Raw genomic sequence first — 126,671 nt, forward strand, 5'->3', positions numbered from 1 at the left:
TTGATGAAACCAGTTCTACATTTTATGCACCTGAACTTCTGGTAGAGTCATCTATGCCTAGGAGCCCCCAAATTTCAAGTAAGCATATTTACACGATGATAAATTTTAACAATTTTACTTGGTTTTAAGAAAAGGTAAACGTCGTGTAGATGTTTGACGACAATAAGGAGGCGTTGGACAGGCTGAAATTGCAGAACCAGGAGTTCCTTGAGGCTCAACGGGAAATCGATGACACCTTTTTGCAGAGCATGCGCGAGGTTCAGGCGGAGGATCAGGCCGGGACCCTTAGATTCACGCACGATTTCTTTAATTCCAATGCTGAAGCCCGCTGAATCGTGCAGGTCCTATAGAGCGACAAGCTAAATTTAAAAAAAATTTTCAATTATTTCAAGCATAACTAAGGATGCTCGGCTGGTGTGCGGTGTGAAACAAGTTAAAATCAGGGTCAAGCCATCCACACTTTTTTTTTTTTTTTTTTTTTTTTGTGGTCTTTCAGAATTTGGAAATGGCTTGTGGAAATGACATTGAAGGGCGCTAGGGATAGAGCGTCTCGTGTCTCGAGTGTGTTTGGTCATTGAGATTTGTAATGACCTTAATCCGCACTAAAACACAAAGATATAAGAGAGTTTTAAGAATGTTTATTCTGCATGCAGATGAAGCTTGATCATAAACATAGGTAGACTAGCTTATGGTGCATGCACGGACTTAATGAAATGTACAGAGAGTGCGGCACGACTAGACTAGATTTAATTTGCGATTATTAAGTGGGAAAAAAACTTTATAAAAGATGTTGACAATGAGAGTTAGGTTGTTTTGGAAAATCTTGGAATCACTATTAGAGAAGTTGCTGAAGATGTCGGTATATCGCTTGGATCGTGCCGTGAAATTTTTTCAAACGTTCTGGGCATAAGTCGTGTGTCAGCAATGTTTGTTCCGAATTTGCTGAATTTTGACCAACAGAACCGTCGCATGAGCATCGCTCAAGAGCTGTTGAATGCCTTCAACGACGACCCAGAATTACTCAAAAGGATCATAACTGGTGACAAATCATGAGTATATGGTTATGATATCGAAAAGTGAGCCAAGACCCAAAAAAGGACGTTAAGTTGACTGATTTCTTCGATTACCAAGGCGTGGTGCATCAGGAGTTCTTACCATATGGTCAATAAACAGTATTATTTGAAAGTTATGCGCCGTTTGCGAGAAGCAATAGGAAAGAAACCTCCAGAATTGTGGAATAAGAATTCAAGGCTTTTGCATGATGATAATGCCCCTGCTCACTCGTTTTTGCTTGTGAGAGATTTTTTGGCCAAAAACAACACCACATTGATGCCTCAGCCACCATATTCATCGGGTTCGGCCCCATTGTGACTTTTTCTTGTTCCCTAAACTAAATAGACCTATGAAAGGACGGAGATTTGCAACGATTGAAGAGATAAAGACTACATCGCTGGAAGAGCTCAAGGGTATACCGAAAAGGATTCAGGTTTTCAGGATTGGAAAAACCGTTGGCATAAGTTTATTGTATCTGAGGGGATTACTTGGAAGAGAAAAACATAAATATTGATAAATAAATTAATAGTTTTTCTGAAAAATACAAAGTCACCTTATTTTTTGAACACACCTCGTATATACATAGGCCAAGAGCAATTACAATAACAATTTTTCGTGTTTTCCATATTTTTCTAAATCGTACTAATCTGAATGAACGAAATCAATTCTTGTTTTTGTTTCTTCCAAAATGGTCGACTTGAAGCGGTGAATTTTTTCTTCACAGAACATTTTTTAAGTAAGAAGCTATAAATTATTTGTCATAGCAAAATGTTTTTTTTTTTAGAATGATATTTATTTTAAACCTCTTATTAATTAACTATAATTTTTTACCGACAGTATATCCGATATGAATTGCCAAAAAATATTTTGCATCAATGTATTGGTAAATTCTTGCATCGGTATGAAAATTTGCTCTGCCGTATGCAGAGATTTGGCACAACTATTTCGGGGCAGAGATTCCCCCTATTTGCACCTATTTCGCGATCCTAGCGAATTTTTTTTTCAGGGAACAATTTTAACTTAATTCCGATGTCATAGTAAAGGAAGTCAATCATGGAGTTAAGGATTATAAAATGTACTAGTAGTAGTAGTTATAAATAAATAGTATTTCGGACGATATATCCGATCTCTTTTTTCTTGGGTCGAAGTTAATGTTTCATTGTTCCAACGTTCCTAAGATGTTAGGTCTTAAAAATAAAATTCGCCTTTCTCATCGGTATTTTGCCGTGGAACCCTATCTTGTACGCATAAGTCTAAATGAGATTATACAATTTTGAAAAAAACTTAAAAATAATAACTTAAAAAATTAAAAAAAAAAAAAAATATAATATCAATTCCCTCTCTTCCCTCTCTTTCTTTCAAGCGAACGGTCGTGTTTTTTTTGTGCGTACTGCGTTTTTGACAAATATTGGTAAACCGGTGTTTACATACTTTGTGAATTAAATCTTGTGAATCTTAACAATCTTAAAGCCTAAACCGTATCGCTTCGCGAGTGCTGTGGTATATTTGGAGTCGAATTAATATTTGTCTAAATTCTATTCCAAGCATAGCTCAGCTCTGCTTCTTCCCCGGCTTATCTATGTTTCTGCATTTCTCTTTTGCACTCTTTCAAAGCTCCCGCTTCGGCTTCTTGTTTGGCACAGTGGTTCAAGGTATTGTGTTTTTTAACTTTTTAAATATTAATTTTTGTCTTATTAAATAAAAAAAAAAAATAATAATAAATAAAATGGAATTTAAACTGGTCTGTGCCATTAAGTCTTGCAACAAGACAATTTCCATATTGGGGACTCCAGACACATGAACCGTACTCTAGTATAGGACGGACCAAGGAAATAAATAATGTTTTGGTTATATAGGGGTCATTAAATTCTTTTGACCACCTTTTGATAAAACCAAGGACTCCTTTAGCCTTATTAACCATTAAGGAAATATGGTCGGCAAATTTAAGTTTGATGTCTAATAGGATGCCGAGATCATTAACCTGGGTTAATTTTTCTAAGGCAATCCCATTAATAGAATAAGTAGCTTGCAGAGGGCAAGAACGATAAAAAGACATATGTTTGCATTTTGATTCATTAAGTATTAGATCATTAGCTAAACACCATTTTTGAAAGTTATTAAGGTCAGACTGAAGACTGCATTGGGCAGAGATGGATTTGTACTGAAGACAAAGCTTTACATCATCTGCATACATAAGAACTAGAGAGTTCGTTAAAGCAGGGGGCAAGTCGTTTATAAAAAGCGTAAATAATAACGGGCCAAGATGACTTCCTTGAGGGACGCCAGATGTAGCACGGACCAGACGGGACTGTATGTTTTTAAATAAGACTCTTTGTGTCCTTCCATCTAGGTAGCTGGTAGCACTCAATTGAGTGTCAAGCGCATAGAGCTGGTCATTGATTTTACGAAAACCAGTGATCAGCTCTTTAAATCCATGTTTGGTCTGTCTCATGAACGACCTCATTTCGCCTTGCACAGCACGACAATTTTCGCAACAATAATGTATCCCAGACCTACGGGAAATGGCATCCGAAACTGATGCAGTGAAACCGGCACACTTGGCGTGCACGACGTTTTCACATAACCAGCAATGGATACTAGGCTGGGATGTGGAAATTGTCTTGTTGCAAGACTTAATGGCACAGACCAGTTTAAATTCCATTTTATTAATTATTATTATTTTTTTTTTTTATTTAATAAGACAAAAATTAATATTTAAAAAGATAAAAAACACAATACCTTGAACCACTGTGCCAAACAAGAAGCCGAAGCGGGAGCTTTGAAAGAGTGCAAAAGAGAAATGCAGAAACATAGATAAGCCGGGGAAGAAGCAGAGCTGAGCTATGCTTGGAATAGAATTTAGACAAATATTAATTCGACTCCAAATATACCACAGCACTCGCGAAGCGATACGGTTTAGGCTTTAAGATTGTTAAGATTCACAAGATTTAATTCACAAAGTATGTAAACACCGGTTTACCAATATTTGTCAAAAACGCAGTACGCACAAAAAAAACACGACCGTTCGCTTGAAAGAAAGAGAGGGAAGAGAGGGAATTGATATTATATTTTTTTTTTTTTTTTAATTTTTTAAGTTATTATTTTTAAGTTTTTTTCAAAATTGTATAATCTCATTTAGACTTATGCGTACAAGATAGGGTTCCACGGCAAAATACCGATGAGAAAGGCGAATTTTATTTTTAAGACCTAACATCTTAGGAACGTTGGAACAATGAAACATTAACTTCGACCCAAGAAAAAAGAGATCGGATATATCGTCCGAAATACTATTTATTTATAACTACTACTACTAGTACATTTTATAATCCTTAACTCCATGATTTTTTTTTTTTTTTGTTTGTAATAGCAGGGTAATGTTTATTTAAAACTGTCCATTAGGGACAACCATTAAATTTTATCACGTAAACTTCACGTATAGATATTTTTAAATATTAATATGGTAGAAAAAAAAATTAGAGTAGTAAGGGGAGGTCCAGCGGGTGTGTCCTTTTAAGTCTTCTCGGTTGCTCGCTGCTGTCCAGCAGGGAGCTGGCCAACCGGTTCGGGTGATTATGAAGCCTCTGCATGTAACGTGCGCTGCTTCTTTGTATCTCGTCCTTGACCCAAGGGAAATTGAGAACCTCGTGGATGGTGCGATTGTCATGATAGACGTGGGCCCCAGTGGCGATTCGAAGGGCTCTATTTTCGAAAGCTTGCATAGTTCGGACATTCGTCTTGCTCGCAGTTCCCCAGAGCTCTATGCCGTACGTCCAGATAGGGCGTATTATTGCCTTGTAGATGAGGAGTTTAGTGGAAGTTCTCAGCTTCGATCTCCTACCCATAAGCCAGTAGAAGGATCGAAGTCTTTGATTAGCCTGTTTCCTCTTCTTAATCAGATGGGGCTTCCAGGTGAGCCTCCTGTCTAGGGTGAATCCCAGGTACCTGGGATTATCTACCTGTGGGATTGGAGAGCCGTTAAGGTTAACTGGAGGGCAGTTGCCTTTGCAGAGAGAAAATGTGGAGGCAGTGGACTTCTCATTATTGACGGCAATGTTCCATCGCTTTTGCCAGTCGCTGAGCAAGTCAAGCTGCAATTGCATCGTATCGGCTGCCCCCAATGCGCTATCGGCGGTGGTAAGGAAGGCGGTGTCGTCTGCATAGGTTGCTGCGAGCAGGTCAGGCCTCTGAAGAACAGGGAGGTCGGCCGTGTAAGCATTGTACATCAACGGGCCAAGAACGCTGCCTTGGGGTACACCAGCGTGAGCTTCTCTAATACCGGAGATGGCCTCGCCACATCTAACAGCAAATTTACGGTCTTCCAAGAACGACTTTAGGAACTGGAAGTATGGTCGGGGTAGGCCAGTCTTTAATTTATATAGAAGACCGGGATGCCAGACTCGGTCAAACGCCTGCTTCACGTCCAGCATGACGGCCATGCAGTACTTCTTGGTTTCAAACGCGTCCAGGATGCACTGCACTACCCGATGGCACTGCTCTGGCGTACCGTGTCGCCGCCTGAAGCCAAACTGGTGGTCAGGGATCAGTCCAGCCTCGTCAAATACTGGCAGTGCTCTGCTTAAAAACACTCGTTCAAGTATTTTGGAGAGCGTTGGTAACAAACTTATTGGTCGGTAGGACGAAAGGTTTGCTTCGGGTTTCCCGGGCTTAGGTATCATAGTTACCTGGGCACGTTTCCATGTGGACGGGAAGTACCCTATCTCCAAGCATCTATTATAGATCCTCGTAATTAGCTGAATGCTTGGAGGTGGTAACATTTTTAATGCAATTGCATTGATACCATCATCGCCCGGGGCCTTGTTGTTGCTCATGATGGTTATAAGCTCAGCTGTTTCCTCCTCAGTCACTGGTGGTATTGGATCGGCGTCCCTGGAAGGCTCGGATAGCCGACAGGCAGTTTCAGCAGCATCCTCCGGTGAGCAGCGATCGAAAGGCGTAAAGACACCTTCGAGGTGTTCGGCGAAAGCGTTGGCCCTGTCCATCTCCGATCTGCACCAGCTTCCGTCGGTTCTTTGGACAGGAAGGATCCTTTTCAGCGGCTGTCTGATAGATTTGGTGACTCGCCATAAGTTATGTTGAGGGTCGCCTGGCTCAAGTTGTTCGACGAACCCGTCAAAGGCCTGCTTTCTTAGTCTTGCCAGCGTTTCTGTCAGCCATTTGGTCGCTCTATTGAAGGCGGTTTTGTCCAAAGGATTCCTCGAGAGTATCCACACTCTTCGGAGTCGTCGCTTTTCAAGTTTGAGTTCTTCGACTTCTGGGCTCCAAAAATGGATGTCCCTGTCAGTGGCTCTTGGTCGGTTGGAGGGCCTTGGTGCTGCTTCAGAAGCTGCCGCCTTAATATGGGCTGTTAACTCTTCTACAACGGTGTCGATGTCAACCGGGGAGTCAAGTGTCGGTCTGGGGTCGGTAACGTTGTTCAGGTAAGATTGGTACTTGTCAACGTCTGTTGTCTTGTAGATCAGCTTTTTTCGGGCTGACCTGAGCAAGGCTGGGGTGAAAAGTAACACGGCAAAGGCGCTGTGGTCCGAGAAGAGGTCTTCTACTTCTCTCGCTTGAATTCCGGCAGAATCCAGTCCTCCGGAGATGGCGAAGTCTAGCACATCAGGGATTTTGTGGGGATCCGTAGGCCAGTATGTGGGTGCACCGGTTGCGTGACAGCTCAAGATTCGGTACTGAATCTGCCTGTATAGGGCCGAGCCCTTTGGGTTCGTAATCCTGGAGCCCCACCAGGGGTGTTTAGCATTAAAGTCCCCTCCGATTATGAACTTGGGGCCGAGGCAATCCAGTAGCAAGCCGAATTCCTGTTCGTGGATGTTGTGCCTGGGGGGGCAATATGCTGCGGTGATTGTTATGTCACCGTTGGTAGTGGAGATTTTAATTTGGGCACATTGTACCCAGTCTTCGCACATGGCAGGAACTGCCTCATACTTGATGCAGCTGCGAATAAGGATGGCCGCGCCCCCGCGACCTCTACCGTTCGGGTGGTTAGCGGCAATGAGGTCGTATCCTCTAATAGTCAAGTATGATCTGTTGGTAAAACGCGTTTCTGATATGAGGAGAACGTCTGCTTGGAGGGTCTTGCAATATAGCTCGACCTCTGGCCTTCTTTTTACCAGGCCGTTAGCATTCCATATGGTTATATTTAATTGCGTATGCATAAGGATTTGCAAACGGTGGCCATCATTTGGGCTATTTGGCTCAAGACCTTCTCCATCATGCGCTCAAACATAGATTCCATCCTAGCCGTTAGGGCGTCCATTGGATTACTTGAAAGACTGGGATCGGGATTGGGGTTGGAGTCAAACTGTGGTGCTCCGTTTTTGACTGCGCTAGCATAGCTGATGTTAGGGTTAATTTTGCTGAATTGAGGTTGCTGGCGTCTTGGGGCAGTCTGCTTGGGGGCGAACGTGCTCTTTGCCTTTTTGTAGGCTGGACAGCCCTTGTAAGAGGCCGCATGTGATCCGTCGCAGTGGAGGCAGACTGCTGGTTCACTGGCAATTTTGGTGCATTCGGACGATGGGTGCCTATCTCCACACTTTACGCATCTGTACTCCAGATGGCAGTACCGTTTCGTGTGACCGAAGCCCTGGCAGCGATGGCATTGGGGCACATCGTCGAATTTTTTTGGTGGCTCAACCGTAACCACCGTACTGCATAGCCGCTTGACTTGAAAGGCCTCCTTGTTGTTTTTGGCTGGCTCGAGGTTAATAAAGAAAATGTTTAGTGGCTTCTTTGTACCTTTTTGCATAGGATTGTGTATATCCCTGACTTTGTGTCCATGGCTGCTGAAACCCACCTTAATATCCTCCGGGTCGGTGGAGAAGTGGAGGCCTTTAACGACGATCCGATAAGCGCGCTCGTCTCGGGGCTGGAATGTGTGGTATCGATGGTTATTTTCGCTCAGGAACTTTTTCAGAGTTGAGTAAGTATCCTTATCTGGAGTCATGACGCGAATTGTGTTGTTAGTGCTTGCTTTGTAGGTCACTTCAACATCCCCGCCTAAGAGGTGGGAAATGTCTTTGGAAAGGCCCTTGATGCTGGATACGTCCGGGATAAAAATTGGGGGCGGTTTGATGATTTTCGCCGTTTTTACCGCAGATTGCTTGGTTTTCTTATCATCTTTTTTCTTCATAACGTCAACCTCCATGTCGCTGACACGATCTTCATCGTCTAAATCAGATAGAATTGCATAATAATTTTTTTCAATATTAGCTTTAAGTGCAGCTCTGGCTGCTTCGCTGGTGGTAGGTTCGTCTTCCATAATGGGTTTTTTAGCAAACTTCCGCTTCATTTCTCCATGCTCGGAGTCGCTGGAATCGACATCTTGAAAATTAGAATAGGCTTTCTTTTTCGAAGGCGGCTTGATTTTGATGGAACTGGGAGGGTTTTGCCAGCCCATTAAGTTGGTTTTGCCCGAGAATGGCCGCAAGATTAAGTAAATAAGAGTGGTTTTATATTTTTTTGGTGGTTGGAAAAAAAATTTAAATTTTTCTTTTTATTTTTTTAACAAACAATCCTTAACTCCATGATTGACTTCCTTTACTATGACATCGGACTTAAGTTAAAATTGTTCCCTGAAAAAAAAATTCGCTAGGATCGCGAAATAGGTGCAAATAGGGGGAATCTCTGCCCCGAAATAGTTGTGCCAAATCTCTGCATACGGCAGAGCAAATTTTCATACCGATGCAAGAATTTACCAATACATTGATGCAAAATATTTTTTGGCAATTCATATCGGATATACTGTCGGTAAAAAATTATAGTTAATTAATAAGAGGTTTAAAATAAATATCATTCTAAAAAAAAAAAACATTTTGCTATGACAAATAATTTATAGCTTCTTACTTAAAAAATGTTCTGTGAAGAAAAAATTCACCGCTTCAAGTCGACCATTTTGGAAGAAACAAAAACAAGAATTGATTTCGTTCATTCAGATTAGTACGATTTAGAAAAATATGGAAAACACGAAAAATTGTTATTGTAATTGCTCTTGGCCTATGTATATACGAGGTGTGTTCAAAAAATAAGGTGACTTTGTATTTTTCAGAAAAACTATTAATTTATTTATCAATATTTATGTTTTTCTCTTCCAAGTAATCCCCTCAGATACAATAAACTTATGCCAACGGTTTTTCCAATCCTGAAAACCTGAATCCTTTTCGGTATACCCTTGAGCTCTTCCAGCGATGTAGTCTTTATCTCTTCAATCGTTGCAAATCTCCGTCCTTTCATAGGTCTATTTAGTTTAGGGAACAAGAAAAAGTCACAATGGGGCCGAACCCGATGAATATGGTGGCTGAGGCATCAATGTGGTGTTGTTTTTGGCCAAAAAATCTCTCACAAGCAAAAACGAGTGAGCAGGGGCATTATCATCATGCAAAAGCCTTGAATTCTTATTCCACAATTCTGGAGGTTTCTTTCCTATTGCTTCTCGCAAACGGCGCATAACTTTCAAATAATACTGTTTATTGACCATATGGTAAGAACTCCTGATGCACCACGCCTTGGTAATCGAAGAAATCAGTCAACTTAACGTCCTTTTTTGGGTCTTGGCTCACTTTTCGATATCATAACCATATACTCATGATTTGTCACCAGTTATGATCCTTTTGAGTAATTCTGGGTCGTCGTTGAAGGCATTCAACAGCTCTTGAGCGATGCTCATGCGACGGTTCTGTTGGTCAAAATTCAGCAAATTCGGAACAAACATTGCTGACACACGACTTATGCCCAGAACGTTTGAAAAAATTTCACGGCACGATCCAAGCGATATACCGACATCTTCAGCAACTTCTCTAATAGTGATTCCAAGATTTTCCAAAACAATTTTCTTCACTGCTTGAACGTTTTAATCAGTTGTTGACGTGCTTGGGCGTCCAGAGCGAGCCATCTTGGAACAGTTTGTACCACTTGTAAACATTTTTTTTACACAGAAAAGTTTTACCGTATGCCACTATCAACATTTCAAGTGTTTCGGAGCACTTAATTTTATTTTTTACACAAAACTTTACACAAATCCTTTGATCCGTATTTTTCGATAGCAAAAAATTGCCGAGAACGCAAAACAACTTGTAACCTTTACGCCTTTCACAACCAAACAAAAATGGGATATAACCTTGGTACAGATGTTAGGGAAGAGTGTACTAACATAACAAGACAAAAATCGATAATCGAAAATATGTTGCCCGCGAAATTTGAAAATTCGCCTTACTTCTTGAACACACTTCGTACATATGTAAGTTAACTGAAGTTAACCGAGCAGCGGCAATGTCCGATTATTTAAGAGCTCGCTCTGGTCAAACTACTGTTTACTGCTGACACAGCGTCTGGCCGGAAGCCCATGCATAGTGGCAAGCACTGCACATTTGCGTGCCCGCTATGAAATACTTTTTGTTAGCTTTAAGTTTCAAAAGTTAACCGCGACCCCCCCACAAGCCCAACTGTCTCTATAGACATGCAATTCGAGCATGAATTAATTCTTTTGGGCGATATTATAGGTACAGCTCCACATGAGCAGCCCTTTCACCACTAAAGGAGTATAAGACAATTCTCCAGCGACTCTGAGTCCGAGGCCGCAAATATGGCATTCAGCATGGAACAAATGACGGCCACTATACAGGCAGCCGTTACCCATGCCTTTCGGGAAGCCAATATCGAACACCAGCGTAGGGAAAACGAAATACGCCAGGCTCTTCAAGAAAGCCAGCGTAGACGAAATGAGCTACGTCTAGCTATACAAAAACTGACCGAACGGGTCGACGCAACACAAATCACTCCCGCCCAAGCGGAAACTCCCCAAATTAAAGCCTATAAACCTATAGAAATTAGGGACGACGTCAAATGTGACGAGCCCCTAGATGCTGTCAAGTGCCTGCCCGAATTTACGGGAGCACAGGACGCATACGTCTCCTGGAGACAAGCGGCAGTAGCCGCATACTATATTTTCAGGAATTATGTAAATAGCTCGCGCCATTATCAGGCAGTTATTATTATTAGGAATAAAATAAGGGGACCTGCCGATGCCGCACAGTCTTCGTTTCGCACTGTACTAAATTTCGACGCGATTATAAATCGACTCGACTTTACGTACAGTGATAAGCGTCAGATTCACGTTATCGGGCAAGAAATGGGTACTCTCAGGCAGGGAAATCTAACCCTCCTGCAATACTACGACGAGGTCGAGAAAAAACTCACCTTTCTCACCAACAAAGCTACCATGTCGTACGAAGCCTCGGCGGCAAAAGTTTTGTGTGACAAATTCCGGGATGACGCACTCCGAGTATTTATCTCGGGGCTTAAGCGCAGCCTCACGGATGTCCTTTTCTCGGCAAAGCCGAGCCCCACAAGCCCAAATGTCTCTATAGACATGCAATTCGAGCATGAATTAATTCTTTTGGGCGATATTATAGGTACAGCTCCACATGAGCAGCCCTTTCACCACTAAAGGAGTATAAGACAATTCTCCAGCGACTCTGAGTCCGAGGCCGCAAATATGGCATTCAGCATGGAAGAAATGACGGCCACTATACAGGCGGCCGTTACCCATGCCTTTCGGGAAGCCAATATCGAACACCAGCGTAGGGAAAACGAAATGCGCCTGGCTCTTCAAGAAAGCCAGCGTAGACGAAATGAGCTACGTCTAGCTATACAAAAACTGACCGAACGGGTCGACGCAACACAAATCACTCCCGCCCAAGCGGAAGCTCCCCAAATTAAAGCCTATAAACCTATAGAAATTAGGGACGACGTCAAATGTGACGAGCCCCTAGATGCTGTCAAGTGCCTGCCCGAATTTACGGGAGCACAGGACGCATACGTCTCCTGGAGACAAGCGGCAGTAGCCGCATACTATATTTTCAGGAATTATGTAAATAGCTCGCGCCATTATCAGGCAGTTATTATTATTAGGAATAAAATAAGGGGACCTGCCGATGCCGCACAGTCTTCGTTTCGCACTGTACTAAATTTCGACGCGATTATAAATCGACTCGACTTTACGTACAGTGATAAGCGTCAGATTCACGTTATCGAGCAAGAAATGGGTACTCTCAGGCAGGGAAATCTAACCCTCCTGCAATACTACGACGAGGTCGAGAAAAAACTCACCTTTCTCACCAACAAAGCTACCATGTCGTACGAAGCCTCGGCGGCAAAAGTTTTGTGTGACAAATTCCGGGATGACGCACTCCGAGTATTTATCTCGGGGCTTAAGCGCAGCCTCACGGATGTCCTTTTCTCGGCAAAGCCGAGCCCCACAAGCCCAAATGTCTCTATAGACATGCAATTCGAGCATGAATTAATTCTTTTGGGCGATATTATAGGTACAGCTCCACATGAGCAGCCCTTTCACCACTAAAGGAGTATAAGACAATTCTCCAGCGACTCTGAGTCCGAGGCCGCAAATATGGCATTCAGCATGGAACAAATGACGGCCACTATACAGGCGGCCGTTAACCATGCCTTTCGGGAAGCCAATATCGAACACCAGCGTAGGGAAAACGAAATGCGCCTGGCTCTTCAAGAAAGCCAGCGTAGACGAAATGAGCTACGTCTAGCTATACAAAAACTGACCGAACGGGTCGACGCAACACAAATCGCTCCCGCCCAAGCGGAAGCTCCCCAAATTAAAGCCTATAAACCTATAGAAATTAGGGACGACGTCAAATGTGACGAGCCCCTAGATGCCGTCAAGTGCCTGCCCGAATTTACGGGAGCACAGGACGCATACGTCTCCTGGAGACAAGCGGCAGTAGCCGCATACTATATTTTCAGGAATTATGTAAATAGCTCGCGCCATTATCAGGCAGTTATTATTATTAGGAATAAAATAAGGGGACCTGCCGATGCCGCACAGTCTTCGTTTCGCACTGTACTAAATTTCGACGCGATTATAAATCGACTCGACTTTACGTACAGTGATAAGCGTCAGATTCACGTTATCGAGCAAGAAATGGGTACTCTCAGGCAGGGAAATCTAACCCTCCTGCAATACTACGACGAGGTCAAGAAAAAACTCACCTTGCTCACCAACAAAGCTACCATGTCGTACGAAGCCTCGGCGGCAAAAGTTTTGTGTGACAAACTCCGGGATGACGCACTCCGAGTATTTATCTCGGGGCTTAAGCGCAGCCTCACGGATGTCCTTTTCTCGGCAAAGCCGAAAGATATGCCTTCAGCTCTTGCTTTGGCACAAGAAGTGGAATCTAACCACGAGAGGTACTCCTTCGCGGCTTCATTTGCTAAAAGCCAGGAGGACAAAGACAAAAATCCGTACTACGCCAAACAACGCAAGGCGCAGGTACACTCTGCTCCACGCAGTGCAAATACCCATGAACCCATGGACATCGACCCATCGCGGTCCAAGATTCTTAATCCATCTCATGCCCCGTCATACCAAAACTGGGATCCAACCGTGTCCGATCGATCGGGCCTACACAACAAGCAGAAGGTTAACCACGTCGCGCAGAGCACAGGTGGAACCGGGAATAAATATGCAGCCGCAGCTTCAAGCACGGCTCAGGAAATTGACGACGACGTCATTTAAGATTATGATTCGGACGTCATTAATTTTTTAAGGGAATATCCCTGCTACACGTCGGCCAACGACAAGAGGCAAGCCGACGGGGTTTAAACGGAATCGAATGACCCGCAATACGCGATACAGGATACGGTTAAACACGCACAGAATAAGTTTCGCGACAAGAGAAATGCTTCCCGGCAAAACAGGGTTTTCGAAGATGGCGAAAAGATCCTAGTGTAGTCTAGCAGGCGACTGAGCAACAAACTATCACCTTTGTTCGAGAAAAAGCCCGTGGAAGCGGACATGGGGACCACAGTCCTCATTAAGGGGAGGGTGGTCCACAAAGACAACCTTAGATAGGCCAAGCGTGACTCAACTATCGCCCGGCTAATAATTTTAAATCTTTTTTTTATTGTCTTTTTCCTAGCCACTTGGCATAAGCTTTTGCTTCCATTATTATTTTAATCATGCTTTACTGGTGGGCTACCCAGTTTCAATTGAATTCACAGCACATCCAATTTACAGGTTTTCAACCAAAACCCTGATTTTCCTTTTGGCCGCAACATTGGCACGCGTCTTGGACTATTCCAAAGCCAAATACATTCCCATCATTGATGGTCGAATCCTGATATGGGAGGAATTCGCTTTTATAAAGCAGTCAGCGAATCTCTCGGAATATAGACCGTCATCGAAGAAACTAATGGGATGACCGTCATGTTCCCGCAATCTCACATGCAAAAACTCCTAGTTGTTGATGTCGCCCACCTACGCGACCTGCTCGACTCTTTGAGCATCCATCATAGGAAAGCAAGAAGTTTAGTCTTCTTAGGGACTGCGCTAAAAGTAGTGGCAGGAACGCCGGACGCAGAAGATTTTGAAAGAATTACATTTAAAGAATTCCAATTAAAAAATGCAAACAATAGGCAGGTTAATATTAACAACAAAGTACAAATTCAAATCAAAAAAATTTCCGCTACCGTCAATCAACTTCTGAGGTCAGCAAAAAAGTCCCAAATTGATACTGGGCACCTATTCGAGATGCTTTTAACTCGAAATAGGATGATAGCAATGGAGCCGCAGGGGTTGATGCTAGCAGTGGCACTTGCCAAAGTTAATATTGTTAGCCCCAGCATCCTAGATCATGCAGACCTGGAAGGTGTGTGGATGGAAGAGCCCACCGAGAGATTAAAGATGTTTTGTCCGTATTGTCCGTTAAGATATTACAGTCCCATAAAATATTACACTTTATTCTTAAGTTTCCGAAGATAAAGTCGGCCTGCAGCAAGATCACCGTTTTCCCAGTGTCACATCACGACACCATGCTCAGGCTGGAAGCCAACGTCATTGCCGAATGCGACAGCGAGATCCACACCGTGGAAAAGTGCTCCCCGACATCAGGAGCTACATTTTGCCGACTGGCTCGCAGAAGATCATGCGCCCAAGAGCTTCACGCTGGAGGCACGGCGCATTGCGAGATCCAACAAAGCGATTTACACCCCATCACTTACGTTGATGAAGGGATAGTAATTGTAAATGATCGCTCGGCTCACGTGTGTGTGGATAATGGCACCTGTGTCCATATAAAGGGCACATATCTCATCACTTTTGAAAAGAGCGCCATTGTCAACGAAACCCGATTGGTCAATCATGACACAGCCCAGAAGAGGGCTCCAGGAGTGGCCAGCTCACCTTCCTTGAACGTCACCATGGAACGTAACGTTCTTAGCCTTCCTTACCTTCACCGACTGAGTGAACGTAATCTGGATCACATCAAAGAGTTCGGGAAGGAGATTAACCACCATCAGTTACATCAGTTGGTGTTCATAGCGGGAGCAATATGCTGCGCTATAATTGGCATCGGCTTGACCTATCGGCGAGTCACTCAGGCCCGAAAAACCGCGGCCTAGCTGAAGGAGATGATTGCCCAAATAGGGTCGGCCGAGGGCGGCAAGCACTGCACATTTGCGTGGCCGCTATGAAATACTTTTTGTAAGCTTTAAGTTTTAGTTTGTGTCAGAGTCTCATACAATAAAGAGCACCATAGAACCAATCTCCGGCACTGCCGTTAACTTGTAAATTCATTTGTTGAATTGGTCACCGCGCCTCAAGGGCCGTGACAACGGGGCAAGTGCTCCCATCATAACTCCCGTCACAGAACGGATCTCCCCTCGGCAACCGCCAGGGATCCCAACCACTACCTACAAGAAGTAGCAACCCCCCACCCCAAAAAAAAAAAAAAAAAAAAAATAAGAAAGACAAGAATAGTGAAACATTGTGCCTTACGTTAACAAAAAACTGCAGCCCCATAAAATTTTTAAAAATTTAAATAAAATTTGAATGGACCCAAGAAAGAAGAAGCCAGGTGGAACAGGGCGGGATCTAACCGCTGTGATTGCAAGGAAAGAAGGGATCAAAAAGACAAAAAATTAAGGAAAGAGAACGGAGGAGGAGGAGGACACGTGAGAAAAATCTTATTCAAAATTCTCAATAATTTTCTACGGAGCTCTAACGTAAGTACGAAGGAAAAATGTAATCGGAAGCATAAAATTATAACTATTCATTGATCTTGAGTACATTTCGAAGAAACAAGACTCGGAGCTCATCATCCAACTGGAGCCACCCGAAGGCGAAAATTTGTGAAAACGTGAAATACAAAATGTGAGAGTGCAGATCGGTGTAAAGAGGAGTTTAGGGAAGGCCGGTGATTATCCCAAGGATCCCAGATTTGGACCAAGGAAGGGAAGCCTTCATTCGTCCCAATACCGTAGTTTTCTCTTGGTGAATTGATAAATTGTGTGACGTTGTTTTTACTTTTGTTTGTTTGGAATCTATTAATTTTTTTTCTTTTTTATAAATTTAATTAACAACTGCAAATGTTGTTAACGCGTGCTAGCCGGCGAAGTGGAAAAATTCCGGATAGAAAAATAGGCAGACCCTTACAAATTTAATGCTCTAACAAACCAAAAAAGTTTAAAAAAATGTCTTGGGAGGGTATCACTGACCCTGTAAAACGGGATAAAAGAATACAATTTTTAATCTTTTTGCTAGGGATCTGTTGGGACCTCTTCGATGCGTTCAATATTATATGCATGAGCATCCATGTAAATTTCTGGTATTTTTTTTTTGCAATCTAAGTGCGGCTCCTCATTCCCATAGCTGGAAAACAGTTTTTGTTGATCTGAGCAAGATCAAACTTTTTTGTTGCCCAATGATATGTTGTCCGATCTTATTATTAGGCTTTAGGATAAACTAAGGTTTTTTAGTAGATGTCTAGCCGTTAACATTTGGGGGTAATGCGACGCGGCATCTGGCAACTCTGATTGCACATGTGCGGATAACGTACATACATTTGTACACAAGGTCTTGAAACTCGTTGTCGTCGTGGTTTAAATAGTGAGAATCAAATTTAAAAAAACAGAACGGTAAATAAGAATTTTAGTTTCGCAATTAGGTTCCTTAAATTAAAAGAAAAAGTTTTTTTTAGTAATGATTCTTGTATAATTGGCACAACTTTGTATGTATACATGAAAAGAAATAACTAATATACTTATGTACATATGTAGATATATGTATTCGGTATATTTGTGTGTATGTTCGTTTTTTTTTTTTTGTAAAATTAGAATTATTTTAAAATCATTTTCTTAGCTTCAAATAAATCGGTCTATTGGCTTTTTATGTAAATGTACATATGTATATAAATATGTACATGGAATTTTATATCCGAATTGCATATTTCGTTACTGTCGTCCACGTATGACAATACACACATTTACGATTGGAGAACCAATAAAAAATACATATGTATATGTACATACAAACATGACCATTTGAGTTTTAGATACATGCATATGCATGTGTGTGTGTACATATGTACAGTGGTATCCGTTCAGAGATAAACAAAAATTGTTGTCCATTTAAAAGGTATTGCACATTCTATGTCATCGTTTATATTTCTAACACAATCGATTGGGTAATGGACCAATATGTCTAGTAAAAAATTTGAATGGTTTTATGTGTTTAATTTTTAGGGTTTTTTGAAGCAGTTAAGGAATTAACTTTAAGAACATAATGGTTTTGTATTGCTAAATTGTTAAGAAAATAAATGTGAAGTGTAAAAAATGAGTGCCGAGCTCCACTTAAGATATGTATGTCAAAAGGGACAGTGAACCGTCTAGTGGGGCAGGCAAATATCTAACAGTGCCGCTCAACTTTAACTGTTTGGTTAAGGTTTGAAACGTTGTATCTCTGTAGCAAGAGCTCCGATTTTCTCTAAGTTTCGGTATATAAAGAAATCTGTCTTTTATAAAAAAGCAAAGTTTCTGTTCTGTAAGTTTGTTTTTATATTATTTGAAATTATTTTTCAAAATCAACAAAAAATGCTTATTATTTTTGGGTCAACTAAATACATAGGTTTGATCACTAAAACTATTAAATTTATTAAAATTAAGGAACATTTCAAGGTACTGCCTAACTTAAAAAATAAAATACATTATTTTTGAATTATTTAGTATTTTGTATGCCCACCCACGTTCTTAATTAATTAAAAAAGGTACGTCCAAGGAATGCGACCATTAATCTCAGAAATCTGAGGAAAAGCCTTTGTAGTACATTCTTGTAGTCATTTGCATTCATCTTTGAGGTGACAAATTGCAGCTCCACCTTCACACGTGTGATGACGACTTAAAAAGTACTCTTTCTTTCTCAAATCATGGAAATAATAGTTATACCCATCGGGTTCATCGAGATTGAACTTCTTTTCGTCGGAGAAGATCACCGTCTTCCACTCCTTGTTCTACGTCATGTGCGCTTTTGCAAATCGAAGTCGCGCACTCTTACGAGCATCGTTAAGAGGTGGTTTTTTTTTTATTTTTAGTCTCTTCAAATGTTTTGCACTTCTAATAATTCGCTTAACCGTTGCCACACTTGAATTTACGCCACATTGTTCTCTTATTTTATGTGCAGATAGGTGAGAGTTTAAGGCAGTACGCAGAATAAGTCGCCTCTCTGATGCTGTCGTTGCGTATTTTTTCCCGCCTTTCATTTTTTTTCCATCGTCTGCTTCATTACGAATAAAATTACTGAAAATGTTTTGACTTCGGCCGATTTTCTTAGCTAGTTCATTATTTTTTAATCCGATATCAATATAGCCTGTTATTTGACCTTTTTAAAAATCGGTTAACCGTTTTACAAAATATTGATGAACAATGATAACAATTTTGTAATGCAATTGAATTCAAGTCGTTTCAATCCCGCAGTTAAATACAAAGTGAATTCAAAGCTGCCAAGCCTAATCAGATGAGCCAAAAAAAAAGCGCTCATTTACAGAATTTCAAGATAACAGCAAAATTTCTTGCAAATAATGAGTAAATGAATGAGAATTAAATTAAAAATTAAATAGAAAAAAAAAAACCAATTGGAACAAAGATATAGTGAAAAGTGTAAGAACGATTTTTCAAACCTATTCAGTTGAACGGCACTGTATGTCTCCTATCACTTTAAAATCATCTGTAAAATTGATTCAAGTTTGGGAACAATAGGAAGAATACTTTAAGAAAAATTTTTAATAGATAAAAGTTCTGGAAAAGTGCTCAAACAAAAAAAACAGTTAAGTTAAAGTTAAGCGCCTAACTTTCGTAAGTCTCTATTCGACGAACGCCTCTTAAGCGCCTCTATTTCGACGGGCATTCGAAATAGCCCTTGAAAATATGTAGAAACATTATGTGGTAGTATGAGTCCAAAATTGTTTTTTTTTTTTTTTTTGGCTGTTGGTCCTAGCTAGCAGTATATTACAAGAGCCACCTAGTATAATATTCGCCAAAACATACATTCAAAAACTTTTCCATCCAAATTGAGTTGACAGAATTTTTCATACTATTAGGTTCGACCATTTATTGGGTTAAAATCATCACTAATGGTCACCATTACTCAGAAAAATTTTAAGCCATGTTATACTTTCGTATTTTTTAAAGGTCATGACACTTTTTTGGAAGTTTTAAAAGAATAAAGCTCTACTGCTGAGTGAGGTTCGATGGTAAGATACCAAGAGTCTTGAGTAAGACAGAGATGGCTGTATACGCTCGACTTGAGTGAGTTTATGACGTGAGCGCGTATGCAATAGTTAGTTGAGCTTGGGTATTCGAACCGATCGGAACTCGCTGTGCAGCTGCGTCAATCATCAAAAGCATCAAAATGGATAACATACCCTTGCCGCCGACATATATATATTCAAATTACCATAAAAACGTGTTAAAATTTTGAACGCGGGGATATCGAAGTCTACACGAGATGGAACTACTCGATTTGGAACTTGAACTCGTATAGTATTGGCGAAGACGAAGTTTTTGTCATATTTTTGGCACGCTCACTTCGGCCCCTCAAAACGGAAATCTCGTTGTAGCGTCAGTTCAAAAAATGTATTGGAAAAAGTTTCTGAATAGCTTCTGTTTTTTTTTCACAAGCGCACAAGCGTATGCAACAAAAATTATTTTATGAAAATCTATACCAGTGGTCGGCACTAAATACATTAATATGATTAATATTAGTAACGAGTATCAGTAACGAATAGAAAAAAGTAGTCTTGAGCACGACGTTTTATACATTTCTCGGGCAGAATAATTTTCTATGCTCCTGGAATAGGGCCCTTTATTTTTTTTAAACGTTTTGAATGTGGAAATTTTAATTTTAAGATAAGCGCACTGCTACCCAATTGGCAGCTTAATCTAATCGGTTTTTACAATTTTTAACAATAGTCTAAGCATTACTTAGGGCAAGAAATTATTTCATGGTGTTTTATTTTATTTTTATTTTTATTTTTTTTATGTTTATGTTGATGAGGAAATGCCTAGGTCAAGATCCGGTCTGGTAGGTCTTGAGGGTGGTGTCTTTCCAGTCTTCTCTTGATTCAATTCCTTGGATCAGCGCTCCTGATAGAAGCGGTACCCAAGTTTTTTGGCTAGTGATACTTTTTTGGTTATACCAGGGAACTTTATAGGTTTGATTAAAGTGTGGGAGGAAGAGATGAGTTCCGGGTATAATAAAGTCGGGAAACTATCGACCGTTTTTTTCAGTTATTTTGTAAAGTTTAGTTATTTGATGGATTATGATATTTCTCATGTTGGTTATTTGGACCACTAAGTATTTTATCATCTGTTTAACTTCACGTAGGACTCCTTGTTGCTGTGTTGCTTGTAGATAGTTTTTTCTGGCTATGGTTTAGTGGTGAAACCATATTTCGGTAAGTACTATAATACGATATTTTTGGTGACCGAAGGGTTTGCTACAATAATTTCGCTGTTCCGCTTGCATCGTTGTCTTTCTTAAATTTTTTTTCGTTGTTGTCGTTTTTGTTTCCCCTTTTATTTCGTTGCTAAGGAAACCTGAGGGAAAACAAGTATGCCCTCTCCCACGTTGCACTGAGAGGGCGATCGATGTGCTGTTGTTGTTTTTAGCATTTTATTTAATTGTACAATAAACATTGTTTATGCTTAGCCTATTATGTGCGCCTTGAGCACACTCTGAGAAAAAATTTTACTCTTATTAATTTTTTCTATCTACGTATATTGGATGTCTACTAATTTCACAATGTGTGTTTGTCATTCCGCTGAATAGAGTTTATTATTATTTCGAGGCAATTTATACAGGTAATTATTAATAATATGTATAAATGCAGGATGTGATTAAAAATCGTAAATACGCTATGGAGTAACCCCTCGAGACTATTAAAAATAAGGTGTAAATTTAAAAAAAAAACATCGAAAATAATAAGCACCAGTCAGCTTTTTTTTGATAAGGAGATCTCAAGAATTCTTGACTATATTTTACCCGGTACACTTTTCCACCCGTATTTTAACTAAAATTTGACTAAAATTTTGGGACTTATTTTTCGGCTAAAATTAATAACTCATAAACGAAGCAAGATATTTTAATTTGGTTGAACTAGTCTTCTTTTAAAAAAAAAAAAGGTATTCTTTTGAAAAAAATGTTTTCTACCAAAGCAAGCCCAGCGCATTGGAAATATATTGAAATTAACAAAGACTCGGTGAATCCAGATTAGATCATACAAACTACAGATATAACTCGAATGGGTTCGATTTATAAGCAACAAGTCCCTGCGATACAGGTCCCTCGAGCCGGATCGTCGCAAAAACTTTGGATTCGGGATATTTTAAAAATTTCGCCCTTGTGGAGGGGATTTATAGATTCTTTAATTGTATCGAATAATCACCCCAACACAAAGCTTACCCGAGCATTTAAGTCGGTATCCCGGTTTGGGGAAGATATGCAATCAATTGATACGCTAGAGACACGTCTAGCTCAACTTCAGGACAATTTTCTACGCTTTGTCCAACTTTCGGATGAACTCTACAGGTACCAAGATGAACCAGATTGGGAGAGCCCTGACGATCGACCTCTATGAGAAGAATCGTTTTAGCATTCACGCTATATTAAGCAGCGCTATTACGGAGCTAAAATTGTTGGCTGTTTGTTGATGTTATTTGATGTGATTAATGTTTCTCCCACCCATCATACACAACTTTAGGAGCAAAAGAAAGCAGATATTCAGTTGGAGCGCATCAAGCTTCCAACGTTTTCTGGAAATGATGATGATTGCAAGCATTTTTCGGATATGTTCATCGGATCCATCGGCAGTCGGCTCACGACTGTCAATGAAATCATATTTGAATGACCAAAGCCCTCGGTTTGGTCAAACATATTTCCGTAACCACCGAGATTTACAGCGAAATCCTGGGGCCGGTTGAAAGGTCGGTACAACAAGCAATCACTGCGATCGTTTATCAACAACTTCATGACACTTCCCTGGCTAATTTTCATATTATCATCCAAATTGGACATCGATACCCGCCAAGCTTGGAACGAATGCAAGGATTTTGGCGAGACCAGTGCTATCATCGCGCAATTCTTGGAATTTCTCGCTACTCGGTGTGATACTTTGGAAGCTTTTCAACACTCCAGAGCCCCGCATGTTAGACGATCAGCTGCTACGTTGCACGCAAGTACAGATTCGTCAAGAGGACCTAGTTCGTGCATCGCGTGCCATCAATCCCATCAACGGTACTCATGCGCGCAATTTGTGGGATGAAACCTAGAAACCCGTTGTACTTTCGTCATGAATAACAAATTGTGCTTCAAGTGCTGCAGCCCTGCACACATGGTTTAGAATTGCTCATCAAGACACGTCTGCCGCGAGTGCCGGCGTAAACATCACTCGATACTTCATGGAGCATCTCATCAAATTGGAAATGGAAATAATCAAAAGTACACAGTACCCATACACAATGGCTCCGAATCATTACAACAATCTCACTGCGACCAGGCGCAGCCACCCCAGGAGACACAATCGTCACCCATCATACTCTGGACCATATTCCATCACCAGGGTTCAAGGCCCTTCTGCCCACCATTTTAGCAAATGTCGACTCAGAGGGCAGGACAGGTTACTGGACACGGGATCTCCCATTACTTTGGCATCGGTAGAATTCATTCGACGAATCGGCGTGCGCCGCACACATGCTCTGTCCTGGGTCTTGCCGCTAACGCTGTTACTAGTGGACGCGCTTAGTTTTAACTTCAATGCCTGCTGTGTTTGATAGATCTAGAAAGGACAGATTTGGAACTTCACTCAGTAGGTGGTCTGCACATTGGACATATATTCAGGCTGCACATATTCAGTGCGATCTTATTGGAGTTTGTTTGCAATTTAGGCAGCATCGATATGTTTTTTGCGCGTGTATTGGAAAGATGTTCCGTGGAATAGAAGTCGCAAAGAAGCACACGAATTTTAACGCATCATTTAGTGAACTGACGCAGCCGATTCGTCACTTCAGACTGCTAACAGCCTCTTATGGCCTGTCACTCTCGCAATTCCTCGCCTTGTGCGTTTAAAAAAAAATTGGCCGATGGTTTTACCAAGGAGCAGTAGTAGTAGTAGCGCGAGCTCTCAGCAACGATGACTATTGAGGAGTTGTTGGCATTAAAGGAGGTTTTGATTCAACTATTATACAAGTTTTACTTTAAACTACGGAAGTGAAGTTTAAACTTTAAGTCCTTTCTAGAAGCCATCCCAGAAGACGACCGATGTTATGATCCTTGCCAACTCAACAACAACTCCAACAACAGTAAAAATACTTAAGATTCATTGGAACACCTACATGGATAAACTGTTTGTAAAGTTCCTTCCGACCGCCAAACGGCTTCTGTAACCAAACGAGAACTGCTGCTTGATAGCTCTAGCAACTGTCATGCTGAAGGTACTATTTCAGGAGAGCTGGATAATCGCACTTCATTGGGATGAGCCAATTTCCGAGGCGTCGACTGGAAAATGGCGAACTATAATGGATCAGTGGCTAATGCTATCAAACAGCCATGTTCCCTGAAACATTGCCTCGACTGGTCAACCGATTGTGCTACATGGGTTCTCAGACGCCACATTTAATGCACCCGGAGCTGTTATATGTAGCAGAGTTCTTAACGGTGACAGTTTTGGTATAACCTTGGTAGCTGCCAAAACACGAATGGCTTCACTGAGAACAGTATCTTTACCACGGTAAACGCTTAATGCAGCATTCTCCCCACTCAGTTATTATCTGTCGATTTATTATATTATTATTATCGAATTATTAATTTTTTCCGGGGCCGAAAACAATCCACACACTTTCTTACATTAACGGAGCTAGAGAACACACACAACACAACAGTATCAACTGATCGAAAAAGGTGGCCGTTTCCTTCAAGTCTAAACTATGTCGCCTCACACCCTTTATCGACCTACAAGAAGTTATGCGAGTTGGTGCCGAATGGAACGAGCCGCCGTCAGCTACAACATTAACCATCCTATCTTGATCCCGAAACAATCAACTTTAGTGGATCTACTTTAGCTCGACATTTTCAGGTTAAATATTTAGATACTAGCGTGGACGGAATATTCAATATTCTTTGACGACAGTATTGGGTCCTTGGAGCTCGAAATATTATTCGAAAAACTGTATTTCAATGCAAACCTTTTTTTCTACTGTCTAAATACAAAAATTTGGCGCGCGCTGCGCTGCCAGTTCAGTCGGCAGCGGAGCGGCTACATTATATATTTATTATATACATATACTTAGGTGGTATGTTGAGAGGGCGAGCATGTCACATGAGCATGCAAATTAACTTTCTCCTAAGCGAGTTGGTTATAACCCATTCCTTTTTGCAAAACATTTGAATTGGGAAGATGAAAAACTTATCTCGTTATCTAACATTAGAGTTTTGGCTAACTGTAAATTGCTGCAAAATTTCCGAAACTTTATTTTCTATATTTAATTTATTTTGGATTTCTTTAACTATCAAATATTTTGAATACGAATCTATACAGTTCATGAATATTAAATTTAGAGCATAATATATATCAATATATATGTAAATTTTCACCCTCTCTTTGTGGAATGGGTGCCTCTCCGATAGGAATTTGCACTGGGTGTCTATTGTATTTATTCTGATTACAGATTTGACAATTTTCAATATATTCTTTAAGTTTTTTGTATAAATTCGGCCAATAATATAATTTACTTATTTGCTTATAATTTTCATCAAGCCCTCTATGTGCTCTACAATGAGTTTCCGTGATAATAAGAGCCTGGTCTTTCATATTTTCGACATCTTGGACAAATATTTTCGTATATAAAAATGTATTAATAAAATTATCTTTAAGTAGTTTTTTTATTCTATAAAAATCTTCTAAAATACAATGAATTTCTATAGTTATGTTTGGTGGAATATATTCCCTTAGAATTGATACCAAATTCTCTGGAGTATCATATTCTATTATATGCCTTGTATTTCCAAATGTTTTTATCGACTCATGTATTGTATACCTCCCCGTTGCTATTAGCAATTGTTGCTTAAACTGGTTTAAGGGTTTTCGGGTTTCTTGTATTACATTCTCAAAACTACTTTCTGCTGAGTGCTGAGTGTTTTGATCGGAGACCGATTCATTACTTTCTGTCAAGTTATTTATTTGGATTCTTGATAAAGCATCCGCGACGACATTTGTTACTCCTGGCTTATAAATAATTTTTGGTGAATAACTTTCGATAAAAGAATACCATCTCTTCATTTCAATATTTGGATTTTTTTTGAGAAATGGAAAATGATAAAGGTTGATGATTGGTATAGATCTCAATGTTATTAACTCCATATAAATAATTAATTCCGTAAATTTTTTAATGCCCAAACTATGGCTAAAAGTTCTTTTTTATTAGTAGCATATAATTGTTCAGTTTTGGATAAAGTTTTAGAAATAAAAGTAATAGGTTTTCTTCTTGAGACAGAACAGCTCCAACAGCTAAATCAGATGCGTCAGTGGTTAAAGTAAATTTTTTATTATAATCGGGTTGTACTAATTCTATTTGTGCGATTAAATTGTCTTTGAGCTCGTTAAAAACTCTTACATCTGAATCATCAAACTGTATGGAAGTTCTACATGAAGCCTTTTTTGATACTTTGCAGGTTTCGCCTTCCAAATATTTGGTTAATGGCTTTGCAATTTTGGCGAAATTTTGCACGAAGTTTCTGTAATATCCTGTTAGGCCTAGGAAGCTTCTAAGCTCTCGAATATTTTTTGGAATTGGATATTTTAAGATTGTATAAATTTTGTCGGGATCGGGTTTGATCACTTTTTGAGAAACAACGTAACCAAGAAAATTTTTTTCCAATTTAAAGAATTTTGATTTTTTAATAGAAATTTTCATGTTTGCGTTCATCAAAATTTTAATTATGACAATTAAATCCTTGTAATGTTGTTCAATAGTATTTTAAAAAATAATGTCACCCATATAGACATGACATATTTTACCAACTTAATCTCTTAATATATCATCTATTGCTCTTTGGAAAATTCTGGGAGCGTTAGTTAACCCGAATGGCAATCGAAAGAATTCGTATTTACCATTATTTATTGAAAAAGAAGTTTTTTTAATGTCGGTTTCTTTCATTAGAATCTGATGAAATCCAGATTCTAAATCAATTGTTGAAAAGTATTTTGCCTTTCCAAGGTTTGACAAAATTACTGAAGGATCCTGCATTGCGTATCTGGCAGGTATTGTATTTTCATTTAATTTTTTAAAGTCAATTACGAGACGGAGTTTTGGAGTTCCATCTTCGTTGAAGCCCTTTTTTGGTGCTACCAATACAGGGGAATTATAAGGACTCCTGCTTGGCCTTAAAATTTCTTCGTTTAACACATGATACAATTATAATTGTATCATGGTTTAACATTCGGTTTATTTCCGAATTTACAAAATCTGATGCTGTCAGGGCATACGGATATTGTTTTCTATATATGGGTCTATCATTTTCTGTATTTATTTCATTAGTTTTGAATCTCATTCTCCAAATCATTTAATTGGTTTGAAGAAGATATTTTTATATTGGTAATTAAATCATTGTCGGATAATTCTACGACGGCGTGTTTTGGATTTTTATTTCCCAAACTTTTAATTTTGTCTGATATTTCTTCGACGGTGTGTTCAGGATTTTTGTATCCCAAACTATTTTTACATTGATTGCCCACTTCAGAATCGGATCTGACTTGAGTCTCTTTATCAAAATATTTTTTTTATGAGAAATTCTCTTAACGGAAGAATGGTATTTTCTTCAGATAAAGAATGTTGATATAAAAAGTTTCCATTATCGTAATTCAATTTTTCTTATTTTCCATTATATTTTAGTTTTCCCTTAGCTGTATCAATTACAGCTCGAATTTTCTTTCGTAAAACGTGTATCGAATTTTAAATATTGTTATCATATGATAATATTTAATTATTGAATATCCATTCACTGTGGATACTCTTTTATATATTGGAAGTTCATTCTTATTTTTATATATTCCTGTCTATATAACAAGTTGCCCCAGTGTCGATTAATATTTTTAATTTTTTATTTATTGTTTTATCTTTACGAATTAAGTAGGGTAAGCCTACTCCTGAGCTTCGCCTAAAAAATGATCTTCCTCGATATTGTTAAGCCTCATTGTCTTGTTAACCGGTTGATTAACAGTTCCTGTGGGCACTCTTTTATTTTGTACCTGTTCCTGCTGATTGTATGGTTTCTTAAATTGATTCCATTTATTATAGTTATTATTCTGATAATTATTTCCCTGATTAAAGTTGTTATTATTTATTATTATCTAAATCTGCATAGATTCGTCTATTTCCATATGCTCTGGCTTAATCTGAGGTTGTCTGTATGAATTCCATTGATTTTGTTGATTATAAAATGGTCTTCCCTGATGGAAATTATTATTTCGGTTTTGGTTAAAATTGTTTTGATTTTGCCAATTATTTTATATACTCAATTTCCTATTGACTGCTCCATAATTGTCCATTATGGATAATTTACCCTGGCTGAGAATACTTAATTCCTGTTCAATAATATGGATAGGGCGTTTTTCACTATAGACAAAGTCTAGTCGGGCCATTATGGCATCGAAGCTTAAAACTGTACCGTTATGGGTTAGGGCATCATTTGCCATCCCTGTTATTTTGTTTCTTAATATTGATTATGCTGAATAAAATCTTTCGCTTCCTTTGGCATATTGCCCCATAGCTATTTCAGCTGATTCCCTCCAGCAAACATATTTGCTTTCTTCACCCCTATATTCTCTAACAGATTTGATGATCTCATAACATGTTTCGCATTTAATATTTGGATCAACTATTTCAACTTGATAATCTTCAACTTTCTTTATTTTATTAGCAAGCTGTGATTTTAAACTTACTATCTCTTCTTTTAATGGATTCAATTCTATATTAACAATTTGTTTAATTAAGTCTCCTACATTTATCATTGTGTTATTTGCAATTGTAGGTTCTTGTGGGGTATTTACGTTGTGAGGCCTTTTATTACATGGGCCGGCTTGATCTGGATGCATTTTTAATTTATTTTCGAAATCTTTAATTAACTCTTCCACTTTTTAGTTTTACTTAATTAATATATAAACAAATAGTAAAATAAGAATGCATTTATTATTTTCCTGCCTTTTTTATAACACAACTTGTTATACCCTTGCAGTATTATAATTTTGTCCAAAAGTGTGCAACGCAGTAAAGGAGACATCTCCGACCCTATAAAGTATATATATTCTTAATCAGGATCACCTCCTGAGTTGATATGAGCATGTCCGTCTGTCCGTCTGTCTGTCTGTTTCTACGCGAACTAGTCTCTCAGTTTTAAAGCTATCGACTTGAAACTTTGCATACACCCTTCTTTCCTTTGCACGCAGTATATAAGTTGGAACGAGTCGGTCGACTATATCCTATAGCTGCCATATAACTGATTGATCGGAAAAGGTATAACTTTGGTGTTTTTGGAGTTAGAGAGTTCAAATTTGACATGAAAGCTATTTTTGGCAAAACATTACGACATGCCAAATTTCATACGGATCGGCCGACTATATCCTATAGCTGCCATATAACTGATTGATCGGAAATGACCCAACTTTCGTGTTTTTGAAGATAGAAAGCTGGAACTTGGTACAGATTCTATTCTATATTCCGGTTTTAACTGCAAGGGTATATCAACTTCGGCTCCGCCCGAAGTTAGCTTTACTTTCTTGTTTTTAATTTCAGCGGGTTGTATCTGGGGGTTCTTTTTGGCCGCACTAAATTCCTTTTTCACATAAAAACTTTTTTTTTGAACTTTTTTTTTTAATTTTTATGCCTTGCTTTAGAATTTTTTTTAATTATGCGGCCCCACGATGGGCGCCAATTAACTTTCTCCTAAGCGAGTTGGTTAAAAAAAAATTATTTTTTATTTAATTAACTTCACTTATCACTAACATTTCATAGGCTTTATTCTTATTACTTCACTGCTCCGATCTTTTAGTAATTTCACTTTAGTTGTACTTATTCATTCGGATCTTAAAAACGGACTGCTGCAATTGGGCAATTGCAATTGTAATTGCTGCAATAATCAAACCTCGGCTTAAAAGATTTTATCCTCAAAAATTGATTAAGAGAGTGACTCAAGAGAGTCGGCAAAATAGGATGATGAAATTTGGCAATTAAGTCTGCAATCGAGATTCTGCCGGAAATCGGTGTTTACATTATCGAGCTTCGAGGGTCGCTTAGGGGCTCCGATGTTTAGAATATCGGCTGAGAATGTTTACAAAATCCGTTCAATGCGGAGTGTGAAATGATATGGGTGGGAACCACTCGAAGGCGTAGTTGAATAAAATAGATGACTGCGGGTTTTATCTTAGATTCAGTTCTGAATAATTTGAAAATTGGGCTGGGCTCCAAGTTGTTTATAAATCGGATAAGAAGCCCTAAGTAATGCGTTATATAACTGGCACGCTTAGTTTATGTAAATGTATAGAGAGAGACTCTTATGCACACATGTCTTTGGCTTATGCGGTCAGCGTGGGAATGCTGACTTAGCCTAACTCATAAGTGGGCGGTCATATTTCGCGCACTTGAATTGGTTTATTTGTTTGTTATATGCATGCAGGGTACAGTGTTACCTCGCTACATGTTTCTACATATGTGCATATTATATCTCCCTCCTTTTGAAAAATAACGTAACCTAGTGAAGTTATTTTTAAAATTTTATTTTTTATTTGTAAAATTTAATTTAAATTTTTTTTTATGCTAAAAATTTACGGTTTTATTATTATTGTATATGAAAAAAAATTTTTTTTTTAGTGTTTTCTTTTTTATATATATATCTATATAGTATTTTTTAAATGTATGACCGTTGATTCTTATGAAATAACAATTTTTATCCTATCCTTATGTACTGTTTGTTTTCTGTTTTTGTTTCCTGAAATAACTATATTATCTCTGTCATTAATTTGTTCTACTCTTTAGGGCCCTGTGTATTGGATGTCTAATTTATGTCCTACTTCATTTTTAAGTAAAACTTTATCTCCTATTGATAGACTTACTTATAAACTTTTTTATCATAATATTCCTTATTTTTCTGCTTATTCGAGTCAAGCATATTTCTTGCTCTTTTGTATGCTACTTCTAATCTATATTTACTTTCCTTAGCGTAATCATCTATGCTATATATTGGTTCTATATTATTTACGCTAATAAAATGCTTAGGTAAGTTACTTGTTTTTCCAAAGACAAGTTCATATGGACAATAGTCATGTGCCATAGATGGGGTCGTGTTGAAACAGAAGACAAAATATTGAAGCCATACGTCCCAATCAGTTTTATCAACCGATATATATGAACGTATGTATTCATTAAAAGTTCTATGACTTCTTTCGACTGTTCCAACTGTCTGATGGTGGTGTGCAGTAGATGTTATATTAGTTATTTTTAAATACTTGCACAGGTCATTTATTATCGAATTTTTGTATTCTGTTCCCATGTCCGTCTTCATCAGAATAAAATTTTCGAATATAGCCTTCGCTATTGTATTCGCGTTTTTATTTGGAATTGGAATTGCTACTAAATATTTAGTCAGGTCACAAATTAATGTGACTGCATATTCGTTTGCGTTTTCTGACTTGGGTAGTGAACCTATAGTGTCTACTATAGCCCTGTCAAAGGCTTTTAAAGGGGTTTCAGAAATAGTTAAGGGGGTTTTTAACATGTTTATTTATTTTTGCTTTTTGGTATTTTTCACATTTCCGGATATGCTGTGTTATATCACGAGTCATACCTTTCCAGTAATAATTTCTTTTTACCTTGGACATTGTTTTTGTAATGCTTGTATGACCTCCTTGTATAGGATCATCATGGAATGTAGACAATATTGCTTCTTTCTCTTTAACATTTGTTAAAGTGGCCACCGGGTTGAGTAGCGCTACTCTTAAAGTATTAAATAATTCATTGCCCATATTTTTGAGATCATCTATTGAAATTTTTTCAAAGATGTGTTCCCGCGGTGCCATTTTCAATTGGCTTATTTTTAATGTACCGGCTTCTTTTTCAAGCCTAGGAAATAGTTGTCCTAAGTCAATATTTCCATTTGCACATAAATCACCAATATCTATTCTTGCTATAATTCTCTTACCATGTTTAAATAAACATAGCACATCTTTTATATGCAAGGTCACTACTTTACCTACTTCGACCTTATTTATGACTTGGTATACGTTGGGATGAGAAGCTTTTTCTGTAGATTGCCTTGGCAATTATACTTTTTCATTATCTGCGCAGACGTTTCGTCTACTTTGGTACCTGGTAGTGACTCAAGATTTTATTTTGTATGTCTTTTAATTCGGATATTGTTATCCTAGATAGGGCGTCTGCCACGAAATTATCTTTAACCTTGAGGTACTCGACAGTAAAGTCGTATTTTTCTAATTCTAGCCGCATGCGTATTAATTTAGAACTAGGATTTACCATAGAAAATAAATATGTTAAAAGTCTATGATCTTTTTTAATTGTAAAATGTTTTCCATAAATATATAGAGTCGAAAATGTAATATTGCCCAGTGGATTGCTGCTAATTCTTGTTCTGTAGTGCTCTTATTGCTTTTGTGAATGCTCTCGATGCGTAAGCAATGGGAAGTTGGAGTCCGTTATAGTTTTGGGTTAAAACTGATCCACATGCTTGCTTACTTGCATCAGTGATTATGCAAAATTCTTTGCTTAAATCGGGATATTGCAACAGGGTTGGTTTCATAAGTTTCTTTTTTAAATACAGGAATGCTTTTTGGAATTCGTCTGTCCATAAGAATGGGACATTCTTTTACTTAATCGTGTTAAGTGCCGTGAATAGTCGGCGAACTTTTTTATAAAACGTCGATAATAGTTGCAGAATGCAACGAATCGTCTAGCACTGTCCCCATCGTGTGGTACGGGATAATTTATGATGACATCATACTTTTTGTCATCTGGAAGTATTCCTTTATCTGTGCACTTGTGACCAAGAAATGTCACTTCGTGCATAAAGAATGGACATTTTTGTGGATGTAATTTGAGGTTATTTTTTCTACAGAGTTCAAATACATTGGTTAGGTTTTTGATCATATGTTTTTCTGAACATCCAATGACGATTAAGGGGTCACGCCACCCTGAAATTTTCAAAAAATCGTTTTTTTTTTTACTTAATTTAAAAGACTATATTCTTACGCGTATTTTAAGACGTCCCCGAAGACAATATCTTGATAATTATAGAAGTTATGTTTATTTGAAGGCGGCACTGCAGGAGGGCACCTAAGACACTTCTTTTTCTTCTTTTGCGTTTTTCTCGAAACCACTTTTTTCAAGACGGTGGGCATGATAACTGTTCAACCGATTGAGTTTTGATAACAAAAACTGTTCAACCGATTGACTTGAAAATTGAAACACATCTTCTTACATAGATTTTCCACAGAGTGACGTAGGATTTTTTTGATCCAATGGATAGAAATTTTTTTATGCAATTTTTAGTACGAAATTTTTTGCCCAAAACATTGAGTCAAGTTTTGAAGTGCTCTCATTTGCGTAATTTTTCTTCTTTTCTAAAACGGCTACGTCACTCTGTTCGAAATTTATCACTTTTTAAAAAAAAATGTTGTTTACTTTTTTCTGATGAAAATTGACACGTGAATCATGCCCACCATCAAGGAGCACTCCGGAAAAACCCATGATCGCCGATGTTCATATCTCCGCCATTTTAAATTGAAAACAAATTTTTTTTTAGAATTTATAAAGCTCATTAGTTGTATTAAATAGAAATAAAAGTGGAAAAATCCTATCTCAACTAGTTTAGTCACAAGAAATTCCTAAAAAACCGTCCCGTTTCCACGCGGTCAGGGTGGCGTAACCCCTTAAATCGTCCATATAAAGGAATGCTTGGAATGGTTCTAGACCCGAGAATGCTATCGTCATCATTCTCTGAAATGAATTTGGTGCTATTTTTAAACCAAAAGCAATCGCGTGAAATGATATGAGCCGTTGTTGGTTGAGAATGACGTTATATTTCTTGATTTTTCTTCAAGCTCTATTTGATGAAAAACTGACATAAGGTCAAGGCGTGAAAAGTATTTAGCTCTACCTAATTGATCAAGTATGTCGTCGATCCTAGGTAGGAGAAATTTATCGGACAGAAGTTTTTTATTAATTTGGCGATAGTCTATTACTAAGCTCCATTTTTTATCATTAGAAACTGGGAGTGATTTCTTAGGTACTAACAGAAGTGGGCTATTGTATTCAGATACAGACTTTTCGTCTTTAATAAGTTTATCTACTTGGTTCTTTATTTCGTCTTGATGACTGTGCGGTATTCTGTAGTTTTTTATGTACACTGGTTCTTTATCTTTAAGTCTTAAATACCGGATACTACTTCTTGATTTGGAATTAAGATATTATCTTCTGGTAAGTTTATATCTAATTTACGGACAACTTCAGATCTTGCTGGTAATAGTATTAAATTATTACCAGAACTAAACTTTATTGGAACGTTTATTGGGTATTTTAAGTTGTTTGGTCTTATTATGCACCAATCATTTGCTGGTACACAATCTAATTTGCAATTAAAAGTTTTTTTAAAGTCAACTCCTATAATTCCGTCGCATGGTATTGCGAAATTTTTTGAAACTAAATGGAAATTGTGCGGAATTGTATACTTATCAGTCTGAAATTCAATTCGAATTAAACCATTGGACTTAATTACTCCTTGTCCAATGCCTTGTATATCTATTGTTCTATCATGCTTGATGTTTTCAAAAGCATCTGAATTATCTTTTAGTAATGAAATGTCTGCTCCTGTATCTAGGAGAAATGTGAGATTATTATTTGTGGCGGAGTTTTTGAATACTACAAACATATTAACGCTTAAGTTTACTGTGTTTACTTTTTTATTTAATTTTGTGTACCTAAAGGTGCCTGGTAGCTTTCCGAACTACCTTGAGTGACAAGTACATTAGAGGAGTTATTAATTTGGCCGCGGCTTTGATTACCGTCACCTCTATAATTTCCTCTGTACTGGCCTCTGCCTCTATTGTTATTATTATAACGACGATGACTGTTGTTTTGGGTATTTATTCTACCTCGGTAGTTTCCTCGACTACCTCTATTATAGAGTCGTTGACCACTGAAGTATAGAACAGTATTAGATTGTCCTGTTGCATCTGTGCAACTATTGACAAACTTAGTCGTTGCTTGGTCTAGAGTGCTGAATGTTCCAGCCTCCATTATGTATTTAACTTTTTCTATAGAGCAATTTTTAATAATTGCACTGACAGCATGCTCTGTGCTGTATTTAGTGGCTGTTTCGGAGGATAGTCCATCGTCGATGTAGGCTCCTTCTAGGGCCTTTGCCAACTTCTCTACCTCTTGTACATATTGATTGGCCGTTTTTTGCTTTTGCTGAAGGTTCATTAGTTTTGCAGTTATCCCTGATACTGAATCACCTTTTATTTTACTTTTCAATTTACCAATTATGTCAACAATAGTTGATTCTGTAGTAATGAGCTTTCTTGTATGGCCTTTCAATTCTGCCTTTCCATCAAACTCTGGCAGCATGAGGCAATCTTTAGGTATTCTACCTGTGACATAGCCATGTTTACGACTTTTTCAGATACTGATTCTGACCCAGATTCGGATACCTCGTGAAAATGTATTACCGCTGGTATCGTGAGATCCTGTAGATCTTCTTCTTTAATCTGATATTTTGAGTCGCTTGCGATTTCTGAATCGCTTACAGCTTCTGTATCTGTATTTGTTTCTTCTTCGATTACTGCTGGTGTGTTCAGTATCGAAGGAATTGTAATTTCTAGGAAGTATTTTGTCTTTATATTCTGAAGGTTATTTTTCAACCTCTGTTAGAATCTAGATCAGTGGTCGGCACCCCAATACATTGATATGATTTTAACACATTAGTGTTAGTTCCGAATAGCAGAAAGTAGGCTGTGAGCATGACGTTTCACACATTTACACTGTGTGTGTGTGGCAGAGCTCAGGCAGAGAAATTTCCTATGCCCCCAGGATAGGGCCGTGCCGACCTCTGATCTAGATACATACGACCAATGGTGAGAGTTTAACTTTTTTCTATTGTCGTGTATCAATGAACGTGCTTGGTTGAAACAAGCAACTAGCGTTGTTGCGTGTTTATTCACTTTTACGCTAGATACGCTTCTATTTTGCGTTAAACATTTGTTCGACTCATCGAACTGTGTTTTAATATCAACTAATTTGGCGTTCAAATTATTCCATTCCATTGCAATTCATAATGGAAAATAATGAAATAGTTCTTCACCGTGTCTGGAGTTATATATATATGTCGGGAAACAGTTAGTTCAGGAAAGTACAGAATGCGAAGGGCATAGCAGCAGAGACGGTGATAGTCTCTGCTGATGAGTGAGGTCCGTTGACGAGTTACCGAAAGTCGTGAGATGAAAAGAGATAACGATATAGGCTCGACTCGAGAGAGAGAGAATGCTGCGAAAGCAGGGTTGAGCGTAATGATCGAGGAGAGTAGAATCATTCTAGCTTGGGTAACGTAGGTGAGCGGAACTCGCTGTGCTCGCGCATAAGTAACAAATGTTTAAAGGACAATGGAGGATATTCCCGGTCATCCGTCATCAGAAGTGGGATCGCCTTCGCCACAAGAGCACAGCTCCGCTCAATATATGGCAGCGCTGGAGGAGCAAAACAAAAATCTCATGGAAATTATAAAAACCATGCAGGCGCCAAGAGCGTCGGCGTCGGATGGGAAAACCACGCACGTGACACTACCCAAATTTAATCCCGATGGCGATGGAACAGATGCATCAGCATGGTGCACTACGGTCGATTTGATCTTCGCAGATAATACACTCGAAGGCAGCGCCTTAGTAATAGCACTAAGCAAAGCGTTGGAAGGCAGTGCTTCGCAATGGCTGTCCCAGGTTTGCTTTGCTGGCATCACCTGGACCCAATTCAGGGAACTGTTCATCCAGCGATTCGTGGGCATTGAGACAACGGCTGCCGTACTGATTAATGTGTTAAACGGGCATCCCAGATCTGGAGAAAGCTTTGCAGAATATGGCAGTCGCATAGTTACGCTGTTGCTATCCAAGTGGAAGTCGACGGAACTGGAGGAGATTGCGGTGTCAATAGCGTTAGCCCACATGACGCAAATTGACACTAATTTACTGCGTTGGGTCGTTACGACGAATGTAACGACGCGCAATGAACTACAGCGGCAGCTGCAAGCTTACGCCTTCAAGAAGCGCAAACACGAAAATGATGAAAATTCGTCAAGCTCGGACAAGAAGAAACCACGAATGCAGATGCAGGTGAAATGCCATTATTGTGGAAAGATTGGCCACAAATATGCCCAGTGCCATACTCGCATGGAGAGCTCATCGTTCACCAAAGGAAAAAATCAGAGTGGAAGCAGTGGGTCCGGAATAAAGGAGCGTTCAAACATAAGATGCTACAAGTGCGGTGAGGTTGGACATATTGCTTCTGTATGCTCCGAAGGCAGTACTAGTGGACACGGCGAGTACAAGGAGAAGCGCGTCGACATATTTCAAGTTCTTCAGCCCAAAGGTTTATTCCATCAAAGGGGTGAGATCTTTCCATTTTTTTTTTTTTGACTCTGGCGCCGAGTGTTCCTTGATTAAGGAAAAATTAAGTAACAAAATTGCTGGAAAAAGATTTAATAATTTAATTGTACTAAGAGGAATTGGCGACAATATTGTTAAGAGCCATTTGCAGATTTCGTCTACGATTCAAATATCCGAATTTAATTTAGAAATCTTGTTCCATGTCGTATTAGACAATTATTTAAAGCATGACGTAATGATTGGTCAAGATATATTCCATCTTGGTTTTGGTGTTATGATCGAAACAGACAAACTAAATATTTACAAAACTAAGATTATTAATGCTATACATGAAGATACATCTAATTTTGAAAATTTACTTGATACTAACATAGAATTAAGTGAAATTGATAAATGTAAACTAAAGAAAGTATTGCAAAAATACTCTGGCAATTTTATAAATGGAATCCCAACTAAGCGCGTAAGCCCTGACTGCTCTGTCGCCACCATCCACTGTAACGCAGTTAAGGCAATTTATAGGCCTGGCATCGTACTTCAGACAATTTGTCCCGCGGTTCTCAGAGCAGATGAAGCCGCTTTATGAGTTGACCTCCAAACTTAAAACGTTTATTTGGAAAGAGGAGCATGAGCAGATCCGACAAAAGATTATCAAAGTACTGACGACTGACCCTGTACTGACAATTTTTGACCCTGAGCTCCAAATCGAATTGCATACAGATGCCAGTGCTGATGGGTATGGCGCAATGTTAATACACAAAATAGACGGTAAACAAAGAGTAGTTGAATATTTTAGCAAACGCACGACAGTATCCGAAGCTAAATATCACTCATATGAGCTAGAAACCTAAGCTGTTTACAATGCAATGAAACACTTCAGACATTATCTATATGGTAAAAAATTCACAGTGAACACCGATTGTAATTCACTAACAGCGTCTCAAAAGAAAGCTGAATTGACCCCAAAAGTACACCGTTGGTTGGTATTCACAGGCTTTTGAATTTGTCATTGAGTACAGAAAGGGTAGCCAAACGCCAAAAGCCATGTGGACTTTTTATCGCGCAATCCAATTCCTGTAGGTTCAACTGTCATCCGTAGAGCAGAGGTTCGTGTAGATCTAGCTGCAATAACAAATAATTGGCTGATAGCCGAACAGCAACGAGATGATAGCATAATAAAAATCATGGACCAGTTAAAAAGCGAAGATATAGAGACAGATGTAAAGAAAACTTATGAAATTAGAACTGGGCTATTATATCGCAAGATACAACGTAATGGCAAGACTCGTTGTTTACCAGTGATTCCTAAGGCGTTTAGGTGGTCCGTTATAAACCATGTACATGAGGCTATGATGCATTTAGAGTGGCAGAAGACTCTAGACAAGGTCTATGAACAATTCTGGTTCGAACAAATGTCTAAATATGTCAAGAAGTTCATTGAGAATTGTATAACCTGCAAATTATCTAAGCCCCCTTCTGGAAAGGCACAAATGGAACTGCACCCCATACCTAAGATTAGTATACCCTGGCATACTATCCACGTAGACATAAGTGGCAAGCTCAGCGGGAAAAACGACCTGAAGGAATATATCATTGTACAGGTAGATGCATTTACAAAGTTTGTTCACTTGTATCACACTCTTAATCTAGACTCAGAAAATTGCATTAAAGCTGTGAAGTCAGGTATATCTTTCTTTGGAGTTCCCAGTCGAATCATCGCAGATCAAGGCAGGAGCTTTTCTAGTGGTAAATTCCGTGAATTTTTCTCAACGAATAAAATTGACTTGCACTTAATAGCCACGGGCGCAAGCCGTGCTAATGGACAGGTGGAACGTGTGATGAGCACGCTAAAAGCTATGCTAACTGCTGTAGAAACTAGTGAGCGTTCTTGGCAGGATGCATTTCAAGACATTCAGTTAGCCATGAATTGCTCCACAAATAGAGTTACAAAATCTAGTGCTCTAGAGTTGCTAATAGGGAAAGAGGCTAGGCTTTTTGGTATGCTGAAAATAAATGAAGAAGATAATATAGTGAATAGAGAAAATGCTAGAATAGAAGCTAAAGGAAACATGGACAAAAATGCACAGTACGATAAAGAAAGATTTGATAAGAACAAGGCGAAGGTTATTGCGCATAAGGTAGGGGATCATGTTTTGCTGAAAGCTGAAGAGCGCCATCAGACAAAACTTGATCCCAAGTTTAAGGGTCCGTTTCAAGTGGTCAGAGTGTTAGATGGAGATAGATACGAACTGAAATCATTAGTCAATAAGCGGACATATAAATATTCCCATGAGTCTCTGAGAGCGCTACCGAATAGACAATTAACCAGCGAATTAACAGGAGAAATACGAGGTAGTGATGAGCCCCAAAATGGGGGAGAGCCTGCGGTTGGCACAAGAGAATGTGCGTCTGTGTCCCAAGAGGGGAAAGAGAATGAAGACGGCCCGAGTGAGTGTGCGTCTGTGTCCCAAGAGGGGAAAGAGAATGAAGACGGCACAAGTGAATGTGCGTCTGTGTCCCAAAAGGGGAGATGTTGACCGAATGTTCTTAGTGGCGAATGGTCTTAGTGACCTAGTGCATATGTTTGCACGACGATGATAAATGAAATTGACAAAATTTAAGTTAAGTAAATGATGAATTGTTTAGAAATAAGAATGGCTCAGTAAAAAAAAAAAAAAAAAAAAAAGGAAAAATGAATGAAAATAAGAAGTTTATGTTAATGGCTGGAATTGTCTATGGAAAGCGACTCACATAGTTTGTAACTGCGTAGAAGAATAATGATAAAACGAATCAATGAATAAATTAAATGTAAGGCTTTGAATATGAAAACCAATATAACCGATGTTTTCCTAGTTAGTTTGGCGATTTTGAAGTGCAACACACAGGGACGTGTGATAGGTCAGGAAGGCCGTGTCGGGAAACAGTTAGTTCAGGAAAGTACAGAATGCGAAGGGCATAGCAGCAGAGACGGTGATAGTCTCTGCTGATGAGTGAGGTCCGTTGACGAGTTACCGAAAGTCGTGAGATGACGATATAGGATAGAGATAACGATATAGGCTCGACTCGAGAGAGAGAGAATGCTGCGAAAGCAGGGTTGAGCGTAATGATCGAGGAGAGTAGAATTATTCTGGCTTGGGTAACGTAGGTGAGCGGAACTCGCTGTGCTCGCGCATAAGTAACAAAAGTTTAAAGGACAATGGAGGATATTCCTGGTCATCCGTCATATATTTTGTTTTTAAATGTCTCTCTTTCATCTATCTATGCAGTTTTACCATTAAAATTGTACATTCGCCCAGTATTGGATTAGTTTCTTGTACTTTTTTTATATATACATACGGAAATGTATTCAAAATTATTGCTTAAATTGTATTATCGAAGTACAGAAGAGGTCTGAACATACGGTTATATGTTTCCATATATTCACATTCAAATTCATATAAGAACATATAATCCTTGTTTTTGTGCAGAATGCTAAATGCACGAATTCGGAAATCTGGGTCGTTTAAATATGAACCTATTTGTATTTCGGGCATTGCTTTAAATTTAAAATTCAATTATTCAATGAAGTTGTATTTCAATGATACGACATAGATACATTAAACAAATTAGCGAGTAGAATTAGATTATTCATAAAATTGTCATTTTATTAGCTTACTTATGTAGATTACAATGTTCTTTTTTTTTCGCTTTTTGTTTTAATTGTTTTTCTTATCCAAATTTTATCCAAGTCATTTGCTTGGCTCTGGTATCTTTTCTTGATACATTTATTGTGGTATTTATATACTTTATACAATAGATTTGCCACATTTATTATGAATATTATAAGAATTAATATGGTTATAAATTTAAAATCAGTGTTATCTACTTCTACTTTGTTAATAACATTGGCTGTAGAGTCTACAGTTTTAACGTCTACAATGCCCATGTTGGCAAAATTTTCTGATAAGTCTAATTCTATATATTTGCTTATCTTATTTGTCTCTATAGACATTTAGTTTTTATACATATTTTCCTGCCAATTGTTTCGAATGGCTTTTCGGGCCAAACGGCTTACCGGTCGACTCAATTGTCGTCGGGTATTACAATGACTTAAATATATATATATATTATTATTAGTTTAGCTATCTAGGCGTTGGGCGCATTTAGTTGCGCTGTCGGGTTGTCCTGCACTCTATGTAGTGCCGCCGGCATCTGCACCCTTTGTGGTGCTGTCGACTTCTTTAGGCGCAGCTTGATTTGCCGGCGGTGCCGGTGCTGGGTTCACTGGCTTTTGTTGCTGTTCCTGGTATCAGGTATGCATGTCTCCATGCAGTACGGGCTGTATAATGGGCCTTCACAGTCAGCTGGACATCTGGCTTTGTAAGGCTGTATCCTTTCCCGATCTGGACGAGTTTTTGGATTTATTATTTTATTCTGAATTGTTTATGAGTTACAGGTTGAGTCAGTGGCTTTTTTCTTTAACAACGTCTCGATGTGTTCGAGTTCGTTGAAAAGTTTTTGAGCAATATCCCACTTCGGGGGATTTTTGCTTTTGTAGATGGCCATTACGATCGCAGACTTGCGTTTTCTGAGTCGTTGTTTGATCCCGATACGCCTTTTGCTCATTGCCTTTACTTACTCAGAATTATTTTCGTTTTGTTCATGTGCAGTTGTTGTTGCTGCTGTTGCTTCTGATGTTGAAAGTGCAGTCCTAAGTCCTCCAGGAATTGTGTCACGGTCGCCATGTAATCACCCAGATCGCCCAGAAATGAGCCAATTATATTTGCACGTCTGTGCTCTTTGATTTCGATTTAATTTTTTGACTTTAATTCAAAAGATAAAGAATTCTCCAAGTCTAAATACATAAGTTTGGCGCGCGCTGCGCTGCCAGTTCAGTCGGCAGCGGAGGGGCTACATTATATATTTCTTATATACATATGTACAGTGGCGAGCAAAATTGAGCGTATGTTCACGACTCAGACTTTCGTCACCCATAAATTCATATTCACACAACCAAATCCAAAAATTTTTTTTGTTTTCTATTAATTATTTAATTCCTAATAAATTCTAAGCAAAAACAATGATGATAAAGATGAAATCGAGGAGAGATAAATAAAAAACGAAAAAAACCCACATAAACTAAATTTTGCACGTTTCAAAGAGTTTTAATTTCCAAAATAATATTAATATTTTGTCCAAAGAAATTTATTTGATACGACTTCCTGTACGCGGCCAGGCATGTTATCTACCAAAATTTCTCATATATCTTTAGGAAAGCGTATCCATTCAGCTACAACACGCTCCCAAAGGTTGCCCCTGTTCGATGGACCTGTTTCGTACTGCATGAGCCGTCTTTTCATGATTGACCAAAGATTTTCAATCGGATTGAGGTCGGGACTTTGTTCCGGGGTTTCATTTAATTTCTAAGGTTCCCTTCCAAGCCATTCCTTAACAATTTTCGAAGAGTGCTTCGGATCCCTATCTTATTGAAAAACCATTTCTTTTTCGGAATAAGCACATTTTTCAATTTTTAGGGTGTCAACATCTGATATATTGAATCCTGATATAGTGGGTTTGCATCTACAGTTATATTTCCTACATATGTGTATGTGCTTGCATTTCTCTACTGAGAGGCTAGCACCTGAGTAGTAACACCAGTTTCGAATGTCAGTAAGTATGTTGCTAAAGTTGATATCGAGGTTTTTAGATTTACCAAGAGGGCGAATAATGTTGAAATCGTCAGCGTAGGAGCAGAACGATAATTCTTTGTGACTTTGGATTATTTCGCATAGTTTATTGTAAGCGATTGGAAAAATAACGACGGATAGTGGTGATCCCTGAGGGATTCCATTATGGAGGTCTAACGTTCTGGAGAAAGCATTCCCTATTTTCACTTTTATTTTCCGGTTTGTCATGAAGTTTTTGATGTAACCTATAATTTTGGGGCCGACTTGCCAGGAAACGAGTTGATTTAAAATTGTATGAATTCCAATTTTGTCAAAAGCTTTGTGGAAGTCGAGAGATAGTATTGAGATATGGTTTTTTCTCTGTTAGGATTTAATGATCAGATGATCTACTGTAGAAGATTCCAGGTTCGTCTCCTGGCAGGATCGCCATGTAGAAGGATCAATAATATATGCACGTCTGTGCTCTTTGAATACTATTTTATTTCTCATTTTAATTCAAAATATAAAGAATCCTCTAAGTCTAAATACATAAGATTGGCGCGCGCTGCGCTGCCAGTTCAGCCGGCAGCGGAGCGGCTGCATTATATATTTCTTATATACATATACTTAGGTGGTATGTTGTTGGGCGAGCATGTCACATGAGCATGCACGCTTAGTTTATGTAAATGTATAGAGAGTGAGTCTTATGCACATGCGGTCAGCGTTTGAACGCTGACTTAGCCTAACTCATAAGTGGGGGGTCATATTTCGCGCACGTGAATTGGTTTATTTGTTTGTTATATGCATGCAGGGTACAGTGTTACCTAGCTACATGTTTCTACATATGTGCATATTACATCTTATGTATTGTAAAATGCTTATGTAGGAAGTATTTCCATTCAGCTTTCGGTTGTAACTGTATTTACAATCACGCCCATTTATCTTACTTACGACAGTCACATTTTTGCAACCAACGCAAACCGAGCGCATCGGAAATATATTGAAATTATTAAAGATTCGGTGAATCCAGATTAGATCATACAAACTACAGATCTAACTCATTCGGTGTTTCGATTTATAACCACGAGTGTTGTAATCAAGAATATATATTATTCATGGGGCTAGAGATGATGCCTCCTCTTTGTAATCAGACTTTGGAACTCGAATCGAATATACCCTTGTAGTCTCTAAGAAAGTGAAGCTACGGAGTCAAAGTTTGCAGTTAAGATCGACCAGTTATGGAAGATATCGGATATAGTTGGCCGACCCTCATGAAGTTTGGTGAGTCGAATTAATTAGCCAAAATATAATAAATAAAAAGTCTCAAAGTTATGGTATTTCCGTTAAACCACTTATATGGCACTAATAGAATATAGTGTGCCGATTCCGAGCGTACCGACTTATATACTGTGTCCAAACGAAAGAATTTGCAAAGTTTGAAGTCGATAGATTCAAAACTGAGATTTAAGTTTGCGTAGAAACAGACAGAAGTTATGGTTAAAGATGTCTTCTTCACGGCGTTGCACACTTTTGAACAAAATTATAATACCCTATGCAATGGTTTAAAAAAGTGAGAGTGGTGAGAGAATTGAAGTGATGCACTGAGTGCGCTGCATATGAAATTACTTAGCTTTTAAAACTGTGGTCGGCACGGCCCTATCCCGCGGGCATAGGAAATGTCTTTGCCCGAGGTCTGCCACACACACACAGTATAAATATCTGCAACATCATGCTCACAGCCTTCTTTCTGCTATTCGTTACTAATACGAATGCGTTAAAATCATATCAGTGTATTGGGTGCCGACCACTGTTTTTAAATAATTATTAATCAAAATTGTGTCTACGTTCGTGGAAATGTGTCTATATAACGTTAGAAAAGGTAATGTTACTTTACAATTAAAAAGTTTTCTACCACATTTTCTCTATACTGACCTGCTTACGGCGACGCCGACTGACAAAAATGTATTCTCGCGTGTATGAAATTTACTAGAACTTCGTGTCTTGTTTGAGTAAAAGATCTTTCGTCCGGAGCCCGCCAGAAAAGGCTCCATAAACCTGGTGTTAACAAGCTAAGTTTTTGTTTTTCCACTTTCAAGACTGCTTTAAAAAAAAAAAAAAAAGAAATGCACAGATCGACCAAATCTTTTTGTTAAAATTCTTGCAATCGATTTAATTGCTGCCAAGTTATCATTTTGAATATTTGGACATTATTGTTAATGAAGACTAATGTTTTAAGTTGTTTAAGGGCATTCTTGGCCATTATTTCAGCCTTACGTAATTTGTACTAGTGCGGACTAGGGGATCATACTGTAAAACCTATTTTTCTTTTAAAGCGCTTTAATAGTTTAAAAACTACAACAAAGTAAATAACACAGTGCGACAAAAAAAAATTGGAGGAACTTTTGAAGAGACCTAGTAGGAATTGTTTATTAGGCCGAATATAGTACAAAACCGTGTTTAAATATTTCTAGCACCCTCAAAATCTTGATTTATTTAGAAAAAAACGGGTTTTCGGGACTTTTTTGCTCTTAAAAACTCCTTAACGAGTAATTTTAAGCGGATTTTAAATTTTAATAGTTAAATGTTGTAGCTTTTAAGAAAAAATAGATCTTAAATTAATGAAAAAAAGGAAAAACCTTTTACACAAGATACTGCCATTTTTGAATTATTGTCGTGTTTTTCGGACTTTGACGCCATTTTTATACCCTTGCAGAGGGTATTATAATTTTTTCCAAAAGAATGCAACGCAGTAAAGGAGACATCTTCGACCCTATAAAGTATATATATTCTTGATCAAGATCACCTCCTGAGTTGATATGAGCATGTCCGTCTGTCCGTGTATCTGTTTCTTGAAACTTTGCACACACCCTTCTTTCCTTTGCACGCAGTATATAAGTCGGAACGGTCGGGATCGGCCGACTATATCCCATAGCTGCCATATAACTGATTAACCGGAAATGGTATAACTTTGGTGTTTTTAGAGTTAGAGAATTCAAATTTGACACGAGAGCTAATTTTGGCAAAATAATGGCAAACGACATGCCAAATTTCATAAGGATCGGCCGACTATATCTTATAGCTGCCATATAACTGAACGATCGGAAATGGTGATTGGTAGAAATACCATCTTTGGTATTTTTTGAAGATAGAAGCTTAGTACTTTTTTAGATATTTTATTGTAATCAATTGGTTTTATTATGATATTCTCATAAGGAGCGGCCAACTTTATCCGATGTTTGCGATACATATCAGGTTTTAACTGCAAGGGTATATAAACTTCGGTTCCGCCCGAAGTTAGCTTTTCTTTCTTATTTTACCTTCATTTTAACATCGCGAAATTCGTGTATTTTCTTTAAATGGAACTTCTTCGCCAATTAGCCACATTATATTAGAATAAAAGCTTTTAGACGCAGTTATTGTTGTCTTGGCGCACAGCTGCATAGTTTCATATAAGTACATGGAAAGAAAATATATAATACTTAGCATTTTTCTGTCTATAATATTTATGTCTATTGGAAAATCAAATTTCGCACAAGAATTTTCGTTTATTTTTCTTAAAATATACCCAAGGGTGCGAGCACGAGTTTTTTTTATACCCGATACTAAAGATAATAGAGTCTAGGCATACGCCGGGTAGGATCCGCTACCTTGGTGCCTGGGAACCTGTTCAGGTCGTGGCTCACTCTGATTAAATACACGCGCTGGGTGGGTCTGCTCGCTGTGCGTCGATGGCCGCTAATGTTGCTGTTTTCGCTGCTGCTGTTACTGCCTCCAACTCAACTCCAACTCTCGATTCGATACAATGGGCCTCCATATATACTATTTGGAGCGCCCGTTAATCCTTCAGAACTCTCTCGTGCCATTAATCCATTCTTCCAGAATCAAGCCACATTCCCGTTGGCGGTTCACCGTCAGTGCCTCCGCTGTTGTTGTTATGCGGGGCACCGGCGGGTTCTTAGGGACCGCTACACATTGGGTATTATGTTCCGAATAAAATGGTCACTACCACATAACTTCACATTGCAGTCGAAGGAGCTAAAAGCAAAAATATTTAGAGGGCAACCTTTTCAGACTGTTTTGTTTTTAAGCCATTTGGTCAAATGTGAGCAACTCAAATGTAAAATCTCCAACCCTAAAGTATATGTTAAATTACCGAGCGTTTTCCGTAACTACAAAATAATGTTCTAAAATTCCCTTGAAAGAAAAAGCCCGATGTTTTGATTATTTATGTTTATATAATATCTAATCCAATGTAAAACATCAGTCGCGAACGATCCAGAACCAGAGGGGTTCAAACTCAACTGACCAGAACCAGACGTCCAAACTGACGGCCATTCTTATAAACTTTTTTGAATAGTATTCCCCAAATTCGATGAGTACTGTTTTTAACAAATCTATATATAAATATTTATGGCAAACCTGTCGTGGTTGCCTTTTATCCCGGCAGAACTTTTGACAGGAAAAAAAGATAACTTTTTGGAACTCGTCAGACCAAAATTTTTACTTTTCAGCAAGGAGTTTTTCAGATTTGTATTAACTATAGAAATAGTACAGAAAAAGTACAGAAATTCGCAATTCACGAAACAAACTTGGACTGCGTGAGCATTATAGAATGCGTGCCAAATTCTATAGCTCTATCTCATACGGACAGACCGGCATAGCTATATCGACTCGGCTGTTGACGCTAATCAAGAATAGTTTATGGGATTGGAGATGATTCCTTCTCTATGTTACATACATTCATTCACACGACTACATATACAGTAGCGGTCAATGAAATCCGGACACCTAAGTACTTACACTAAATGTGAACTTCGCATTGGTGTGGTAGGAGCGCGTTTTATTATATCAAGTTGAAATTTTTTCATTATATCCGGAAGGTCTTTAGCTTTCATGATCTGAAAGAATTTCATAAATTATTAAGCTTCTTGTGTTAAAAAATTTTTTTTTGTTTAAACATGTCGAAAATGACTGAAGCTGTCCAAGAGGCCCTATTGGCCTTACAATCAGAAAATTTAAGCTTCCGAGGAATAAGCGCTAACGTTGGGTTTAGTACAGTGGGGGGCAAAACTAAAACATGTTTAAAATTTGAGTGTGTGCGTAGCAGAGAAAAACAATGAGAGCAGAGAATTCACTGAGCGAAAAAAACGTATTTTTTTATTTCATTTTTCGTTAATTCAAAAGTTGGAATGGGCACTAAAATTGAGTATTTTATTTTAAAAGCTTTGCTAGCAGTATTTCTTAAACAAATGAAAAACTACGCTTCCCTATCTATATTCTCCATGAAGAAAACTTTTTCCAACCCAATTTCTGACAAAATTTTTCTCAGTGGAAACATTTTGTTTTTTAAGTTTGAGCTGTCAAATAAGTCGAAATGAGAGCAATTGAGAGAGCTTCTAAAAAAAATTCAGAGTGCTCACTCTGTCAGTGTGCCGGCAGCGCTGCGGCAGAATTTCCTACCCTATACTCGAGTGCTATGTAAAATGAGAGTTTGCCCACCATTGGTTTAGTAAGTCTTCTTTTGAGAATTCCTTACATCATTTTGAGTAAACCAGAAATCTGAAGCATTAGCCAGGCTCAGGAAAGAAGTAGGCTGCGAGGACCGAATCCTTTCACGATTTATGATGTCTGATCGTTTCGAATCTGCGAAACACGTAAGAAGGCCAAGAAGTCGAAATAAGCACTCCAACCGTTCGAAGGAACATTGAGGGGGCTGGATTTCATGTCCGGGGAGCGGCGAAAAATCCAGTCTTGACCGTAAAAATGCTCCAGAAAAGGCTAAGGTGGGCCAAAATGCACGAATCTTGGACTATACATGATTGGTGGAATGTAATTTTTTCTAACGACACCAAAATAAACCTTTTTCCTTACAATACTATGAGCTACGTGCGCCCCAAATGCGACAAACGCTTCTAAAATTATTGCTTACGGCGAACGGTCAGGCAAGGAGCATAGTCTGGGGATGCTTTTGTCCAAAAGTGTGCAACGCAGTGAAGGACTTCACGCACCCTTCATTCCTTTGCACGCAGCATATAAGTCGGAACGGCATCGGCTGACTATATCCTATAGTTGCCACATAACTGATTGATCGGAAATCCAATAAATTTCCGTTTTTTATTTTAATTTTTTATTTCATTTTTCGTTAATTCCAATGTTGGAATGGGTACTAAAATAGTGTATTCTATTTTAAAGAGCTAAAAGCTTTGCTAGCAACAGTTTTCAAACAAATGAAAAACTACGCTTCCCTATCTATATTTTCAATTTCACGCTTCCCTATCTACATTTTCCAAACCAATTTCTGAGAAAATTTTTCTCAGTGGAAACGTTTTGATTCTAAGTTTGGGCTGTCAAATGAGAGTAATGAGAGAGCTCCTACACTGTCAGCAGTGCTGCCAACTTTTCCGGACAATAAAATGCTGAAGTAACCTTCCAAACCTGCTAGAAACGGCTAGATCGAATTTAAAGAAAACCAGAAAAAAGCCATTTTAGTTTTGATGTAGTTTTAATGAATATTTTTGAATACATTGTTGATACTGAACATTGATAGACAATTATCGAGCTCATTGAAGTCGATATTTCCCTCAGCAGTGTACGAGTCGTTTGTACCAATCTTGTTCAGGAACTTTTGAGGCACTTCGAAATTGTGGCAACATTTAGTTGCCCGTCGCAATCCATAACTGTGAATATCCATTAATTAATGAGTAATAAGAAGTTTGTAGGGTCAAGCAGCAAGCAAATTGTTTAAATAATTAATAACTTAAGCATTGTTGGTCGCAAGCCGACTTCCTTTCGGTCACTCGTCTTTAACTAATTCGGCATCTAAAGCTAGAGAGCATCCGCTCAGCCTATTATAAATTTCAATTTCGTTTGTTGTCTTATTGCGCTCGCTCCCTAAATTGGATTTCACTTATATATATATATATATGTAGATCCCAATTTCATATGCGGCCAAAAAAAGATTTTATAACGTTTAATTTAATACAAGTTGCTTTTTATTTTACTGGCATTGAAAATTATCAATGACCAAAGTTAAAGTTTTTATTATTGTTCTAAAAATGATAATTACCTTTTGTGTAAGACCGAATTAAGTGTTTTAATGTTTATTGAGTTCCTCAGCTTAGATTTTACAATGTTCATCTGGCTAAAAACTCGTTCGACTTCCGCGTATGACCAAGTAATTTAATCACAAACGAAGCTAACTCTTTAAATCGGTGATTACCTCCCGAATGCTGCCCAAATATTAAATAATACTATAGGTGGCTAGTTTAATTTTAAAAATTACCAAATTTCCTGCCAACAGCTAGCTTAAAATTGTCCTGCATTTGACTAAAAAAATGCCAGGTTGAAAAATGCTATTTTTGTCAAAAAAGTACGACCTACAAAATTTCCTTAGGATCAGCCGACTATATCTGATAGCGGCCATATAACTGAATGATTGGAAATGGTATATGGTATTTGGTAAAGCTATGGTTATTTGGTTATTTTCACGCAGTATATACATAAGTCGGGATTGATCGACTGTTTACTATAGCTACCATAAAACTGATTCATCCGAAACGCCAAACCTTAAATTTTTTTGAAGATAGACTTTTCCCAATCCCCATCTTTCCTTACGTGTATTATAAATAATTAATTCAATTTTTTTTATAATCATTAATAAAATACTAATAAATGATCAAAAACTTAAGCTCGTATGCCATTTTACTTTTCCACTATAAATGTTTAAATATTTTTCGATTTTCGGCCTCAATAAGGAAAAGGTTCCTCTAAGGTGTACCGTTGAATATGAGGTAGAGTAAAATTATCTGAATCTGTTTTTTTGGGGCATTGGTTCTGGGGACCCAAAATGTTGAATAATCAACCTTTGACTATATATTGTATTTAAATATTTATTTATTTTTAAACTTTATAAAAAGGTTATTTCTAAAAATCGGTGGTGCCCATACAAATTCACATGTTAGACTTGCCTTTGTGTTCAAATACGTAAAATTCGCTTGTAAATCACTAACATTTACAGTCGATTTACAGTGTTAACAGTGTCGACGAGCAGGCATAGAAATTTTCAACCCCCGTAAATTTATATAAAAAATATAAACAAATAAATATGTGTATTGAATTGGTTCATATCAAAAAATATTTTAAAACAAGCACTGATAATTTTTTTTTATTTTTTATCTATTACAGAGTTTTATCACTGGAATCTACAACTTTGAGCTAGCGCCCAAAGCGTTGTTTTTGTATATAGAAATAGGAATAGCCTTTGTTCATAGCTACTGTTGATTTTTGATTTTATGTATATGTTTTGTAAGTCATTTTCCAATTGACTTTGCAATTCAAACACTGCTTCAAAACTTTAAGAATTAATAGTGCCAACCGAAAGGAGGGGAAGCAAATCTTATGACTTATGAAAGATTGAGTGGTAAGTCATGCAAATAAGGATATTTATACCTAGTCCTCGATAATTTAATACATTACCTTTTTATACCCGGTACTCGTAGAGTAAAAGGGTATAAAAGTCTGTTGTGTTGTGTCATGGGCATCTTTAAAAATAGGAATCTACAGAGGATTAAATTAAATTCACGAAGAAAATTGCGCTGCCCACACAATCACATTTACATGTAAAATTAATTAAAAAACCCTCAATGATCTAACAATTACATGTATGAATAATTTTCAAAATCCTAATTATTTTTTTTGCTTTCATTAAACACCACTTATTCCCACCACTGGGACTTTTTTAAAAATGTATGCGACATATTTTAATACAAGATATTATTATTAAAATAATATTTGCGGGTGTGTATATGGTGTGATACATATATACTGAGCGTCACCAGATTAACCAGATATAAAATATAATTACATCAGACATAAGATCGTTATTTAGAACTGAGAGACTAGTTTGCGTAGAATCGACTCAGGAAGTGATCCTGGTCAAGAATATGTATACCTTATGGGGTCAGTGATGACGTCTTCTTGTTTTTTGCAACTTAAACATTTTTGCAAAAGCATGATTTTGTCAAGCTCTACTACAACAAAGCTTCTCGAATTCACCTCGATGACACCCATCCACAGGTGTTTTTTGAGATAACGGATGTGGTGATTTAGTGAATCATCGCCTTCTTTTACATAATATGTGACAGGGTTTTTTTTTCAAAAAATCGTAGAGTGGATGTCTTTCTATTTATCGAACCGCAAGCAGTGCCTTTTGTTTTAAACAACTCTGCACCACAGATTATAAACGTTACATCTGGTGTCTCACAAGGTAGTCACTTAGGACCTCTTGTTTGTTCTTTTTGTTAACGATCTAGTGTCGTAAACTATGGTACACCATTTACTTATGCCGATGATGTCAAGAAAAGTTTTTGTCATTCTCAGACCATTTTCTTCATAGACACTTTCAATTGGACCTCAACGAAGTCTTTTTGTGGTGTTTAAACTATCTCCTCTAACGTTCAATCGTTCACTTCGTATTCTCACTTGGAAATAACGTCCTAGATCTTGTTTCCTTAATGAACAATCTTGGAGTCCTTTTTGACCATAAGCTTACGTTCAATTAACATATATCATTGACAGTTAATAAAGCTAGCGATGTGCTAGCTGTTATCAAACGTTGGTCAAAAGAATTTCATGATCCTTTCACAACTAAGACTCTATATGTCTCTTTGGTTCGTCCTATCTTGGAATGCTGTTTATGATTTTGGAGTCTGCAATACTCTGATCATCAAAAGAGTATTGAATCTATCCAAACGCAGTTTCTGTAGTGCCTTCCGGCGTATCGGTGCTGACCAAAACTATTCTACCTATCTCCATTGTAAGAGTGCCGGGCTTGTGCTGGTCTTATGCTACTTCATATCCTTTTTGTATAGGTGGATTTTCAGTTCCTACCTTTGGATACCACTTTGTAGATCAAATTTTGCCGAACACGATCCGTTTCGTGTTATTTGTAAAAATTACTATTCATAATTATTTTTGCAGCCCAGGATGTATAGTGTAAAAAAACAAGTGTCTATAGCACGTTTTTTATGATGTTTTAATATTTATTTAATAAAAATTGTCGAGCTTATAAAAAGTCTTGTTCCCGTTTTTGTGGTCTTCTACTGAGACTGTGACGATTCGAGATAATATTTTGGTTCTATATCTGTTCAACTAAATACCGGTGTTCTTGAGTACTGCTACCATCCGTCGGCTCGTGGTGGCGCTAAAATATTTAGTTTTAGTTGTAGTGTAGACGCTTACAATGAGGAGAAATTTTTTTTAGTACAATTTTTATAGACCATTTTAAAAGTTTCCAAGCTCTTCATATTTTTATTTAATCTCGTCGTACTTAACTGATATGTTGTGGAAGTCTAAATTCTTCAACTCCTACCTGACTACTTTTACATACGCTTTGAAATTGGTTCTGTTGTTCGAGTTAGAGAACGATTCGATATTCGTTATTATCGTTTCCAGAGGTGGTGTTGGTTGATAATTTGGCCACTGGGCTTTGGGTTTTTTCAGGAACGACAGTCCGGTGGTCCACTACTTCAAGTTAGGTTCGGCAATTATTTTCGAAGGGACATCCGCGACGTTCTCAACGGTAGGAATGCAGCGCCACTATGAGGCGCTCGATGTTTCCATAATCTCGCCGATTTGATGCATTACAGAAGCGCAAAACTTTCGAGGATCGATTGTGACAAGACGGATCTAACCATGGAGTCTGCCCAAAAGGTGCATTCGCCAAGTTCCATTCGTGGTATTAAAAGCGGTTTCAAGGAAGAGACTACGACTGGATGAGAATCGTCAGCCATTTGGTCCAACAAATCTGTGAAGGTCCTGGTAATTCGTCATCCCGTCCGATCCCCGAGCGCCATGTTTATTGCAGAAGGATTTTAGGTCCGATGGTGTGACAGGACAAAAACATCATTAAATGACATCAGAACCTGTAGAGCTCTTCTTTTAGTGGGGCGTGCATTTCTCTTTGAGTGTCACTGAGAACATTTCTTTTTAGGTTTGAGAGTCTGAAAAATATTAAAATGTATCACTTATTGGATCCTAAATCCTTTGTAGGCTGTATTGTGGCTGACTCTCCTTTTAATGCGTTTGGGACTTCGAGTGAGTAGGAAGTCCATTTTCTGATGTGGAAGCCGCCAGCTGAATGTATTTCTTTGACCGCCTTTGACACTTTGATAAGCCTCCTCGTCGTTCGGACTGTCTAAATAATAGAGGGTGATGGCTGCTTAGGCTCTCGGATACCAAATCTTGTAGTCCTCCGCGTTTTTATCCCGGACGTAATGAGCTATACAAGAGGCGCTGTGCATGGATCTCCCTTTTTTTTTTATTCTTATTAGGTGGAACATCCCTGCTAAATCTCCGCAGTCTCTGAATGCCATCAAAAGGTCAGACAGTGACAGTGGATATCAGTGACAGTGAAGATCCGGACCAGTAAGCATGAAGTTTAAGGAAGCGCCATGAGATTTAGTTGCGGCATCCTAAGCCAATCGAATCTTGTTTGGTTTGTTCGGGTTGTGAGCTATGAAAATTGCAAGGTACCAAATATGGTTATGGTAAACATCCGCATTTTCCTTCAGCTCGACGGCGTAGCCTTTATTTAGTAGATTATCAATTTGGTCATGAATTTTTTCACGTAGATATGGCTCTCTTTCAATTTAGCTTTCAGGCAAATGAGTCGCTTAAGCGCGTTTGTGTAGCTCTCAGGCAAATTTCGTATCGTCTGTCGATTTTTACGCACGTTTTTTGCATGATTTTGAAAGCTTTTTCATTATCGTTAGATCGAAGTTTTCTTGGAATAACGGATTCTGCGTTGAAGCTTATCTTAAGGGCGTATCTTAAGGTCAATTTCTGCCCAGTTGCATTGCCAGTAGTGCATAGAAAAGTGTTTTTTCCCTTTTCGGATCCTTGTACTCCCCGGCCTGCCATGCACTTGGATGCGATGGGGTCTGTCCACCTTCCTTCTCCTATTTTTCGTGGAACGGCTAGCTTCCAATTGTCTGTTCCAATCAGCAGTATTGGTTCGGCATCAGTGAATAATATAATCGGTATTTTTATACCCTTGCAGAGGGTATTATAATTTTGGTCAAAAGTGTGCAACGCAGTGAAGGAGACATCTCCGACCCTATAAAGTATATATATTCTTGATCAGGATCACCTCCTGAGTTGATATGAGCATGTCCGTCTGTCCGTCTGTCCGTCTGTCCGTCTGTCCGTCTGTCTGTCCGTCTGTCTGTCTGTTTCTACGCGAACTAGTCTCTCAGTTTTAAAGCTATCGTCTTGAAATTTTGCACACACCCTTCTTTCCTTTGCACGCAGTATATAAGTCGGAACGGCCCGGATCGGCCGACTATATCCTATAGCTGCCATATAACTGATTGATCGGAAATGGTATAACTTTGGTGTTTTCAGAGTTAGAGAGTTTAAATTTCACATGAGAGCTATTTTTGGCAAAACATTACGACATGCCAAATATCATAAGGATCGGCCGACTATATCCTATAGCTGGCATATAACTGAACGATCGGAAATGACCCAACTTTCGCGTTTTTGAAGATAGAAAGGTGGAATTTAGTACAGATTCTATTTTTGGTCAGTTGATCCAACCTACTAAATTTCATAAGGATCGGCCCACTATATCCTATAGCTGCCATATAACTGAACGATCGGAAATTACCAAACTTTTGTGTTTTTGAAGATAGAAGTTTGGGATATTTTTAGGTTTGGTTTTTGTATTATATTAAATTGGGTTATATTATCATATTTTCATAAGGATCGGCCAACTATATCCAATGTTTGCGATATATATCCGGTTTTAACTGCAAGGGTATATAAACTTCGGCTCCGCCCGAAGTTAGCTTTCCTTTCTTGTTTTAGGAGTGTATTTACTGGTTAACTCCTACATGTCCAGCGTTTGCCTTGGTAATACCAAGTTCTTGACTGTGTGTATGTTGATAAGCCAGTAGGTCCTATTGTTGTCCATGGTGAAGACTTTTATGTTGCAGCAAATGGATTCGTTCTTTCTCCGTATTGTTTGATTCGTCCACTGCATGCAGATCGGATCCGGACTACTTTGGATGTTTTTAACCTTTTGAAGAAATTTTCGTCTAAGAGTGTGAGCGAGAAAACCTTCATCTAGAAATGAAAATGTGTGAATACAAGTTTTGGAAGTGTATATTTTCGTATCGGTACGATACGAAAATAATTTTCTCGATGAGACGATGTTAGGATTTGCACGACCTTTGTGCAGCAGAGGATGGTGTCTTGATTTGCATCCCCCGATCTCGCACAGCTATGTTGAGAAGCATCTTCGACCATGGATCTTTAATTATTTAAAGCAAAGCCTGTATTCTCGAACAATTTCATGTTTCTTTTTTTTCGTAAGGTAGCTTTTGGAATACCTCGCAATGTGTAACTTCTCTTTGCGAAGCGTTATACGTTGGTGGATTATATTCCGAGCTACCGTGAGCGCCAATGCTATACTGGACATGGGTGTATGTACGTTGCTGGACCTGGAGTATATGGATGGTGCCACTGTGGATGCTTCTTGTCAGTTTGTAGTGGCTGGGCAACTTTTCTACCAACTTTTTTAACAGCAAGGGGTTGTTAAGGTGGTCATTTAGTTTTCATGCTTCCATGGTAGTACAAATATTTCGTACTGCCAGGGCGTAATCGATAAGTGTCAAGTCGTTTCTTGTTTATAGAGGTTTTTCTCGCCTTTTTAATTAATCTATGTAGTATCTGAGCGATACGTCCGAATAACGTCTTCAGCGTGTTTATGACGTCTGGGACCATGACAGGAAGCAAAAGCTTATCTCTTACCATTTCGAGTGTCATTCCGTTGAGCCATTTTTAGAGTCGTAGCATATTCTTGGAAAACCCAGCGACAGTGGTGCTGTTTTTGTAGGCACTAAGAGCCCTAAGGCACTTCCTAGAGCATTAGTAGCAATAGAGTACTATTTTGTAATTTTTTCAGCATGCGAAGGTATCGGTTCCTACCGACAAGCTCCTGCTTGTCTTATTAATTTACGGGACCGGTTGAACGTACGGCTATCTGGGCGATGTTGGATGCGTCCTCCAAAACGCCACCATGCGCATCTGCTCCTTGCGCAGCGGCTACTTGAGCGTCATCTGTGTCGGCGTCAGTAAGCGTGGTTCGGTAAGGTGTCTGTTTACGGTTTTACTGGAGATGCATTCCCATCCTTTGGCGTTTTGGGTGTTCTCGTCACGAACGCAGTCGAAGTGGTACCACGTCATACACATTTCACAATGCACCCATATTATTTCTTTGCCGATGTTACTCTTTTTGTATATGCTGAATACGGTTCGGTTGTATTCACGGCATATCATAGTGTTCATATCATATCATAACGATGAACTTCTTACGCTCGTTTTTTTCTAAACATTAATAATGCAGAAAGTTTGATGTGTTTTGTAGCTGTACTTTGTCTCTTAGCATAGTTGCATAGTTTCGACGTATGTAAGTTGTCTTGTGGTAATGTAGCGGAACTCGTTCGTTCAATTATGAAATGATACATACGCAGAAAAAACCGAAAAGACCACAATAAGAAAGGTTTCAGTAAGATTCTTTAAGGGGTTATATACAGTTGTACCGCGCATATATATGGATTTTTATCGATTTTTTTTTGACACCATAGAAAATATTTATGAAAAATGTTTTACCGACGTTGTTTAGTACATGTTTCTGGGTACTCAATACTAAATTTTGTCATAAAAAAATATTACCTAACAAAAATGTAATAGCCGAATTCCCGGATCGTCTTTTTTCCATGGTGTCTTGCGGTGGACATGATTTCTCGAAAACGGTTCATCCGAAATCCAAAATTCAAAAAAGTTTAGTTAGTATATTGTATTGTCTAGTCCGTGAACGAGGGATTTGTAAAAATTTTGATTAAAAAAAAAATGGCGACGTTTTTAACAAAAAATGTACTTTTTCAAGGTATAAGATTTTCGTTTTTTGTGCTTTAAAAAAGTAGTTTTCAAAAAAAATTGAAAATCCCTTGTTCACGGACTAGCTAATATCATAATAAATAAGTGGTCAAAATTTGGTGTCCACCGCAAAGTTAATTTCCCCAAAAAAAGATTCTGAGATAATCGCGTTTAAAGTTTCAAGTTTGTTTAAGTTTTATATGCAGATAGTGCGCTATAAATAGCTACAGCTTCGGTTCCAATGCTCCGATCGTTATGAATTTTTGTGAGAGTATTCCCAATAGAATATACTTAAAGAATATGCAATAAAAAAAAATCGATTTTTTCATATATCACAACCCCTTAAGGATGTAGTCTCATGTTCCGGCCTACTTTTTAGAGGTTATTTCAAAAAATTTTTTTGAATAAAAAATAATGCGATTGTTTCAATTTTCAAATATGTTTTTATAGGCATCATAAACTATTTGAAAATATTTTGTTTAATTTATTCTTGTGTAGTTTAATACACTTCATAGCATGCCAAAGTATGCATATAAAAAAAAAGGTAGGTCCCTGGCGCAGGTGATTTCGACTGATAGAGTCATCCGAAACAAAAAATTAGAATAGATTATTGTTTTGTAAGCTTATGGCTCTGTCCCGTACTAGAATGAAATATTTTCATCAATAAACAACAAAATGGCGAACACACAAAAAAAAATTTTTTTTTTAATTTAAAAAATTTATCTTAAATTAATGATAAAAAAAAAATTAATCATTAAAAATAAATGATTCTAGTACGGGACAGAGGTGTTACTTTTAAGAACAACATATCCAAATTTCAGCTAGGTCGGTACCATAGAATTTTGTGAATCACCTGCGCCGCACACAAAAATGTCATTCCGAGAAAAACGCGTTTAGAGTTTAGACGCTACCGAGTAACTCATATTATTCGGTGTAGGCACGCTCTCGAATATGGGCTGTATCTCTGTCAGTACATTCTTAATAAACAGTACGTTCAAAATATGTGAAAAAAAAAATCGATTTTTTCAACCTCACACATGAGACTACATCCTTAAATAAATGTTGCAGCTTAGGATGTGGAAGAAAAAAAGTATCTATAGCACGCTTTAATGATGTTTTAATATTAAATCATAATTGTCAAGCTTATAAAATCTTGTTCTCGTTTTTGTTGGCTTCTACTGAGACTGTGACGATTCGAGATGATATTTTGGTTCGATATCTGTTCAACTAAATACCGGTGTTCTTGAGTACTGCTACCATCCGTCGTCTCGTTGTGGCGCTAATGTATTTTGTTGTAGTTTTAGTGTAGTCGCTTACAATTATAATAATGAAATATGCCTGAAATATCCCTAGATGTAATTTGATAATAATAATGTAATTATACATCCCTAGATTAATAAAAAATAAATAAATAAAAAAGATAAATACTTAACTATACGTAGTAAAATAAAACATAGAAATTAACGTCATAACCAAACATTAAGGGGCACAAAATGTTGCAAAACATTGATTACCACTAAAAATATACAAAAGATAGAATTTCTGCTTGTTTTGTTATTGGCGGTAGGGCTGTGGGCTGTTAATGAATATTTCTGATACTGAGTTTTACGGTGCCATATTTATATTCTTGCAGAGGTTATTTTGGTCAAAAGTTTGCAACGCAGTGAAGGAGACATCTCCGACCCTATAAAGTATATATATTCTTGATCAAGATCGCCTTCTGAACGATCGGAAATGGTATTTGGTAAAAATACTAACTTTGGTAATTTTTAAGATAGAATCTTGGGACTTTTTTTCAACTTTGTATTGTAATAAACTGGTTATATTATTTATTATCATAAGGATTGACCAACAATATCCGATGTTTGCAATATATATATCGGGTTTTAACTGCCAGGGTGTATCAACTTTGGCTCCGCCCGAAGTTAACTTTCCTTTCTTATTTTTATATTTATATTTTCTTAGCTTTAAAACTGAGAGACTAGTTTTCGTAGAAACAGACACACAGACAAACGGCCATGCCATTAACTCAGAAAGTGATTCTGATCTAGAATATATATACTTTATGGGAGATGACTCCCTTCACTGCGTTGAACACTTGTGAGGGTATTAAAAATAAGACTTCGAATTTACATCGCATTCATAAGCTGTAAACCAAACTAAAAAATGTTGCAGTAAGCCTTATAATTAACATTACGACTACGCCCAAAACAAGTTTAGCTCAGAAAAAATTGTCATTCATAATTCTTTTTACTTACAGTCACAATATTAAATGTCATTATTTCAAAACATATATACCTAAATTCTCCGTGCAAAGCGTAAAGCATATACTTTTTTTTCATTTTGAATCGACTGCTACCGAAAAAAATAATTTAGATTATTAAAAAGACACAATACTAAGTATAGCTTTCAAACATTTTCTAAATTTTTTGATGTGTTGGAATTTTTGGTTAAATTTTGGATCAAGATTGGTTCGCATAAAAAGGGAGCGATTGCAGTTGAAATCAAAATAAATCTGGACATAAGAAATTTGGCGGTTTGTAAACGTATATTTTTCAGTTCCACTAAAATATTTGATTTCAATTTCATTTAAAACAAGAAAGGAAAGCAAACTTCGGGCGGAACCGAAGTTGATATACCCTTGCAGTTAAACTCAGATATAGCATATAGTCGGCCGATCCTTATGAGAATATAGTAAAACCAATTAATTACAATAAAACATCTAAAAAAAAGTCCCAAGCTTCTGTCTTCAAAAATACCAAAGTAGGTATTTCTACCAAATATGAAATATTATATGAAGATTTTCCTGCAACATAAGGTTTTGTTACTGTACCACAGTCAAATAGTTGGTAAATTATTCATTAATTTTCGCACGCAAAACAGCAATCTATCAACCAACAACAATTTTTTTGTGTTGGCAGTTGCGTAACAGCATTTCAGATCAGTTTTCTTTGGATTTTGGTTGGGGAAATCGTTGTTAATATTTGTTTATATTTTCCAACTGTTTCATACGTGTAGAATCAGTGGGAAGAGCCCAAATTCCAAAATTTAGTAATTTAGTTTCATAAAGCCAGTCTTACTGAAGAAGCGAACTTTATGAGTTTTGGTCGATACTTAAGGACTACAGCCAATACTTGGTTTCGATTGAAGTCTTAAGATTGCGATGATATGGATCCTAAGGGTTAGAGAGTAGCAACGTTCTCGAAAGCGTAATTCCATCTAGACCTAATACATTTATTTCGTATATAATTTGACCGAGTGACATGTCAATCAGATGGTCAATTATTAACATTAGACAACTTAACTTATGGGATATTAAAGTTAGTCAGAGCTAACAGCTGTTTACAATCGGACCGAAGATTAAGAACTGATTGAATAGCGGATAATTGATGCCAATATGAACAGTTAATATATAAAGATTTACCGGACAAAATGATTTTAATGCAAATAAATTCTATATTACCATATTGTACCATTTAATGTGGTTCCGTAAGAAGAGGTGGAAGGTTGTTCAGTAGTTCTAACATGTGGGAGTTTTACTCCCACGGGTTTGACAACTTCTTTTCTTTCGGTACTTGGCTGATATTCACGGCCGCCGAATTTCGGTTGGAAGTTGCGGTCGTGCAAATAATATGCTGCGACTGTTGCTTGCTTATGCTGTGCCGAGTATTGAAATTCGGTAGAAGTAGCTTTCGCTGCTGGCTGCTTTTCATTTTTATAATTAATGCTTTCGATTACCAGCATAAGTCCAAGAAGTAGAAACGGACCAATTTTATGTTTGCGTTTTTTAGTTGGGTTGTAATACGTCGCCCAAAAGAGTTACAAAAAATTAGCTATAATGCCAAGTTTAGTGAAACAGTTTGAAATCCAAAAATAAAAAATGTTCCGATCAGAGAGAAGTACAATTTTTAATAATTGAAGTGTTTTGTTCCTAACTGACAGAATTGAAGGCTCTGGTTGTAACATATACTGTTGTCGCAACGAAAAACTGAAGCCATAGGTACTTTAAATTCCAAATGGGACCAAACTATATAGTCTTGGCATTACTTAATGCTACTTACTTAAAATAGAGTACTTAACATAGAGTTCCAGTTCTAATCAAAAAGAAAACCGAATTATTAAAATCTACAACTTACCTATTAACAAACATGTTATAGCGTATTGGAAGGTAAAACAATACTCCTGCGAGTTATACGCATTAAGTATGGTTTGTTATGCAGTACCGTCAACTGAGGTTGAATATTTTGGCCATTAATTTAAGTGTAGCTATTTTTCAAATATTATAAATTTATTCTTAACAGGTGTTGAGAATTTAGTTTAAGACTTTAGTTTTTTAGTTTAAGACTAGTTCTTACTGATAACCGGAATCGATTACGCCAGGACGTTCTGAAGAACATCTTGCTGGTCAAAGTCCGAAAAACACGACAACAATTCCAAAATGGCAGTTTCTTGTGTAAAAGTTTTATCCTTTTTGTTTTAATTAATTAAAGATCTATTTTTTTTTCAAAAGGTTCAAAATTTAACTATTAAAATTTTAAAACGTCGAAAATTTTAAAATTTGCCTAAAATTACGCGTTAAGGAGTTTTTAAGAGCAAACAAGAAAGGAAAGCTAACTTCGGGCGGAGGCGAAGTTGATATACCCTTGCAGTTAAAACCGGATATATATCGCAAACCGATTCTTGTGATTAAATCATAATAAAACCAATAAACTTCAATAAAAAATCTAAAAAAAAGTCCCAAACTTCTATCTTCAAAAGTACCAAAGTTGGTATTTCTACCAAAAACCATTTCCGATCGTTCAGTTCTATGGCAGCTATAGGATATAGTCGGCCGATTTGGAAATTTGGCAGGTTGGATTAGCTGACCAAAAATAGAATATGTACTAAGTTTCAGCTTTCTATTTTCAAAAACACGAAAGTTGGGTCATTTCCGATCGTTCAGTTATATGGCAGCTATAAGATATAGTCGGCCGATCCTTATGCAATTTGGCATGTCGTAATGTTTTGCCAAAGATAGCTCGCGTGTCAAATTTGAACTCTCTAACTCTAAAAACACCAAAGTTATACCATTTCCGATCAATCAGTTATATGGCAGCTATAAGATATAGTCAGCCGATCCGGGCCGTTCCGACTTATATACTGCGTGCAAAGGAAAGAAGGGTGTGTGCAAAGTTTCAAGACGATAGCTTCAAAACTGAGAGACTAGTTCGCGTAGAAACGGACAGACAGACAGACAGACAGACGGACAGACGGACATGCTCATATCAACTCAGGAGGTGATCCTGATCAAGAATATATATACTTTATAGGGTCGGAGATGTCTCCTTTACTGCGTTGCACACTTTTGGACAAAATTATAATACCCTCTGCAAGGGTATAAAAATTCCTACTAGGTCTCTTCAAAAGTTCCAAATAATTATTAAGTAACTTCAAACAATTTGCAACATAAACTTTTGTAGGTAAAAACAAGAAAGCAAAGCTAACTTCGGGCGGAGCCGAAGTTTATATACCCTTGCAGCTAAAACCGAATATATAGCGCAAACATCGGATATAGTTGGCCGATCCTTATGATTACATCATAATAAAACCAATTAATTACAATAAAAAATCTAAAAAAAAGTCCCAAGCTTCTATCTTCAAAAATACGAAATTTAATATTTCTACCAAATACCATTTCCGATCGTTCAGTTATATGTCAGCTATAAGATATAGTCAACCGATCCTAATGAAACTTTGTAGGTCGGATTAACTGACCAAAAATAGAATGTGTACCAAGTGCCAGCTTTCTATCATCAAAAACACGAAAGTTGGGTCATTTCCGATCGTTCAGTTATATGGCAGCTATAGGATATAGTCGGCCGATCCTTATGAAATTTGGCATGTCATATTATTTTGCCAAAAATAGCTCTCATATCAAATTTGAACTCTCTAACTCTAAAAACACCGAAGTTATACCATTTCCGATCAATCAGTTATATGGCAGCTATAGGATATAGTCGGCCGATCCGGGCCGTTCCGACTTATATACTGCGTGCAAAGGAAAGAAGGGTGTGTGCAAAGTTTCAAGACGATAGCTTTAAAACTGAGAGACTAGTTCGCGTAGAAACAGACAGACAGACAGACGGACAGACGGACAGACGGACAGACGGACATGCTCATATCAACTCAGGAGGTGATCCTGATCAAGAATATATATACTTTATAGGGTCGGAGATGTCTCCTTCACTGCGTTGCACACTTTTGGACAAAATTATAATACCCTCTGCAAGGGTATAAAAATTTAATTAGAAAACTGCTGCCGCGTTTTCGCCCTTTTTTGTATTCGTGTTCCAAAAAAATGAGACAATTTTTTATCTCGCTAATTTCTGTATAAATATATATTACATTTGCAGAAAATCCAGAAAACACAACAGGACCCTGCATTTCAAAAAAACGTAGTAAAAAGTTCCGGTGGTGCATGAATTCCAAAAGGCGATCAACAAGTCAAAGGTAAGTTATATATGTAGATTAAGCGAATGGTTCCTTAATCAATATAGAAAATTTAAAAAAATTATGTGTTTTATTTATTGTTTTGATATTTTTCGTGTAGCTTTGATGTTTTGTACTATGTACATTGTTTTGCTGAGTATACAGAGGCTGAGTATTGATACATCATCCTCTAAGGCGAAGATGTTAAGCACATTGGAAGGTGGTAAGCAATGGGGTGCCCACCTATTGTTGGCCTACCAGGGACTTAGTCGAGTTTGTGTGTGTCTTTCATAATTGTATTGTATAGCTGTATTCCCTTTTGTCTGTGATTTCTTAGTGTGCTTAACTATCGAGTTAATTTGTTCCGTAGAATATATCGACTCTAATTAAATATAATTAATTTTGGGAGATGTGTTTTTGAAAGAAGAATAAGATCAATGTTATTGCGGCCTATGGATTGTTCGGATTTAAGTTGGGAAACGCCAATAACTGGGAAAATCGAGTCGAAAAACTTAAGTTTGTGTTGGGAAATAGCATTTCACGTTTTTTGGTCTGCTGGGATTCCAAAATTTGTTTCAAAAGATTCTGGTTAGTGCTTGTTGCTGCGTATCTTTAGTGTGACAATGTTTTTGTTTATATATTTTTACGAGGTTTATTTTTCATTATTTTTATATAGTATGTTCACTTTTTTTTATCTTATTGTCGTAAAGCGATCGAGCCCATTTTCGCTGTTTCACGACCCGACAAAAAAAACCTCATAACTTCGTTAATTTGTCAAGAATATATTAAACACCAAAACAAAATCATTGAAAAGCAGAATTGGAATTTTAAAATATTTTAAGTGATCGGCATAAAATTATCATATCTAATTAAATAAATAATATAACTATAAATATATAAATATAAAATAATATAACTGATTGATCGGAAATAGTATAACTTTGGTGTTTTTAGAGTAAGAGAGTTCAAGTGCAGGTAAAGATAGCTTTATCCTATAGCTTCCATATAAATGAACAATCGGGATCGGTCGATTATATCTTATAGCTGCCATATGACTGAACGATCGAAAATGACTCAACTTTCGTGTTTTCGAAGATAGATAGTTGGAACTTCGTACAGATTTCATTTTCAGTCAGTTAATCCGACTTACCAAATTTCGTAAGGCCGACTATGTCTAATAGCTGCCATATAACTGAACGATCGAAAATGTCCCAACTATCGCGATTTATATAGTTATATTATGATATTCTTATAAGGGTTAACCAACTGTATATATATCCGATGTTTTTGATATATATTCGGTTTTACCTGCAAGGGTATATAAACTTCGGCTCCGCCCGAAGTGGGAGAAAATTGGATAGTTGGTGCCATGTATATCGGGCAGCCGCGTCGGCGTGTTCGTTTCCAAGAATTCTCTGGTGACTAGGAGCTCAAACAATAATTATCTTTGCTTTTTATTTAGCGATAATATTCTGTATTTCGTATATTGTTGGGTCTGAGTGCCTGTGGTTCTCCAGAGCAGAAATAGTGGAAAGGCTGTCCGAGCAAATGGCAAATTTTCTTTTAAAGTTGGAAGCGGCGTAAAAGTTCGGAAGGGTCCCGCCGAATAAAATAACGTTGTCACTGTTCACAACAGCGAATGATGACGACAGTGTTGTTTTAGAGCCGTCGGAATAAAGACAGTTCCTATGGCCCAATTGGCTTCTCAAAAGTGGGAATTGTGTTTGGAAGACTTCTTTTGGCGTGTCGCTTTTGGTGTTGTGATGTAGCTGCTTGTTTATTTTAGAAGATATGTGTTTCCAAGGTGGAAGGAAACGGGTGTTTGTGTTTTATTTGGGCGGTGGTAGGCCCAGCAGTACCGAGAAGTTGGAGCATCTATGAAGGGTTGGGAGAATTCTGGGCGCGCGTTTTTTTTTCTAAAAGTAGATATTAAATTTTTTTACTAGCCATCGGTTAGGGCTAGTAAGCAGCCTAGGCATAAGATTCTGTGTCTACATTTCTAAACGATCGAGAATGCTTGGTAATCCTGTTTCAGCCAGAACACACTGTATTGGTGATGTTAGGAATGCATTGATTGAACGACGAGCTAATGAGTGATATGGAGGTTGGATTTTCTTCAAGTTGGATGTAGTGCACCAACCGTAAATAGGGAGGCCGTAATCAATTTTGGAAAGGATGAGGGTACGGGTTAAGTTGGTTAGAGTATTAGAGTGGATATGTGAGAATTTGGAGCTAAGAAATTTGATTATGTTAGCTGGGGTTTCAAGTGGTTTCCTTAACAAGATACAGTGAGCCTTAAAGCTAAACCTAGAGTCTAAAGTGATCCCAAGTATTTTTAAGTTTTGAACAGGATGGATAGATTTGTTATTGAATTCCAAAATTGGGAAGCAACAGTGGATACGGGTTAAGTTGGTTAGAGTATTAGAGTGGATATGTGAGAATTTGGAGCTAAGAAATTTGATTATGTTAGCTGGGGTTTCAAGTGGTTACCTTTACAAGATACAGTGAGCCTTAAGGGGGGAAATACAATTAAAAATTTATTTTTTTCGAAAATTTTTTTTTTGTCTTAATGTACTCTAAATATGTCTGGGAATAAGCCTTTAAAAGCATAAAGCTGTTCGGTACTTATTTTCAAAGTAATACGCAATTTAGTGAGTGCGTGTCAGTGGTAAACTTTAGTGAGTGGTAAACTTTAAACGCTTCTACTGAAAAGTCGTGTTTTCAAAGTCGCCGTGCAATGTACAGGTCAGAGATTTCATTTCAATCTAATGCGGTTTTTTGCTTTATGTTTGAAATGAAATTCTCCACAACATGAATTAAAGGATTTTTCATATTTATTTGTTATAACATGTTTTTTTGACAAACAAAGTCGAAAAAAGTGTGTTTTTTTTAAATATTTTTTTCAATTTCAAATTTTTTCATGGAAAAACCATTTTTTTACATATGAAATAATTCATGTTGTGCGCTGTACCTCTAAGTTTAATGCCCAGTTGCTGTTTTTTGTTTTAGACGTGATCCTGGGCCTGGAGACTGCACGGCGCAAAGTTTATCCCCCAAAACACGACTCCATATTATTGATCATAAATGGGCTTAATTACAATATTTTTCGAAAAACTTGACTGATTTTCATTGCCCAATAATTTCCTAATAACATGCAAAAAGAATCGCTAAGATTCATTCAATTCCCTACTTGCAATTCACTCCCAAAGATAGGCCCCATTTTAGGCCTTTTAATTGTATTTCCCCCCTTAAAACTAAACCTAGAGTCTAAAGTGATCCCAAGTATTTTTAAGTTTTGAACAGGATGGATAGATTCCAAAATTGGGAAGCAACAGTGGATTTTACGGCATATGTGCAAATTGTTGCATTTTTCAATGGAAAGCGAAGCATCAGAGTGTACACCTCAGGCTTCTAAATCTTGAAGGACTTAAATGAATGTGTTTTTTACATTATTTAGATTTTTTGCTCTGGTATAGATTATGGTGTCGTCTCCATATAAAGATATTTTTATTTCCTCTAGGTAGAATGCTGTGGATTTCGTAGAAGGCAATGATGAAGAGGACAACAGATAGAGTTGACCCTTGAGGGATTCCGTTTGACAAGTTGGCAGCTGCGGAGGTTTTGTCGTTGACTCTGTCTTTAAAGGTCCTCTATGTCATAAAGGCTTTCGCAAGATTGTAAAGCCTTGGACCAATGGAAGGCCTTTTCGAAATCCGTTGCCAGGATGGAGACATGGTTCCTTAAAAAATGGCATTCGACACGAAGTGTTGAATTTTAAGGAGAGAGTCCATGGTACTCTGGTGGCTTTTGAATGAAACCTGGTTGCCGTTTATCAGGTTATGTCGGTTGATGTACCACATAATAGAGCTGGAAAATAATCGATGTTTGGGACCATCGATGTTTTCGATGTTGTTAAAGTAAAAATCGATGAAGCATCGATGTTTTCAAATAAAAAATAAAAATAACAATTAGGAATTTTTTTATTTGAGATCAGATGTTCTTATTTAGACATTGAGGTTCTTATTTAAAAACATGAATTGGTCAACAATGTTTGATTTTAAGGCGCATCTCCTGTCAGATATAATCTGTCCAGCTTTGCTGAATGCTCGCTCTGAAGCGCAGGAAGATGCTGGCACGCATAATACTTTTTTAGACAGCATTGCTAAGGCTGTTGTGTCGTTTGTATGCGCCTAAAAAAAAGGAGAAAATATTTATGGTTATACGAAAACAGCATATTACATTGATTATTACCTTCCAATACTCAAGTGGATTCACTTCTTCTCCTTCATGTGCTACTTCGAAATACTGGCGCAAAATTATTAAGGCGTCAGCCTTGTTTGATTGTACTTTTTCTCCCAGCTTGTTGGTCATAAAGGAAAAGCGTTTTGGTTGCGGTGGTGTTGGCTGTGGCTGTGGACGCTGTGCAGTTTTGGATAAGAAAGTGGATACTTCCAGTTCTACGGCTTTTGCTGCCTGCTCAGCATTTAATGGCTGCAATAATCCATCCTTTTTGAACCGTGGGTCCAAAATGGTTGCAAGCCTTGTCGCTGTTCGCGTCTCGTACTGTGAAAATCTTTCTGGCATTTGGACTTTTAGGTACTCGACGACTTGTTAAGCCTCTGAAGATATGAAACAGTTCATTACCATAATTTTTGGCGGAGCTCGCAGCATATGGGAATAATAAAAGATTTTGTCACTTTTCTGTCTGCAGAATTGGATACGGCTGCATCCTTAAATGGATCAAGTATCTCAATCAGTTCCCATATTATTGTAATTTCATCTACGGTAAACGGCGGTAGCGATTTTGGGGTTTTTAATAAAACCTTTGAAATAATTTAATTTGTCGCCAAAATACGCTGCATCATGGAAAGAGCACTGTTTCAAAGCGTAGGCACCACCTGGATCAAACCGTACGGCTGACTAACGCCTTGCTTTTCTTTAAATTTCGCATAAGCTACATTGCTAGATTTAAAAAATGCGACTGTGCGCTTGCACTTTAAAACAATGTTTAAAATGCATGGCAGTTTAAAGACATCTTGCACTAATAAATTTATTGTATGTGAAAAACAGGGAATATGCACTATCTTGAGATTCTCGCATGCCTTTTTCATCGATGCATCATTGTCTGCGACAATGCAAACGACTTCGCCTACTAAGCCCCATTCATTTAAAACATTACTTATAATATCAGCAATGTTAACAGCTGAATGATTGTTTGGCGTAAGTAATTGAGTGCTTGACAACATTTTGGAAGCAAGCTCAAAAGACTGCGTTACAAAATGGCAAGTAACCGTTATGAAGGATTCATTGGCTCTTGATGACCAGCCATCGGTAGTTAGTGCGACGCTTTCGATAAGGTCCAGTTGTTTTTTTTAAATTGTCTTTTAAATTGTTATACTTACTTTTTAAAAGTACATTGCGCAGGTGAGTCTTGCTTGGAATTTTATATCACGGATCTAACTCATGGATTAGCTTTTTAAACCCGACACAATTAATCACTTTTAGGGGGAAGACATCGGACGCGACCATATTAACAACCAACTTGTCAATGCGTTTTTTTTTTTCATTTTCGTATTTGAATATGGAATATCACGTTCCAGGAACTTTTTCATGCAGTTTTCTTTTTCTAAAGGCTCCAATAATTTTGACCCACAATTTTCCTTTTCTAAGGACTGTTCTTTTAATAGCGTAGGATGCATACGCTTCAAATGATCCATTAGGTTCGTCGTGTTTCCACCGGTTTTATACTGCTTACCGCACTTGCCAAACTATCGACGTTCCCCTTTTGCGTTTTTCTACATGCTGCATATCAAGCACCTTCATCGTCCTTGTTGCCATTTGATATTGATGTTACTAAAATAATAAAAATATATGAATAAATTAGCGCCTTTTCAATGCTTCTGCATACCAATACATACATACACATGTATACATTTTTACTTGTATGCCGAGCGTCATTTAGAAACAATACTTACGTTTCACAAATGTTTCAATATTGTAGCACCACGCCCACAACCAACACACTATTTAAATTTCACTACATGTGATCAAAACTTTAATAAAATAAAGTCAAAAATAAAATTTACCAATTTTACTTAAACGTTGCCCTCAATGCACAGATACAATAAAAAAAATCGACAGTGGCCCAAGAACCATCGATGTTTAGAAAATTTAAGAAACATCGATAGTATCGATAGTGCTATCGACTGTTTTCCAGCTCTACCACATAAGTCGGAGTGCCAGCATTTTCACGATTATTTTGCTAAGATATTGGGTTAATGATATTAGACGATACCCATTTATTTCGTATGTTTTTTTTGTTAGGTTTAGGGATGAGGAATGACTGTGGAAGATCTCCAAGTGTGGGGGTAAATGCCTGTGGAGAGCATAGAGTTATAGATATCAAGGATTCGTAGTTTAAGGCTTTGAGGGGTGTGTTTTAACATGGGATAGAAGATTCTATCGGAACTGGGAGTTTTACCTACGGCTGCGTGAAAAGCCGTTTCGAATGCTATGTTAAAAGAAGAATCCAGAGTTTTTGGTGTTGGTGATAGGGCAGTAGGATTGTAGGATGAGGTAGAGTAAGAATCTTTACGGGCTATGTATTCCCAGCTAAAGTTATCATCCGCACCATATTTGGACCAGACTTGACTGAATTTTTCGGCAATGGTTAAAAAGTCTGTTAATAAACTGTCTGTTTTTGAAACTGTCGTCTTTTTACGAGTTGAGGCTGGGGAGAATCGGCGCAGATTTTGCCAAACTTATCCCAGTTGGCTAGGTCGGTTTTGTATTTGGGAATCGGTAGGGTTTCATCGGGGCAAAATGTCATGGCAAGAGCGATAAAAATGGGGAAATGGTCGCTACCGTGCAATTGGTCACTAAGCACCGGTTAAGCATTGCGGGGGATATTAAAGATATTGTATCTACATGAGTCAGAGAATTGTGAGTGCAAAGGTGAGTTCCAGAGCCATTGTTGAGAAAAAAAATTGTTTTGTTTTTTGTTAGTGGGAGTCAATGTGAGCTGATTTGGGGTCAGCATCACTCATAGAAGCATCAGACTCAGAGGAGGTGTCGGATTTCGTTTCCTTTAATAGCTTATCGGCATCACTTCTGAGGGCGCGGCTATATTCTAAACTTGCAGTAAGATTTTTGCTGATTGTGGAGTTTGGTTATTGCTCCGAGCTTACGCTGGGAACACTAGATATCGTGAGAGTAGATGGAGAGCGAGTGAGTGTTGTGTTATCTTTCATTGCATTGGAGGTGTTTATCATGCTTGAAGAGGGTGTATAGGAGAGAGGTTGTTCCTGAGAGACTGGCTGGGCAGCCTCTTGGGAGTGCTTGGAGATATTCGTAATGCTTTGATAAGCGTTGCAATTGTTATTTTGTTTGGTAAAATTGCCGTTGTTGGAAACAGTACGTGCATAATTCGATGATGTTGCATGTTTCGCAAGTCTTGCACCTCATAGGATTGGGAAAGTACTCCCTGGCCTTGACGGTGTGCCATGAGATGTCTAGCTTGCTGGGTAGGTTGTAGAGATCGAAAGTTACGAGAATAACACCGGAGGGATTTAGGATGCCGTCGACTTTCCTGGTTTAACACCGAGTGGACGTTTTGGCTGCCCAGTTCTTTAACGGTTTCGTCTTCAGGGATATTAATTAGAAAAGGGGCATAAATGGGTCCTTTAACAAAGTTGAGGGAATCATGTAATTTTCACTCAATATCGCAAATTCCAGCTAGGTTGCTTTTCTCGTGAATTTACCGGGTGCGGTTTTGTTTTTAACGAGCATTAAAAGGTTGCCATCCGGAAGAGTTGAGATCGACAGAATTTCTTTGCAAATAATTTTAAACGCACCATTTACAGCAAAGCAAGAAAACTCGGAAAATTTTTTGTTTGTGTTTTTTGACGACATAGTGATAAACTTTGCGTTTTCTTTTGTGGTTTCGGGTAGTTCTGGAAACACCTCTTGAAATTTTTGGAAAGGTTTTTTTTTTTGATTTGGGGCTATCGCTAAGCAATGCGTAGCGGGTAATCCACTAAGTTTGGGAGCATATTAATAAGCAAATTATTAATATATTGAGACTGTTAAGCTTAGGCTTGAACACTTGCACTGAAGAAAATTAATAAATAACCGTTTTAAGCGGATAAGCGGGTGAAATAATGCCACGAAAACAAGACGGGTTTACACCGGAGATAAGGCACTGACGTCTGCGCTCGATGAGAGTTAGTCGGTGACTGAAATAAAAAAACCCTTTGGCCAAAAAATTCGAATTCGAATCCGAGTTCATTTCCATAGTATATTTTGATTATTTCAAATATGATAAAAATTATCTTTTGCAAGGTTTGACGACAAGTCATATGGAGTGACATGAGAACAATTTGAAAATACACTTGATGGAGAACCTTAACGTATGAAATAGATTGTACTTCTATTAATAATATTGTTTATATGTATACAAAAACATAGCTCGCAAATAACCATTCTTTGAATCTTAGCCCAAGAATAACTTTTGTGTAGGGGCCGTTTGAGCAAAGAGTCAGCGAAGAACCGCTCTCCGGAAAGAGAAAAACAATTTGTAGTATGTTCTTCGAACCAAAAACCAATTTTGAGTATTTATTTCGCTTCGCTCCATTCGCTGACTGTTTTGTAGCAAGCGGAGAAAATAAAATTTTTTCTTGCATATTGGGTTTTTGGGTTAAACCACCTTTTAATTGTCAAACTAAATAATAAATAACAAGAAAGGAAAGCTAACCTGGGGCCGAGATCTTGTAGTTAAGAAAAAAAGAATTTAAAAACTGTTACCCAAAAAACTGAAAAATATGAAAAAATACATGAAAAAAATTTCCAAAAACAATAATGTACTGGCACTACAACGAGATTTCTGTTTTCGGGGCGTGGCAAAATGTTGACCGATCCGATTCCATAGGAGTTCCTAATCTCCAAGATCCACGCGTTCATAATTTCGGCCAATTTTTATGGGATATATGGGTATGGGTATATATGGGTATGGGTATGTATCCTCTATAAATCGGCCGATTTGATTTTCAAATATAAATTAATTTTAGAAATAGTTTGAAGAAGTGGCCAAAAGTTTTTCAAAAATCATTCCTGTACTGGCGCTACAGAAATGTTCGATTTATGGGGGCGAAAGGGGCGTGGCAAAATGCTGAAACAAATTTTAACTGCATGGGCATTATAGGACATGCTTAATTCTTTTCATCCAACTTCAGGACAGTGAATGACTGTCGCAGATCTTTTAACGACATGGTGGAGCATCATGACTCCACCTCATGTGGGTGCCCGGACATAGAGTGCCCGGACCACGAGGGAAATTGCGCCGCTGATGAACTAGCAATGGCAGGTACTACCATTAGGTAGGAAATGGAGGAATCTCCAGAGCTGCAGAAACTTACGCATGATATGGCCCACCCGCTCTACGAAAAGATCAATGTTGCTTATCTCCCTCAACGCCATCACGGGGCACTGGTTAATAGGAACGCATGCGGCTAGACTAGCGCTGCCATACCATGATTACTGTAGGAGCTGCGTGGATGTAGAAGAGGAGGAGACAGTCACACACCTCCAGTGCCACTGCCCTGCGCTTGGGCGTAGTCGACCCAAACTCCTGGGTGCAGCAACACTCACGGACCTAACAGACCCGACGGAGATCGTTCCACGTGGACTCGTTGCCTTCATCCAAAAAGCTAGATGGGACCGCGAGCCGCCTCAGGAGGGGTAGTATACCTTGGGCACTTTAGATAGGATGGGGTGGGGTTCCCTTGCGGAATGTCTTGCCTGTGAATGTATATACTTAAGTTAAAGTTAAGATGGAATACATGAGTACCGAGTATAATATAATCGGGAACTCGACTATAGCCGTCCGTTCCTTTATTTCTGAAAACAACATGTTTTTACGGAGAAAAGTGTTTTCATAACTTGGGAAGTGCTCATTCGAATTTTTAAATTAGCAAAAAGCGAAACAACCATCTACGTTTTCTTCCTTAGTGAATGGCCTGCTCTCTTTGTTCCTTGCTGCTTACGTACAAACACCACTGCTCTATGAAAAATTTGACCACACTTCAATGAAAACATTCATAAATTCTTAGAAAGTTTGCTTAACGGGGGAAATACAATTAAAAGGCCTAAAATGAGGCCTATCTTTGGGAGTGGATTGCAAGTAGGGAATTGAATGAATCTTAGCGATTCTTTTTGCATGTTATTAGGAAATTATTGGGCAATGAAAATCAGTCAAGTTTTTCGAAAAATATTGTAATTAAGCCTATTTATGATCAATAATATACATCAATATTATAGGTACTTCCCCACACATTCATAGTAAATAGGTATTTTAATTGAACTAAAAAAAATAATTTCTAGAAAACAAAAAGGGGCAAAACAGCGATTACCGGGGTTGCTTAGTATTTCATAAAATTTACAACGGTAAAAAAGTAATATAGCTGATCAAATATTTTAAATTATTTTAGTTCTCAAATATTTTGATGACCTAACAAATTCATTACAAATTTCCGTAGGTTTTTGGGGTCTCTTCAATTATTATAAAAATATTAACTTTATTTATTTTTATTTCTATCTCAACAGGGCTTCGAGTAACAGACATCGGAAGTCACAGCCGTTCAGGTACACATGAGCCCTGTTGGCATTTTTGAAGTCTTCAATTCGTAATAAAATTCTCGAAATATACAAAAATATATTTAAATGTGTGTGCTGAATTAGTTTAGCTTACCACGTTCGAGCCAATAATATCTAATTACAGAACCAATATTTTTCCTAAAGACTAAACTATTAAGAAAACTATAATTTAATTCGCAATGTAGTTGAGTTGCGACGAAATTTAAGTAATAAATCGTATAAATCAGACACATTTTTATACAAAAATCAAAATTGACTTGGAAAGTTTGATGAATAGGATTGCAAAAACAAATATATTTAATTTTGCCAATAAGTTTAATTTTCCTCCCGTACACAACCCATTTCATCTTGCATGAGTTTAACTCGGCAATTTTTACGTAAATAATTAGTTTCTGGACTTTTAACCGAGTTATTTTAAAATTAAAAAAGTTCAAAATGGCCACCGTTAACGTTAACCGAAGTGTTACTGACATCTTCTATCGTTATAAAATGCCACGTTTGCAAGCAAAAGTGGAAGGAAAGGGCAATGGTATCAAGACAGTCCTTGTAAACATGGCAGAAGTAGCTCGCGCTATTGGGCGCCCTGCTACCTATCCAACAAAATATTTTGGATGTGAGCTCGGTGCTCAGACTCTATTTGATCATAAGGTAATTTCAAGTTGTCTGTCTACTAGTGAATGTTAATAAACCTTGAATCATGATTTTTTTTTTTTAGAATGAGAGGTTTATAGTAAACGGATCCCATGATGTTAATAAATTGCAGGATTTGTTGGATGGATTTATTCGCAAGTTTGTATTATGTCCTGAATGTGACAACCCGGAGACAAATTTATCAGTGTCTGCCAAAAACCAGACTATTTCTCAGTCGTGCAAGGCATGCGGTTTTCATGGTTTATTAAAAGTAAACCACAAAGTCAACACATTTATTGTGAAAAATCCACCATCTCTAAACCCAACCTCTCAGGGCTCATCGCTAACTGAAGGCAAGCGCTCGAAAAAGCAAAAACAGAAACACGAGAACTCTGACGGTTCTGTATTCAACAACTCAGTCGCCAACAATTCTGGGGGTGAATCTGATGGAGGTAATGGAAAAAATCAAGCCAGCCAAACTGAGGCTGAAATAAGCGCTGCCATTCCAGAAAAAAAGTCGGAAGATGACGATGATGAAGGTTGGAGCGTTGATGTATCTAAGGTAAGTTTTAAAATATTATCGAGTAAGGCGAGATAATATTTCAACTGTTTATTCCATTTAGGAGGCCATTCGTGCACGTTTACAAGATTTAACAGATGGCGCTAAGGGTATGACAATTTCGGACGATTATGACAAAACTGAAAAAGAACGTATTGACATTTTCTATGAATTGGTCAAGGACAAACGTGACAAAAAATATTTGCAAGATGTACCACATCACAAGGATTTGTTTATTGAGGCCGAGCGTCTGGATATTATTAATAAAGCTCCACTAGTTCTTGCAGAACTTCTCTTCACTGAAAATATTATCTATGATATTCCAACATATCGTAATTTATTGCTGCGATTTACTCATAATAACCCAAAGGCTCAGCGGTACCTAATTGGAGGAGTTGAACAAACTATTGAACTGCATTCAAGCTCATTAATAAACAAAACAGCGATTATTTTTAAAAAGCTGTATGATTCGGATGTACTCGACGAAAAAGTGATACTTGACTGGGCACAGAAAGTGAGCAAACGTCATGTCTCAAAAAAAATAGCGACTGAGATACATGAGAAAGTAGTGCCATTTGTCCAGTGGCTTAAGAATGCTGAGGAAGAAGAATCTTCTTCCTCTGAGTCTTATGAACACAATGAAAATGTATACCCGGTGGAGGACTACAAATTGAAACCAGTTAAATCACCAGAAAAAGTCAAACAGAACGATGACAATGCAGACGAAGAGGATCCTTTAAATATTGATGATATTTAATCTACAAGCACAGCAGAAGCACAAGTGTCTTAAAAAAAAAATCAATGTGGAAAACGAATTATACATTTGAGGGGTTAAGTTACAGGTGTAATTGTACTCATTGAGTTAATAAGGTGCTCATCGTATAATTTATCCCAGCACCATAGAATTTTTTAAGTTGATTTATCGCTTTATCATCATTCTATTGTAAGCATTACACTTACAAGAATTTGTAACCATAGTCGTTAAATTAACCTATTTACTATTCCCCCAAAAAAAAAACGAATAATGAATAAAATAAAATTTTAAAATGTAAAAATTTTAAATAAAACAATAATAATAGGTGGGCAATGGATGGGTTTCGTAGTAGAAACTAACAATGGATATTGTTCGCCGCTGTGAACTATGAAGCCTAAAATATTTGCTTCATATACATATGTATGACTATAGGATTGAATTAAGGGGGGACATCTGAGTAGAGTTTTGAAAAAATCGAAAATTTTTTTTTTCGCTTAAAAAATTCTTTTGGGTCTTAAAAATAACATATCAAAAGATAGAGTCCGGCCAAAGTGTCTAAGTGTCGAAATTTTCCATTCTGCGGCGATGCCTCACAGGTATATCCCACAGTACTTAAAACTTTAAACGCGTTTTTCTCGAAACCACTTTTTTTGAGTTGGCCGAACACCTAACTCGAACAACTCTTAACCTATCGATCTAAAATTTTGACAGTATACTCAGAACACCTATGTCTATCGACACACGTAGGATTTTTTTTTTATTTTGTTTACTTTTTTTTTTTATCAACAGTTTTGTGATGTTTTTTGTTAGTGAAAATTGAAAATTTTGTTTAATCACTTGCCATTTTGGAAAAAATCAATATATCGAAAAAATCCTACGTGTGTCGATAGCCGTTGAGATGAAGAAACTAACCAAACTTGATTTTTTGTTCTAGATCAAAAATTAAGGACGTTAGGTGTTCGGCCATGGACCCCCTTTAAAAAAATAGGGCCTACGAATAAGGGTTGCAGGGCCGCCATTTTGTTTTCGATTTATTAAAAAAAAATTTTATTGTGTAGTTTAAATATAATATAATAAAACCCCATTTACAAATTTTCGATTAGCTGTTTTGATTTTGCCAAAAAAAATTCGAGAAAAACCGCTTTTTTTTGGCCTGTTACTCAGATTTCCCCCCTTAAGTGCGCCTGTGACGAGGAAAAAATAATTCGAGTGAGAGTGTAGCGTTTAATTCGAATGCATTTTATAAATTTACTACATTACATTACATTAGAAAACCTATTTATTAGAATAACAAATTTTAATAAAGTCCCAATCTTCAAGCTTCTATCTTCCAAAATACCAAAGCTTGGATATTTTCGATCTTTCATTTATATATCAGCTATAGGACAGAGTTATTTTGCTAAAATTAAAATCCATAGAATTGACCAACACTGTACCTCTAAAAACACCTTTTGCCATTTTCTATAAATAAGTTATATTCCAGCCCAGTCTTTTCGACCTTTATAATGCTTTAAAAGGAATAAAGGGTGTATGCAAAGTTTCAAGTTGATAGCTTTAAAACTGGGAACTAGATGTTGGAGATGTCTCTTTCACTGCGTTGCACACTTTTGACTAAAACTATAATATAAGGGTATAAAAGGTAAGGAAAAGAAACTGTAATCGATTTTCCAGATTAAAGGAAACCCGGTACTTTTCTGTTCCACATTGCTGCTTTTTTTTCTAGAATGGATTTTCTAGATTCCATTTCTTGGAAGTTGTACCGAAAAAATGGCGTCAAAGTACGAAAAACCCGACAAAAATTCAAAAATGTAAGTTTGTGTAATAATTGTATCCTGTTTGTTTTAATTAGTTTAGGATCTATTTTTTTTTTTTTCAAAACTAAAAACTATTAAAATTTTAAAACGTAGAAAATTTTAAAACTTGCCTAAAATTACGCGTTAAGGAATTTTTAAGAGCAAAAAAGTGCCGAAAAACCGTTTTTTCTAAATAAATCAAAATTTTGAGGGTGTTAGAAATATTTCAAACACGGTTTTGTTCTATATTCGACCTAATAAACAATTCCTACTAGGTCTCTTCAAAAGTTCCAAATCATTGTCGCACTGTGATATTAAATAATAATAAAATTTTGGATATAATTGGCCGATTGTTGGTAGAGTTTTATTTAAAAACCAATTTCTTAGGGTACATAATAAAAAAAACCGTCTCAAGCTTGTTCTTCAAAAACATCTAAGTTGGTATTTTACGAAATATTATTTCTGATCAATCAGTTACACCGCGTGTAAAAGAAAGAAGGATGTGGGCAAAGTTTTATGTCTATAGCTTTAAAACTGAGAGACTAGTTCGCTTAAAAAAAGACAGACTGACATGCTTAAATCATCTCAGGAAGTGGTCCTGGCTTATATGGTTTTTTATATATAAATCCAAATAAGTTAGAATAAAACCTTCATAAAACCAAAAAATTATTAGGCATTGAGATCCATTGAGGTTGAATGGAAATATATTTATAATATTTCCACGACTTCGTTACAAAGGTTGTTTTGAAAATAAAAAACGCGCCCCTAAATACAAATTAAAAATTAAAATTAGTTTTGGGTGTTTAATATTGTTGAATGATATATTTTTTTCAAATCAAATTAACCTCCTGAGTTTACAGTCTAAGTTTTAAAGCTAAAATTAAACTTCAATTTTGCGCACATCCTTATTTCCTTAAAAAGAAAATATACAGTGGGTACTTTACGCAGTTTCGGCTCTTATAATTCGCTGTCTAAAATTCGGAGAACTTAGACCAAGCTTGGTAAATCTAAGCGAAGTACCATATATGGCGTCACATATCATTGCTGACCCCTCACTCCCTCCCTTGTGCTTTTAATGGATCGGCAATCTGCACTTGCCCTCTTGTTCGGGACTGTCTTTTTCGATCGTACTCTCTCGTTTCGTTCTCGCTGGCTCCCCTATTTTAAAAGAGCGTCGTACTTTTCCTGGGGTTATGCTACCTCATGTGCTTATTCTTGGACAGGTTGACTGACGAGTACTTCTTGAAAAAATAAGGTTCTCTGTTCCTAATAGGGTAAACTAGATCCTTCCGACCCCTTTGGTTACCGATTTCAAGGTCTAATTTTGCGGAACACGATCCATTTCGCGTTATTTGTAAAAATTATAAGTCATTGTCCCATTTATTATCCCCTGAACTATCCCTAGATGTAATTAAATCCAAAATTATGGAATATCTTTTAGCTTAATTTATCCTTACTTTTAGTTATAATAATCTAGAATAACAGTTCATTGTTAATAAATAAATAATAAAATATTTGTTAGGCGTTGAGCCGCGTTTGAATTATTATTCTCGCCGTCGCCTTTGATTCTGGATTGTTCGCGACTGATTGCTTACATTAGCTAAGATATAAAATTAACATAAATAATTAAATATCAGGCTTAAGGGTTTGTATACGGCGCAGTTGTACGGCGCAAAAAAATGAAATTTTATCGATTTTTTTTTGACACCATAGAAAATATTTATCAAAAATGTTTTACCGACGTTGTTTAGTACATGTTTCTGGGCACTTATTTAAATTTTTTCCTAAAAAAATATTAAATAATAAAAATGTTATAGCCGAATTCCAAGATCGTATTTTTCGAAGGTGTCTTGCGGTGGACATCATATCCCGAGAACGGTTCATCCGAAATCAAAAATTCATCATTCATCGTCCATCAGACTCGAAGCGATTAATTTTTGTTTCACCCGACCCTTGGAAACCCAGATGGACGCTCTTGGTATGGAACTAGAGATTCTATGATGCAGTCACCAAGGCATATGCAAAAAACCGTCAAGCACGGTGGCGGTTTGGGGGTGAATTCATTTAAATGGAGTTGGTCCTTTAGTGTTAATCGATGGGATAATGCGGAAAGAGCAATATCTAGCCATTTAACAAAAGAATATTACAATAATGTTTAGCCATTTTCGAAGGTTATTGAGAATATGGGTCTTTTTGCCCAAAAATGCGTTTTCAAGGAAAGGCAACGACCCGAAGCACACGTCCATAATGGTGAAAAATTGGATTTCAAAACAGAAGTTTCAATCTATGAAGTGGCCACCACAATCTCCCGATATGACTCCAATAAAAAACTTGTAGAGTCCTGTGAAATCGGAGCTGTCGAAATATGCAGTCCCTCCAAGTGGAGTGAAGGAGTTGTGGGAACGGACAAAGGACATATGGAATGCTGTTCCACCGGAAATGGTACAACGGTATATCCAAAGTATGTCCAATCCCATAGAAGACCTGGAAAAGTCCAAAGAAATGTGGACTCATTATTAATAAAACATACATAAAAATATTTGTTAATAAAATAACCAGAGTGCAAAACTGTAACATTTGACTTTTTTTTACTGTTTGGCGTGTCATTTTCTTGAACTGATATCAAATAACTTCTAGTTTTACTCAATAGTAGTAAATTATATAACCTACAAAACAAGATAACCTACACAACCTTAACCTTATATAACCTACAACAAGGTGCAGACCTTTGAACTTGAAACATTGAACTCGTGTTACAGTTTTGCTCGTTAGTGTAATTGGAAAAAATTGGAACATAACATGTGCCACATGCTAACATAATTGAAGGGAATTATAGAACATAATTTTGCAGTAACGATCGGAAAACTCTCGGTAACTTAACAGAGTACATGTTTAACAATTGATTTTTAAATGCTTAGCTCTAGCTTAATGCTTAATGCTCTTTTTTCTCTAGGATGCTAGGAGGAGGCACGTTCACAATAGCTGGACTATATTAATACAATCCTACTTCATAGATTCCAGAACGCTAAAATCTCCAAGGTTAGGTCACACAGAAATATTAGTCTATCATTCCTATCCACGCTCTTAAAGATACTACAACTTTATCTTTTTTGTATTTTGCCACAGGTAGTACTGTTATATGATCTTACCAGTCGTTTTCATTGTGGAAAACGTCCTCGGACCAAACGTTTATCTCCTACATAAGTTCGTTATACTTACTTATAGCTATACTTCTCTCTCTTCCTCTTAAGAAAACGGTCGTTTTTTTTTTGTGCGCACTGCGTTTATTATAAATATTTCCGCAAACCGGTTTTTACTAACTTAAGAATAGAAATTTGAGAAATTTCAGTTTATCCTAAACCGTATCGCTTTGCGAGTGCTGTGGTATATTCGGAGGCGAATAAAGAATTTATTTAATTTCAGTGATTCGCCTCAGCCTGCTCACCTGACATTTTCCAAGTAAGTACACCACTTTTAGACGGGATAGACCTCAGCGAAGGGGGGGTTGAGCCCTTATTTCCGTAGACTCCCTACTTGCTTCTGAAGAGGTGAAATCACAAGAGTTTGGTGACATACTTGTAGAATGTATTTGCATTAAAATCATTTTGTTCGCTTCATCTTTATACATTACATGTTGATCATGTTCATATTGGCATCATTTGTTTCGTTTTTTCGTTAAGATCCGTTTTTAATCTTATGACTGATCGTGACCAGCTTATTGCTGTGGACGACTTAAATATCCCAGAATTAAAGTGGTCCAAAGTTGATAACTCACTATGTAGATACTATCTACATAGGTTATGCAGAAAAACTACACCGAGCGTTCTACTAGAAAGCCAGCATATTAACACGCTTAAATTTTAAAATTCATAATAGAAGGACTAGAAACTTTAGTTCTCTATTCCTTAACCATTGTAGTTCGACCATTGTAGCATCCACATATGCACAGCACGACCCTTTTAGGGTATTATGTTTGAGCTACAATGGTCTCTACTCTATAAAATCTCGTTCCTGTCCTTCAAATTTAAAATATAGAATTTTAAAATTCCGTAGAAACTCCTAGCTCAATAAATTACAAATAGCTTAATACATTTTTGTTTTTTTCCTTATTACTCCTCTCGGGAGCTTAGGGCCTCTACAAGGGCTCTCCACCTAACTTTATTTGCCGCTGTTTGCTTTATTGTGTCCCAGCTGATGTTCTTCCGGGATATTTCTAGGAGTGCTGTACGGCGCCAGGTCATCTTTGGGCGACCCACTCTTCTGCTTCCTTGTGGGTTCCATTCCAGAGCCTTTCTTACGATGCTTTCTGGTACCTTCCTCAAAGCGTGGCCAATCCATTTCCATTTCCGTTTCTTTATTTGCTCCTGGATTGGGACCTCTCCTGTGCAGTGCCATAAGTCCTCATTGGATATTCTATCTGGCCAGAATACCCCAAGTATTATTCTAAGGCACTTATTGATGTAAGCCTGCAGCTTCATCAATATCCTTTGAGTGGTCAGCCACGTCTCCGATCCGTATAGCAGTATGGATTTTACACACGAGTTGAATATGCGCAGCTTTGTTTTTCTGTTTATCTGGTGGTTTCTCCATACTCGGTGTAGTCTTCCAAATGCAGACCTCGCTTTGCGCAGTCGGTTCTCCACATCACTTTCCACTCCACCATTTGATGTTATGATAGTACCAAGGTAGGTGAAGCTGTCGACGAAGTCGATGGTATTATCTCCGATTGTGATGTTGTTTGTGTTGGAGTTGTTGATCCGCATAGCTTTCGTTTTTGATGCGTTGATCTTTAAGCCTACTGCGCTGCCTCGGATCTCGAGGTCCCTAGCTTTGGCTTGAATGTCTTCGAATTTGTGAGCCAAGAGACATATGTCATCCGCGTAATCCAAGTCTTCTAGATGTCGGGTGAAGTTCCAGGTGATTCCGCGTCTGTTCATGCATACTTTTCTCATAATTTCGTCGACTACCAAGTTGAACAGAAGTGGTGATAGAGGACATCCTTGCTTGACGCCTGTGTTCGTCTGGAAGGGTGCACTAATTTTCCCGTTGTGCAGTACCGCCAGCTCAGCATCATCATACATAGCTTGTTTATGTTTATGATTTTCACTGGCACTCCCTTTCTTGCAAGTGCCCTCCATATCGCTGTCTGTCTACCGAATCGAATGCCTCCCGGAAATCTATGAACAGGAGGTACAGCGGCGAACGCCATTCCAAAGTTTGTTCGGTTATTGCGCGTAGTGTGTTTGCCTGGTCTACGCAGCTCCTGTGTGGTCTGAAACCTCCTTGTTCATCTCGTATTGTTGGCTCTATCTTTTCCTGAAGACGTTCGTGTAGTAGAGTGGCTAGTACCTTGTAACTTGTGTTCAACAGGATAATGCCTCGCCAGTTGTTGCAGTCACTGAGGTCTCCTTTCTTCGGTAGCTTAATGATGATTCCTTTTTTCCAGGATGTTGGGATCCGCTCACTTTCCCATATATTATTGAAATGTGGATGCAGTGTTTCGGCCATTAGTTGCGTGTTAATCTGGAGAAGTTCGCCCGGTATGCCGTCATCTCCAGCCGCTTTGTTGCGTTTTAATATCCTGATTGCATCCTTTATTTCTCTAATTGATGGTGCCGTGGGTGATATTCTGAGGTTATTGCTCGGTACAATACTCCTGAAGTTATATTGTGTGCTGCTCGGTTGTTCTGTGCAGCTGATCTCCATAAAGTGCTGTCGCCATCTCTGGAGTTGTGCCTCATCATCAGTAAGGAGTCTTCCATCTGGGTCTCGCACTGGTTGGGTTCGCCTATGGCAGCTTCCGGTCAGTTGACTAATTATCTGGTACAGTTAGCGCATGTTGTTCGAGTTGGCTGCGCTTTCTGCATTTTCAGCGAGCCTGTCCAGAAATTTTCTTTTGTCGTTTCTTGCTGACTTCTTCACCATCTTGCACAGCTCTTTGTGTTCGTCGCGAGCTCTGCAGTCATGTTCTGCTTTCGACTTTAGGCTGTTCCGTTTGCTGATAAGTTCCCAAGTGTGCGCTGATATCCAATCCGTGCGCCTGCGTTGTCGGGTGCCAAGCATCTCCTCCGCGGTGCTCCTCAGTATACTGCATGTTTGTTCCCATGAGTGATTCAACGGTTGTGCTGTCATCTGTTCACGCAACGTTGTGGCCATTCTGGTGGATAGGTTGGAGTCACTCAGCCGCTGTTGACGGTGTTGCTATTTCGTCTGAGCTTGATTAAAAGCTCTCCGATTATCAGCTCGTGGTCACTGTCGATAGACGCGTGATTCCTAACATCCATTATCGAGCGTCTCCATTTCCTACTTATGCAGATGTGGTCGATTTGGTTGCGAGTATGTCCATTCTGAGAGGTCCATGTGTATTTATGGATTTCCTTGTGAGGGAATACAGTACCACCAATAACCAGTTGGAAGGTCTGACATAAGTCGATTAGCCTGTCACCATTATTGCTGCGTGGGCCAACACCATGTCGGCCCATGATTGTTTCCAATCCGTTGTTGCTGGGGCCGATTTTCGCATTGAAGTCTCCCATGAGAATTTTTATGTCACCTCTTTCGATCCTAGTGAGTGAGGATGTGAGGGCGTTGTAGAAGTCGTCTTTGATGTCATCGCTGGCGTCTTCTGTTGGGGCATAGCACTGCACGATGGTGATGTGTCTAGCATTGCATCGGAATCTGGCAATGATGATTCTGTCGGATACTGGGCTCCAGGAAATTAGTACCTGTTTGTACTGTTTGGACACATATATCCCGACTCCGCTTCTTCCTCCATCATTGGTCCCGCTGTGCATCACTAGATTGCCGCTTGATGTTGTTGTTGTCCCGTTACCTCTCCATCTCATCTCACTGATGCCTGCGATTGCAATCTGCATTTTCTCCATTTCTCCTTCAAACTGCGCCAGTCTGGTTGGTTCCATTAAAGTTGTTCTTGTATTGTTCTTGTATTAAAGTAGTTCTTGTATTAGTTTCGTTAATCAATTGTTTTTCAGTTGATCCGGTGATTAGCCAGGTGCAACCTATCCCAGAGGTGGGGCTGCCACCTGTCGATATCTGGGAATACCGTTTTTCGACCTCACATGTTTAGTAGCATCGGAAAGAGACCACTAAGCATAATGAAGCCGAAAAACTTTGGAGGTCATGATTGCCATGAGTGGGGTTCGAACCCACACCCACAACCCGTTTAATCAGCCCATTGCCGATCTATTAGCAAAATTTTTTCAAACAACTTATTCTCCGCCTAAAATGACATATCACCCTTACGCATACAACATTCAATAAGCAAATATTATTTTCTGTCCGTTTTTCTCCGAGAGTAGCTTATTACTTGATTTTCTAGGGGTCAAATCCATTTATACGCCAGGCCCCAATGAAGAACCAGGCTGTGTGCTAAAATACTGTGTCAGGACTCTGTAAAAACCTCTTAATAGACTTTTAAACTTAAACCTCGAGATCTCGATTTTTCCCCTTAAGTGGAAGGAATGTTTCATAATTCCCTCACAAAAAAAGGGAAAAAGTCCGATGTTGCCAGCTACAGAGGCATCTTTAAATTGTCGGAAATTCCTAACTTATTTGAAAAATTAATTACTCCTTATTTGAACTTCTTCGCTCTTTGATCATCATATCTCCATGCCAGTCGAATCGAAACGCATGTAGACGTGTATTTATTGTGCTCCGGGAAAAAAGTGTTCAATAATATCAAAAAAGTGCAGTGACTGGTTTCGTAAATCAAAAACAATGCGAAAAGACGCTGTCAGCGATGAAATCGCTAATGTTTATATTGATTAATTAATTAATTAATTAATTAATACAAAACATAACATAAAAAACTCGAACAAACTCAACCTCGATTGCAATGAGTCTAAACGACGTTCGCAGACAACGTCAACGTGAGCAAGACGAGAGGATCTCAGTAGATAGAAAACGCTTACTTCACTTTGCAAAGTAGTAATGCAAGCTCATCCCAAACACGATTAATTACCCCAAACTTGACCGAATTCTTAAACGTAGAGAACGAGAGAGCGCGTTCTTGCTCCCCCTCGCTACCATCGAAGTCTCTGCAGCCAAAGAGCGCAATAACTAGCACCGCAACTTCTTTGACAACGTCAACCGTAACAACAACAACAACCGCAACTGTAACGACAGCGCGTTTAACAACGTCATCAGCTAGCAGCGCAAATATTAATACTTCTTCCGCTGCGCTGCCAGAAAAAGAGAACAAAAACAAAGAAAATATTAAGCCGGCTGTGCAGACTGGTATGGATCCCTACATCCAAATCAAAAGGATGCTGAGCCCCTAAACTCTCAACGCAAAATAACCCTTGGCAATGCTAACATAGCTGCAATAGAAACGCCCTCGAACTCAAACCGTTTTAAAATCTTGGCAGACTATGAGGATGACGCCGAATCTACAGATGTCGAAAAAGGAAGCCTAAGCCCCTGCCAATTTACATACGAGAAAAAAGTTCCAAAATTCCAAATTCAACAAAATTATAGAGCTTATTGGCAAGGAAAACTTCCACATAATACCACTCGTAAAGGGCAATATCCAGGAAACAAAAGTTCAAACGAAGTCTGAAGATAATTACAAAGTATTATCGAAATACCTCATCGACAAAAAAAAGAACTTTTACACGTATTAGCTAAAAAGCAGCAAGGGTCTGTAAGTCGTACTTAAGGGCATAGAGTCCGAAGTATCGTCTGCAAAGAAAACAAAGGTGTAAATCACACTAACTATATAGGTTGCGCAGTTTATAAGGAGCTGAAAAGTCGCATCCACCAGAGGGGAGTTCTTCCTCTGAAGTCTTCTTCTTCTGAAGTCTTCATCTCGACTGCAGCCAGCTCCTCACTAGAACCCATAAACTTTGCCAATAATGTTACATACGCAAGCGCTTTAAAATCAGGACTGACTACCCCAGCCTCAAAAAGCTCACTGCCGCAATAATCACACCAAGAAGCGAACACGGCTCAGCAGCATCAACCGCCGGAGCAGCCAAAAAGGAACTTTGAAGCTATGATATGCAGTCTACAACAAAGCCTTGCGGAGTTTATGTTGTTTATGCGTACAACTATGCAAGATCTAATGCGAAACCAAAATCTACTAATACAAATGCTGGTTTCACAACAATCCAAATAATGACTTCCGTACGACTATCTACGTGGAACGCTAACGGCGTTTCGCAGCATAAACTCGAGATAGCGCAATTCCTACTAAACAATCAAATCGACGTAATGCTGCTTTCAAAAACACATCTTACAAACAGATACAATTTCCAACTACGAGGATATTCATTCTATGGAACAAATCATTCAGATGGTAAAGCACACGGTGGGACTGCATGTCTTACAACATCTTACAACAACGTTTGCCGATGACACAGCTATTCTTAGCCGCTCAAAATGCACGATTCAAGCAACTGCGCAGCAAGCTCTTCATATGATCGATGTCGAAAAATGGCTGTCAGATTGGCGAATTAAAGTGAACTAACTAAAATGCAAGCATGTTACGTTCACTCAAAACAGGCAAAACTGCCCGCCGATAACATTAAACAATACTCTTTTTTTTTGCTTGTGTGCAAAGTTTCAAGACGATAGCTTCAAAACTGAGAGACTAGTTCGCGTAGAAACGGACAGACAGACAGACGGACAGACAGACGGACAGACAGACGGACAGACGGACATGCTCATATCAACTCAGGAGGTGATCCTGATCAAGAATATATATACTTTATAGGGTCGGAGATGTCTCCTTCACTGCGTTGCACACTTTTGGACAAAATTATAATACTCTCTGCAAGGGTATAATAAAAGTCATCTTTGAAAAAAATTGTATCCTTTTTAAAGAGGCAAAAGCTTAAAGTTAGTTGCATTAAAATATTGGCTTTGGATTCGCTGAAATGGGCGTTTGAATTGGTTGACCTTTTAAGCCACTTCCGTTCTGTGTCCCGTGGGAATCACTCGACTTCTGCAATTATCTTCCAAATGGAAAAATACCCAACATCAATCTTTGCCCCAATGAAAAAGCTAATAAAATGCTATGCATTAAACATAAAATTAAAAAGAAAAAATTGTTTCCTTTTTTCCGTTTTTTATTTTGAGCGCGTACGAATGTCCCGCGTACGGTGTCGCGTACAATGGTCTCTACTCTATAACATCTCTTTCCTGTCCCTCTAATTTAAAATATAGAATTTTAAATTTCCTTACCTCCTCCTCTTAGCTTAACAAATTACAAATAGCTTAATATGTACTAACAAATCGTTTATCGAGCGCCCCTCGGTCGTCTGGGCCTCTAAGCTTTATGTTGAATACAGGAATGCTAGCTGATGCTCTAATTGATGCAATTTCCACAAGCAATTTCCAAAATTCGGAAAGACCGCAAAAAAAAAAAAAAAACGTAAATAAGCTCCTTGTCCCTATCTCTATCCCTTTATACAAATGAATTAGCCGCTAAGTAGCGGGAGTCTGCACTTCTAAGCTAATCGTGCGGCTCAGACCACCGCCGTCGGTATATAACCGCAATAAAGAACAATAAATATAACGTGTTGATTATTCATTGGGAAAACTGAGAAAATATCAAAATTGAATGTTTAAAATATTAAATATGTACATTTAAATTGTAAAAATTTTGTAAATTCAAAGGCCTTTGAATAAAGGGGACTTTGCGTGTTCGTTACAACAGAGTTGTTTTAACTTGACATGAGTTTTCTAAGTTGTCTATACTTGTAAGACTTATAAATTGTTGGATTCAAATTGCAGTCGGGTAACAAAGAAATTATCGTTTATATTATCCATGGTTGAAGAGAACAAGTAGGTGTTGAATTTTTGATTATTAAATAATAAATATATATAGCTCGCAGAGAATTCGCGGAAAACAACAACTACGAAAAACAACAAATTAGCGGCAATATCAAAAATTGTCAAGCCTCACAAAACCCATCCGCCGCCTAAAAAAAAGGCCAACGTGAAATAGAAAATGTAAGACTCCAGCGATTTCGAGCATGGCAAAATCAAGCGCAGGTTAAAAATGCTTCAAAGATGAGGAACTAGTCACCAGCGAGGCAGCCAGAGCTGCACTTTTGCAGCGACGATGAAATGGATTCTGCCGACGAGGATGCTGATTCCCTCTCCAAAAACCTCCATGAAGGATGATGAACAACAGAAAGCCCCCAAGGAGATTAGGACGCCGCCCATCTATATAACAGACGTCACCAACATCAAAGCTCTTTGTAAAGCCATCTCCGGCGCCTTATGCGAAAAGGTAGATGTCACCTATAAAGACGGTCAGAAAAACACCACAAGAGTTATGACACTTGTTTTTTGTTTTGACTTAATTTTATTTATTTTCTACTTAATTTTATTATTTTTTTGTTAAATGAATATAATTTAATTATTTTGTATAATGTTTTAAAATGAAAGAAGACCCAAAAACATATGGTATACATGGTCTGAGCCCAGAACACGAAAAAGAAAAATTTTTTCTAGTTTTTGAGGTTATGTCGTAACCCTGACATTCTAAAGTTTGGACTCGAATTTAATTTTTATGAGGTTTTTTGAGGTTATGTCAGAACCCTGACGTGCTAAGGTTTTTTGGACCTCGGATTTGGATTCAGCGACCCGGAAAACCATTTTTTTTGTGTGGCTGTGTAATCAAAGCAGCTTTTCTCTTGTCTTCGCAAGCCGTATCTTTAAATAAAACTAATTAATATAAAAATGTGTTAAATTATTACCCACATAATAAATTATTACGTTATGCTGAGAATGCTGAAAATTTTGCAGTTATTGCGGTTTTGCAATAAGTCGAGCAGGTCTCGCAGATGAGCGCCATCAACGATCAGTTTTTGCGAATGCGACTGGGGGAACATGCTGGTCATTCCAACGGTCTTTATGACGCGTCTATATTCTGAAAGATTCGCTCAGTGTTTAACAAATGTAAATTCCATACCAAAATTCGACCACACGGATGGGAATGTATTTAGCTTTTCAGTAGTCAAAAGATGCGTGCCAATTTTATGGTCAAGAGGAATAGCAGGGGTATGGTTGTAAACCTGTAATTCGTAAATAATGTAATTTTTGTTCAAAACGAAGCAGCCCACCACCAATGCATGGAAAATAAATTACGATTAAAAAATAAAAGTAATAAAAAACTTATGCTAAGTGGCTAGGGATAAAAGTAAGAAAAAATGAAAAATCTTATCCGGCTTCGCGTATTGTGGGTCATTCGATTGTGTTTTAACCACGTCGGCAGGCCTCTTTTCGATGACCAAATGAATAGATCTATTATATCTGGCAGTGACTAGCAGAATTACGTCAACGGTATCACTTATGCCTTTATAAATTTTATGCCTACCAAGCAAGCCAAGAAAAAGGGCTACACTGGACCAGGCCCCAACGGCATCAAAGGTGGCTGTCCCGAGGAAAAAGCGGATCAACCCTAATAGGCGCATTAAGGGACAAGCACCCAGCTGCGCTCATATGCCTACATATTGGTAAATTCACGACTTCTACCCAACCTAATGCACTGTGCGAGCTCGTCGCAGATAAACTGTTCATCTAGAAGAGCATGGAGCTAAACATGGAGACTAGTGATTTAGCCGTGTGCTAGGCTGGTCAAAAAAGATGCTGATATTAACGCTCTTAAAATTGTTTACTTTAAACTGGGTGTTCCGGAGCAACATTTCCGTACAGTCTTCTATTAGGACTTATCGCCTATGTCAGTAGAAATCAGTCGGTTTGCGCTTAGAGAGCCTGCTAATGTTATTGAGCTCCCGGCTATCCTCCATTTACCAAAACGCGATCGTCAAAAAAGCCCCAGTAAGCGGCGCTGTTGGCGCAGTTACTTCCACGATTCTCTCTGTTGGCTACCAACAACAAACGGCGCAGGCTTAAATGGTAACAGCTTACGTTTTTTTTCTTAATTTCTCCAATAATTTACTTAACAACAACTATGTTTAACAAAAACTATTTCCAAGGCCAGTTGTTTACATCTTATCTTCACTTGTGAATGACCAGCACAACAAGAAGGTCGTAATCGAGAGGATGGCACTGCATCGCTGCCCATCTTCTTATTTCTTTTTGGTGGGCCACCCGTTCGTGATTTTTTTTCGCCGAATTAAGATGCTTATTTACCTTTTAGACGTGAGAGTGGATAATTGCTGCGGGTGGATTTTCCAGATTATAAATACTATGTTTTCCCCTGGCATTGGGTTTGCCTTGCAACTGGGCACTCGCAGGTCTACGTTTGAGTCTAATGGAAAGATCGGCTATCTTACAAGATATGCCTCCACATGCACCAGTACCAGGAGTGTACTTTCATCATTACCGCCTGGCCGTTCTATTCCCAGTTTGGACCGTACCTATAATACGTCGTCAGACTCCAATAAAAGCTTAAAAGTTATATTCCAAAATATATCGGGAATGAGGACCAAGTCCCGGATGGTATTTCTGAATTCTTCTGCCTGCGATTTTGTCCTTGTCCATCCTTGTGGAAACGTGGCTCAATAATACATTTTTCTCCTCCGAATTCTCGGAGCCCAACTTGTACCAATTATTTCGAAAATACCCAGATGCATCCTAGGGTGCGCGAGGAGGTAGGTTTTCAGGCTACGCCTTCCGGTGAGCGACCCTCTACTGGATCAGCTTGCCGTTTCAATCTAGGGCGTCCACAGCCTGACCGTCATCATTGCGTCGTATATCCCTCCAAACAGCGCATTTAGTATATGTATATCATGCGCATATGGGAAACATCACTAGTGCTGTTGGACCCCACTGCTTTGATGCCAGCTGTCAATTTCAAGTTAAGCTCTATCGCCTGGTCTCGGGACTTAGAGCCACGAGTTTTATATAGTTTTTTGCCTTCTGCTTCACCCATTCCATATTATCCTCTGAATGATATTAATTGGTCACTTATTAATTTCTCTATTTCAGCTTTTGATGGGGTTTTCCTATTTTTGGATGGCTTAATCGATGATTGGTTTACCAAGTTCCTGGTTGCCATTTTTAATATTATTGATATTTATGCCCCTGTGAGGGTACGAAGATCCTATAGACTTCCCTGGTATACAAAAGGTTTAAAAAACTTCAAAAATAGAAGGGATAAGCATTACAAACGATTTATTAAAACAGTGGAGTCTCGAGCAAGAGGAAATTTAATCCGGAAATTTAAGCGGGAATTTGAATTCCTTTATAAGTTTCTTTACAACCCGTATATATTCGATGTCGAAACTAGCCTACGATCCAATCCTAAAGCTTTTTGGGAGTTTGTTAACAGAAAATCGGACATATCTTCATCCATATGTAATGATAATTTGGTAGCCGACTCGGATCAGGAAATTTCGGAACTTTTTACAAAATGTTTTGCCTCTAACTTGAAGTCGAAGGTACCTTGGAGTGATAATTAAACTCTTCTTAGCATTGAGCCTTTTCTCAATGTGACTAACATGGACATATTGTACTGTGACCTAGGTAAAGCCACATGACATTTTACCCAGTCACACACACCTGACTTGGATGGTATCTCCCCATTCATTCTTAAGAAGAGTATCGCTTCCCTTTCTACTCCCCTTCAACTGTTGTTCTCCTTGTCGCCCTCATCTGATAAATTCCTCTATCGGTGGAAGATTACTTCTATCACAAAGGTGGCAGTAGGTCTGCTACCGATTTCAGGTTGATTCCATTAACATTGACTTCCCCAAAGCTTTTGAAAAAGTTTGTCATGCTGCCCTTCTGGCCAAGTTATATAAATTATGTATTTATTCCTCTTTATTAAGTTGGTTCGAGTCTTATCTGGCAGAGGGACCTTGCCACGTTTCTATTGGATACGTTATCTCAAGTCCATTTGTCATCTCATCTGGTCTTCAACAAGGCAGCTCTCTGGAACCTCTCCTATTTATTATTTTCATTATTGAAAATAATATGCTCTTCATGCTTTCGTCATGCCTACTTCTTGATGTATGCGGATGACCTTAAAATCTATAAGGCCATTAGTTGCATTAGTGACAGTTACTTGCTACAGGAGGGTATATTAAAAGTTTACTCATGGTGCTCCCGTAATCTTCTTCCATTAAACTTATCTTAGTGTCTGTTTACCCGTTATAGTAAGCGGGATCTTGATATCTGCACGGCTCATTTTATCAATAAATATAATGTGACAGCTAAAGAGGAGGTGTAAGATCTAGGTGTTTTATTCGACAGCAATTTTCTGTTCACTTAGACTTTATACTTCCTAAAGTGTATGCTATGCTGGGCTTTGTGAAGTGGCACATGAACCAATTTTAAAGGCCACACTCAAGCTTCAGCGTCTACGCTGCATTTGTTTGGAATTTGGAATCCAGTTCTTTCCAACAGAATAGAGCGATTCCAGAAAAAATTTGTTAAATTTTTTCTTCTGCCTCTAAGGTTCATACCAGAGCCGCTGCCTTCTTCTCAATGTTTGCACGTTGGAGGATCGGCGTAAACTGGCAGCTTTTACTTTTGTAAATAATGTAGTCGCTGATGACATTGATTGCCCTTTTGTACTGGGACTCATTAATTTTAATGTCCCCCAAAGGGATGTTCGTACCTTTGCCCCCTTTCGGATCAAGTGTCCCAGGTCCAATTATCTCTTAAATGAGCCGATAACGCGTTGTTTTGAAGCTAGTGATCTGCTGTTTTGGCAACCACGACGCGTGTGCCTCTTTTCTCGCACGAGCTGTTTGATTTGCTGATTTTATTTGTAGTATTTGTTTCGGTCTACTTCCTTCGCTTGAGCAGTAGAAATTTTAACTTCCACAACGAGCACTTCTTCCAGCGCGCTCGTAGGGTAGTTGATGTCTTATTCCATATTAAGCTCCGGGGCAAGTTCTTTTTGGGCACTCACGTACTTTTTATATTTAAGACAGTTCGTTTTTTTGCGACGTCAGGCTAAACCGAACACTGTTATTTCTGGGATTTGAAGAAGCGTTAAAAGCACAGGCGAGTGGTCTAAGGATAAGTCCAAGACTGCTTTGGCACTTATTAGATTGCAAGGTAGGTTAGATTAGGTTGAGGCGGCGATGCGGGGCCAGTGACTGACACCCCCATCCACTTGAGCCGCTGGGGCTCCTTGTGATACCGCACAGGCAGAGGTCCTACAAGGGGACCTCTCCCATCCTATCTACTGATGCGCCCAAGAGTGTGCTTCCCTTCCTGCGGCGGCTCGCGGTCCCATTCAGATTTACGGATGAAAGCTACGAGTCTGCGTGGAGCAATCTCCGCGAGGTCTGTTAGGTCCGTGAGTATTGCTGCGCCCAAGAATTTGAGTCGGCTGCGCCCTAGCGCAAGGCATTGAAACAGGGAGTGTGCGACTGTCTCTTCCTCTTCTACGTCCCCACAGCTCCTGCAGTAGTCATAATGTGGCACCGCTAGTCTAGCCGCGTGTGCTCCTATTAACCAATGTCCCGTAATGGCCTTGACTGCAAGACTACAGTCCTGCCTATTAAGGGCGATAAGCATCATTGACCTTCTCCGGGAGGAGAGGATTGGTAGTACCTGCACTTGCTAGTTCGTCGGCGGCGCAATTACCCTTGTGGTCCCTATGTCCGGGCACCCATATGAGGTGGATGTCATACTGCTCTGCCATCTTGTTAAGAGATCTGCGACAGTCATCATTTACTGCCCTGGAGTTGGATGAGAATCCGTCAAGGGCTTTGAGTGCGGCTTGACTGTCTGAGAAGATACAGATTGTTTCTTGTTTGCCAGTTAGTGCTGGGGATCTGAGTGCTTCCCCGATAGCTATTACTTCTGCTTGGAAAACACTTCAGTGGTCGGGGAGCAAGCTCTATCCATAGTGTTTGACTTCCAGTCCAGTTTCCTGTCTAGCGTAATCCCTAGGTACTTGGCGCATTAATTATCAAGCTTGGTAGGATGTTTTTGAACGCATGTGTAGAAAAGCAATGAGTGCGTATTCCTTGTCATTCCTTGTAAGTGCATTTTCGACAAAAGTAGTGATCTCATGGAGTGCCGTTTCCGTGGATCGGCCCTTCCTGTACGGATGCTGTGATCCCGAGATGTCATCTGGGTTGATAGTAAAATTAATATGGAGGCTGATTAATCTCTCCATTGTCTTGAGAAGGAAGGAGGACAGTCTTATTGGTCTGAAGTCCTTAGGGGTGCAGTGCAATGGTTTTCCCGCCTTGGGTATAAATACGACTTTCGTCCGCAACCACATTGCGGGTACGATGCCTAATCTGAAAATTGCTGAGAAAGCTATCTTGACCCAAGACCTCAGATTGGGACCGGCTTTAATTAGTTGAGCCGGAACAATACCATCTGGGCCTGGGGATTTGAAAGGCTTGAAGCTATTTATTGCCCAGCTGAGATACCTGTCACTCAATAGGTATTCAAGTTGGTTAGAGGAGGAGGGGCTATTCCCCTGTCTCTGCATTTCCAGGGTTGGTCTTCTCGAGAGCATCCCGGGAAATGTGTCTCTATTAGAGCCTCTAGGGTTTCTCTGCTCGACGATGTCCAGTTACTTTCTGAGGTTTTAATGTATCCTACATTAGGTGCAGTAGTTGCGAGGACCTTCCGGAGTCGGGAGGCCTTTGATGTTTGCTGAATGTTCGTGCAGAACTTGGCCCAGGCATTCCTTTTTGCCTTGCGAAGTTCTTTGTTATATCGCCTAAGGTCTGCTTTATACGACTCCCAGGCTGTCTCCGAGTTTGTTTTCCTGCAAAATTAAAGGCCTTGCGGGCCTTGGTTTTAAAGGGCGCAAGTGTTTGCGACCACCATGGTGGTTTCTTTGACTTGCTATTGCCCGATCTGCTTTTGGGACAAGCTTTATTGAATACCCTGGCGCACGCTGCCGTGAGCGTATCCACCATGGCATCCAGGGCTGCCCTACTATCCACATTCCCTGTTGGAGGATTTCCCAAGGAACTATCTAGCTTCTTTCTATATAACTCCCAGTTCGCTTTTCTCGGGTTGCGTACCGTTAGTCGATTAAAGTTCTCGAAATTGACCACTAATTCTATGTATCGGTGGTCTGAGAATGAGTGTTTCTCTAGGACTCCCCATCTAACAATCCTGTCTGCTAGGGATTCAGAGTAAAGAGTGACGTCAAGTACTTCTCTTCTGTTCTTGACTATGAAGGTGGGTTCTGTACCCCTGTTACCCACCAGAAGATTGGAGCCTAGGATAAAATCGAAGATTGACTACCCCCTCTCGTTCGTGTCAGTGCTTCCCCACTGATGATGATGGGCGTTAGCATCGCAACCTACGATCACGTCGATCTTGTGCTTCCTGCTGTCTTCCACCAGCTGTTTGAGTAGTGGGTGCGGGGGGAGGGCCTCCTGTTCGTGGCCCATATACGCCGAACATACCCTTAGAGGGTCATTTGGGCTCTCTATGGCTGCGGCTACGTGGTCTTCGTTGCTGAAATTGGGTAGCAAAAAGAAGTTAAGGTTCTTTTTTGCGAGGATGCAGGCTCGCCTTTTACCTGTTGTATCGGCTTTGCAGAGCCTATACTCCGACGCCCCCAACCCAAGAATCCTTTCGACAAGGATCCAGGGTTCCTGGATGAGTGCCACATCACCGCCACTCTCGGCGAGTTGGAGTAGGAGGGCAGCTGACGCCGCTTTACTGTGATGGAGGTTTATCTGCAGGATTGTCACGGACATTCTTACAATTCTCCACCACAGTAACTTTTGCTTCCGTCTCGGAGCTCAGCAGAGAGTCCTCCTCCATTCCAACTCCACTAAGTGCCCTTCCCAAGTCACTTTCCTCCGAGGTGTACCCTTCCAGGATGTCCTCCTCCTCATCCGACATTCCTTCCGGGTGCCCCTTTTCGGTCGGCTCCTCCAAGTCTGGCTCTTGCGTGTCTGCCTCCAGCCCGATACCTCCTGGCTTGGTCTTTGCATCGGATTTGTAAATAGGGACCGAAACGTGTTCGAATCCGTACTTCAGCCGGTGCTCCGACCTTTCCAGGGCTTTTACGGTCTCCTCGTTGAGTGTGAGGACGAACCGCCTCCGCAGTCCCACCGCCTCCTCGACCTTGGCGACTCTCCAGTCCGCCGTGGGAAGCGTCGGATTGCACATCCTAAGCATAGTTAGGATGGTCTTAGTGTCGGCTGGCTTTTCAGTGAGCTACACTCGCGCCCTCGGTTTGCTTATATCTCCTCCCAGCCAACCGCCACTAGCTTAGCTCCAGGGTAGACCTCTCCAAGCGACGCTACCATACGCTTGTAGGTCTCTACCGATCGCGCGTCTTGGCAGGAAATTACATTGACGATTCTGGTGGGGGTCCTCCGCATCGCAGCATCTCCTTCACGAAGCGCCCATGTAACTCGTTTACCACTCGTCGAAAAAGGTCCTTGGGGATGAGCCCATCCTTGGAGCCCTTGTCTAGGACTCCAATTAGGGTTCTTCCCTTCGTCACTTCGGCGAACGAGCGGTTTGACGTCTGCGGCTGGAACTTCCTCTTCTTAGCCTGGGGGGGCTTCTCCCTCCGTGGACCTCTGCCTTTTAGCGCTTTGCGCGATCTCCTTGGCAGGGTCTGACCCAGCACGTTTGTTCGGATCCAGCCTCACTCCCGCCTTTTTCGGATTAAAGTCGGGCAGGATCCCCCTTGCCCACTTAATGATCTCGGCCTGGTTCGGGTTGGCTTTGGCCGATGGGTCCGCCCTCATCAATCGGACCAGAGTTCGCGTCCGGGCCCCCTTTCGGACAAGCATCCTTCGGCATATGCTGTTCCACCTTGGATTGGGGTGATTTAAGGGAAGGGAGTGTTCTTCTCCCCGCCCGACTACCATTAGCCAGCATCCTCGGCGGAGACATGGCCTTACCGGGACCTGTTGCCAGCCGCCCTCACGTGGAGAGTATAGTCGCACTACCAGCGGTGTACACAGTTACGGCACGCAATTGCTTGCGTGTAGGTCCCGCTGTTGTACCCGTTGGCTGACGGCTCTTGGGGATTGCAAGGTATGTTTTTTGTCACCGCAAAGTCAATAAGGTCTAGGAGCTTACGTGGATCTATTGGCCAGTATGTAGGACTTCTAGGGGAAACATAGTCCAGTTTATTTCTCACATTTATAACTATATTGTACAATTCTCTTCCTTTGAGAGTCACTAGACGTGATCCCCAGTGCGCATTTTTGGCATTGTAGTCTCCTGCGGCTATGAAACGATCCCCAAGTGAATTGGAGAAGTCCATAAATTATCCTTCCGAGATTGAGAAGCGAGGAGAGCACTAAACGGTAGCGATTGAAAGAATTCCGTTTCTTGACTGAATTTTAAAGATGTGAACTGCAAGAAGTTTGTTGCCTGATTAGAATACATTATTAACACTGTTCGTATAGATTATTAAGACTGTTGTGCTATGAACAGCTGTTTACCGTGTTCTGGTTTTGAACAAGTGTTTGCATGGTCGTTTCCATGAATGACATGAGCTCCATCATACTTTGTTGGAGTGTAAGCATCATAGTTTCCGTTTTGCTCTGTGGCTGTTCTGGGGCCTGTTGAGCGCTTTGTGAGTTAGGCTGAATTGGAATTTCCCTCCCAGATCGTAGAGCATCGGCATAGGAGAAGCTGTTGGTGGTGTTTAGGGGACTGAATTAGGACCTTGAAGCTTTGGCGAAGAAGATATCTGGGGTAGCTTTTGACGCAATGTACACATTCTGTGGATTCTGATTCCGCGTTACGGTCGCTTGTCGCATGCGATTCTTCAAATCGTTGTACACCACACATCCTCTATAGTTTGCCGTATGGTTGCCTCCGTAGTTTCCACATTTCTTCACGGCACTGTCCTTGTTTGTAGTGCATTGAGCGGAGTTGTGGGCGTCCCCGCAGTCTATACAGACCATTTTCCATACTCTTGGCAATAAGTGCATTGTACTGGACCGTTGCGTTTATGTGGCTCTTCCACAGTGATTCTCCGATGCAAAAAATATTGCAGCTTGTAAATTGGGTTGACTTCGTTCTTTCTCAGCGACCTGCTTTCTGGCTCAAGCTCGACCCTGAAGAGGGGTTGTAGCTTTTTTATTTAAAAAGTTACTAACATTGCCACTTGCAGCTTTTCAGCTGGTACGTGTAATAGTTTTTCTTAGCATTGTCGAGATATTTGGACACGATTCGAAAGAGCTCTTCAGTCTTTGTTTGCGCCTTTATTTTATGGATGTTCCCTTTGATAAGCGGGACAAATCTTTTGCTATTGGATCTGCCTGGTTTTTCGTCGACCTTCTGGTTTTATTGCCTGCTGGATTACTCTGCGGGCTAAGCTTGCTCTTATTTTGAATGTAGCGATCTATTCCAGTCTGTTTGGCCGGCGCCGCTTTGGCACTTTCAAAGTTGTTGTTTTTGTTCTCGCTGTAGTCGTTGACGTTGCGGCATTTTAAATTGCAGTGGTGGTCGCTGTGGTGGCAGAAATTGTAGCACTCTTTGTTGTTGGTACGAAATTTGTTTTCGTTATTGGAAGTGGGGCTTTAAACTGATAACCCCATGACGTGAGAGTCGGAGTGATCAGAGCGGGTGCGCAAGACCGTGCCCTTTGTCTTTTAGCGGTCAGTAGAGCCGAGTTGCTCTTAATCGCCGATTTTTCTATCTTGGTATCGCGGGGTAAAAAGTAAGAGTAGAAGCCGTTTCTTTGGTTCACCGAATTTCTACCCTCGCACAGTGGATCCAATGAGAAATCTAGCGGAATAAAAGTCGATTTTTAACTTTTGAAAAATACGTAAAGTTTTGATTTTATTCGATTAATAACGCTTTGAAATGTTGAGAAAATCGTTTAAATTAGTTTTTAAGAGCACCTCTGATCGGCTGCGAGCTTTGAAACTTAACTTATTTGCGGCACCTGTCTACAGAAAGATTTGAGGTTATTTGTGATTCGTTTTAAATTATCAAAACAAGTGATATATTTGAGTATATTGATATAAATAACTCTTGTTTCCCTTAAAATAAGGTATGTACTAAATATAAATTGTATGTTCGTGACCTGTCTTTGCATGTACATCTAAAAAATGTGTAATTTGTAAGTTGCTTTTGCAAGATTTGGCTTTGAGCACTTTACTAACTTCATTGGACTACAACTAACTTTATTCAATCGTATTTAAGCTAATTTTAGTATTTATGTAAAGTGTGGGTCCTTATGATGTGAAAATGTCCAAAATTATACCCAACTACGTCCAACCCTTAAGCTTATTGAACTTTTTAGGTGAAATGTCAATCCCGAAGCGCGTTCTGTTTTGCATGTGGCTTGGCGAAAATGTCGCATCAAGGAAATTTTTGGTGCTAAATTAATATGTATTTGGCATAATTTTGAAGAACATAAACTTATCTGACAACGATATTAAAGAAATTAATAAAAAATTGGCTAATTTTGGATTGCCGTTACAACACAAAATTTTTTGAGAAAAAAAATCAGAAATGGCTTGATATGGCGCTCATTATACCCTTGCAGAGGGTATTATAATTTTGTCCAAAAGTGTGCAACGCAGTGAAGGAGACATCTTTGACCCTATAAAGTATATATATTCTTGATCAGGATCACCTCCTGAGTTGATATGAGCATGTCCGTCTGTCTGTTTCTACGCGAACTAGTCTCTCAGTTTTAAAGCTATCGTCTTGAAACTTTGCACACACCCTTCTTTCCTTTGCACGCAGTATATAAGTCGGAACGGCCGGGATCGGCCGACTATATCCTATAGCTGCCATATATCTGATTGATCGGAAATGGTATAACTTTGGTGTTTTTAAAGTTAGAGAGTTCAAATTTTAGGTGAGAGCTATTTTTGGCAAAATAATACGACATGCCAAATTTCATAAGGATCGGCCGACTATATCCTATAGCTGCCATATAACTCAACGATCGGAAATGACCCAACTTTCGTGTTTTTGAAGATAGAAAGCTGGAATTTAGTACAGACTCTATTTTTGGTTAGTTGATCCAACCTACCAAATTTCATTAGGATCGGCCGACTATATCTTATAGCTGCCATATAACTGAACGATCGGAAATGACCCAACTTTTGTGTTTTTGAAGATAGAAAGCTGGAACTTGGTACAGATTATATTTTGATCCATCCTACCAAATTTCATAAGGATCGGCCAACTATATCCGATGTTTGCGATATATATACGGTTTTAGCTGCAAGGGTATATAAACTTCGGCTCCGCCCGAAGTTAGCTTTCCTTTCTTGTTTTATATCATTTCACGTCAACATCAGATATTGGTGGGCCTAAAAAAGATTTTGGTGATTTGTGACATAAGGCGCAGATCAATCATGTGTCTACTCTTAAACAAGAGTTTCAAAACAAGAAACAAGCATTACTCGTGTCTTTTGATCCACTAATAACATCATTGTCTAAAATGTCAACAAATTCGGTTAAATGTATTAAATTTGATAAAGTTGTGGCTGGTCTTTTAATAAATTTCCCACATTTATGTAATGATTCTGAATTTTCAGATTCCGAATAATAGTAGCGAATAATATATAGAAATCCAACTCATTAGTTAAAATGTAAATTAAACAAAAAAACACTAAACAAGAAATTAAATGGAATAGATCAACAAGAAAGGAAAGCTAACTTCGGGCGGAGCCGAAGTTGATATACCCTTGCAGTTAAAACCGGATATATATCGCAAACATCGGATTTAGTTGGCCGATCCTTATGATTACATTATAATAAAACCAATTAATTAAATTACAAAATCTAAAAAAAAGTCCCAAGCTTCTATCGTCAAAAAAAACAAAGTTGTTATTTTTACTAAACACCAAATACCATTTCTGATCGTTCAGTTATATGGCAGCTATAAGATATAGTCGGCCGATCCTTATGAAATTTGGTAGGTTGGATCAACTGACCAAAAATAGAATCTGTATGGAATTCCAGCATTCTATCTTCAAAAACACGAAAGTTGGGTCATTTCCGATCGTTCAGTTATATGACAGCTATAGGATATAGTCGGCCGATCCTTATGAAATTTGGCACGTCGTATTGTTTTGCCAAAAATAGCTCTCATGTTAAATTAGAATTTTCTAACTTTAAAAACACCAAAGTTATACCATTTCCGATCAATCAGTTATATGGCAGCTATAGGATATAGTCGACCGATCCCGGTCGTTCCGACTTATATACTGCGTGCAAAGGAAAGAAGAGTGTGTGCAAAGTTTCAAGTCAATAGCTTTAAAACTGAGAGACTAGTTCGCGTAGAAACGGACAGACAGACAGACAGACGGACAGACGGACAGACGGACAGACGGACAGACGGACATGCTCATATCAACTCAGGAGGTGATCCTGATCAAGAATATATATACTTTATAGGGTCGGAGATGTCTCCTTCACTGCGTTGCACACTTTTGGACAAAATTATAATACCCTCTGCAAGGGTATAAAAATTAAAAAAAACAAGAAAGGAAAGCTAACTTCGGGCGGAGCCGAAGTTTATATACCCTTGCAGTTAAAACCGGATATATATCGCAAACATCGGATATAGTTGGCCGATCCTTATGAAAATATGATAATATAACCCAATTTAATATAATACAAAAACCAAACCTAAAAATATCCCAAACTTCTATCTTCAAAAACACAAAAGTTTGGTAATTTCCGATCGTTCAGTTATATGGCAGCTATAGGATATAGTGGGCCGATCCTTATGAAATTTAGTAGGTTGGATCAACTGACCAAAAATAGAATCTGTACTAAATTCCACCTTTCTATCTTCAAAAACGCGAAAGTTGGGTCATTTCCGATCGTTCAGTTATATGCCAGCTATAGGATATAGTCGGCCGATCCTTATGATATTTGGCATGTCGTAATGTTTTGCCAAAAATAGCTCTCATGTGAAATTTAAACTCTCTAACTCTGAAAACACCAAAGTTATACCATTTCCGATCAATCAGTTATATGGCAGCTATAGGATATAGTCGGCCGATCCGGGCCGTTCCGACTTATATACTGCGTGCAAAGGAAAGAAGGGTGTGTGCAAAATTTCAAGACGATAGCTTTAAAACTGAGAGACTAGTTCGCGTAGAAACAGACAGACAGACGGACAGACAGACGGACAGACGGACAGACGGACAGACGGACATGCTCATATCAACTCAGGAGGTGATCCTGATCAAGAATATATATACTTTATAGGGTCGGAGATGTCTCCTTCACTGCGTTGCACACTTTTGACCAAAATTATAATACCCTCTGCAAGGGTATAAAAATGTGAACACTTACATACATATTGTATATTGTTGAATATGGTTTTTTTTAACATTTGTATGGGAGCTATGAGAAATACCAAACGTAGGACATTGAAATTTTGAGAATATACGTAAAATAAATTAAAAACTTTAAGAACAAAGTTTCATTTAAATATCTATTAATTTACTAAAGTTATTAATTTAATTCTGCTGGCAGAGCTATTGGACCCACTGTGCCTCGTTCTTTTGATCGTTGCTCAATGAGCGTGGCGTGGCACTTGTTTATTTAAAACAGTGGTGGGCAAACTCTCATTTTACATAGCACGCGAGTATACGGTAGGAAATTCTGCCGCAGCGCTGCCGGCACACTGACAGTGTAAGCACTCTCAAATTTTTTTTAGAAGCTCTCTCATTTGCTCTCATTTTGATTCATTTGACAGCCCAAACTAAATTTTCACAGAAATTGGGTTGGAAAAGTTTTCTTCATGGAGAATATAGATAGGGAAGCGTAGTTTTTCATTTGTTTAAGAAATGTTGCAACTTTTGAATTAACGAAAAATTAAATAAAAACATACGTTTTTTTCGCTCAGTGAATTCTCTGCTCTCATTGTTTTTCTCTGCTACACACACACTCAAATTTTAAACATGTGTTAGTTTTGCCCACCACTGATTTAAAACAACAATGCTCTAGTTTTTGTTTTAACCATAGCTCGCAAATAACTCTTAACCGATTGCTGGGGTCTCAAATGAAGTGTTGTTCAATGATTCTTTGATAAAAAAAGTCTGAGAGCATCCGTTTGCTTTGTTCGTATGCAAAGTATGCTCTCGCTCAAATGACAAGCAATATTTTCTGTTCCCAATTGCTCTGTTCTTTCCAGGACCGTTCGACTTTGTGAGACGGTTCAAAAAGTCTTTTTTGTATGTATGTGTGTATGTTAAAGTTATTGGGTCTTTGCCCTGTAACATTTGCCTTTGTAAAATTTGGATATTCAGAGAAAATAATTAAAAATTAAAAAGAAAATGGGACGAGATATTAAAAACATTAGAACGACGATATACTACATTTTTATACAAATGTAAAGCTAAAATCGCCAAACTTGAGTGCGCTTGCACATGTAGTCTTGGCCATCCCGGCTACTCAAGTACCTGTTGAGAAAGCATTTTAAGCTTTAAAATTTATTTACGACGAGTAAACGATTCTAAGTAAACGACGAGTTCCGAGTTCAATAAATACCAATAAAGTATTATTTATTAAAGTATTAAGATTCAATAAAAAATAAATAATTTTAATTAATATACATAGTAGAAAAACAAATTATTAAAAAAAAAGTTACAGTTTCATTCAAAAAGTTACTTATTGTGCCACTGTGCATCGAAAAGAATTCAAAGTGCCAAAAAGACTTTTTGAATTGAATTTTTCGGTCAATCGGTATTTTAATGAGTGGGAATGTCAAATCTCTCATCGTAAAACACACAACCCCAAACCAAAGTCTAAAGAAAGTAAGTCTCCTGCTCTGAGAGAGAGTGATTGTCAAAATTTTTTTCGGTTGTTCTCATAAACTGAACAAAATCAAGAAAAGAAAGCTAACTTCGGGCGGAGCCGAAGTTGATATACCCTTCCAGTTAACACCGGATATATATCGCCAAAATCGGATATAGTTGGCCGATCATTATGAGAATATCATAAAATTACCAATTTATTACAATAGAAAAATTAAAAAATGTCCCAAACTTCTATCTTCAAAAAAACCAAAATACCACCACTAAATACCTTTTCCGATCATTTAGTTCTATGGCAGCTATAAGATATAGTCGGTCGATCGTTATGAAATTTAATAGGTCGGATTGACTAACCAAAAATATAATCTGTACTAAGTTCCAGCTTTCTATTTTCAAAAACACGATATTTGGGTCATATCCGATTGTGCAGTTATATATATGTAGCTATAGGCAGCTATAGGACATAGTAGGCCGATCCTTTTAAATTTCGGCATGTCATATTATTTTGTCAAAAATAGCATTCATAATTCGAACTCTCTAACTTTAAAAACACCAAAGTTATACCATTTCCGATCAATCAGTTATATGGCAGCTATAGGATATAGTCGGCCGATCCATGCCGTTCCGACTTATATACTGCGTGCAAAAGAAAGAAGGTTATGTGCAAAGTTTCAAGTCGATAGCTTCAAAACTGAGATACTAGTTTGCGTAAAAACAGACAGACGGTCAGACGGACATGCTTATATCAACTCAGGAGGTGATCCTGATAAACAATATTTATACTTTATAGGGTCGGATATGTCTCCGTCTCTGCAAGGGTATAATAAAATTCAATACTTAGCTTCAAAAGGTGCTGACTGAAGCGTCTGGTCCACTTCCCGCTGCAGCAACGATAACGGTAAAGGTCCGACGTCGGCAGAGGCAGCGACAAAGTTATTGAACATAAATATGGCAATTTCTGTAAACATAATATATTTCCAATTTTTCTGCAATTAAAAACAATGACAATATTATTGTTTTAAATAATAATAATTAAAATAACTCCATCGGTTATTTTGGGCTTATATTTAGATGGACCTCCATCGTCTTTAACTTGTACCATCAGGTGTTTCGGCGCTTTGCTCAATGTTATTTACCCTCTGCTTTTTTGGTGGGCCTAATCGATCAGATGCAACCTATTCTGGGATGCTGTGAGGGTTTTAGTAACCTGAAAAGTAAGGGGTCAACCTCCATGGATTCTGGCCTTTCGCTGCGTGGGGCCGAGTGAATCTGAGCCCTGTGCTGTTAAGTGTAGGAATGGATCCTTCCCAGCACCTACTTGGGGGTTTTCTTGATGGGATGCATGTTGGTGTTCTTGCGCCTAAGGAGTTTGCCTCTTATCGAAGGCACGTATTACGTTTTTGCTCTTTAAAAATAAACTAATAGCTTTTTAATAGTTTAAATAATTTTTGGCGGTTGATAAAAAGCACAAAAAATTATGGGTCTCTGCTTTGAAAGCTCTCCGAAGCATTTAACGGGACTTATCTTTCGGAATACACAAGCGATATGTTTTTTCGCGCGTAAAATTAGGTCTGCGGCTTGTTGTGTGTTGCTGTTCAAATAGTAGAAAATATATAAAACCTATCCATTCATAATTTTTTTCTTGAAAGGTAAGTTTATTTACTTTTAAAATTAAGTTAAAGATATGCAAATATATAAAAAGCATGCGTTGTGATAGCGAAATAGCGATACGTGCGTTTGGCATGTTTGGTGATCCAAGACAACTTTTGTTGGCAGCTGATAATTTCACAATTGATGGCCATTTATGTGTTTGTTTTTGTTGATGGTCAAAATATTTGACTCAGTTTCATCGGATGAAGAAGTGTTAAGGACGCCGACGTTGCTACAATGGATGCGCTTAATACTGCGTTAGAGGATGCTAAGACTATATCATTTATTGAGAATATAAAATTTTAGAATGCTGTCCAAAACAATGCACAGAAAGCTAAGACTACCCAGAAAACTACAAAAAGGTCGCGATCACCATTACCAATCACTAAAGATTTGGCATGCGCATCTTCTCCAAATTCTGGTGGGTTTAATGAAGCTGGTAAGCTGGTGTTATTTTAGTGAATAATTCGTTTTATTTACTTCGTTCGTTTTATTTTTATGAATCAATACCATTACATTCGAGTAAGATTGTGTGGCGAGAGAAATGTATGCAATGTAGCATTTTTTAGGCGATTTTTCGCTTCCTGCAGAAATAAGGGAGCTCAAAACTCCTCTACAGCTCTTTAGCTATTTTCTTTTTTTATTGCGGAAATCATTAATATGATCGTCAATGATACCATGTGTATATATAAAGGATAATATAAACAATAAGTTCAAAATTAACACTGATGAGATGCACCATTGCAAAGGTATTTTGATGTTCATGTCCATTTATCGCTACCCAAATCTGAAGACCTACTGGGGACAAAATTCACTCGGACCAATACAAACCTGCATGACCAGAAACAGATTCGAGGCAATCAAAAGGTACTTGTCGCTACGTGATGAGAGCGAATGGATCAAAAATGGTGTACCAGGCTACGATTGTTTTTTCCGTACGCGAAAATTTGTAGACTGTCTCAACAAACGGCTTGACTCGGTGCCAAAGTATGGCCGCCTTTGTGTTGACGAGCAAATGTGCAGCATAAAAATGAAGCACCACTTGCGTCAGTACATGCGTCAGTCAAAGATTTAAGAATCACATCATTTACTTCGATAATTTTTATACATCTCTGCCTTTGATGGTTTATCTAAGATCAAAAGGTATTTATAGCCTTAACAGTGCGAGGAAACCGTATCCTAAATTGCAATCTACCAAACGATTTTGCCATCAACAAATTGTTGAGGTGTTTTTCGACTGAGTACGTTGGGACCTTATATGGTGTCGACATAACCAATTTACTCTGGAAAGACAGCAAGCCTTTTCGCATTTTGTCCACCTAAAGTGTGTAAAGCTATTCGAATAGACCAACCCTCGTAAAGGAACTGCAAATGCTTCTCGCTTTTACAGAAATGCTGAGCGACACATTTTGGTGTGGAAAAAATACACATACCCTTGCAGTTAAGACTGGATATATATCGCAAAATTCGGATATAGTTGGCCGATCCTTATGGGAATATCCCCATGCTGGCTTTGAAGGGTTGCTTCTTGAACGGCATGGTTAACGGCCGCCAGTATAGTGGCTGTTATTTGTTCCATGCTAAATGATATGTTTATATGTTATTTCCGGAATTTCCAAATTCACCGAACAGTCCGCCGCTGCCGTAATATTTGTTTTTTATCTTCCAGATCACCAGTTTGGTTTCAGGCGCTCCCACTCCACCCCCGAGCAATGCCACAGGATCGTGGCAAAAAATCCTGGACAGCCTCGAAAGAAAACATTACTGCTGTGCTGTTTTCCTGGATGTCAAGCAGGCGTTTGACAGGGTCTGGCACCCTGGTCTAAAAGCGAAGCTCAAGAGGAACCTGCCACAAAAGTATTACGATTTCCTTAACTCGTACTTGACCGACAGGAAGTTCAGGGTCAGAAGCGGAAATGCGACATCGGAGTACAGGCCCATTGAAGCTGGTGTTCCGCAGGGCAGTGTACTTGGTCCCATCCTGTACACCATGTACACAGCCGACATGCCTGTCGCTGAAGAGGAGGGCCTTCTAGTGGCTACATATGCCGACGACACGGCATTTTTGGCCTCTTCAATCTTGCCAGAGGAGGCTTCTGCACGACTCCAACGCCAGCTGGACATCCTTGACCCGTGGCTTCGACGGTGGAACATCGCCGTCAACCATGAGAAGTCAGGCCAAACGACGTTTACAATGAAGAGAGGCGACTGTCCTGGAGTCAGTCTCGGAGGCACCCCAATTCCAGCCAGCCCTACACCCAAATATCTGGGTATGACCCTGGATAGAAGGCTCACCTGGAGAACCCACCTGCAGCGCAAACGGACGCAAATCCGGATCAAGCTGCGTCAGCTCAACTGGCTCATTGGAAGGAGGTCCAGGCTGAAGCTAAGAATCAAGCTCCTTATATATAAGGCCATTGTAAAGCCAATCTGGACATATGGTATCCAGCTATGGGGGACGGCGTGTCAAAGCAACCGAAGGATCATTCAGATCGCCCAAAACAAGGCCCTAAGAACTTTAACTGGAGCTCATCCGTTCCACGACAATGCGACAATCCACGCCCAACTGAGAGTCCCATATGTGAGCGAAGAAGTTCAGAGATTCGCCAATAGGTACGTGGTAAGGCTGGACCGACATCCTAACCCTGAGGCCATCAATCTTCTGGACAACAGCTACACCACAAGGAGGCTGAAACGGACCCACCCACTGGACCTCTGCCACTCGGGCGAACGGGACTGAGCTGCAGTTGAAAAACTAACAAGGCCCACTAAAGGGCCCGACAATAATTAACTTGAATTCTATCGCTAAGGTCTACTGTTAAAATTAGTTTCCTAGGATAAGCAAACATTGTACTACTCAATATTTCATTAAGTTAAGGTCCCATTATACAATTTAATTATTGTCCATAACTTCGGACAGATTTTAAATATAACTATTGATTGATTGATAAAAAAAAAAAAAAAAAAAAAATGATATGTTTGCAGTTGTGGGCGTGGCCGGCCCTTTGGTCTCGGACTTCGCTGGAGTCGCTGGAAAATTTTCTTATATTCCTATACTGCTGAAAGGGATTGCTCATATGGAGCTGCAACTATAAAATAGCCCAAAAGAATTAATGCATACTCAAGCTGTATGCCCATGGAGGCAATTGGGCTAGTGAGGAGGTCGCGGGGGCCGAGCCGCCACTTCAGCAACGATGTGTGCGAGCTCGTCGAACTGTGCTGTTGCCATGCCAAGCAGAGACAAGGTTAGGGGTGCGCAGGGATTGAGCCTCTGCTATGGCAAACAAAGAAAATAAAAAATAATGAATTGTCACCAAAATGCATGCAAGTTATCAAACCCATGAAACCAGGACTCTTATGGCATTTATAGACTATTTTTCAAATTCAATCTCAGCAATCTTCGCATTCGCCCTTGCCATTGCCTATGCTTTTGGCTTTGAGGTCCGCTCATTGACCCCCGACCGAAATAAACAAATCAAACCTTAAGTAAACATCAGCTTTCGTTCGAAGCCCAACCAATTGCGCCTTCCCCAGAAATTGCGCCCTCCCCATTCCAAGCCCCAAATAAACTGCATCGGTCAGCATAATTGAATTTCACAATAGGATGCGACACTTACATCATGAGCTTTTGTTTTAAACAAAAAGAGTTTCTTGAAGTTCTAGGAAAGCTTTTGGCCGATGTTCTTTGGATTCGATTTAAGATTTGGCAGGCAATGGTATTTTGACCCGAGCCGAGATCAGTAACGGAATTAATAAGTTAAGATTAATATTGTGTGAAGAATATTTCTAATAAAGGTTTATCACCAAGTAATATTGAAAATAAAACAAATACTTTTTTTTAAAAAAAGTTTTTGGAAGAATATTAAATTGCATGTTTGCGCTAGTTATTTATTCTTTAGCCTCGGTTGAAATTAGTGTGATATTAGTGTGACTATTAGTGATATTTTGTACACATCGCAATTACTTTATAAAATGTAGAATGTGGTGTTCTCGTTGAGTTCTATTTTAGACTGCTTTATTGTACGCGAAGCTTACAGAGTTGCCAGATTCGAGATTGACAATATATAACACATCTCCTCCTTTAATTAAGAACGAATAGCCTAATAATTGAGAAATAGCTTAATATTTACTAACAAATCGTTTCTTGAGCACCCCTCGGTCGTCTGGGCCTCTAAGCTTTATGATGAATACAGGAATGCTAGCTGATGCTCTTATTGATGCACAAGCCATTTCCAAGTTCTGAAAGATTATCTACTTCTTGGCGAACACGACTGCTCTTTGGCGAACTGGTATGCCGGTTAATTTGGTCTTGTTTGTTGGTTCGATGATGTGGAGCTCTCGGGTGGCTCAGGTTCAGAATGACGTTTCTGAACGGTTGACAGAGTTACTGGTTCATCTTCTTGTTGTTAATCTCCGAATATTATAGAAAGTCCCTCTTTTTCGATTTGGCTGTACTTAACCTGATGCTTTTCAAGCGTTTTGTCTGCGAAAACAATAGGCCTATCCTTTCCATCTTGTTGGATATGCGAAAGGACTACACCAATACCAAAAGATGATGCTTCCGTCGCTAGGACTAATGGTAGGTTTTCATCGAAATGAGCTAGCTGAGTCGCGTTGAAAATATGGGCCTTTATTCGCTTTAGATGTTGCCCGCTTGTAGGTGCTAAGATAGTGATGTCATCTAAGTAGTTGCCACATTCTTCTACTCCTTTTAGAAGTTGCTCCAAATACCTTTGGAAGATCGCTGGAGCACTGGCAATCCCGTAGGGAAGGCGCTGCACAGTGGGGAATTTGCCCTGTTTTTGTGGCATTAATTAATAACTTAAAAACAATCCAACATTTTTAAATTCTGTTTATTGAATTTACTTAATAATAAAGAAATGAAGATATTTCAAAAAAATGGGCGTGGTTCCGTCTTTTTTAATCCATTTTTTATTACTTTTTTGTGGTAAAAATTAAAAAAAAATATTTTTTGTTCTTTTTATGGCAATAATGCTAGTTTAAGCATTTTGTAAAAAAATTGTCTTCTTCCAACTTTTTTCTTGCGAGAATTCGGTCTGTTTCTGTGGCATTAATTAAAATCTTAAAAACGAGGCAAGATATTTGTTTGGTGTTTATTTATAGTGCTATACAAGTTTTTGACAAGTTTTTGAAGCAAAGTAGGCGTGTCCCACCCCCTCCCAAAATTGTTTTTTTGGTCAAACAATTCCAGCAGCACCGCATTTCTGATTGTAACCTTCCTTCCTAAAAATTGGAATTTCGCAAAAAAGCGCAAAAAGGCGCAAAAAGGCGCAATTGAACCTAGGGTGTTCTGAATTAAGAATTAATGGCTCTACAACATGGGTATAGTCACTGCTTTATCGAATCTAAACATTTTTTTAAAACTCTTCCCAAAGTTGAACTTTCATTACGAAAGTTTTGTCCGGACACCACTTGCTTTAATTACAAATTCTTAGAAGCCCATGCACAAATTTGGCAAAATATTATTATTAACAAATAGTATAAGCCTAGAGCATGACTATCCATTTTAAATTTTATTGATTTGTGCTTCGACGTTCAAGAAATATTAATTTGAAAACACACTACAAAATGAAGCCAAATGCAAACACGAAACGTCATTTCCCAACAGCTGACTTTAATCGCTAGTATTTTAATACTGGACTGGAAAAATACCATTTTTGGTATGTTACATACAATTTTGATTTATTTTTAATACGGTAACACTAAAATATCAAAAATTTAAAAACTTTAAAAAAACATATTTATGCCACAAAAACAGGACAAATTCCAAATTCAAATTGGAGATGCCCAATTACTGAATTTGATCGGCTTCCAAATTCCCGCTTGTGTAAGTCAGTCTGCCTCAGCTCTGAATTTGTCCATCTGTGCGAATGGAAGTTGACGGCTCTTAAAAAACTTTGGTGTTGCTGACTGCTTTAAAAAGACACTTGCTTTGAAGTCTTTTATGACATCCATGGCTGGATCGAACACTTCGTTGTACGTGCTGCAAAAGTCATCTAATTCGTCTTCGTGCACCTCTCGAACGTATGATACTTGCATGATATCAAAGTCGAAAATGTTGGACAAATCCATAACAAATAGATTGTTTGATGTTTGAATGTTCACAACGATAATGACCACTTGCTTCTCTTTTTCACCGCGTTTTGCAATTGTGTGGAACTCCCCAAAAAAAGGTATTGGTGTATGACCAAACGCATGTAATACTCGGGAACTCTTCAGTAATTTAGGCTTATTCAACAGCGCGTATGTAGGGGCGCGTTGATTAGCGCATTGATCACGGATTCTGTGGCGCCGGAATCCATTTGGAATGATATCACTTTGCTGTGTATTTCAAGATCTATAAAAATCTTGTTCTGCTGATACTTGACTTGACCTATAACATTTTTTACAGCTTCAATCGTTTCGATTTCGTTTGCTTCGGATTTGCGACTTTTTTTCATTTGCCATTTACTTTTGTCTTGCTTCGACATATGACAGCTATATGACCTTTTCTACCGCGCTTGTGACATACGGCATCGCGAAACTTGCACTTATCTCTGGCGTGATTGTGTCCACAACCAGAGCATGATTTTAGCGAACTTTTGTTTGATTTGGCATCACTTTCACCACCACTAAGGAATGGTTTTTTTGTATAGGTGTGCACTGCGTTTATTGGGTCTTGCTTTTATAATGTTTCTTTGAGGGCTGCCACGGTTTTTGTAGTTGTCTCATAGGTTTCTGCAACTATAAGCACATCTTCAAGAGTTGGCTGGGACTTCTGAAGAGCAGATGCACGGACGGCATCGTATGGTATATGTACGTTAATCTGATCTCGAATCATTTCATTTATATAGTTAGAAGAATAACCGTTGGCATTACAGACGAATTGGCATTCCCGAGCGATCCCGCGCAAGTCGGCTACCCACTCTCTGTGCGTTTGTGAATGTTTCATCTCCCTTTTAAAAAAGCGAGCAGTCGTTTTGTTGCGAAATGTTGCGTTAACTTGTCTGTGAGTTGCATGTATGTATACGTGTTCAAATTTTTGCTCCCGAACAGATTTTTCAATAGTTCGAATATGTTTATGCAACACCACGAAAGAAAATAGGCCTTTTCCTTTATTTCTGACCTAACTGAATACGCGTTAAAATGCTGGGTTAACTGTTCAAGGTAACACTCCCAGTTTTGATTGTCTTTGTCGAAATTGGGGAATGGAGGATACGCAGATTATTCACCCGTGTAGCTTAAGGCACCCTGCCTTGGAGAAGCGTTTCTACCCATCATTGCTTGCATCCATATTTGTTGCTGTTCCACAATGTCCCATGTAAATGCTTTTTGTTGAGCAAGAATCGATTGGATCAAATTAGAGGTCTGCATGAATAGCTTAAAAATGACATTCAAATGCACAACCTTGAAAATGAATTGAGTGAGATAGAATGCTAAGACGAAAATTAATGAATGAGTGAGAGCGACTGTATAGGTCGGGGGATGAAAACCGAGTTGAATGAGTTAGAGTTACAGTTCGAATTCGAATGGGTTCGAATGCAATGTTGTATATTTTATTTTACATATTTTAATTATAAGAATGTAAAAATATTTTCAATATATATTAATAAATACTTTTCCAACACAATTTTTCCACTAACACTAACAATTTAATTTGGAAAAAATCACAAGAAAACTAAACAAAAAACACTAATAAAATAATAATAACAGTTTAAAACCATAAGTAAAAACACATTATAATTTTCCTTTTGGTCATCTCACTCATTATAAAAGAAAAAGATAGATATAAAAGATTATAAAAGATAAAAAGAACCGTTTTTCTCAACAGAAGAAAATAAATGAATGCATAGATTGTGTTAAAAACCATTCGAGACATTCGGCTGCTTTCCTCATTCCAAAAGCACTCTTCTTACTTCCCACCCCAATTCACTCGGTTTCAAAGCGGTCCCATGAGTTAGAATGCTCTCTTACTCTCTCACTCCCTCTCACTCAATTCGTTGTGTCTCTTCCACTCATTCATTCTTTTCCATTCGGATGTATTCTATGGCTGAAACAATAAGAACGTATTCCTGCAGACCACTAGATCAAATCATCATCTGCCGGCATATTGATGACACGATTTATGCGATTTATCTGTTTTTATCTTTCGACTAAATATTTCACTTTTCCTCGTCGCCAATATATTGTGTTCTCTTGAGTTCTATTTTAGACTCCTTTATTGTATGCGAAGCTTACAGAGTTGCCAGATTCTTAAAGTACTACATAGAAGGTGTATAGAATGGAGGAATACAAAACAGATGTGAGATTGACAATATATAACATAGTATATTTATAAAAAACATTCAATCAATTAATGAGTGCTAGTTAATTACGATATTAATATGAAATATTAGTATGCAGAAACAGCACAAAGTTTTTCTGGCAGTGTAAATTAATTTTAGCATAGCGAATGCAGACGTAGGAAATCTATGTATGGATTTGCTCACTTGCATGGTTCCTTAATTTTGTCGCAACTGGTTTTTATACCCTTGCAGAGGGTATTATAATTTTGGTCAAAAGTGTGCAACGCAGTGAAGGAGACATCTCCGACCCTATAAAGTATATATATTCTTGATCAGGATCACCTCCTGAGTTGATATGAGCATGTCCGTCTGTCCGTCTGTCCGTCTGTCCGTCTGTCCGTCTGTCCGTCTGTCCGTCTGTCTGTCCGTCTGTCTGTCTGTTTCTACGCGAACTAGTCTCTCAGTTTTAAAGCTATCGTCTTGAAACTTTGCACACACCCTTCGTTCCTTTGCACGCAGTATATAAGTCGGAACGGCCCGGATCGGCCGACTATATCCTATAGCTGCCATATAACTGATTGATCGGAAATGGTATAACTTTGGTGTTTTTAGAGTTAGAGAGTTCAAATCTGACATGTGAGCTATTTTTGGCAAAACATTACGTCATGCCAAATTTCATAAGGATCGGCCGACTATATCCTATAGCTGCCATATAACTGAACGATCGGAAATGACCCAACTTTCGTGTTTTTGAAGATAGAAAGCTAAAACTGAATACAGATTATATTTTTGGCCAGTTGATCCAACCTACCAAATTTCATTAGGATCGGCCGACTATATCCCATAGCTGCCATATAACTGAACGATCGGAAATGGTATTTGGTAGAAATATCAACTTTCGTATTTTTGAAGATAGAAGTTTGGGACTTTTTTTAGATTTTGTATTGAAATAAATTGGATTATATATTCCTATTCCCATAAGGATCGGCCAACTATATCCGATGTTTGCGATATATATCCGGTTTTAACTGCAAGGGTATATAAACTTCGGCTCCGCCCGAAGTTAGCTTTCCTTTCTTGTTTAAGTTGGTATTTCCTCGATTCTGTCGGTTACGTCACAATTGGGAGAGATCACTGGGATACCGTGCCGGTGGGAGGGAGGTTCCTTTTTACTGGAAAGTTATGTTGGGAGATACTAGCTTCGTTAATTCGGCCCTTAAGGCACGGTAACCAATTGCATAAAATGAATGGAGTTTAACTGCTAAGCCGGAGTATTGCAATTAATGAGTTCTTTATTGATTTAAGCTCAGAAAAAAAACTGACTTAAAGCTTACAAAAATTGGATTTCATAGCGGCCACGCAAATATGCTGTGTTTGCCGGCTATGCACGGGCATCCGGCCAGACGCTGTGTCAGCAGTTTGGCCGGGGCGTGTTCTTGGATAATCGGTTGTCATCGTCGTCGGCCGGTTGACTTAGTTAACTTTTAGTCTAATTGTGTCTTTCAATATAGACTAGGAAAATATTTTAAAAAAAATTATATATATAAAATAAAACGTGTGGCTACTTAAATGTAGCCATTTCGAAAACAGAGCCCTCCGCATCGCTACTGGGGCCCATGTCTTTCACGACAACGACAAGAATAGGAAATTATTTTTAAAAAAATTATATATATAAAATAAAACGTGTGGCTACTTAAATATAGCCATTTCGAAAACAGAGCCCTCCACATGGCTACTGGGGCCCATGTCGTTCACGACAACCCTACCATACACGAGGTCCTTGATTTTGCGTAGAAACAGATAGACAGACGGGCGAACGGACAGACGGGCATGCTTATATCAACTCAGGGGGTGAGCTTAATACCGAATATATATACTTTATGGGGTCGGAGATGTCTCTTTCACTGCGTCGCACACTTTTGGACAAAATTATAATACCCTCTGCAATGGTATAAAAAGACTTATGCTCCCATCTTCAAAAAAACTAAATGTTGTTTATTTTCGATCCTTATCAAAAATAAGTCTACATAGTTTGAGGGTGATTTTCACGAGCAAATTTTAAGACAAACAATTTCAGTTGTGTTCAGTTTCAGTTTATCTGGACCCATTGTCCAGATAGTACGTAACTTTAATATCTATGTTTATATATATACATATTTATATATATACATTATTATGAAGTAAACTTTTGAAAATACGTATAAAATAGCTGCATCGGAAGTCGACAGCCCTGCTGACCTCGAGGAACGAGCTGTAAGTACGGCATAGCCTCAACATCCTAAAGTATATGTCATAGAAAAGATATATACATATGTATATGAATATTTGGGGATGAAGTGAAATCATTTAAGTAAAGTAGAGTAATTTTCTTAACTCAAATCAACGTAAATTGCAATCTTTATCATTTAAAGTTAAGGTTAGGTTAATTACTTTGAATTAATAATTTGGATTATGATTAGAATTTATTATATTAAGAATAGTGAACCAAACACTGAAATACCTATTGAATACCTTTACCAATTGAATATATTGAAGTAATGAAGTTATAATGAATCGCGTCTAAATATTTCCGTGAGGTTTCCAGAGACAAGCTAACTCAACGTGGGTTGCCCAAAGATAATGGTGCAACAAGGCAGGGTGGGTAAAGAGGATATCTATAACACCGGAGTTCTCCAAGCTAGTACCCTCAATCTCGCTTCCCCCCACAAATTTGGCCACTTCCTTTCCTTTAGCACTGTCGATGACTTCTTTTATTTCGTAAACCTGAGTTGGGGAAGCACAAGAACCCTCCCTCTGGCCCTCAGCTAGGCCGGCAACAGATAGTGCGTGCTCCCGATCAGAACCAGGACGTTACAATAGCATAGCATTCATGGCAGGGATGTGTTCATAGAGACTCTATGTTCCCAGAACTCTCAAAAGTTAAAAAGTTGTTAACTTGCACAACACAAAAAATGCCAGGCATTTCTAACATTTACATTGAAAAAAATAATACTTAAAATATTTCTCACAAATGAAAATAACAGGGACCGTAATAATTATGAGTTTTATTTTAAAAATCAGAAAATAAATCTTATTCTCTGAACGAAAAAAGAAAAATCAGAAATAATTATTATTTTCTGAGTAAAATGATAAAAATCATGAATAATCATATTAACAGTCCCTGAAAAATAATAATTTTTTATTAAAAGCGCTGTATATACTGTGTTTGTTTTTATACCTATGTAGAGGGTTTTATAAATTTGGTAAATGTATGCAATGAAGTGTAGGAATCATTTCCGACCCTATAAAGTATATACTCTTGATCAGAAGCACCTCCTGAGTTGATATAAGCTTGTCTGTCTGTCTGTTTCTACGCAAACTAATCTCTGAGTCTCAAGCTATCGTCTTGAAACCTCGCACACATCCTTCTTTTATTTTCTCGCAGTGTATACTATAGGTCAAAAAGGATGGGATCCGCCGAATATAGCCTATATCTGCCATATAACAGATTGATTGGTGCTGAGAAACGGAATCTATTCTGGCAACGATGCTGATATTTATAGTGACTGATGTTCATGTTGCTGAAAGGTTGTGCAATATGCAAGTTTCTACTTAAAATATGTATACCAAGTAAAAATGGCAACGCAGATTTACGCGTCGTTATCTCTTATGTGTTAGTTCTTTTTTCCTAGCTTTTCTGTATACTCCTTTTGGCACCGCACCGCATTCAGTAAATAAGTCTGTTATTTTTAGCAGTGAACACGCAGTTTGTAGACGACCACTCAAATAAATTATTTTGGGGAAAAAACAACGACACGTTTCATTTCTCATCATAGATTCGTTTGGTCCTTCAGACCCGGATTGACTGGAAGGATAATTCGCCAGGTATTGCCTTAAATGGAATACAAGCTACTGGTTGCTGGCCGCCGAAGTCTGAAGGATCATGTCCTATAGCTGATAATGTACGATAACGAGGATCATGTCCAAAGCTGAGGTTTTACCTGCAACACGATTAAAGGATGGAATCGAAGTTTTGCTGGAGCGATTTGCATGGAAATTTTGCATGGAGCGAATTCGAAAAGTTTAGAGACGCATTATCAGTTCATGATCAGGTCGATGGGTACGTAGATCCAGCCGACGTCGACTCATAATACGAAGAAAGGTACCTGGGCAAGGGAATTGTCTCAGCAAAGCGATCACTGGAGCCACAAATACAATCAAAAACTTAATGCAATGAATCAATGGGAAATGGAGACGCACTTCTCCTAGCAAAGCCCTAGAGTGCTGGATATGTCAGAGACTCCAGGAGGCTGCTCCACGGTCGACGCAATTTCCCTGGTCAGGAGGATGGCAGCCAAGGCAATCGAGGGGACCAGATGGGCGGGCGGAAGCAAAGAGTACTGCCTGGTCGCCACTCGACATCAAAAACGCCTTTAATGCTGCCAGGTGGGATGTCATAGTGGAGGCGCTGCGCAATCTCCTGGCATAGTGGGGGTCATGAGGTCGTACTTCAGCGATTGTACTATTAGTTACGAGACGACCTCAGGCGTCCGAGAGCACCTGCGGCGTCCCTCAAGGCTCAGTCTTAGGCCCAGCCCTTTGGAACGTAATGTACAACGGTGTCTTCAGACTAGAGCTCCCGGAACGGACACACCTTGTCGGATTCGCGGATAACATCGCGGTAGTGGTCGTCGCCAAGACAATCCAGGAAGTTAAGGAGTACTGCAGTGCTGCAATTGTAAAGGTCATCGGTTGGCTCGAACAGGCAGGGCTAAGCCTAGCCCACTACAAGACGGAGGCTGTCCTGATTGCAAGCAGGAAGCGGGTGGAGACGGCCACAATCGATATAGGCGGACATGTGGTCACATCAACCAGGGCCATTAGGTACCTGGGAGTAACGCTGGATACGAGGCTTAGCTTCAGGGAACACTTCGCAGAAGCAAATCGCAAGGCAGCGAATGTCGCCAGAGTACTAGGGAGGATCATGCCCAACTGCAGGGGCCCGAAGCAAGGACGTAGACTACTGCTCCATACCGTCTGCGGCGCAACAATGCTCTACGCAGCCCCAGTGTGGGCGGATGCAGCCACAACATGGTCGTACACCAAAGGATTGACACATACAGACTTTGCGTCTTAAGGGTGTGCTAGGGATTCCGCACGATCTCGGATGACGCAGCTCTCGTCATCGCAGGCATGGTGCCAATCGACCTGCTCGCGGTGGAGCGACAAGAGCTATACCAGGCCCTAGTAGCGCTGAGCGGGCAAGCTGCGGCAGCGACACGCCATCGGCTAAAAGCGAGCTCGAGAGCTACGAGCATCCAGAAATGGCAACAAAGATGGGACGAGTGGACCAAGGGACGCTGGACCCACCAACTAGTCCCCGACCTTAAGAAATGGCTCCAAAGAAGTCACAGGGAAATAAATTTCTGGCTTACGCAGGTTATCAGCGACCAGGTTGCTTCAGGAGTTATCTTTACAAATTTGGACACGATGACGACCCAAGGTGCCCTGAATGCGGGGTAGACGAGACGCCGGAACATGTGGTCCTGGACTGCCCACGCTTTTTAGTCCCAAGGCGGAGACTCCTAGGGGAAATAGCGACGGCGGACCTCATCGGAAGGAGGTTGCTGGAGGACGCCCAGTTCTAGGCAGGCATGAGCAGCTTTGCCGCCTTAACGATGAAGGAGCTGAGACGGTTAGAGAGAAACCGAGCGGCGGCTAGGCTAGCCTACACAGACAATAGTAGTTGGGCGCTTAGGCACGCCAATCCTGGCCCTGCGAACCAAAGCCTAGTGGCATTACCGCAGGGTACAGAGACTTAGGAGACACCCCATTGTTAGAGCTTAGTTTTAAGTTTTTTGTTAATAACCGATTTAAAACAAAAAAAAAAAAATAGCTGTTTCCTGCCCAGCTAGTACACCTATTTTATACAATGGCGTCATGGACGCAGAACCAATGCACAACGAAGTACTGAAAATTCAGATTAAGCGTTTTGCTGGGGACTACAAGGAATTGCCAGCACTTTGAGATATATATTAGAAACGAAATATATAATATTATATATATTAGAAATATATAATATTCTAATATTAGAATATTAGATATATATTAGATATTCATAAGAAACGACATCTATCAAATACGCAGAAGTTTCACTATTTGAAGGCACTGTTTTCCGATGAGGCGGCAAGCCCTATTGCGCATTTACCAATTACATAAAGCGGATACGAAACAGCAGTTTTGCGTTTAAATCAGGGATACGACAGACCACGTCACATTGTTTATTTCCTATTAGAGAAATTCATGAAGCTACCGGAGACCACAAAGATTGATGTATCAGTGCTACGTAAAGTAACTAATGGAGCAAACCAGATAGTTGGTGCATTAGACGCGATCGAGGAAAATACACGGGTTTGCTGGATCATCTTTTTGATTTAGCAAAAAATGGATGCCGAAGCACGCCATAAATCTGATCCAAGACAGCAGCTATCTGAAGTCACCAACAACTAACGATTTGTTTAAGTTCCTGGATCTTTGCTGTGACGAATTTGAGTCATTCCAAAGAAATTGATATGGCAAAAGCAGTAGGAAAAAGCAAAAAGACCTATGCACGCCATGTTGGCTGTAGAAAGGGGCACTGACGTGAAGGGCAATATGACTTCCTGGCGCTGAGTGGTGAGCAACGGCGATCAATGGCAAAGAAGAAATCTGTATATTTCAACTGCTAGAGACCGGTACATAGAACCAACTGTAGAACCAAATTCAATAACTTCGCAGGCTACGGTACAGGTCGTACCAAATGGAAGGGTGAATCAGCGTAATCAGGAGCTCCTCAAAATTAATCGGAGACAGTGAGTCACATAGCACGAGCACCTGGCTCACAATTGGCTGCAATTGTGCCTATGCAGGCCTTGCAGAAATAACACACAAAAGTGGGTGTCGCCAAAGCACGCTTCCGGTATATGTTCAGAACGCAAATAAAACATATCAAAGCAGCCGGCTTCTATTGGAAAGTGATTTTGTGTTGTCACACATTTCGCAACGTTGCATTAACACACTTTGACTTGAAAGTTCATCATCACGAAAGTTCAGTTGAATCTCAAATCACGACTCACAATTAATTTTTAGCCTTTGACGAACTTGTTCGACGCGTAAAATCCTGGCAGAATCTGGTACATACCCTCGTCTATGTTCTGCGCTTTCAAGGTAGCAAGGTAGCAAGAAGAAATCAAGGTAGCACGACTAGAGAAATGCAGAGGTATGCTTTGGAGAAGACCGAAAGCTTGTCCAAACGAATTAACCACTACGAAACAGGTCGCAGTTATTAAAGCTTGCACCATTTAATGGTTCAAATGACCTTATATATTGACTATCAGATGAAGTCAAACACCCGATACTGCTGGCTAAGGCTCACCATTACAAAGCTGATCCTGGAACACGAGAACTGGGTAAACTTGCATCTAGGCAAATCGAGCTATTTATCAGATGCTTTTTTCAAAGGCATCATAGTACGCACAAACTCATGGCCGATTGGCCAAGTATCCGAGTCATACAATCGCTTCCTTTTGTCAACTCTGGATGGGATTACGCTGGACCAATAATTCTCAAGGATTGAAAAGGTCGCAAAGCTAAAAAGTTATAAGGGTACATAGGCCTCGTCACCTCATCACACCTGGAACTGGCCACTAGCCTCAGCACGAAGACATTTTCATTCTACCAAGGATTCTGGAGCACTGGTACCAGGAATACTAAGCTACGCTACAGCAGCGTACCAAATGGGAAACACTGCAGCCAAAAGTGGAATTGGGTTCAGTCGTCCTCATCAAGGATTGGAATACTCCATCAGCTTTCTGGCTACTGGCAGAAATTATTGCTTCGCCCTGCGCTCGCTGCAAAAACGGATGCTACAGCGTCAGAGCGCCATCGACCGCTCACGAATGTGCAGTAGTTGTGGCAAGGACGACCATATGGCAAAAGACTGCGCGGAAAAGCCAAATGTCCGATGTTTAGGAGCGCCCTCTCACAAAGGAAAAGCTAATGAAGTGCACCCAGCTCAACCTTAACCATTGCGAGGCGGCTCAGTCGCTGCTTAGGCAGGCGGTCAGAGACGAAAGGACACAGGTAGTCCTCATCTCGGAACCATATAGGAGCATCCCAGGAAAGGGATGGCTGACAAGCAGCTGCAAGGGTGCGGATCTGTGGTCAACGGAGACGGCTCTACAGGACATTAGGACATCCAGCGAAGGTTTTGTCCGGGCCAAAATAAATGGGGTTAAATTTTACAGCTGCTACGCCCCGCCAAGATGGGAAATTTCGCGCTACCAAAGAATGCTACGAAGCCTGGTTGCGGATGCAAGAGGCAGATCGCCGGTGGTCATTGGAGGGGACTTCAACGCCTGGTCCCCGGAGTGGGGAAGCCGAGCCCCGAACGAGAGGGGTACCAGTCTCCTGAAACACTTTGCGGCACTGGACGTGGTCTTAGCCAATAGAGGCCAAAAGTTGACGTACAGCAAGGCAGGGCGTGGATCTATCATCGAAATCACCTTCGTTAGCAGCGCACTAATTAGGAGGTGCAACTGGGAGGTCAGTGATGCTTTTACTTTTAGCGACCACCAGGCCATAAACTTTACCCTTAGAGGGGTAAGTAGGAAACGGATTCCCAAGGTGACAGGACCAAAATGGAATGACTCGCGTTTGGATCGAGAAGAACTCTCGGTAACCCTACAGCGGAAGAACTTTCAGGATCACTATCAGATGCTTGCGACAGTGCCATGCCTAGGAGGAAACCCAGCAGAAGAGGAGCATCAGTATACTGGTGGAACCAGGACATTCAGCAACTAAGGACCGCCCGCCTGCGGGCAAGAAGACGCTTCCAAAGGGCAAGAGGCTCAGAGGACCTAACCACCAGAACGGACCTAACTATAAAAGCCAGCAAACGGGAATGCTTTCAAAAAATCTGCGACGAGGCGGAGGTGGACCCATGGGGCACAGCCTACAAGGTCGTCATGAAAAGGATTAAAGGGCAAGAGCACCTAAGACCAACTTGCCCTACACTATTAAGTTCTATTGAGTTCCTGCCAAGAACAAGGCTCGTTGGATACGTGTCCAATTAGCCGAGTTGAAGGCGTTGCGGATGTCCAGGGTTACCATCGCGCAATACTCCTTATCTCCCCATTTCCACCGGGTTCCCGCGATGGCTGCTTCCGCCGTGTCGGTCACGGCTTTGATGGCATCCACCGTGGAGCGCGCCTTCCGGAAACCGTACTGGCTGACCGAGAGCGTTCCTTTTGCCTCAGCGAATTTCGAGACGCGAGTAGCTATGGCCATCTCGAGGACTTTCCCTACCGTGTCTAGGAGACATATGGGCCTAAATCCTAATGGGTCGTCTGTCGCCTTGTTCCCTTTCGGCAGCAGAATGAGGTTTTGCCTCTTCCACTTTTTTGGAAAAGTGCCGTGCTGAAGACACTTGTTGAAGGTCTCAGCGAAGACCTCCGGTTTCTCCTGCATGGCCTACCTCAGGACGGAATTCGGCACTCCGTCTGGTCCTGGAGTCTTTCTAGCCTTAATCCTTTTTGCGTAGTTCCGGATCTCCTCCTCCGTAACTGGCGTAAACGGCTCCCCATCATCGGCTGGTATAGTCTCCCTTTTTGGCGGGTGCTTCGGGAACAGAGCCTCCACTATTTTCCTTAATAGTGTAGGGCAAGTTGGTCTTAGGTGCTCTTGCCCTTTAATCCTTTTCATGACGACCTTGTAGGCTGTGCCCCATGGGTCCACCTCCGCCTCGTCGCAGATTTTTTGAAAGCATTCCCGTTTGCTGGCTTTTATAGCCAGTTTCAAGGCCCTCTTAGCTGCCTTGAACTCCTCCGTTCTGGTGGTTAGGTCCTCTGAGCCTCTTGCCCTTTGGAAGCGTCTTCTTGCCCGCAGGCGGGCGGTCCTTAGTTGCTGAATGTCCTGGTTCCACCAGTATACTGATGCTCCTCTTCTGCTGGGTTTCCTCCTAGGCATGGCACTGTCGCAAGCATCTGATAGTGATCCTGAAAGTTCTTCCGCTGTAGGGTTACCGAGAGTTCTTCTCGATCCAAACGCGAGTCATTCCATTTCGGTCCTGTCACCTTGGGAATCCGTTTCCTACTTACCCCTCCAAGAATAAAGTTTATGGCCTGGTGGTCGCTAAAAGTAAAAGCATCACTGACCTCCCAGTTGCACCTCTTAATTAGTGCGCTGCTAACGAAGGTGATTTCGATGATAGATCCACGCCCTGCCTTGCTGTACGTCAACTTTTGGCCTCTATTGGCTAAGACCACGTCCAGTGCCGCAAAGTGTTCCAGGAGACTGGTACCCCTCTCGTTCGGGGCTCGGCTTCCCCACTCCGGGGACCAGGCGTTGAAGTCCCCTCCAATGACCACCGGCGATCTGCCTCTTGCATCCGCAACCAGGCTTCGTAGCATTCTTTGGTAGCGCGAAATTTCCCATCTTGGCGGGGCGTAGCAGCTGTAAAATTTAACCCCATTTATTTTGGCCCGGACAAAACCTTCGCTGGATGTCCTAATGTCCTGTAGAGCCGTCTCCGTTGACCACAGATCCGCACCCTTGCAGCTGCTTGTCAGCCATCCCTTTCCTGGGATGCTCCTATATGGTTCCGAGATGAGGACTACCTGTGTCCTTTCGTCTCTGACCGCCTGCCTAAGCAGCGACTGAGCCGCCTCGCAATGGTTAAGGTTGAGCTGGGTGCACTTCATTAGCTTTTCCTTTGTGAGAGGGCGCTCCTAAACATCGGACATTTGGCTTTTCCGCGCAGTCTTTTGCCATATGGTCGTCCTTGCCACAACTCCTGCACATTCGTGAGCGGTCGATGGCGCTCTGACGCTGTAGCATCCGTTTTTGCAGCGAGCGCAGGGCGAAGCAATAATTTCTGCCAGTAGCCAGAAAGCTGATGGAGTATTCCAATCCTTGATGAGGACGACTGAACCCAATTCCACTTTTGGCTGCAGTGTTTCCCATTTGGTACGCTGCTGTAGCGTAGCTTAGTATTCCTGGTACCAGTGCTCCAGAATCCTTGGTAGAATGAAAATGTCTTCGTGCTGAGGCTAGTGGCCAGTTCCAGGTGTGATGAGGTGACGAGGCCTATGTACCCTTATAACTTTTTAGCTTTGCGACCTTTTCAATCCTTGAGAATTATTGGTCCAGCGTAATCCCATCCAGAGTTGACAAAAGGAAGCGATTGTATGACTCGGATACTTGGCCAATCGGCCATGAGTTTGTGCGTACTATGATGCCTTTGAAAAAAGCATCTGATAAATAGCTCGATTTGCCTGGATGCAAGTTTACCTAGTTCTCGTGTTCCAGGATCAGCTTTGTAATGGTGAGCCTTAGCCAGCAGTATCGGGTGTTTGACTTCATCTGATAGTCAATATATAAGGTCATTTGAACCATTAAATGGTGCAAGCTTTAATAACTGCGACCTGTTTCGTAGTGGTTAATTCGTCTGGACAAGCTTTCGGTCTTCTCCAAAGCATACCTCTGCATTTCTCTAGTCGTGCTACCTTGATTTCTTCTTGCTACCTTGCTACCTTGAAAGCGCAGAACATAGACGA

The 126,671-nt window shown here is 39.2% G+C and overlaps 4 protein-coding genes across 4 annotated transcripts; 2 read left to right on the forward strand and 2 right to left on the reverse strand.

The window, feature by feature from the left end:
• Positions 1-16,869: 16,869 nt before the first annotated feature.
• Positions 16,870-75,061, forward strand: LOC122321391 (uncharacterized). Its single transcript, XM_043211273.2, has 4 exons — positions 16,870-17,013; positions 50,909-51,143; positions 64,057-64,153; positions 74,732-75,061. The coding sequence occupies exons 2-4, from the start codon at positions 51,122-51,124 to the stop codon at positions 74,778-74,780; spliced, it is 168 nt and encodes a 55-aa protein (XP_043067208.1). The 5' UTR covers positions 16,870-17,013; positions 50,909-51,121; the 3' UTR covers positions 74,781-75,061.
• A 143-nt stretch (positions 75,062-75,204) lies between these two features.
• eIF5 (eukaryotic translation initiation factor 5) lies at positions 75,205-77,026 on the forward strand. Its single transcript, XM_017250427.3, has 3 exons — positions 75,205-75,430; positions 75,498-75,974; positions 76,036-77,026. The coding sequence occupies exons 1-3, from the start codon at positions 75,218-75,220 to the stop codon at positions 76,726-76,728; spliced, it is 1,383 nt and encodes a 460-aa protein (XP_017105916.2). The 5' UTR covers positions 75,205-75,217; the 3' UTR covers positions 76,729-77,026.
• Positions 77,027-84,697: 7,671 nt separating this feature from the next.
• LOC122321352 (craniofacial development protein 2-like) lies at positions 84,698-85,402 on the reverse strand. Its single transcript, XM_043211197.1, has one exon. It carries the CDS (start codon positions 85,400-85,402, stop codon positions 84,698-84,700), a length of 705 nt encoding a protein of 234 aa, XP_043067132.1.
• Positions 85,403-89,934: 4,532 nt separating this feature from the next.
• On the reverse strand, positions 89,935-98,144 carry LOC138925576 (uncharacterized). The gene is made up of 2 exons (XM_070276380.1): positions 90,264-98,144; positions 89,935-90,200 (listed from the first exon to the last, which is right to left on the reverse strand). The coding sequence occupies exon 1, from the start codon at positions 97,572-97,574 to the stop codon at positions 97,107-97,109; it is 468 nt and encodes a 155-aa protein (XP_070132481.1). The 5' UTR covers positions 97,575-98,144; the 3' UTR covers positions 89,935-90,200; positions 90,264-97,106.
• Positions 98,145-126,671: the final 28,527 nt, after the last annotated feature.

Source organism: Drosophila bipectinata, chromosome XR (genome assembly GCF_030179905.1).
Source record: "Drosophila bipectinata strain 14024-0381.07 chromosome XR, DbipHiC1v2, whole genome shotgun sequence".
Classification (NCBI taxonomy): domain Eukaryota; kingdom Metazoa; phylum Arthropoda; class Insecta; order Diptera; family Drosophilidae; genus Drosophila; species Drosophila bipectinata.

Bases quoted from the DNA above. Each gene is read 5' to 3' on its own strand.
- LOC122321391 (XM_043211273.2), top strand. From the start codon at position 51,122: ATGACTTATGAAAGATTGAGTG. The intron at 51,144-64,056 runs GTAAGTCATGCA...TTACATTTGCAG, and splicing joins GACTTATGAAAGATTGAGTG to AAAATCCAGAAAACACAACA. The intron at 64,154-74,731 runs GTAAGTTATATA...CTATCTCAACAG, and splicing joins AGGCGATCAACAAGTCAAAG to GGCTTCGAGTAACAGACATC.
- LOC138925576 (XM_070276380.1), bottom strand. From the start codon at position 97,574: ATGCTTAGGATGTGCAATCCGACGCTTCCCACGGCGGACTGGAGAGTC.
- eIF5 (XM_017250427.3), top strand. From the start codon at position 75,218: ATGGCCACCGTTAACGTTAACCGAAGTGTTACTGACATCTTCTATCGT. The intron at 75,431-75,497 runs GTAATTTCAAGT...TTTTTTTTTTAG, and splicing joins AGACTCTATTTGATCATAAG to AATGAGAGGTTTATAGTAAA. The intron at 75,975-76,035 runs GTAAGTTTTAAA...TATTCCATTTAG, and splicing joins GGAGCGTTGATGTATCTAAG to GAGGCCATTCGTGCACGTTT.
- LOC122321352 (XM_043211197.1), bottom strand. From the start codon at position 85,402: ATGGAGAAAATGCAGATTGCAATCGCAGGCATCAGTGAGATGAGATGG.